The following is a 144,179-nucleotide window of genomic DNA, read 5'->3' as shown; positions in this document are numbered from 1 at the left end:
CCGAGTCTCCTTATGACTCTTATTTCTTAGCCTGTGGAGGCTAAGCAATAACTTTTTTCAGATACACTTTTTCCTGAAATCCTGCAGAAATCCATTCCATTCGTGTGCATTGCAATGCACGCATGCATAATGCACACATACAGATAACTGGCAAACTATAAAGCAAACGCAATCTACCCAACAATAAGGACCTTACCCTCTAGCCCCTTACGTTACGTAGACAGCACTAGAATTGCATTTTATGTAGACATAGCACTTTATAGTATATATGTATAGTATAGTATAGTATGTATAGTTTATATGTATAGTTTCTTTATATAGATATTCCACTGTTCTTATTTTACGCATGTTTCATGATAACTACTTTTTATGTATGTGATGTATTGCCATGCTTTCTGTTCTTGCTTATTGTAAATCACTCTGGATTAAGAGCGTCTGCTAAATGCCTTAATTGTACATTTTAAATTGACCATATTATTTTTTGTGGACCCTCATGCTGCACTGGCATAGACTCAATGTCTTGCATCTGGCATTTCACAAGGAATTCAACCCTTTAGATTGAAAGTAGTGGAAAGCACCATCTCACGTACAGTTTCAACATTTGTCATCGATTGTGAATTGAGAATGATTGCGTTGAGATGGTTAGGATGAGAGGGTTATGGCGCATGGCTGATTCAATTTCATGACCGTCAATCTATCCAGTGACCCCCCCCCCCCCCCCCTTGTGCTTTGTAGATAGATTTAATCTTGAAAGAAGCCATTCCCATCATGACATGCCTAGTGTCCGCCCTGAGATTGGGAGTTTGGGGGAATGGGGGTTCAATCCCCAGTTGAGTCATATTTAAGAAGATTCTAAAAGCCTGTCCCTGCGATCGAGCGCCATGTCCAGGCGTTGTACAGCTTGTACATCAAGCTGCCTCATGCTAAGGAGGTAGGAGATAGGATCCTGACCTACTGGCTCTAAGGCTACTTACTTTGTGTACTTTAGTGTACACATACTTAACAGAGCACATACAGTACACATTGTATCCCTAATATAGTGTTTTTGCAGTTATGCAAAGAGTCAGTAGAATGCAATTCAAGCTGCAATTTCTAAGTTACAACAAGGGGTCTTGTTCACGAGTGAGTGGAGGACAGAGACAGAGATCAGCTGGAGAATCGGAGCAGCAGGAGCGGTATTGCAGTCGCTGCACTGTTGAAAAGAGAGCTGAGCCAGAAGTCAAAGATCTCTGTATACTGCAGAAAATTTGGCCCTACTCTCTTCTATGGTCATGAAGGGTGGGTCATGACCGAAATAATAGGATCGCGGATACAAGCGGCCAAAATCAGATTTCCCAAATGGGTGGCTGGCCACTCCTTTAGAGATAGGGTGAGAACTGTCATCTGCGACAAACTCGGGAGTAGAGCCGCTGCTCCTTCACTTGGAAAGGAGCCAGCTTACGTGGTTTGGGCATCTAGTACGGATTCCCCCAAGCGTCTCCCTAGGGAGATTCTCCTTACTGCACATCCTGCACTGGGAGGATACCCCCTGGCTGACCAAGGACCAGATATGGGAGGATTATCTCCACACTGGCCTTGGAATGCCTCTGGATTCCTCAGGCCAGTACCTCCGGATTCCTCAGGAGGAAGTGGCTAATGTTACTTGGGAAAGAGAAGTCTGGAGCTCTCTGCTGAAACTGTTGCCCCCATGACCCGACACCAGATAAGCGGTTGAAGACTCTTAATTCCCTGTAATACAAGAGGGATTGAGCTATTGGGCTTGTGAGTTTCAGGCAGGGTCAAAACTGTAGTTTTCCACCCTGACAATAACTAAATTGGGAGACCGCACCTCCAACCACTGAAGATGTGCTAGTTATATTGTATCAACATACACACAGATTGTTTAAAACAACATTTTATTAATTAAAACAAGTTCTGGATTGCACCTTTAAAAAAACGTACTACCTTTTTTTAAGAATGTACCGCTTGGATACATTTAAGGTCTTTTGATTATATCCTGGGAATAGGTAATGGTCGGCAGAGTAAAACTTCGAGAGGCCGGGGGTTGGTCTGACAAGCATAGCTCTTACAGTATGTATTAAGGTGAAAGGCATTGAGGCAATCCCAAAGTCATTTCTAAAGTTAAGTGTAATGTGTATGGATGTCTTGGTCCTAGGATGTGCAACTGCATTTTGAATGACCCATGTCTCCTTCACGAATAGAATAGAATAGAATAGAATAGAATAGAATAAAGATGGCTCACAAAGTAATAATGAATTGCATCTTTCATTTCTGCTGCCACATTCTCAACACAACACTGCAAGCAAGGACATAAGTACCTTATATTGTCTAGGACCCAATAGCCTCACCTAGACTCTAGGTGAGACTATGGGTGAAAATAGGGAGAATTGTGGGAAACACCATCAATCATGGCAAGGGGATATACTGACTCTATGCGTCTGATAACAGGCCCCCTGAGGGTAACAGGCTTTAAAACTCTTCAAGGATCACACTTGGTATTTATAATTTTTTTGTGACCTGCTCTGGGTCCCAGCTCTGGTAAATGAGCCCTCTGGCACCCGTCAAAACGCAATTATAGTACATAACAGATCCAGCCGTGCAGGTAGAACCCATTTGAGGTAATTATTTTGGTCTTAAGAAAGATGGCTCACAAAGTAATAATGAATTGCATTTTATAGCGCTTTTCCAAGTGCTCAAAGCGCTTTACAATGGTTCATTCATTCATACATTGGGAGGTGAAGCGGCGAACAGTCGACGCCAGCGTCCTCACTTCCCACATTCACACACCAATGGTGGCAAGCTAACACCGACCAACTAATTGGAGGCAATGTAGGGTTCAGTGTCTTGCCCAAGGACGCTTCGACATGTGGACAGGAGGAGCCGGGATTCGAACCGCCGAACTTGGGATCATTGGATCCCAGTGCTGTGGCTCAGAAGCTCTACAGTTGGAGGCCATCGATATTGTCCTTTTCTTTTTGCTGAGGTTTGCGTGATCTGCGCAAAAGGACAGTTAACCCATTTTGGGCGGGAACCCCTTTTGGTGTTTTAAACATTATGTTATAATTTAGCTATTGAAAAATAGCAGATCTACAAGCTCATAGCGCGCCACCGAGTGGCGCGCTACGAGCTTGTAGGTCTGCTATTTTTGAAAAATCGTGAAAATGTAGAAGGATTTTTTTCAGGATTTAGAAGGATTTTTAAAAGTTTTGAGGTCAGGCCTAAATGGGTCAAATGATAAGGGACAATATCGGTGGCACCCAACTGTACCTCCTGAGCCACAGCCGACGGAATCTTCTTTTTTTGCGTGTGTTTAGTCGAAGTGATCACATTTTCAATGTGACCTTGAGGAATCAACCAAAATGCTGCTGCTGACCATGTCTTTGGGAGACAGATAATCAATGCTGGTAATGATCCAGAGTTTCTTCACTACCTCTGTTGAATGGCTAATAAGCTAAAGGCCATTTCAGGACATCTGTGTTTTACACCTTTAATACAGTACAATATTGACACAGGACTCCGGAGACAGGGAGATATGTCACACCGCATCATTGCAGTTAATGAGCTTCAGTTTCTGAATAATATTTCAAATCAATTACTCTCTCCATTCAGGATTCCTGGTGTGCCTGAGGACACAAGGAGCTTGTGGTGAGTGAGTGTGCATTTTAAGGGGCGCCCTCTGGCCTAGCGGTCCAGGCGCATGCCTGACAGTGAGTCGTAGGCGACCTGATGACCTTTGCTGCGTGTCATTGCCAGTCTCTCAGTCAGTCTGCCAGAGATGGGGTCTCGGCCACTTGCCTTCTTAGACAGAAGCCCATTTGGGGCAAAACTCTGTGGACGCATTTCCGACATTATAAAAAAAAGAATAGTCGAGCGATCAAAATAATCGATTTAGGCTTGTCGATCGGCTATTTTCGGCATAAGTAAGTACATATAACTAACCCTTTAGGGGAGTTCAATAATATCTGGTTTCATTGCTTTCACAAATGACAGTGTTTTAAGAACACAGAAAAATGCACAGACACAAGACAGGTGTCTTGAATGTGTGAACGCAGCCCAGTAAGGGCATATGTCAACCCCAGCCGCTCACCTCCCACCCACCCCCTCCTGGTGCTGCAGCCATCTTGGAAAATAAACACAATATAAACAATTGGAGAGGGGGGGGGGGCGAGAAAGGCCCTTATTAGGTAAATATTGTGACATGCCCAGCTACAATTTCCTTTGCACTGTGCTGTATTATAGAGCTGGGCTGTTTCCCATGAAGGAACCATACAGAAACATTTCTACAAAGTCTCCACTGCAGCGTTCAGACGTGCAGCCACTCTGGGCCACAGTAACTCCCCAAGGTGTCTGAGTGAGCACACTCCAGGGCTCCACCAGCCATGGCTGACCTTCAGTGAAGTTGTTCCGTGCCGCTGTGAAGGACCCATGAAACATGTTAACCCATTTAGGCCTGACGTCGAAATTTAAGAAATGTCTTCAAAATCCTGACAGTTTTCTGAAAAACCTTATGTTTCTGTATCAGTGGTGCTCAATATTTCATGTCAAGGACCCCAAAAACTATATGTAATTGGCCTCCACCCCCATCTGAAAATATGTTGTTCCAGGGACCTCCAGAAGCAAAGATTTGAGTTAAAATGTTCACTCTGTAATAATATATATTCAAAGATTTGAGGCACATTTTTAAAAAATAGCAGTTCAAGTGCCGCGCTATGAGCTTGTAGATCTGCTATTTTTCAATAGCTAAAGTATAACATAATGCTTTAAAACACCAAAAGGGGTTCCCACCCAAAACATGTTAATGCATCGCCAGTGTGTTTTACCTTGGTTGACTTGAAACTTTCGAGAGACCTTGGAGGACTTTTTTTGTTTCTTTCATTTCTGCTGCCACATTCTCAACACAACACTGCAAGCAAGGACATAAGTACCTTATATTGTCTAGGACCCAATAGCCTCATAGACTCTAGGTGAGACTATGGGTGAAAATAGGGAGAATTGTGGGAAACACCATCAATCATGGCGAGGGGATATACTGACTCTATGCGTCTGATAACAGGCCCCCAAAACCACTCTTTAAAAGTCTTCAAGGATCACACTTGGTATTTATCATTTTTTTGTGACCTGCTCTGGGTCCCAGCTCTGGTAAATGAGCCCTCTGGCACCCGTCAAAACGCAATTATAGTACATAACAGATCCAGCCGTGCAGGTAGAACCCATTTGAGGTAATTATTTTGGTCTTAAGAAATTATTTCTTGGCCAATGCAGTACAGCAGTTTCTGCGTGCGTGCGTGCGTGCGTGCGTGCGTGCGTGCGTGTGTGGTGTACAGAGACAATTCAGGTCCACTTTTCCAAATCTAGAGTTTTAAGTGGTCAACTCCATTGCCCCCAAAGGTCTCTCAACCCAACTATATCCTCATACAACCTCACCTATACCATTTTAACCAATAAATCCAGTTGTTGCATTATAGTTTCCCTGTACAGTGCATGGTTTTAACTTATCTGTGCTTCCCAATGTGACTACAAGTAGTGCACAGCAATGGCAATGGCTTCAAGAACTGCACGACAGCACTTTCTACAAGAAGTGCACGACGCCATTTGCGTGACTCAGAGGCTGTTGGCTGCGAGTGTGAAGTTGAAGGTCATTCAACCTATTTAAATGCTTGCATATAACAATCTGGATAAACAAGAGAGGATGTAATGGAAGAAACGCCAAAGCCAAACTGGAATTGAGGGGAAGAAATTAGATGAAAGGTAATTACAGTTCATTAGAAAAAGTGCTTGGAGAGCAGTAGTCTGACGTTGGGCTGGTGGTGAAATTAGATTTGAGGGGATCAGTGTGACCTGGCCTCTAAATGGTTATTATAGTAAAGGGCTTTTGTCGATGAATGGCCTTTTACAGTTAACCACGCCATTCCATGATGAGGATTTTGCAATACCATTTGAAAATTGTTACGGTACATTGGCGTTGAACATCCTGAAGCAATTATGGCCAAATTATAACATATTTGATCTCTTTGGCTTTTGTTAGAGATGCTTGGGTCGATTGGCCATATAAAGTACCAATTCTATACTTCAACTTCCAGCTAGGAAAGCAGAAACAACAATGTATTTGTGTTCACCTTACACAGTGTGCAAAACTTTGATATGGTCTTGCATGCTAATAATCCAAAGCATTTATTTGTAGCTATCATCTTATATGATTTAGCCTATAAGCCCCCCCCCCCCCCCCCCCCCCCCCCCCCCCGCCCCCCAATTTTGCTAACGGTGTGATAATAAAATGGATGATCGTACCACTGAATAGATCGGAAAAAAAGTAATGGAACATTTCTCATAATCTTATATAATATAGCATGTAAGCCACGGTACAATACATTCATTTGAATATCATAGCTCAATACAGATGTTTATTTGTTAGCCCGTTAGTTAGCTTAGCAGACCTCCACCACCATAGCAACAGCAGCCTCCGGTGGTCGGGGGGGCATTCAACAGCCGAGGAGCAGCTGAGCAGAAGGCCCGGTCCCCCATGGTGCAGAGTATATATTTTTTTTTTTAACAGGTGGGTCACATTGGGCATCACAGTACATTTTGTAATTGTTACAAGTCATTTGTTACATTTATTATTATTAACTTTCATTGTGTTACGGGTCGTACAGTTCCAGGTGGGAAAGGGAACCCTCTTTGAGTAGTTTCAGTTCGTTTTAGTCCGTTCGCTCCCAGTTACAGGGTTCATGATAATTATACATCGGTATTCCACAGAGTTTTGTTTTTGTTCTTTTGAGTGTGTTTGATGTACCAGAGCGGAGGGAGCGGGTAGAGGCTGGGGGTTCAATGAGTTCCTTTAAGTCGTGGGGGGGTTGCTGTGGATGCACTGATGGGTGAGGAGGCAGACCTTGTATTCTATCCTGAAGGAGACGGGAAGCCAGTGAAGGGAATGGAGTATGGGTGTGATGTGTTCATATTTTCGCACTCTCACCAGGATCCTAGCAGCACTGTTCTGTATGTACTGGAGCCTCTGCATGCTCTTGCTAGGGATCGCGGTGAGAAGTGCGTTGCAGTAGTCGAGCGTGGGACGGAGTCTGGCTATGTTTCGGAGGTGGAAGAAAGTGTTTAATATGGGGGAAGAAGGTCAGGTGGGGGTCCATTTTTACACCCAAGTTGGTGACTACAGGTGAGAGGGGGAGGTCTTGGCTGGAGAAGGTGATGCTGGTTATTGGGGATGATTTGACCTGGTGTGGGGTGCCGATGTCTTGGAGCTGTTGAGTTGAAGAAAGTTGTCAGTCATCCACGCCTTTATCTCCTCAAGGCAGGTGATTAATGTGGATGATGGTGATGAAGGTGATGACAGGGGGGCAGAGGGGAGTGGGATAGTCCTGAGGTAGAGTTGGGTGTCATACTGTACTACTCGTACTGTACTGTACTGTATTCTGTAGTGTACACTGTACTGTACTGTACTCTTTATTGTACTTGTCTATACTGTACTGTAGTCTGTACTGTAACTGTGTTCTGTACTCTGTGGTGTACTGTACTGTTCACTGTAGTGTGCTGTACTGTAGGCCTACTCTGTACTGTAGTCTTTACTCTACTTCTCTGTTCTGTACTGTAGTCTGTACTGGACACTGTACTGTACTGTATTCACTGTACTGGTCTGTACTGTTCTGTGCTGTGGTATTGTAATAGTTGTAGTGCACAGGTATGGTCAATTAAGCTCGGCAGGGCCACTTGAAGGTAGGTCACCCAGCGTTAGTGCAACTGTCTCGGTCTCTATACTGGGTACGCACGCGGCACACTACTATTTCCCCTCTACACCAGAAGTGAAAATCTACAAGTCCACAACTGGAGTTTGTAGAGCTGCCATTTTCTGTGTCTCAGAATACAGATGCTAGAGCGTGCCATGTCATTAGTCTGACCGTCGGAGGGCTCATTATTCTGACTTGGTCCGACTCGCCGCATTACTAACCCTGTCCCTAACCCTATAACCGCACGCCAAGCCACGTAGTCAGAGTAATGGGATGGCGGAGTTATGGGCAGCTAAGAATGTAGGTCAACTAAGAATGTAGGGTTGACATAATATAACCGCAGATTTATTTCTGTGCAGTTGTGATGCTCAAGCAACTCTGAAGAGCTAATTCAGGACTAAAGATGAAGACATCCTGCTTTATTGACACATTTTTCTGAGGTGCTAAAAGGCAGCAGATACCATTTTAAACAGCAACACTTTCAGGAAGATTCTTGGGTTACAGCATAACATAAACAAGTATTTTATTTCTTCTCTTTGAAACGCTTTTCTCTGAAGCTGCTGCCTCAGCAAAGCAAATAAAACTAGCCTAGGTAAAGTGCCCCTCTGGGCACAGGTCTCCACCAGGCCAGGTCAGGTTGTGGCCTCCTGGTGGCGCTATAATAGGCCAATGTGAAAAGGGTGCCATTTCTTATTATGCCTTTGATGGCAATTGGATGATTTGAGCCTTTTTGTTCCAAAAATGTGTTTTGCAAAATCCACCTGTTGGTGGCGCTATAACATATGGGGAGAAATATGTCTCAAAAGTATTTACAAATATTCCATGATTTACAAATGTGTTTCCAAGATTTACAAATGTTTTTCTATGATTTGCAAATGTTTTTCCATGATTTACAAATGTATTTCGTATTTTTACAAAAACAATATAGATTTGTGTGTGCGTTTATCCTAAAATACCATTTGTAAATCCTCAATTGTGCGTGTGAATTGTAAATCTGCATTTGGCATTCCTTTTTCCTGTTGAATCATTTTGAGACAAACGTCACGCTTTTTTATGATAATTTTCACAAATGTATTGTAAATATTCCACAATTTACTAATGTGTTTCCATGATTCACAAATGTGTTTCCATGATTTACAAATGTATTTTGTATTTTTACAAAGAAAATATTAGATTTGTGTGTGCATTTATCCTAAAAAAACATTTGTAAATCCTCAATTCTGCGTGTGAATTGTAAATCTGCATTTCGCATTCCTTTTTCCTGTTGAATCATTTTGAGACAAACGTCACGCTTTTTTATGATAACTTTTACAAATGTATTGTCCTATCCACAAAAAAACTTGTAACTTGTAAGTTGGCATTTAAATACATGTGCTATGATTTTTACAAATATATGACAATTTGTAAAAAAAAAAATAATAATTATACTTGCAGGCGCATTTATCAAAAAATATCATTTGTAAATCATCAACTCTGTGTGTCAATTGTTGCCACTGCATTTGTGGATTTTCTCAATGCATTTGTGACACCAGCCACTTGTGGATTTTCTCAATGCATTTGTGACACCAGCCACTTGTGGATTTTCTCAATGCATTTGTGACACCAGCCACTTGTGGATTTTCTCAATGCATTTGTGACACCAGCCACTTGTGGATTTTCTCAATGCATTTGTGACACCAGCCACTTGTGGATTTTCTCAATGCATTTGTGACACCAGCCACTTGTGGATTTTCTCAATGCATTTGTGACACCAGCCACTTGTGGATTTTCTCAAAGCATTTGTGAAACCAGCATGCGGTAAAAATGTCTCAAAAAGGTGATTGGCTGCCTTGTTGCTAGGCTGCCTCTAAGCCAATGGGAGATTTACCATAAATCCTATAGTCTGAAGATCATAAAAACACAAAGCAACATGAGCTACAAGGCGAGGGAGGGCGAGGTGAATTTGCCGGTCGGCCCATGGGTCGGCCGGTCAGCCCATGGGTCGGCCGGTGGCTCATGGGTCGGGCGGTCAGCCCATGGGTCGGGCGGTCTGCCGCATGGGTTGGCCGGTGGCTCATGGGTCGGCCGGTCAGCCCATGGGTCGGCCCATGGGTCGGTCCATGGGTTGGCCGGTGGCTCATGAGTCGGCCGGTGGCTCATGGGTCGGGCGGTCAGCCCATGGGTCGGGCGGTCAGCCCATGGGTCGGGCGGTCTGCCGCATGGGTTGGCCGGTGGCTCATGGGTCGGCCGGTCAGCCCATGGGTCGGCCCATGGGTCGGTCCATGGGTTGGCCGGTGGCTCATGAGTCGGCCGGTGGCTCATGGGTCGGGCGGTCAGCCCATGGGTCAGCCGGTCGGCCCATGGGTCAGCCGGTCGGCCCATGGGTCGTCCGGTCAGCCCATGGGTCGGCCGGTCAGTCCATGGGTCGGCCGGTCGGCCGCATGGGTTGGCAGGTGGCTCATGGGTCGGCCAGTCGGCCCATGGGTCGGCCGGTCGCTCATAGGTCGGCCACATGGGTCGGCCGGTGGCTCATGGGTCGGCCGGTCGGCCCATGGGTCGGCCGCATGGGTCGGCCGGTGGCTCATGGGCCGGCCGGTCGGCCAATGGGTCGGCCGCATGGGTCGGCCGGTGGCTCATGAGTCGGCCGGTCAGCCCATGGGTCGGCCGGTCGGCCCATGGGGCGGCCGCATGGGTCGGCCGGTGGCTCATCAGTCGGCCAGTCGGCCCGTCGGCCCATGGGTCGGCCGGTGGCTCATGGGTCGTCTATTAAAGGAGCATTCAGTGATTTGGAAAACCCCCCAGTCCGCCCCGGTAACAAGATGGGGTGACACGCGACAGGCCAACAGCACGCACACCAAGGCCCGCCCCCGCTCGATCGGCGGAAGGCCCCTCTCTATCCTGATTGGATGAAGGCTGGGCCACCTAGCCAAAAACGAAACCTACGTTTTTTTGACCCCAGGGGTTAACTGGGGACAGAGAGGAACTCCTTATATGGTCAGCACACTCTATAGTAGGGCGGATTATCACAACAGAACAAAAAAAGAAGTGATATTTGAATTAAGTGAAATCACTGAATATACCTTTAAGTGTAATAGTGTAATAGGATAACATGTGTAATAGTGTAATAGGATAATGTGTGTAATAGTGTAATAGGCTAATAAGTGTAATAGGCTAATACGTGTAATAGGCTAATAAGTGTAATAGTGTTATAAGATAATATGTGTAATAGTGTAATAGGCTAATAAGTGTAATAGTGTAATAGGATAATATGTGTAATAGTGTAATAGGCTAATAAGTGTAATAGTGTAATAAGTGTAATAATGTAATATGCTAATAAGTGTAATAGTGGAATAAGTGGAATAGTGTAATAGGATAAGTGTAATAGTGTAATATGTGCAATAGTGTAATCAGTCAATAGTGTTATAGGCTAATAAGTGTAATAGGGTAATATGTGTCATAGTGTAATAGTGACCCATGGGCCGACCGGCCGACCCATGGGCTGACCGGCCGACCCATGAGCCACCGGCCAACCCATGCGGCCGACCGGCCGACCCATGGGCTGACCGGCCGACCCATGAGCCACCGGCCAACCCATGCGGCCGACCGGCCGACCCATGGGCTGACCGGCCGACCCATGAGCCACCGGCCAACCCATGCGGCCGACCGGCCGACCCATGGGCTGACCGGCCGACCAGCCGACCCATGGGCCGACCAGCAGACCCATGGGCCGACCGGCCGACCCATGGGCCGACCGGCAAATTCACCTCGCCCTCCCTCGCCTTGTAGCTCATGATCTTCAGACTATAGGATTTATGGTAAGTCTCCCATTGGCTTAGAGGCAGCCTAGCAACAAGGCAGCCAATCACCTTTTTGAGACATTTTTACCGCATGCTGGTTTCACAAATGCTTTGAGAAAATCCACAAGTGGCTGGTGTCACAAATGCATTGAGAAAATCCACAAGTGGCTGGTGTCACAAATGCATTGAGAAAATCCACAAGTGGCTGGTGTCACAAATGCATTGAGAAAATCCACAAGTGGCTGGTGTCACAAATGCATTGAGAAAATCCACAAATGCAGTGGCAACAATTGACACACAGAGTTGATGATTTACAAATGATATTTTTTGATAAATGCGCTTAAGTATAAATTATTTTTTACAAATTGTCATATATTTGTAAAAATCATAGCACATGTATTTAAATGCCAACTTACACGTTTTTTTGTGGATAGGACAATACATTTGTAAAAATTATCATAAAAAAGCGTGACGTTTGTCTCAAAATGATTCAACGGGAAAAAGGAATGCCAAATGCAGATTTACAATTCACACGCATAATTGAGGATTTACAAATGTTTTTTTAGGATAAATGCACACACAAATCTAATATTTTCTTTGTAAAAATACAAAATACATTTGTAAAACATGGAAACACATTTGTGAATCATGGAAACACATTTGTGAATCTTGGAAACACATTTGTGAATCATGGAAACACATTAGTAAATTGTGGAATATTTACAATACATTTGTGAAAATTATCATAAAAAAGCGTGACGTTTGTCTCAAAATGATTCAACAGGAAAAAGGAATGCCAAATGCAGATTTACAATTCACACGCACAATTGAGGATTTACAAATGGTATTTTAGGATAAACGCACACACAAATCTATTCTTTTTTTGTAAAAATACAAAATACATTTGTAAATCATGGAAAAAAAATTGCAAATCATAGAAAAACATTTGCAAATCTTGGAAACACATTTGTAAATCTTGGAAACACATTTGTAAATCATGGAATATTTGTGAATACTTTTGAGACATATTTCTCCCCATAATAACAGGCCAATGTGAAAAGGGTGGGATATATTGCGTGAAAGTGCGTGAAAGATTTCACGTAAATTGCATGCTGCGTTCATGATTTGACGCTTTTTGTTCAAAACGTGCCAATCCTGCAAACTTGAAATATGGGACAGATCCGTCTTGAGCACATTAGCTGGTAACGGACGGACAGACGGACACACACACATTCGGACGGAGTGCAAAACATACTCTCTCCCCGTGCCTTCGGCCTGGTGGAGACAAAAATTGCATACTAAGAAGGCAAAACAAATCTGCGACCATCACACGGCCTGCTGAAAAAAACACAAAAAATATAAAGTTTTAGGCATGCCTTAATTATGTTGGTAATCACTTTCCATGGAAAACATGGGGACAAATGTCTCAGAATAGAGGGTATGCGCTAACCTGACTCCGCCAGATGGGGCAGCAGAGAGTACACTGGGTTCCCCCCTCCTGCTCCCATCTGGGAACTCTCAGGCAGACTTGATGCCCGGCCACAAAACGGCCTGGCCAATCAGCAGCAGCTAGAAGCTAGAAGCTGCTGCTAGAAGTTGCTAGAAGCTGCTGCTGATTGGCCAGGCCGTTTTGTGGCCGGGCATCAAGTCTGCCTGAGAGTTCCCAGATGGGAGCAGGAGGGGGGAACCCAGTGTACTCTCTGCTGCCCCATCTGGCGGAGTCAGGTTAGGTATGCGCATGCTTAAAGTGAATGGCACATCGAGTGGCAAATCGAGTGGCAAAGCAACATGCAAAGTGAGTTTAACATTGTTTAACGTTGTTTAATGCAATCAGATAGGACTTTTCTGTTTGGATGCATGGGTTGTCAAGGCCAGAAAGTAGTTTTTTGCTGCGTAACTTCCGGGTTTGATGATGATGTCACGCGCATACCCTCTATTGTCTAAGGTATTGGTACAAAAATCACACCTGTGTGAAGTGAGGGGCGCACTTATCATCTTACAACATCGAGGAGGGAATTCGGTATAGCTTGGAGCAGCTATGATTAGGTGATGTAATGAATGATGATGTAAAACAAACATTGGATTCTCTTTATTGTTAATGGGATTTAATGTTTGTGTTAGGGACAAAACAAACATTAAATTCTCTTCATTGTCAATGGCGTTTTTTAAAACAAACATTGAACTAAAAACAAACATTAAACCTGTATAGGAGGGCCCTCAAAAATATGGTGGAAATTTGGTAAAAGAAAAATGTCATGTCTTTCAACGGACCCCACTGGGAACAGTTACTTATAGGCTGTTTACCCTTGTGTTGACGATTCTTCATTACGTCATTGTAAATGCAGCTCTCTCTGATAGAGTATGCTATGTCATGACTGTGTTTTACATTCTCTCCACGTACTGTGTATAGAGGCGTGCAGCTAAAGCTGTCGTCACAGACAGAGATTTATCCAAGCCTATAATGCCAATGTGTCCACAATCAACCTTAAAATGGATTTTATCATAACTGTTTAAAATATTATCACTAAGAAGTTAAGAACTAAGAAGAGATTTTTCTGCTGGCACTTTCACTCGATTGTTTTTTCATCATTTTACTTTTAGGCATTTAGCAGATGTATTTCGCAGATGCTCTCGATCCAGAGTCATTTACAGTAAACAAGGAAAACACAAGGTAATACATCAACCACCCACATATGTGCGCACGCACACACGCACGCACGCCTAGAAAGTCATCTAGGATCATAGGTAAATCATGAACCTATCATCAGTGTATAATATCGAAACTAATATAACTACTAATATAAACACACTATACTATACACACTATAGGTATAGGGGATGCCAGGCATAATCAAACCGTTTATAAAATTAGCTTATTGAACTTCAACATTATGAAGACAAATCCATGGGTGGTACATAATCATATGCTGTTTCACTATAGTATTGTTTTGACTTTTTTATATAAAGTTTCCACCAGATTCTTTGGACTTGTTCAACCTGTAATTCGCTTAAAGAATTCAGCGAGGTGAGAAACTCACTCTGAAAAACAAATTCACAACAGGGGCCACACAAAAACGAAATAAACCTAGACGAAACTGTTCTCTCTGAGTCATCCCTTTCTCTCTAGGCCCCGCATATTCTTCTATAGAAGTGTCTATTTGTACGTCTCTAAATGTTTTGATGATTTGAACATGGTGGACCCTGTTGGAAACAAGTGTAATGCTTAATTGGGTCGTCCACTCACAGTTAACAGCCTTTGTATTGAGTTTGTGCTTGAAATGTACTGTAATTCTGCAAACTGTTAATAAATTCTTCAATCAATCAATCAATTCCTTTGCATCTCTTTCATCCCAGTCCCTCCTATCCTTCATGCTTGTCTGATCTCCTGCCTGCAGTATGTAGGCCTACTGTGAGGCCCACAGTGACTTGGCCACAGTTCTCCCAGTGGGTCCTCTGTTCCTGTCGTCATAACGTCAACGGCCCATTATTCCTCTTATCCTGCCTCAACTGTTGCTGTTTAACAATGCTTATTTGAAGGATGCTCATACATTATGTAACTCTGTGCTTAATCATATATTCACCGACCGAGGGCTCTTCTGCATGCTCTCTGTGGGAATTCTGGTGATCCGAGTGTTTTGGTGCTCAAAACACAAATAGTTGTCCCACCGCGTATTACCCAATTCTCAACGGACCCTGCATGAGACAAATTAACAATTCACCCCCCCAAGTGTTATTTTTCAGAAGTTCTCTGTGTTTCCCTATGGTGAACTGTGTGTGCGTGCGTGCGTGCGTGTGTGCATATGTGGGTGGTTGTGAGCATATAGGCAGCTTGAATAACTGTTATGTCATATGAACCTACAGCACGTTTTTTAATTGCCCGGTACTATTTTAAAAGGCTGTTGCATTGTCATCCATGTCAGTGTGGAGGTGAGGGCGACTAATGATTCAACCATGGACTCATGAGGTGCAGCAGTGCTGCTGTATAGTCCCTGGCTGCCTGGTCAAGGCTGCAGGGCATTAAGCATTCCATTCACTATAGGGTTTGACCATATGCCTTCTGTTTAAATTGCTTGTGATTTCTTGTGTGTGTGTGTGTGTGTGTGTGTGTGTGTGTGTGTGTGTGTGTGTGTGTGTGTGTGTGTGTGTGTGTGTGTGTGTGTGTGTGTGTGTGTGTGTGTGTGTGTGTGTGTGTGTGATAGCATTTGTGTGTGTGTGTGTGTGTGTGTGTGTGTGTGTGTGTGTGTGTGTGTGTAGATAGCATTTGAAACAGACTTATAGCATGTCATGTAGACAGCACAATAACAGTACAGCATAGTATAATATATATGTATAGCTTATATGTATAGTGTCATTATATATAGATATGTTCTAGTTACGTTCTTAGCTTACGCATGTTTCTTGATAAATGCTGTTTATATATGTGATGTATTCCCATGCTTTTTGTTCTTGCTTAATGTAAATCGCTCTGGTTTAAGAGCGTCTGCTAAATGCCTAAATTGTAAATTGTGTGTGTGTGTGTGTGTGTGTGTGTGTGTGTGTGTGTGTGTGTGTGTGTGTGTGTGTGTGTGTGTGTGTGTGTGTGTGTGTGTGTGTGTGTGTGTGTGTGTGTGTGTGTGTGTGTGTGTGTGTGTGTGTGTGTGTGTGTGTGTGTGTGAGAGAGAGAGAGAGAGAGAGAGAGAGAGAGTAAGCCAACGGATGTGGTTGAGTGTTGGGTTTGATCCAAGTGTTCCCATATTGATTTTAGCCTCTTAATGCACTTTCACTGCGCCATCACCAGCCATTAGGTTTTATTTATTTTTTATATATTATTTTGCATTTTTACTGTACTACTTTGTGAAATGTTCTTCACATTATTGTACAGAATATTAAACATTTAGAGGGCATGACCGTAAGGTTTAAATTGAATCTGTTTCATGTTTCAGACTGCGAAGAAGAAATTAGATTATATCCACCATTAAAAACATAACAATAGAGCAACTGACAATTGTACTGACATGCTATGCTATGCTATGCTATGCTATGCTATGCTATGCTATGCTATGCTAGTAAGTGGTGCAACTCTGTGTGGGGGGTTCCCGGAACTTCCAGACCCCCAGGGGGCCGAGCCGGTTCCGTCAGGCTGCCCCACGTCCGAAACGGTTGAGAAATGACAGAGTTACCGTGTGGGGTCCCCAGGGGGTCCCTCTACTGTACTGTACTACACCTGAAATCATCATATATACAGTTAATATGTATGTGTGTGTTAGGCTGCACAACAGTGACACTTGGTTTTGAAAACCAACCAAATATGCTATTTTCGTGCTCAGACCCAGGCAGCCAGGTAGGCACATACAAAGCTACTTAATGAAGTGGTTGCACCACTTAAAAAGTGCCCTTCTGGGCCCAGGTCTCCTCCAGGAGGATTGGAGTGTTAGTGATGTTTGGCAACAACACTAAAAGTCAGACATGTTTCCTTGGCCTGTAGGGAGTGTGCTTACAAAGTTTGATGCAGATCAGTGCATGTAAAGACGTGACTTGACCTGTTATAGCGCCACCATGAGGCTGATTTGAAAAATGTCAAGTGGCATTGCTTCCTCAGCCTATTGGGAATATATGCGTGCACCGTTTCACTGCACCTCGTTTCACAAGCATTTTGTACGAAACGGACCACTCCTGAAATCTTTGGAAGGCAATCTTAGCCAATCAGTGTAGAATCTGAGGAATCCAACACTCATCTTGATCACATTACATGACTACAGAGATCATGTGTACCCCATGCCTTCGTGGAGACAATAAGCTTGAGGGACATATATAATATGATATTATGTATTAGAAAACAAATGTAAATTTGCGCTTTAAATTCAAATGTTTTTCAGGCCACAGAAAGACCTCTGGGATGTGTTTTGCAGCTCTGCAGTGTATTTGTTACTTACACAGCCTTCAGTGTGAGACTTCAGGTGTACAGCGCAGCAAAAGTGCATTGTCACAGTTGTCACGGGAGATCAGGCCCCTTTCTGTCAAGGCCACTGGCCTGTGGGAATTAACGTCAGACGTGGTCTGTTGCAACAGGGGGCATTGCAGCACAGGCAGCCTGCACTTTAGAATTCATGTCCAGGGACTAACACCTGCCTGCTGTTGGGTTGCAGCTCCAACTTTTTTTAGGGGAGATCCAAAGACCTTGAAGTGCTAAAAGTCAACACTGCTACATGTACATGCTTCCACTGCCCCAGTTGAGACTGAGGCAGCTAGAGTCTGACGGAAGCCCTACATTGTCTGCTAGAAGCAGGAAACTAGAGCTCAGAAAGTTAAGACACCTGGGGCAAAGCTAAGAGGTTTTAAGATGATAAAACATGCTGTAATACTATGCAGAGCACAATGTAGTGGTAAAGGAAAGATCTAAATCAAGATCAATTTTTATTGGTACGAGATTAGGCATTGTGAGCTGAATTCAATGGTTGATATTTGGATTAGATTTTTCATTCTATGTCTTATGTTAAAACTCTGGATTTCACTGATTGAAGCTTCCGCCACCACATGTGGAAGACCTTTAGAAGTGCATCTAACTTGCCGAGACACCCTGCTTACATCTTCATAAACAGTGCACAGACTTCTGACAACAAAAACAAAACAATTCAAAGAATAAATTACATTTTCTTCCTGTGTTAATAATAGCTGAATAGGATGGGGCAGGTCTACGCTCCTGTATTTTAACATCAGTTATTATGGTGGTGCCAGATATTTTCTGTGGTGGTAGGCCTACTTGGTATAAAATGGTTGAAAACCCCTGATGTGATTGATTGATTGAGTGATTGATTGATTGATTGATTGATTGATTGATGTATTAATTTGCAGAATTACAGTACATTTCAAGCACAACTCAATACAAAGACTTAACTGTGAGTGGACGACCCAATAAAGCATTACACATTTACAAGAGGGTCCACCTTGTTCAATTCATCAAAACATTTAGAGACGTACAAATAGACACTTCTATATAGTCAAAGAACAGAACAGGAATTCATCATAAAGGAGGTAAAAAAGGAAAAGAAACATATACAGTGAGGGGGAAAAGGGGTGGGATTTTACGGGGGCCAGTTTCGAATTGCAGCCATCCGTAGGTGCCCTTTGAGAGCGGTGGTGTGTGGGTTTGGGACGCACTTATAGAGTTACGTCGCACCCACAGGTGTGATTTAATTTGGTATAATGCTCCTGATCCGAGGGTTATTGTCACATTGGTTACAGGTTCACTTGAAATGAAATAAAACTGCAGATTTTCAGAGGGTTCCTGTTCTGCAGTATGAGAAAAAAGAAAAAGAAACAATATCTATATTTGAGTAAAAGTTTTTAGAGAAAAGAGATAGGAGGATTTAAGATTGTCTAGGCCCAAGTTTTGCCTCATCACCCAAGTAAGTGGCCGTAGACTTGCCCCCGCAGCAGGAAATTCATATAAGCCAGAGAAAGATGAACTATTTGAACTATATATTTGGCAGAATCTTTTGAGGTCGTTTGAGGTTACTGTACCACTGTTAAAAGAAAGTATAGTTAAATAATGTATTCACATTTTTATATCTGGGATAGAGGGTTTTCACAGTTTGTGACTGATGGCACAGGGGTGCTTCGTGTTTGTCTTATGGTTGAGAAACTTGGAAAAAGAGTACGTTTCATCAATGTTAATTTGAAATAGTTAGCAAAGTTTAGTGCACTAGCTCTTTTGTGTGCAGTGAAATAGTGGGAATGATATGGTACGTTTGTACAGATCTTGTAGTCGCAGTTGTACAGTATAATGGATTAGGATTTATAAACATTTATACACAAAATGCATTTTGAGAACCCCAAAAAGCACCTCCTCCCCTACACCTTCAGGTTCAAAATCTAGGGGAAACTCTGTAGGAAACACAAAATAAGGGTGTACTGTATTTACTTGTGACCCTTTTCTTGTTTGCTATAGGGCCGATCCCTAAGCACATGCAGCTCTGATGCAAAGGCATTAGAGCTATGCTACTCTCGACTTCCTTCGCTCGCATGGAATGCAGACCAGCCTCTCGACTGTAGCGAAAATACAAATAACCTTTTCGCTACTCACCAATACAAAGGCGGCTTGTGTTATTATAAACCCTACTTTCCGCGGTGGACGCACTCTGGGCCCCCCACCACACGTATAAAATGCACCACCAAGGGATTTTTTTGTAAATAGTAATTGAAGTACCCACATTTTGATTCAAAGAAATCGTAGAAAGCTCTAATTTAAGTAGAAATAAGTAAGTATTTTATTTCTCGCTAAGGGTACGAAGTGTTAATAAGAGAGCTTTGTTAAGGTCCTCGTTAAAACATGCAGCAGCTCGAATAGATTTACTAGAGGAAGAAAAAAAGAACATTTTACAGGGCCGACACTCTCTAAAAGTGCACACACAGGGACAAAATGTTATGAATGAGTCATAATAACTGCCTGCAGCATCCAGGGGAGCTAAAGGGTGTTTAATAGACAATGAGGCAATGCAAATGGAAGCGGTTGTGCTGAAAGACAAAGCTTTATGCACCTCAACCCTAATGTCCCTAGTCATCATCAGTGTTGATTTCGTCGACTAAAACTAACTAATACATTTTCGTCGACTACCTTTTTTCACTGACGGAAACTAAATGGAAACTAAATTAAAACTATAAGCTATGATGACTAAAACTAAGACTAAATATACTGACAATTTCGTCAACAAATAAAAACTAGACTAAAATGTTAGGAAGGGACTAGTGGACAAGCTAGTGGACAAGACTAGTGGACAAGCTCACAACGCGTCACGCTGCGACGCGTTGTGAGCTTGTAGATCAGCAATTTTCAGTAAATCAACACTAAAACATTCCAGGTGACTAAAATATGACTATAACTAAATGAAAACTATTGCCAAAAACAGCACTGGTCATCATAATGGGTGAACATTATGTTCATTTGGCATATCAGATCTGCAAGCTCACAACTTGTCACATGCCCATGTCACATGCCTTGGGCTTGTAGATCGTCTGGTTTTGACGAAGAGCACAAGGGCTATATTTTGTGCCACCCCTTACGCCTTATCCCTAAACTTATTTGAGGTTTTTTACTATTTTGAGAAACATTTTAAAATAGTTCAAATAGCAGATCTATATGCTCACAACGTATCGATGTAGATCAGCTAGTTGAACTATTTTAAAATATATTTCAAAATAAATAGGGGCAAATAGGTTTAGGGATAAGAGATAAGGGGTGGCACAAGATAGGGCCCTTTGTGTAGAGAGAAAAAGGAGAGATCCAAGTATAGAACCCAGGGTTCCTGGTCAACAAAGTATATTGGGTTAAAGTGGTTTAAAATGCATGAAAGCACTTCAAGAAATTGCAGCACAACCTCTACTGTCACACTTCTTCATGTCACACAGTGGTGGAATCATTACTGTCGTTGCATTTTTCATTTGGCTGTGAAAAACTGCGATGTCTAACAAGAGTGGTTGCATGTCTGTGCGTGCGTGCGTTTGCATGTCTGTGCGTGCGTGCGTGCGTGCGTGCGTTTGCATGTCTGTGCGTGCGTGCGTTTGCATGTCTGTGCGTGCGTGCGTTTGCATGTCTGTGCGTGCGTTTGCATGTCTGTGCGTGCGTGCGTTTGCATGTCTGTGCGTGCGTGTGTATGTCTGTGCGGGCGTGCGTGTGTTTGCATGTCTGTGCGGGCGCGCGTGTGTTTGCATGTCTGTGTGGGCGTGCGTAGGCTACTGTGGCATTCTTTGGCCAAATCAATTGATGCCGTTTCAACGCCTGCTGTCACTGATCGCTATTCACTGTAAGCCTCAGAAACAATGATGATGGATGCATTTATGACTCATGCACAATTGCCATATCATGCCTTTGATGAGTATGTTGTTAAACTCCACGGAATCAAATGACTGCTCATCCAGCCAGTGGATGAGCTGTTGGGTGTCAATGTCTTGCTGACAGGGACGTGCACACATACAGTAGACATCAAAGGCCCTTGTACCTGTCTGTAAAACAACTGCCCTCTCCAGACCACGGATGCCGCATTTACTGTGGTGAAAGAAATTCAACCCGTTGTGAGCTTGTATAGATCTGCTATTTTCACTATTTTTGTCCAAAAGTGCCCTCTTACTGGATTTCAGCCCGTGCCCCTCTAACACTCTCTGCACGTCCCTGCTTGCTGACGTCGTGTGGGCATCAGTGGGAAAGAAGACTGTAAAAAGATACAGACCTCAGAGCCTCGTATGTGCAGCCAGCCATGTAAATAGGAAAACAGTCCAGGGGACCTTGAAGGAAAGCCCTCGATAAGAATTTTGTCTTATCATAAATCCCATGCCTGAATTATTCATATCCAGGCAATTATATTCTATCTCTTGTACGAATCACTGTAGTGTGTGTGCATGGAAGTCTTTGAAGTATGAAAATGTTGGCAGCTGGTTTCGGAAACAAGTCAACCAAAACTACTTATTTTTTTGATGTATTACCAATGGACACTGCGATCGAGTATTTTGTTTGCCAATGAAGGCTTTAGTTTCATTTCAAATCATACTGTATGACAAATCGTTCACCCTAAAGGTAAAGATAGTGTTGTTGACAGTCAAGTTTGTGGATAAGTTAAGTAAGTAAATAAAGTGTATCTGTATAGGAACTTTCCAGAGAAGTGTCCCAAGAAGTGCTTTACAAGAATAAATATAAAGAATTAAAATATCTAACAACACTTTCCATATTACAGTATGGGTGTGCATTCGATTCTAATGCACACACATACTGTATTATGGAAAGTGTTTTGCAGACACAACAGCATCAGGTCAGGCTCATAAAAGTTTACACCTAAAGTTTTGGGTATAGGATTTAGCACTAGAATCCTTTACTTTATTGGGCCCCTTCAGGCTAATGTGCATTTCTTATGTGATCCCAGGTCAGTAAACTTGCTGAGGCGACTTGCTCTGCAGCAATTCTGGCACAAATTATTGTTTTATAATTGTTTGATTTGTTTCTTATTCAGTCTTTTTTTTATATAATGGTGGGATGCAGGCAAGGTATAATTAGGTTCACATGAATGCTGCAGCACTACTTTGAGGCTGGTGAAATGCTGTGTAACTGTAGCTAACCCCAGAGGCTTGTGTTCTGTGTTTGAACGGATTCAGAGCTTTTTTCTTTTTTTTTTTCTTTTTTTTTTTAGAGCACCCCTTCAAAACATCCGATGTTCATTTAAAAAATGAATCCTAGTGTCCCTATCCAGGGGGCGCAATGCAGCACGCTGTGAGCTCTTAGATCGGCTTTTAGGTTTCAACCAAGTGGAAAAAGGAGGGGGCTCTGGTATAAACCCATGGGGGACTCCGGTCATTGAAGTAAGTATAATGTATTTTAGTGGTTGAAGTGCTTTCTCTTTATTTTATTTTTTTTAAATGCTTAATTAAATGAATGTGAGCTATATTCTTGGTTCTGCTCGGAATCAAGGGAATCCGCCTTTCTTTGAATGTATAATGTTTGACTATAATAATGGCACGTTAACAAACTGATTCAAGTTCACCAATTTTAAACTCAAACACCACACTTGGTAGACTCTTCATACTTGAAGTCACTCAGACTCATCACCTTGGTATCTTGCCATGCATTCAATTTATTAAAGGTGTAGGGAAACGGAAATGGTGGGCATTTTATTTTGAAGTTTCAGACGGTTTCAGCTTGAAACACCGCTCTGAAGTTTCTGAACCAATCAGAGCGTTGCATCCCTTCAGGCGATGGGACGGTAGCTATGGACGGTAGCTATGCTATCCGCAGGACGCATGGAGTGTGTTTGTTTACAAGTCAGATAGTCGGCCAGCTGTACCAGTTTACCGTTATGTGGCTTATTTCTATAATGTTTTCAGATACATATTTTAGCGTGATGATTAAGTTGAAACCGAGTAATACACTGTCTGGATGGTATCTTGAATGGGAATAAAAACGGAGGATTTCTGTAATCAGTAGCAGCTGTGTTGGACGGATGCACAGATATGGGGAATTAAACGGGTGAGCTTAATTTGTATTGGCTTTTAACAATCGATGTGGGCCTCGACACGTCATCACGCAGTTCGTTTTAGATTTTTATGGAAAAATACACAAAAATTAAAATGTACCCATTTGTTTGGCATCCATTGTTAGGTATGCTCATATGATGACCACAGATGTGGTCTAAAAGTGTGAAAAACATATTTTTCATTTCACTACGGCTTTAAAAAGAAACAAAAATTATGCCATTTTTGAGGATTTCTGTTTTCTTTTTTTTTCTTTTTCTTTTTTTACAGATTATAGTAATGAGATTCTGCCACAAACTGACACAGTGATGAAATCCTATGGTCCACAGTTGCACATGCCTATAGTGGCATATTTTACAAAAGCGAGTAAATATTGGATCAATGGATGCTTTATTTCCTCCTTCCAAACCCCTTTCAATGTCAGCAGCCTGGGTGATTAGGGCAGAGTGGAGCAGGCCGTCAGGCCAACTGTGTACACCTGAGTGGGGTGCAGTGTTGTTTTTGGCAGCAGATTTCTATTTTAGTTATAGTGTCTTGAATAGTTTTCATTTAGTTTTAGTCACATTTTAGTCATCCGGAATGTTTTAGTGTTTACTTTTAGTCGACTAAAATGTATTTTGATAGGCCTTGATGCCATCGTAATAACTGATCTACAAGCTTGTAGAGCTTGTAGATCGGCTATTTTCAGCATGCAACCAAGTGTAAAATTACTTATACTGGATCTCTTGTCCACTAGTGCCTTCCTAACATTTTAGTCTAGTTTTTATTTGTTGACAAAATCGACAGTATATTTAGTCAGTTTTGTCATCATAGCTTAGTGTTCATGTAGTTTCCATTCAGTTTTCGTCAGTGAAAAAAGGTAGTCGACGAACATTTTTCGTCATAGTTTTAGTCGACGAAAACAACATCGGTGGGGTGGGGTTTGGGAGAGTATATAGGCGTCTCTCCTTCCATGCTCTCAAGCAAGCTCTCTTTCCTTCCTTCCTTTGAACAGTTGCACGTACACCTCTTACAACACTCACACACAGCACGCTCCATACATCCACACACTTACATGACTGATTACTGACATTATCACATCTCATACCAGTTTATTTTTGATTATTGCCTACTTTATTTAATTTAGAGTAATACATATCTAATTTAAAACATTTTGCCTTGTGTGTGGACTCCCTTTTTGTCATGTATTACCCTAGAGAGACAAAATGATGACATGCAAAGGAAAGCCTCCCTGTGGTCTCAAACAGTGTCTGTTCTCCGTACAGCTATATATTACTGCTATTGATGTGATTACATTCATTTAATTTATACAGCATGTGTCCACTGATTCGTGATTCTTTGGGGGTGGGAAATCAGAAAAATAGAATAGTATCTCCCTCATTGAAACACATTGATTCAGCAACGTGCATGGCCAGAGGTTGGGTAGGTTTTTTTGTCCACTGCAAGAGGACATTGGGAACAAGCTGAGAATTGCGGTGCATCTGGCGCAAGAAGATGATTTAAGATCGATCGCCGCATTGTATAGGGGGGAGTTATCCAATTGCTAAAAAGTCCCCAAACAACCTCCTCAAATCATATCTAACAGATAGCCAGGTCGTATCGATCCTGGCTGTATGTGGAATTTCGTGCAACAGCGTCTTATATTTGTGTGTATCCAAACTGATTGCTGACAACAGACAACGCCCAGAGAAATAGGGCCAAGATAGCGCACATCCAATTATAGCACACACACTGTTGTACATGATAGTCCCTCCCAGAGGGAAAATATGTGCACAAGCAAAAGAGATCTCAGCATTGCATAGAGGAATAAATATGCATGGCTTTACTATTGCAGGCCAGAGTGCAGCAGGTGTTTCGCATTTAAAATATCTCACAGGTGAAATACACTGAACAGGATTTTCACTGTTTAGGCATGGGGTATACCCAATGGTCCCTTTCAGATGTTCTTTTAAAAATAACTGCAAGTTATGTTGCCTCCATCTCCGAGACATTAATACATTAATGAAAATAGTGTAGGCCTAGCGTCCCAGGATGTGGATATTGGACAGGGGAAAGACTTCCAAGCATGCCCCCGGGCGGCGCGTACACTTTTTGCATTGGTTATATTGTCATTTTGTGAAATAGTTTTGCAGTGGGTATGTGTTGGAGCCCCCCCCCCCCCCCCCCCCCCCCCCCTCACATACCCATTGCAAAACTATTTCATAAAATGACAAATGAATTTACCGGGATGTTGCTCAACAGCCCAAAATATTTTGGCTAATTTTAGTTTTAGTCATAGTCTCTTGAATAGTTTTAATTTAGTTTTATTCACATTTTAGTCACCTGGAATGTTTTAGTGTTAGTCTAGTTTTAGTCGACTAAATATCATAAGATTTAGTTGAACAAAATGTATTTTGGCGGGCCTTGATGCCGTCGACTGGTTTTTTCACTTGCTGAAAATAGACGATCTACAAGCCCACAAGGCGTCGCAGCGTGACGCCTTGTGAGCTTGTAGATCGTCTATTTTCAGCATGCAACCAATTGTAAAATGACTTATACTGGATATCTTGTCCACTAGTCCCTTCCTAACATTTTAGTCTAGTTTTTATTCGGGATTCGTCGACCCTGGAGTCTTTGGGAAGGAGCTAGGTCGTGTGGCCGTCGTCTTTGCGACGCACGTGGACTGTTAGGCTTCACTCACACCTACACAACAGAATGTTGTATAGCTGATGCATGAGTCTTGTGCGTGTTGCAAGCTCGCAATTCATTTCCAATGGTAGTCACATGGTTTGAAGAGACAAACGTGTTGTATGAGGGGGAGGGGGGCAGTCGAAACACAGCCGAAAGCCGTACAACAGCGTGTAGGCGCAACATCCACACAACATCCACACTACACAGAGAGTGGGGTTTAACCACCAACCAATAGGAGAGAAGAGCTGTTTTTGATCCCAATGGGCGGAGTTTCTTTGTAGTCTTCTGAGTCTACCAGCACATTGAGCACAACTCCACAAAAAGACTACACGCAGAGAAACGTGGGTCTGTTGTTTCCGCATTCCTCTCTAGCGCACCGCCCACTTCCCGCAAAGCCTTGTAGGAAATGGAGGCATTTGCAACTTGCTTACATCTTCCATGCAACATTGTTGTGTAGGTGTGAGTGAAGCCTTACCCCAGGAACCTGGGAAGTAGGAGAGAAAAGAAAGTTTGTTTTTTATCTTCTTGTTCCATTTTAGCGATGTAAATGTATGTTTTCTCGTGCCGATAAGGCTCCTTTGAATAGAAATAGAAAGAGGGGAGCAGGGAAAATAGCTACTATGGAGGTGAATGGGGTGGAGGTGGGATGCGAGAAGCCTGTAGGAAAGCGGCCTGTGTGCGACGCAGCGAGACGGGTGATATAGAGGATTAGAGGAATAGAGGATAGAAGGGCTAAGGTTAAGGTGCCTTCTGTTGTTACCAACTCCATAAACTCCAGTGTAGAGCCCTGAGGGACTCCCCTTAACCATATGGGGTTTTAGTAGTAGGCTATAGCCTGTTTTATACCCCAGAGTATACTTTATATTATGTAGGCTAGTCCAGGATATATCCCCCTTGTGTTTTTCATAAACACATCAGTTTATTTCAATGTGAGTTTCTTTTCTCTCCCTTATTTAGAGCAATGGGTTTCAAGTGGCTATAAGTAGCAAGTGAATTGAAGTGGAATAACGGAACACTTAACTGGGCTTTTGGTCTGTTGAGTCTATTTCTCCAATTCCAAAGTCCTGAATAGTTATCAGTCTCACTTCTCAGCGTCTCACTTTGTGTTGTCCATCCATAAGTCACTACTCCAGCTATGCCCACTTAAACCCTATGTACTTCATTGACTGCAGTCCCACAGGACTCTATACTATAAGCCCCCTCTTTTTTTCCCTCCATACCATTTTTTTTTCTGAAAATAGCTTGTGAGGTCTGCTATGTTGTTGCTGAATGTTCACCTTATACGAAAACACGTCTCAGTTAGCGTACTCTACAATGGTTTCAGCAAACTCACAGAAAAGGTCTTTTGACTGTGCAAACAGCTGAGATGCTCTGGGTTGTTTGGGGATTCACTGATTTGATCATTTCTATGCCGGCGCACACAATGAAGTTGTTCAATCAATCGGTGCTTTTTCTCCTGATTTTGAGGCGTGTTTCTAGTGTCTTAATAATAAATGATTGTCAATGGTGGAAGGGCACACTATGTGGTGTGCATATTGTGAGAAGGGATGTGTGGTACAGAGTGTAGAGTAGGAGAGTAGCGACACGCTTTGATCTCGCCGCAAAGCGGGTGCCTTATGGGCTATAGTTCCAAACATTGCTCCTATGGCTGGAACTATCCCATTGAGATAGAATGAGCACTTCCGCATTCCATTGTTACAATGGGAGTCAACGCTAGTCTCTTACTAGATTACTCTGGTGTAGTAGTGGGGTGTGATATTTGGTAGACTGTTGCGGGCGCGGCCACACAGACTGAAGACTGAAGACAGACTAAATGAGAAATAAAAGAAAAATCTAAGAAACTAGAAAACAAATGTTTAAAGGTGATTTTTGTAATCGTTTCCCATATTTCCCATTGTTTTCCCATTTATGAGGTGACATTAGACACCTTGGTGTGGTTGTTATGTGCAATGATATCTTCCCTTTGTATTTATAGGGTTTCTTGAACAAAAAAAACATCGCTAGGATGCAACTGGGACGTATCCTCATTGATGTATCCCAAGGTCATCAGGGTTTCGGGTCTTCCAACATCATATCCCTCACTCGGGTGACCAAGCCGGGGTATTCAAGTCCCGACTTACGTCCCAGTAGCTGCCCTCGATCAGTCCCTTAGGGAAAAACCAGGGACACACAATCCGCTGCACCATCCGGCGCGTGGAGGGACTAGGCACTGTGGGTTGACTCCTGGCCGGGCACTTCCTACGTCTCATCAGGTCCTCTCCTGCTCTCACCAGGAGTACGAACAGGACCTGTGCGTTGCACCAGATTCCAGCACCAGACACTTCATTCGGGAGTAGTGGATTCTGCAGGCTCCACCGACAGGGCGACAGGCTCCACTTGCGGCATGAATGGCCCTCCTAAAGGCCTCACATGGGTTTTGTGGGCGTCCTCCTCACGGCGAATACAGGCTGGGGTGCTAACTCAAACTGCTTACCCGGGTGCCGTCTACATTCCGGCTGCCAACCGGTCTGGTGGTCACCAGACTATTCCCGGTTGTCACATAGTCTATTCCTATGAGTCACTATAAATAGAACTTTCTTCCTGGAGGCTCATGAAACGTTGACAGCCAAACGAGCCAAACATGAAACCTATCTCAATTACAACAACATTAACAACCAATTACATTACATTACATTACATTACATTACAGTCATTTAGCAGACGCTTTTATCCAAAGCGACTTACAATAAGTGTATTCAACATAGGTAGGGAACAAAAACTACTAATCACCAGAAGTCTTTAGTGCATTTTCTGCAAAAACAAGCAACCAAGAGTATACCTAGCGCTAAGGTAAAAGTGCAATATATCAGCTACCTATTTCCTTAACCAGATGAGACAAAATAGCTAAATCAAATGAGCATGAGCTAAAACAATTAAGTGTATCGACTAAACAAGATCCAATAAACAATACAACAATAGAAAACAAGCGTTCGTACAACTAGTTAACAACAAGTAGGTCAGGCAGAGAGGAAGGGTAGTGTTTCCTGAAGAGGTGGGTTTTCAACCTGCGGCGAAATATGGGCAGTGACTCTGCTGTCCTAACATCAGTGGGGAGTTCATTCCACCACTGTGGGGCCAGAACAGAAAAGAGTCGTGACCGTGTGGATCGGCCAGAAGGACCCTTGAGTGACGAGGCAATCAGTCGCCCCGAGGTGGCAGACCGAAGTGGTCGGGCAGGGGTGTAGGCATCGACCATAGCCCGGAGGTAGGAAGGAGCTGTTCCTTTCACTGCCCTATAGGCTAACACCAGGGTTTTGAACTGGATGCGGGCCGCTACGGGGAGCCAGTGTAGAGAACGGAGAAGGATGGTTGTGTGGGAGAACTTGGGGCGGTTGAACACCAGACGAGCCGCAGCTTTCTGAACAAGCTCCAGAGGTCTGATGGCAGATGCCGGAGCACCAGCAAGGAGGGAGTTGCAGTAGTCCAGGCGGGAGATGACGAGAGCCTGGATGAGCACCTGGGCTGCCTTCTCCGTGAGGAAGGGGCGAATCCTCCTGATGTTGTAGAGGAGGAATCTGCAGGACCTTGTCACTGATGCGATGTTTGCCGAGAACGTCAGTTGATCGTCCAGGGTCACACCCAGATTTTTCGCAGTCCGAGTTGAGGTCACCACAGCATTATCAATGGTGATGGCCATGTCTCGGTGCGGACAGCCCTTCCCCGGGAGGAACATCAGCTCGGTCTTGTCCAGGTTGAGCTTCAGGTGGTTTGTCGACATCCACGCCGAGATGTCAGCCAGACAAGCAGCAATGCGTGCCTCCACTTGGGTATCAGAGGGGGGGAATGAGAGGATCAGCTGGGTGTCATCGGCATAGCAGTGGTAGGAAAAGCCATGGGAGTGGATGACAGCACCCAGAGATGTAGTGTAGAGAGAGAAAAGAAGAGGACCCAGAACCGAGCCTTGGGGAACCCCAGTTGTGAGCCTGTGTGGTTCTGACACAGACCCTCTCAGCATCACCTGGTAGGAGCGACCCGTCAGGTAGGATGCAAACAGGGAGAGTGCAGAGCCTGAGACACCCATCCCCTCGAGGGTGGAGAGGAGGATCTGATGGTTCACCGTGTCGAACGCTGCAGACAGGTCCAAGAGTATCAGGACGGAGGAGAGAGAGTTCGCTCTAGCGGCATGGAGCGACTCCGTCACTGCCAGCAGGGCAGTCTCTGTCGAGTGACCCACTTTGAAACCAGACTGGTTGGAGTCCAGGAGGTTGTTCTGGTGGAGATAGGAGGACAGTTGTTTAAAGACAGCACGTTCGAGAGTTTTAGATAGGAAGGATAGAAGGGAAACCGGTCTGTAGTTCTTGATCTCAGAGGGGTCAAGTGTCGGTTTCTTCAGGAGGGGGGTGACTCTGGCAGTCTTGAAAGTAGAGGGAAAGTAGCCAGATGTCAGAGAGGTGTTAATAAGGTGGGTTAAGAAGGGAAGAAGTTCAGGTGCAATAGACTGCAACAGAGTGGATGGGACCGGGTCCAGAGAGCATGAGGTGGGGCGACTAGAGGTAACAAGGAGAAGGACCTCGTTAGGGGAGAGGGGAGAGAAGTGGGATAGAGAGGGGATGGGGGGGGGAAGAGAAGTAGATGAAGGTAGAGAGGGGGGGGTGGCAGGCAGACGGGTGTGGGTAGTGCGCAGGGCACTTACCTTTGTATTCCCTAATTGGTTGTTGTTGGTTACGTAACCAATCTATGTTTTACAATCGTTCATAAAGAATTACAATCATTTACAGGGTCAGAAAAATAATTAATTCAAGCGTTCCACAGATTCCACAAGCATACCGGCCTCTTAGAGAAGGCAAATCCGGCACACTTACATCAAATACCAGCCTCTCAGAGTAGGCAAATCCGCTTTTGTTGCCAAAAAGCTGCGACCAAGAGAGTCAAGGAAAACTTGGACCCTGAGAGAAGAAGGATTACAGGAGGACCATCATCTACTAGCTCAGGATTTGTACTTCTTGGAAAGAGCAGTATAGGTAATTAAATACAGAATTGTACAAATACAAAGGAGGACATAGAGGAAGGACAAAGGCACACGTGATCATGCAGGATACAGATTGAAAGAACATTGACAATATCGAACATTAACAATATCGAGATTCTGAAGATCTGCCAGTTGAAATAGTCCTAGATAAATTATACAAATGTCAGACGGGGAGTACACTGTAAGATCTCTGAATTCTGAAAGAAAGCTTAGAACTAAAATAACGCTTGGGAATCTATATTTAAGGAAATGGGTAAAAAGCAAACCCTAAAACGTAGGGAAATCCGAAAAAATGAAACAGATGGACAACGAAAGCAACGGCTTTTAAAAAGAAGGAAAGTGTATGAGTGAAATAGGACTTGGAATTCTACAAATGGAAAAAGGACGAAAGGAACGGTTGGTTATGTGTAACCAAAAACTCAAGGATAACCGAAGAAAAAAACTTGAGGAGATCAAAGGAAATGAAACACATGAACAACTCCGTGATCGAAGAATGATTGAAGGCTGAAGCCATCTAACAAGACAGGAAATACAGGAAAAAAAGAACAGGGGAGAAAGAATGGATTTGTAATACATGTCATACTGTAGCAATTTGAAAGGAGGTAGACTACCCAGTCAGGCAGTGGCCAATCATTTAATACTTGAAGCTGTGCCGGAAGAACTACTTGGTTTAAACTCGATGGAGATTTGATTAATTGCTCAACGTATTCCATTTATGAAAATGGTTGTCCATTTAGGAAAACAGAAGAAAATTGTTGGTCCTGCGATCAATATCCCTAGTAATCTAACTCCAATTTGTACATTACTTCCATGATTACCTTCTACCGCTTCTAATAGTTTCTTTGAAATTGAAAAGAAAATGAAAGGGACATTACATGTATCAATATATCAGACCCGAACGAATTGTAACTGCATTAACTTTTAAAAAGAAAATAATCCACTGTATGAAAATGTTACATTCAAGGCCAATAACGATTGGAAGACCTCAGATTCAGACATGTGGGTATGTTTCAATGTCGGGTTATAACTGGCTGTCGGTGGTGACGTAAATTAGGATATGTTTCAGTGTCGGGTGAATTAAAGGTAATGTCTGTATGTATACATGTACGGTATGTACTGTAATCTGAAACCTATCTTTATTACGTCACCATCAAAAGCCAGTTATAACCCGGCATTGATACATATCTTAATTACGTCACCATCAACATCTAGTATTTATACCTCCGAGCATACACATAAAAAAGACAGCCGACCACAGTATAGTACTTTCAACTTACAACTTACATACATGTATACATACATACGTTACCTGTTACCCAACCAATATTGAAACATATCGTAATTACGTCACCATTGACAGCCAGTTATAACCTGCCAGTTATAACCCGACTTTAGTATTTAATTTCAATGTTTTACAGAGAGGCTGAGATTTGAAAGTTTGTAGCGGTCGACAGTACTTGCGCGCTCTGCTTGCACACTAGTAGGCCTTTGTGTGCAACACACAAGTAGGCACTCGACAGTTGTAGTTATTGTTATGATTAGCTGCAGCAGCAGCAGTAGTAATAGTAGTAGTATGAGTATTATTCATGTTATTATCACAGGAAAAATGATAAAATATGAATTAGGTGTTCTTTCGTTCCCTCAGCTTTGTTTTGTTTGTTCTCTTGTTGAGCTCTATGTTCTTTTGTCTTTTTTATGTAATCATGGTGATTACAGCAGCATCAATTAGATGTTTTTTTAATAATAGATAGGGGCAGGTATAAATAATAAAGATGTATCTTCTTCCTGCTCCTTTTCTTTTCTGTTATCGAATATGTAAAAAACAAAGTACAAAGTAAAATTAATATAATCATGTAAAACCATAACTGAAATGAAATAAATAAATATGAAATTAAATTAGTATTAGTATTAGTATTAGTATTATTATTAGTATTATCATCATCATCCTCTCCCCTCACTTCAATGAATTTGAACATATCCCTTAGATATGGCCATGGGTGATGATTGCTGCTGGCAGGGAGAGCTGCATTTGCTGCTGCCATCCTTCTTGGTAGCAACAACGTGCTGACAGGCCTGAATATGCTGGCACTATTAAGAGCTTACACAATATTTTCTTTTCAAAGTAAACCCTTTTCTTAATCTTATTTTTTGGCTTAGAAGGCCAATGTTACGGGGCCTTGGATGGGTCATGGGGAAATGCATTGGAGTAAAAAGTAACATTTCCTTTATAATTGTAGTGGAGTACGGGTGAACATATAGTCACAAATGAATAAACGTACATGTACACATCCTAGTAAAGAAAATAAGGCAATAAGTGGGTTTTTTTGACACCTTAGCACCTCGGCAAGCGGTTGTTCTGGCACCATATGAATAGTTTCTTCAATGTGGATTTCAAACAAGCCCCCTGACCCTCACTACCACTACACAACCCTCTCTCTCTCGCACACAACATTATTTTTTCTTTTTTTGGGGGGGGGGGTCCCAGATATAAATGGCATTAAATGGGGGTCAGTAGCCTATGCATGTCAAACTGGGCATCCTTTTCAAATGGGGTCCTGCCCTGAAAATGAATTTTCAGGGCAAGACCTCGACCTCACGCGTGCGGACTCGGCCCCCAGCCTGGTACCCTAGTCAAAATATGGCCCTCGAGGAAAATTTATTGGGGAACCCTGCTGTATGGTATGTTTTTTATCCTTTATTTGTATAAACATCTATATTTTGTATATATATATTCTTCAATGTGGATTTCAAACAAGCCCCCTGACCTTCACTACCACTACACAACCCCTTCTCTCACGCACGCACGCACGCACGCACGTCCCTATACGGTGTCGGTATGGTATGTTTTTTTTATCCTTTATTTGTATAAACTATCTATATTTTGTATATAGCTTATTTCCTAAATATATGTTTTTATATTTGATGACAATTCATCACAGGTTCAAAGGTATCCTACATACTTACTGTATACTGTATACTTTCTGTATGTATGTAAAATAACCCTAACCTTCATCTGTATATCCTGTTGATTGAATACATTAATTAATTTACAGTGCTCATGCAAAAACGCACACAAAAATCAGAACGGAAGCTAACGGGAAGGTTAATTAATTAATCTACTTATTGGCAGCTATGCTGATTCTGAAATGGCAGTTATATGGCCAATTGGCCACCGCAATTTTGTTCATATCCAAGCTAGTATTGTGTTCAAAGCATATTAGAAATTGTGTTCAGTTCTTTTCAGAAAACCCGTATTAAAAAATGAAAGATATACTGTTCCAGACAATGTGACCAGATTTGATGGTATTTGTTGTCGCTTGATTTAGACCATGGGTGGGCAACTTTGATGATGGCGAGAGCCACTATATTTCCACACTCACTCCAGAGGGGCCACATTGCACATTACTGTCGTAGTTTTGAGCTTGTAGATCAGCAATTTTTTTAATTGAAATCCTGAATATTTTTTTGATATTTTTTAATTGGAATCCTGAAAAGTAAGTCATAAAAAGACAATTTTTTAATACAGGTCATTAAGCTACTGATATAGACTGAAGTAATTAAAGTGATTCATGTTTGTATATCTGAAATCAATAATATCAGTATTCTGATATTAACCCAGGGCCGCCAGTTGCCCAAGTATGATTTAGACAGAAGCGTGCTATGAGACAGCTTCCGAGGGCAGAGAGAGGATGGGACATATGATGCGAGTCATGATGAGAGTCATGATGATGAGAGTCACATTCAAACTCGGGTCCCCCTTGTGACTCACAAGGAACATATGGCAACTGCACTAAACCGGCTGCGCCACTAGGCACCCCAGAACTGCCTGTTTCAAAAATAGCTCCCCCCCCCCCCCCCCCCCCACCCTCAGCAATCACACTTTTGAATTCCCTGGGCAGGCTCTTATCTGCTGCACGGATGTAGGCATGTAGGTGTATAATCTGTCTGTCTTGACTGCACCTGGCAAAAAGGCCCTCATATCGACCAGAATAATTTTTAGATTTTTTTTTAAGCTTTCATATGATGTATCATTCAATGAAATTGGAAAATATTTGAAGGAGATATGACCATTTTAAAATGATTGTACCGTTTTACCCAAAGCTGAGAAAAGCTCCTTTGAATATTCACAACATTTCAACACCTAGAGCTGGCCAGAAGTGGGTGTGTCAATGGGAGGGACAATATGTACTTAACTCCACCCATAATGACTCACCCAAACCCCCCACATGTTGTAGCAGTAGCTGTCAAGGGAAGAATGACCTAGGTCTTTTCTGTTGTACTGTAAGGATGTGTGATGGGTATGCGTTGGTTATGTCTTCCTGACAGAAGGGGATGAAGCGGTTAGTGGGCTGGATGGGAGGGGGATGCAGTGTTGTTTTCGTCGACTAAAACTATGATGAAAAATGTTTGTCGACTACCTTTTTCCACTGAACAATATTGGTATATATCTTCATCACGTCATGGGACATACGCTTCGTAGCATGACAGAACACATACCTGCACGGTCTGCTTCCGTGTGTCCCGTGCTAGCATATGACGTCATATCATGTGCTGCTGCTAAGGGACATACGTATCGTAGCACCTGACTGATAACATTACTTGCAAGCTCTGCTTGCGCAACTATTCAAGAGACAGTATATGACTAAAACGAAAATCTAAATTTGCTGCCAAAAACAACAGTGCTCAGGGGACAGTCGTGACTCTCCCTGCAGGTCTGGAGGTACGAGACGTGTGTGTAATGAGTTCACTGAGGGGAGCTTGCGGCTCAATGACGTTAGCAACAGGTGCAGACTAATCACTCGGATTCATTGACTATGCAGGCTAAGTGTGCATTCTTCCTTGGCCCCGCGCTGCACGCTTTCCTGCCCTCCACAGCTTCAGCACCCTGGAGAGCGCCTCTTTGAGTACAGTCCTGCTGACACGCAGCTGTCTGAAAGACTGTGGTTAGAAAGTAAGGCTGGAGGTACTTTTACTTTACTGGAGTATTTCAAAATGTCTATATTTTTGAGCGACAAAATAGCAGCCAGGAGAGTGAGACTCGCAGGACACTGCCAAAGACACCAAGAGCTCCCAGCCAGCAAACTGGTGCTGTGGGAACCAACACATGGGCAGTGGGCACCAGTCACAAGGACGTCCCATACTAACATATGTGGATGTACTCAAGAAAGATGCAGGAGCACAAAGCACCAACGAGCTGGCTGGATGTATGGAGAACCGGAATGACTGGAGGCGACGATGGAAGGCTCGTCTGAGGAGGACGACCTAGAGAGATATTTTTACTTCTACTCCACTACATCTCGGGTCCAAATATTGTACTTTTACTCCACTACAATTATTTGAAAACTTGAGTTAGTTACTTTGCTGCGACCATAGGTCACAGTTCATATGAAAACCCGCATTTCCCATATATGGTCACGCCTCATGACATCATGCCTCCATATATGGGCACGCCTCATGACATGCCTCCATATATGGTCACGCCTCGTGACACGTCACACCAACATATATGGCCATCTCCATATATGAAGATCACGACACTGACCTCATCAAACCCTGGATTGCCATACATGGAGAATACTGGATCATCAACTACATCTGCATATATGGAGCCGGCCAGCAACTTTACATCTGACCTCAAACCTCAAACCCATATATGGAGCTGACCTGTTCTGACATTCCATATGTTGATCCTTTCCCCACCCGTCCTTCCTCTTCGATGTCTCCCTTTTGACTGATAACTGTCCATTTAAACTCTAGACGGGCCTGCATGGCAAGGCTCTACCTGGACCCTCATCAAACCCTGTACACTCAAGACACTGCCCCCACTGACACCCTTAGATATGGAGCTGACCTGTTCTGACATTCCATATGTTGATCTGACCTCATCAAACCCTGTACACTCAAGACACGCTCCATATATGACCAGACCTCATCAAACCCTGTACACTCAAGACACTGCCCCCGCTGCCACCCTTAGATCTCTATATATGGAGCTCCTCGCCCTCAGGGCGTCTTTTGATTACTGTTACTAAACATTCAGTAACCACTTCAGCCCTGCATACAGGGTTGTAGCTCTGCTAGTTTCAAGTTGTAGCTCTGCTAGTTTCAAAAGATTTTTATACATTAAAATAGACATTCTGCATAATGACTACTTTTACTTTTGGTACTTTAAGTACATGTTGATGCCAATACTTTTGTACTTTTACTCAGGTACATTTAGAATTCCGTACATTTACTTGTAACAGAGTATTTCTATATTGCAGTATACTTGTTTTAAGTACATGTGAGTACTTTTTCCGCGACATGAGTGCCCAGGTTTCTTGCTAATTTTGTAAGTGTGGATGACTCATCTCAAGGAGCGTGCTGATGTGGGAACTCAGGAAATTGAACTATCGTGGTAATCTGGGCTTGTCAGAGATTTAGCATGCGTGTTTGTGGTCACGTGCTGGGAGATTGTTAGTGTAGCTGAAAGGGGTGCCCACACTTTTTGGCCTTGAGAGCTACTTTCAAAATTACCTGCTGCTCAACCAACCCACCAAAAACATTATTATCCCATTGTTGAAAATAGATAAAAAATGCACCTGAGGGGGCTTTGGAATAGCGGCGCTGGTGTTACATACCTGTATAAGACAAACACACTTGGAATGGGAAACAGAATTGGTAGGATTTTTTTTTTTTTTTTTTGCAATAACTTTGTAATGTCTGCTGACTTTTGTGAGCAACACTAACACTAATTGAATTAACACTGACTAATTTACACTAATAGACACTGACTAATTGAATTAACACTAACACTAATTGAAATCAAAATATTGCATTCTGGGTTTGAGCTGACAGGTCCTTTGAAAGTAAATCAAGTCACTTTAATTAATGTGGCACACTCCAAAAAAAATAATATATATATACAGTATATTATTTTATATTGTTTTTTATCATGTAAGCCTTTGTGATCTACTGATCTACCTTTTGGGAAGCCCTATAGCACCATGTCACTGACCATCACTTTGTGGTATACAGCGTGCATTAATGACGTTAAACCATGCCCTTGAGTGTAATATTGCAATTATACAACAGTTACCCTTAAAACTAAGAAAATCGCTGAAAAAACATATTTCTTTAATGACAGATGTAGTCACTACGACCACAAATGTCCCAAGAAAATAGCTAGCCTAGCCACCGAGTTTGCTGCGCTCTGGGAGAACAGAGCAGCTGAATTCTTTGTTTTGATTAGGTGTGGGGTGGTGCTCTTGAACCACGGCTAGAAGGCTGTTTCAACCAATCAGATTGCTTCCTCGAAACGACCTGTTGTATAATCGTTCTTATCTTTTCAAGATAAGGCCAACTACAGTAAGTATAGCCTATGGTGGTACAGCACACAACCCTTTCTAATGTGTAATTGCTCCTGATGTGCTGGTCGGTGCCTTGCGTGGTTTCCGCCGCCATCGGTGTATGAATGTGTGTGTGAATGGGTGAATGTGATGCACAATCTATGTAAAGCGCCTTGGATAAAGGCGCTATATAAATGCACCATTTTTACCATTTATCATTAACCCTTTGGAGCACTGCATGGTGCTGAAGGTCAGGGTGTGAGATGCAAGGTTATTCATCTTGACAGCCTGTGGTCCTGTTCCTCAGGAAGTTTGAAGGGGTTGATACTATAGCGTTTTGAAGGCAGAGTGGAAGTCGATAAAGGATTCATGAGTAGGTGTGTGGGTGTGTGATGCAAGTGATGATGCAGAATGTGGTGGAGAGCCACATTAATCCATTCAGGATGGCGAGAACCCCTTTTGGTGTTTTAAGCATTATGTTATACTTAGTTATTGAAAAATAGCAGATCTACAAGCTCATAGCTTGTAGATATGCTATTTTTGAAAGATCTTGAAAATGTGGCGCAAATCTTTGAATATATAGAGCGAACGTTTTACTCAAATCTTTGCTTCTGGGGGGTTCCCTAGAACGCTGAAGCACTGAGAAAACTGTTTTTCTTTTTCTTTTTTCAAACTTGTCTACAGAAGCTGTGGTCTCAAAAACATAGAGGAAAACTTGACAGAAAAGGTCTTGCTCACTGTATAAAAAAGGAAAACTCCTTAGGGATCCCTATAGAACAACATATTTTCAGATGGGGGTCGGCGGCCAATTACATAACATTGTGGGGGTCATTGACCCCCACAAATGTTTGAGGTCGACTGACATAGAAACATAGGGTTTTCAGAAAACTGTCAGGATTTAGAAGGCATTTGTAGAATCGTCCTCAGGTCGAAATGGGATAAAAGCATCCTCACCCACACTGGCAGATTGGCTTGGTCGGTGAACTAATCGTGATTGAACCATTAGGCCCATCCATTTGGCTTTGACAGATTAGAGGAAGGGAGACGCCTCTAAAAACAAGCCCACTTAATACTGCATTCAGGTGACATGTGGCACGTCACTGCAGGGAACAAGGCCTATGAAACAAGCCCACTTAATACTGCATTCAGGTGATGATGTGGCACGTCACTGCAGGGAACAAGGCCTATGAAACAAGCCCACTTAATACTGCATTCAGGTGATGGTGTGGCACGTCACTGCAGGGAACAAGGCCTATGAAGGTGATGATGTGGCACGTCACTGCAGGGAACAAGGCCTATGAAAGGTGATGATGTGGCACGTCACTGCAGGGAACAAGGCCTATGAAAGGTGATGATGTGGCACGTCACTGCAGGGAACAAGGCCTATGAAAGGTGATGATGTGGCACGTCACTGCAGGGAACAAGGCCTATGAAAGGCATTTAAACACATTCAGTTGATGATTTGGCGTCACTGCAGGGAACAAGGCCTATTCAGGTGATGATGTGGCGTCACTGCAGGGAACAAGGCCTATGAAAGGTGATGATGTGGCACGTCACTGCAGGGAACAAGGCCTATGAAGGTGATGGTGTGGCACGTCGTCACTGCAGGGAACAAGGCCTATGAAGGTGATGGTGTGGCACGTCGTCACTGCAGGGAACAAGGCCTATGAAGGTGATGGTGTGGCACGTCACTGCAGGGAACAAGGCCTATGAAGGTGATGATGTGGCACGTCACTGCAGGGAACAAGGCCTATGAAAGGTGATGATGTGGCACGTCACTGCAGGGAACAAGGCCTATGAAAGGTGATGATGTGGCACGTCACTGCAGGGAACAAGGCCTATGAAAGGCATTTAAACACATTCAGGTGATGATGTGGCGTCACTGCAGGGAACAAGGCCTATGAAAGGTGATGATGTGGCGTCACTGCAGGGAACAAGGCCTATGAAAGGTGATGATGTGGCACGTCACTGAAGGGAACAAGGCCTATGAAAGGTGATGATGTGGCACGTCACTGAAGGGAACAGGTGATGATGTGGCTCGTCACTGAAGGGAACAGGTGATGATGTGGCTCGTCACTGCAGGGAACAGGTGATGATGTGGCTCGTCACTGCAGGGAACAGGTGATGATGTGGCTCGTCACTGCAGGGAACAGGTGATGATGTGGCACGTCACTGCAGGGAACAGGTGATGATGTGGCTCGTCACTGCAGGGAACAGGTGATGATGTGGCTCGTCACTGCAGGGAACAGGTGATGATGTGGCACGTCACTGCAGGGAACAGGTGATGATGTGGCTCGTCACTGCAGGGAACAGGTGATGATGTGGCTCGTCACTGCAGGGAACAGGTGATGATGTGGCACGTCACTGCAGGGAACAGGTGATGATGTGGCTCGTCACTGCAGGGAACAGGTGATGATGTGGCACGTCACTGCAGGGAACAAGGCCTATGAAAGGTGATGATGTGGCACGTCACTGCAGGGAACAGGTGATGATGTGGCACGTCACTGCAGGGAACAAGGCCTATGAAAGGTGATGATGTGGCACGTCACTGCAGGGAACAAGGCCTATGAAAGTCATTTAAACACATTTCCCTAGACCGTATTTTACTGCTAAGTTTGATTATGGAGTTATTGCTAGATGCTCTCTGGCATGAAAATTCAAAAACCAGCATTGGCTGAAAGTGTCTCTCAGGCCCAATTAATTTCATATATTGATTGAATAAGAGATTACATTAGCAAAGGCACAACAGAGGTAATTTGTGGTACAAAGGTATTTTGGGAATAAATGTCAGACAGACAAACACGCACGTGCACAAAACCTATTAACTCCATAGGACCCTCAAACTGTCTGCTAAAGCAGCTAACTCCACCACCTCTCCCCCTCGCATGCAAGTAATCGACAATACAGTATATACAACACCAATGTTGATGAGGCAATCATGCTTTGTTTTCAAAATATATGGTTTTCTTTAATTTCCTGAAAATGTATATTTTACATTTTGGAGTTAGGTGGATTCTTCCTGACGGGGTTATACGTTGCTTAGACATACCAACAGTCCTATAGAGTCATTAGTCAGACAAACTCATGCTGCGGGTTAAACATCACCCGTGGCTCCCGACATGTGTGGCGGGTTAAAACGAATCCGTGCTGCGGGTTAAACATCACCTGTGTCTTCCTGTAAGGTTAGGTTTAGGTTAGGGTTTAGGGAGGGTGTCTCATGGTATGTCTAACTAGCAGAGATATCTTTTAAACTACTGCACAATGGTCACACCCCTCATACGTTCAATTTGACCTCAAAGGGCATTTCAGGCTTTCATGGTCAGAGCAGAGGCGCTTTCTTTTCACGCACGTCATGCATATAGAGTTGCTGCATAAGCTGGTCTACTTTTGAGAGGGCATACGTACACACAGACAGACAAACTGTTTTAAACTGAATTATGTATATATATATATATATATATATATAGCCACCTCGGGGAGAGAGGGAGAGAGACAGGCAGAGTGAAGCGTTTCCAACGAGGGCGGGTCCTGGAAGGATGGTACATCCCAGCCCGTCTCCTCGTCTGTCTTAATGAGCCACCTGCTGCGCGTCCACACCCAGGCAGGTTAAAAGGCTCTGTCCTGCTCACACTCTCAGAGACTCTCCCGAGAGACAGGCTGGCGTGCGGCACCCGGTAAGACTAGTCCATATTCCCTCTCCTAGTATCCCAATTAATGTGATGACCATACTAATTGTGTGAGTCGCTACCTCTCAGGCTCCCCTACCCATTCCGTGGAAGTGACCGCTGGGCTCTGGGAATAAGGAGGCTAAAATGGTAAATGGTAAATGGTGCATTTATATAGCGCCTTTATCCAAGGCGCTTTACATAGATTGTGCATTACATTCACCCATTCACACACACATTCATACACCGATGGCGGCGGAAGCCATGCAAGGTACCAACCAGCACATCGGGAGCAATTTGGGGTTCAGTGTCTTGCCCAAGAACACTTCGACATGTAGACAGGAGGAGCCGGGATTCGAACCGCCGACCCATGGATCGTTGGACGACCTGCTCTACCTCTTGAGCCACAGTCGCCCCTCACACTGGCTGGGACACTGGAGTGCCTAAGCCCCCCCCTTTGATGATATAGTGGGACAAATACCCCATCATTCTGATTATACAGAAGAAGCCTAAGTTGACATTTCGCTCTGATAAACACAGAGCCCCTGAGTTAACGCCCATGTATGATATATGATTTTCCCAATTAAGCAGTACTTTTTTTCCCCTTCATATTAGTATTGTGGTATAGTGCAACCCAGTTTATTTTACGGATATGCTTTTGTCTGATATATATTGCTTCATTAAATCACTTTGTGATGGTGATATGGACCGACAAACAATGTCGCTGCAGTTGTGCAGTAGGCCTACAAATGCAACGCCCGTCGACTGATTTCGTTCGCGTTTTCTCCCATTTTGTCCCCACATTTTCTCACCCAATATCAATTGCATAGTTTGTCAAATTCACCTCTCAGTCAAACCAATTAAGTACATCTCAGCAACCCCCTAACAATTAAATAATTTCTAATCAACAAGCAATTCATTGTCAAACACATTTAATTCCCAGCCTACGCATCAGCCATCATGTCTAAGCTGGTGAGGAGCTGCTGAGATTGCGGTGATGTTAAGTAAGGTGACAGAAAGTACTTTCTGTCTGCAGTACTTTGGATTGGGGAGAAGAGCCTGAGGGCCACTGAGGTGCAGTGGTGGAAAAAGTACTGACATGTTTTACTTAAGTAAAAGTATCAGTACTCAGCGACGGATGAAAGTGAAAATAGGCCCTGTCCACAGAATCCTCCCGCCCCCTCAACTGCCCGTAGCAGCCTAACGGCCGGTAAGGCAGACTGGAATGGAAGTGGATGTGTTGGATGCAGCTCAACGTGAACTTTACTCAGGTATGTTTGTCGCTGTCCGACCTTCCTAGCCTGTTATGTTATTAAAGGAAAACGGCTAAAATCTGCCATCGAAAATCGTCTAAAGTGGTAGTTTTGGCCATTATCTCTGGAACGGAAAGTCCAATCTGCTCAGTTCAAATGGTGTTGGAAGCCCCCATTGGCCCAGGGCCCCTGTGCACGTGCACACTTGCCATAATTTGTCCATGTCAGTACGGCAATGTAGAACTAGAACCGTTACAAGTAAAAGTCCGGAATTCAAAATGAACTTGAGTACCAAAAGTACTAAAAGTACTCATTATGCAGAATGTCCCATATGTTTTCAAATGTATAAAAATAATTTGATCTGTTGTAGATCGGCTATTTTCAGATGGCTGAAATGTTTTGTAATAATAATAAAAATCTACAAAATAACTAGTAAATAAATGTAAATAGTAAATATATGTAGTGGAGTAAAAGTGCAATATTTGCTTCTGAAATGTAGTGGAGTAGAAGTAAAAGTACTGACAATTTGACATACTCAAGTAAAGTACAAATACCTCAAGATTGTACTAATAAGTAAAAGTACTTAGTTACTTTACACCACTGCTGAGGTGGCTGTGTGTTGACAATATAATTAGACCTCCCTCAATAACATCCAAAAGAGAGTGGGGGGATAATAATGGATGTGTAATCCGTGCCCTGAGACGTGATAACCCATTACCCACATCATACAGATAACATCTGGTCCTTTTGATCAGTGCTTTGGGATCGCAGCCCAACATACGGTGCTGCTTCAAATATTCTGTTCATTAAAATAAAATAAGGAAATGGGTCAAAAGTAGTAGCTGCCTAGCTTCTTCTTTTTTTTAAGTTATTTCCCCTGTTACTTTACCCTCCAGTTTTTGACATTTATACCTTGCATCATACTTGCATGAATGGATGTGGCCCGAATAAATCAAATAATGAATGGCTGTATGGATGCTAGACAGACAGACGGACGGGAGGACGGGCAACTGGACGGACAGTGGGATCATGATAGGAGGTACAAAATAAATAAATAAATAAATTATAGGGCCCACCATGTAATTAAAGAACAAAAAAATAAACTCTGTGTGAGTTTGTTCTTTCATTTGTGTCATAGTGAAAAGATGTTGTCGTTAAACCTATTCAGGATTTCATACTCATATGAGGATATTCACAACTATCCAAATAAAGGACATTTACCATGATAAAATTATCTCGAGTGTTTTAAAAGATCAAATCACCTCAAGATGCTAAGATAACACCCAGCACCTTCAACAGGCTGCATCTTCATCCGATAAGAACACATGTTTACATTACGGATCAAAGCTTACCGATTGTTTAATATAAGCCAACTAACAATAATTATACGTCCACCAGCTTTAGGTAATCCCTAAAGTCACCAGTTCTGCAAAAATAAATGAAAGCTGGACAAATAAGATCCATTTATCAGCATCAATATAGTTGACCAAACAGTTATTATCCGAATAACGCTATTTAGCCATGCAGGCCTTGGATCATGTACACATTACACTCTCAGCCATGCCCACATGCCCCCAGATAAAATATATTGACATATAAATATTGGTAGAATTTATTAAGCTGTGTGTGTGTGTGTGTGTGTGTGTGTGTGTGTGTGTGTGTGCGTGTGTGCGTGTGTGCGTGCGTGCGTGCGTGCGTGCGTGCGTGCGTGCGTGCGTGCGTGCGTGCGTGCGTGCGTGCGTGCGTGCGTGCGTGCGTGCGTGCGTGCGTTATATATAAAGATAAAGTCACTGTTCAGAGTTTTTCCCAGCATCAGCCCTGGGGCTGTGTTAGCAAAGTGATCTTTTGTCGCTGTTCCGCTCTGTCAATGATATCAGATCTGTCATTGTCCTGCACTACAGGAGTCCACGGACAAGCTGGAAAGGGACATCTTTGACAGGGTAAGGACAAAGGTGTTGTTAGTCTTTACGGGGGCCTGCCTCTGTGATTCTGACATTCAGGATGCGCTCCCTGTTGTATGTCATGGTTCAGTTGCTACTGAAGGCCACCTTTAGTGAAGGACAAGCACCATATACCGAAGCACCATTACCTTATGATGCAGGCAACAAGATCCCTGCACCTCAGCTATAAGTAGCTCAGGCTGTTAGTTGCTCTCAGGAAAACAGTGGCACCCGCTGCTTCGTAATTGGCAGTCTAGATAAATGTATAATATCTGTGGTGTGGGAGGTAGTAGCAGAGAACTAGCAGCATTCTTTTTCAGGCGTTATCAAACGTACCCTACTCCCCTGAAGTATACCCAATCCACACTTTTACCACTGAAAAGGAAGATCTGTGGACAGATACTCTAATCCCCTGAGTGTTAATTTAACCCATAATTGGGTTCATTTTGGTTCCATCTGTACGCTCTCAGGGCTAAATGAACACTTGTGATTTTATTGTGCGGAGGAGGCCTTGGAGCAAGTTGTTCCCATTCATACATCAATGTTCATGCACATTTTATGAAACGTCTTGGTCGAGAAGCACGTTTATTTATTTACTTGTGCATTTCAGAGCTTGATAAGAGGGGCGCTGCAGAGTGACATTGTATTGTTAGCCCTTTTAGAATTTTCGTACTGGGTTTAGTTTACCTCACTGCTATTGTACATTGAACAACCTGAGTTATGTCTCAACTCTTTAAAATTATCACAAGATTGCCTGGGCAGTGGCTCAGCGGTCCAGGCACCTTGGCTGGTAATCCAGTCTGCCAGTGTGCCGCGGGTTCGACTCCCGATCCCGACGGCCTTTACTGCATGTCATCTCTCTCGTCTCTCCCCATTTCCTGTCAGCCTACTGTCTGTCCCTCCATAAAAAATATAAAATAAAGGCGAAAGCCACAAAAAAAAAACATTTAAAAAATTATCACAAAACGCATAGGCGACAAACAAGAGATGTCATGTCATGGAAACCAAATAAGCTGCATGCTTGCGACTGTACAATTTAATGTAACTATGACACTGAGCTGCGTTACCTCGCCCGCAGCGTGTTGTTTTTTTTAGTACCGAATATTAAATTTCTAACACTTTTTTCTGCCCAATCTAGAGGTCATACCACCCTCTCTCTACAGATTTCTGTGTAGCCCTAGTGGCTCACGCCGCTCACCTTCCAGCAGGGACATGCAGAGAGTGTCTTTTGGACAAAAATAGCAAAAATAGCAGATCTACAAGCTCACAACGCGTCGCGCTGTGACGCCTTGAGAGCTTGTGGATCAGCTATTTTCGGGGCGCAACCCAGCACTCGGTATCTACTGGAGATGCGCTGTAACGACATGGATTTCTAAACACATTTGTTCAATGCAAAAAACTGTGTTCAAGTTCTCTCTCCATTTTCTGTCAGCCTATACTGTCTGTCCCTCCTCTATAAAAAAGGCGAAAGCCACAAAAAAAAAACATTAAAAAAAAAAGAAAACCATTATTTGGTGGTGTGGTCCTTGATAGTGAGCTGACAGCTTCCCTCCCCTGAACCATGTGTTCATATAAAACCTTGGCAAAGAGCCAGAGGCACTTGAACCCCTATAGCCACACCTGAGTGACTGAGACCCTCAGCGGTTATCCCTCATTCCAGTTAGAAGCTGATGCACCATGATGCCCCACCCTGGGCAAGACCTATGCTGTAGAGGCTATCATTTGTTTGGGCGGAAGTTGCGGGATTTTAGCGGAAGTATCGCCCCAAGGAAATGACATTGATGCTTTACAAAGCATCAATGTGTTGTGATTGGTCGGGAAAATATCGTATCCAGGGGAAATACCGATAGCTTCTCTGCCTTTCGTTGTGACCAGGCTTTTCTTTTCGCAGATAAGTAAGCCTGGGACCGATCAGGCTAATGATGCCCTATGAGAAGCAGAACCGCCCAATCATGTATATGTGCTACCAATCAGTCTACAAATGCCATCATGTCTCAGTACCACAAACTGAGGAAGGGTGGAGGAAGACACAAGACATTTCCAGTCTCCCACCCGCCATGCAGCCACGAGGGAGAGCAACGAGGCAGCAGGGAAGGGGCCGCTGCCCTCAGTCTGGCTGCTATCCATGCAGAGAATATTGGACATGTGGCGCGTCATTTCCCATTGTGGATGTGCCCAGGGTCCAGGTTTATCTGGGTTGCAGAGATGATAGCTATCCAGTGGTGTGGATGAGCCAAACGTGCCTACATTCAGCCACGGGCATCGTCTGTATACCCCCATCCATGCCAGCTATAGGGACGTGCACACACAGACATCAAAGGGGGCTTCAGCCCCTGCCCTTTTACCCGTCTGTAAAACAACTGCCCTTTCCAGACCACAAATGCAGCATATATGGTGAAAGAAATGCAAATGCCACTCCTTTCCATGCCATACTGGAAGGCAGCATTCAGGAGAATTGCTTTTTTCCCCCCTGAAGTCTCCTGAACTCGAACGTAGCATTTTGCGTTTAATTTTATTCTTTTTTTTAATCCATGCCGTACACCACATCTCCTGTAGATAAAGACTGCTGGGTTGCGCCCCGAAAATAGCTGATCTACAAGCTGACGCGTTGTGAGCTTGTAATCTGCTATTTTTGCTATTTTTGTCTAAAAGTGCCCTCTTACAAGATTTCAGCCCCTGCCTCTCTAACACTCTCTGCACGTCCCTGATGCCAGCAGCCAGAGAGGGCACCGCTCTATCAGTCCAGCCAGCCTCTCGATCAGAGCACCACGCCACCCGATGAAGACACCATGACGCCACACTGCCAGAGCACCACGCCACCCGATGAAGACACCATGACGCCACACTGCCAGAGCACCACGCCACCCGATGAAGACACCATGACACCACACTGCCAGAGCACCACGCCACCCGATGAAGACACCATGACACCACACTGCCAGAGCACCACGCCACCCGATGAAGACACCATGACACCACACTGCCAGAGCACCACGCCACCCGATGAAGACACCATGACACCACACTGCCAGAGCACCACGCCACCCGATGAAGACACCATGACACCACACTGCCAGAGCACCACGCCACCCGATGAAGACACCATGACACCACACTGCCAGAGCACCACTCCACCCGATGAAGACACCATGACGCTACACTGCCAGAGCACCACGCCACCCGATGAAGACACCATGACACCACACTGCCAGAGCACATTCCTTTGAATGGAGTTCACAAATATACCGTGCATGCCTCATGGCTGGTGTTGTTGTGGGCTAATAAAGACAAGTCAGTCAGTTGTAACATTTCTATGGCAGAAAATAATCACCTGAATGAAGACTCATTAGGAAGTGTTTTTTCTTGAAGTAACTTCTCAGCCGACAGGGGAGAGTCCCTCCCCCGTCCCCCCCGTCCCCCCCTTCTTCTTTTACTCTGGGAAATCTAAATGCAAAACGGTTCCTTTCAACAATGGTTTCCATCAGAGAGAGAGAGAGAGAGAGAGAGAGAGAGAGAGAGAGAGAGAGAGAGAGAGAGAGAGAGAGAGAGAGAGAGAGAGAGAGAGAGAGAGAGAGAACCCTGTCAGGTGTGGCTCTTGCTTCTACACTGGTAATAGGATTCTTAATGGCAGAAGAAATTATCTCCCAACACTGGCTCTTCTCCAGCTAAATGCCTTTTGTGAATCTGCCTGGCCTCCTGCATTCCCGCCTGCTATTATCGGTCTCAGAGTCCTGTGCACATCTCACGAGAGTCTTCTCTGTTCTCTCCAACACACATCTGTCCTGTGTGTCTTTTGTCTTGGATGCTTCTTCTCCCTTGCTTACACTCAATAATGCCTTTCACATCACTGGGGCGTCTGTCAATCTCTGGCTGGGATGAATTGTCCGGATCACACACAATGGGCGTCTGGGGGAATCTGGCAGTGCATTCTTCTTCAGAGATCAATGGAGCTCTATTGATGATACCACAAAGAGATGACAAAATATGAATATGCTTTATGCAGATTTTATGTACTGTGTGATTAGGATAGGATTTGAAGCTGGTAACGGATGGGCCATGTTTTTCGTGGTTCGATCTATAGGGTTACTGTAGGGTTAGGGTTAAGATGAGATTTATAGCTGGCTCATTTGATGTCCTGTCACATGTCTACTGTGACAGGATTTAATCTTCCCTTCATTCTCTCACTTTTTTGAGTGGTGTAAACCACTCCTACAACTGGCTTTTGTGTGCAGAAAAAAATGAGCATGGTTGCTATGTTCAAAATAATTTCTGACGTAATTAAATCACACCCGGGTGAACTGGATGACCGTAGCAACCATGGTCATTTTCTCTGCACAGAAAAAGCCAGTTGTGAAATCACATCCGGGTGTGATTTCATTACGTCAGATCAGAGCTGATCAGGCTACATAATACCTTACCTTATTTCATTACGTCAGACATTACGTCAGACCACAGCTGATCATGCTATATAAAACCTTACACCACTCAGTTCACACGGGTGTGATTTTTTGTTATACAGTTGAGTAGGCCTACATAACTTCTCTCCCTCCCTCCCTCTCATTCTGTCTCAGTTTCTGTCCTTACTCTGCCTCTCTCTCTCTCTCCCTCTCTCTCTGTCTCTGTCTCTGTCTCTGTCTCTGTCTCTGTCTCTGTCTCTGTCTCTGTCTCTGTCTCTCTCTCTCTCTCTCTCTCTCTCTCGTCTGTCTTCCCTGCTATCACTAGTACAATATCTTTGGACAGGGGATATCTACCACAGTACAGTACATAGGGAGAGTTTACATATACCGGTACTACTACTAGTAGCCAAGGCCAATGCTTATTTAAATTGAACGAGAGGGTCCACGCCATTCAACTTGTTACAGTGGCATATAAACCTCCATTGAAAATTGCCTTACGCTATATATGTTCTTTGTATTGTGGTCAAAGGCTTGAGCATCACAATCTAAAATCTATTTGATGTGTTCCCCAGCCTAGCAAGTCTGGGCATCTTTTGAGTGGCAGCCGACATGATTGAATTCTGTTTTGGAATTCCATCCCCTTGCTCTGTCTTGATCACATCAGCTTTAGGCACACGTTGGGCTTTTCCGCCATTGTGACGACGTTAACTACCGTTGATCACATTTCAGCGTTTGGGATCTCCCATCATGAACCTGCATGTGCGCTCATAATGTCCTGATCAAGACTGACATCAGGGGGCCATCCTCGCATAGCGTTGTGTACCAGCTCAGTGGCCTTGTGGTAACAGCACGGGTCTTCAACGTTTGATAGCAAGATGAAGCATGGAATCTGGAATCCACTACATATTGGATTCATGTTAAATGTGTGTTTTCAGACATGTTCCCCCCAGAATTGTGTGTGTGTGTGTGTGTGTGTGTGTGTGTGTGTGTGTGTGTGTGTGTGTGTGTGTGTGTGTGTGTGTGTGTGTGTGTGTGTGTGTGTGTGTGTGTGTGTGTGTGTGTGTGTGTGTTTGCCTTGTTTCTTCTCTGCCTTGCCTTGTAAAGCACTTTGCGCTGCATGTCATGAAAGTTGCTATATAAATAAAGTTTATTATTATTATTATTATTATTATTATTAACCGTTAGAGTGTCAGGGTTCAATCCCCAACAAAAAAGGTTACAGGAGAAGGCACGCTCTACTCAGGGGGAGTCTTGGAGTATACTCTCTCTCTGTAGTTGATGAGTGCAGATTCTTGAAAAAACATGAAAAAAGGAATATCCGCACCCCCCCTGCATGCAGGTCAAGTTATACCAAAGACATGACAAAATGGTACTCAATGCCTCCCTGCTCAGCACTCAGCATCAAGTGGATTGGGGGTAAGTCTCTGCTAGTGTCATGCCCAGCTGCCTCACGCTAAGGCAGGGGTAGGCAACCTGCGGCTCTAGAGCCACATGTGGCTCATGTGGTCCTCACCCGTGGCTCCCAGTTGCTACGGAAAAGAAGTATGAAAAGGAATAAGAGGTTTTCTTTCTTTTTTTTTTTTTTTGTACATTTAATCATAATTTTCTATTGAATTAGTAGTAGGTATAAAGTTATTCTTTCATTTTGATATTGCAATACACCTACGTATACACCAGATACAAATAAGAATCAAATTTAATGAAGGAAAATAGAAGAATAGAAGAATGTATTCATGATAAGACATGGCTTGTACAGTATACTTGACATGCTTTGAGAAATTAACAAACAATAAAATGTAATATTAAAAGACCAGAAAAATCACAAATAATGAAAGTTTGCTTAATTAAAGCAAACATATTTTGCGGCTCCAGATCAAATTGTAATACGTTTTTGGGCCAAAAATGGCTCTTCTGATAATAAAGGTTGCCTACCCCTGCGCTAAGGAAACAGGAGATGGGCTCCTGCATGGGCCACGGATTGGGGACGGTTGCTTCCCAAGGCTACTTACATAGTGCTGCTATGTTTAGTTAGTTAGTTAGTTAGTTTCATTTATTGTCCACGTGTGGAAATTTGTCTTCGGTCTCAACAGTAAAAAACAAACAGTTATAACAACAGCAACAACACTTAACACAATTATTTTCTCATGGCAAAAAAGTGCAGGACAACAGTGGCAAATACATTGGAAAAACAAACAAATCTAGCGAGACATCGTATCATTTAGTGCCTTAATGGCATTTGGTATGAAGGAATTTTTTAAAATGTTACGGTTAGCTTTTGGTACTTTGTACCGTCTACCAGAGGGAAGTAGTTCGAACTCCCTGCAGAGTGGATGAGAGGGGTCGTTTGCTATCTTGACAGCTTTTTTACGAAGTACCTCCTTGTAGATACAGCCTAAATGTTGCTGTCTCTTCCCAATGATTTTTGAGGCTAGGTTTACTATTCGCTGCAGCTTGCTTCTTCCTTTTACATTTAGATTGCCATACCACATTGCCATGTTAAAAGTCAAGATTCCCTCTATCAGGTTCTTATAGACTGTTTCCATAATATGCTTGCTCACTCTAAAGGAGTTGAGCTCGCGTAGTAGGTGGAGGCGTTTGTTACAAGTTTTAAAAATCTGGTCAGTATTTTCACTGAAATTGAGTTTGCTGTCAATATGTGCCTAAAGTATTTAAAAGTGTCTACTACCTCTACTATTTGTCCACCAATTCTAATGGACTGCACAGGTTCTTTTGTTTTTGTCACATTGATCCCTAAGGAGCTTTTATTGCACCAGTTCTGAAGAGATGACACATGTACTCTGTATGCTTCCTCCCCCGCTGTGTGGCAAATACATTGGAAAAACTAGAAAAAGTGCCCTTCTGGGCACAGGTCTCCACCAGGAGGATAGGATTGTGTGTGATGTTTGGCAAAATGTTTAGGAGTAATATAAAGTGTGTGTGTGTGTGTGTGTGTGTGTGTGTGTGTGTGTGTGTGTGTGTGTGTGTGTGTGTGTGTGTGTGTGTGTGTGTGTGTGTGTGTGTGTGTGTGTGTGTGTGTGTGTGTGTGTGTGTGTGTGTGTGTGAGAGACGCGGCCTGTTGTAGCGCCACCATGAGGCTGATTTGAAAACTGTCAAGTGGCATTTCTTCCTCAACCTAGTAGTGTCTAGTAGTGGGAATAGGCATGCACAGTTTCACCGCAATCGGACGCTGCGTTGAGGAGTTGTGGCGATTTGTACCAAACGGGCTACTCCTGAAAACTTTAGAAGCCAATCGTAGCCAATCAGGATGGATAATTATGAGAAATCAAACAAATCACATGATCACATAACTATGGAGAGCATGTGTACCGATTTGCGTGAAATTTGGATAAAATCTGAAGGAGTAATATTAGAAAATGTGTTTTACATATGTCGGCCTCCTGGTGGCGCTATAAAGAGCAGATGTGAAAGATTCCAGGCAAAGGTTTTTCCTTGGCCTCTAGGGAGTGTGCATACATGGTTTTACACAGATCGGTGCAGTTATAGGTAAAACACAAATCAACCAGTTATAGCGCCACCATGAGGCTGAGTTGAAAATATTCAAGTGGCATTTCTTCCTCGACCTAGTGGGAATGTGCGTGCAAAATTTCACGGAAATCACACCATGTGTTCATGATTTGCAGCATTTTGTTTGAAACGGAGTACTCCTGCGAACTTTGGAAGCCAATTTTAGCCAATCAGGATGGAGTGTGAAAAATCTGAAAGACCGGTTTCGTTGAATGGCTCTAGAGAGACTGTGTACCAATTTGCGTAATGTTTGGACAAAATCTGTAGGTGTACTGTCAAAACATTTGTTTTGCACAAAGCGGCCTCCTGGTGGCGCTATAACAGGCCAATGTGAAAACTTTGGGGCAGAGGTTCAGCTCTGGCATTCAGGGAGTGTGTGTGCAGAGTATGGCTGCGATCAAGCCAACGGTGCCAGAGATTAGCTGTTCACAGACGGACACACGGACGGACACACGGACGGACACACGGACGGACGGACGGACGGAACGGACACACGGACGGACGGACGGAGTGCAAAACATACTCTCGGGCAGAGGTTCAGCTCTGGCATTCAGGGAGTGTGTGTGCAGAGTATGGCTGAGATCAAGCCAACGGTGCCAGAGATTAGCTGTTCACAGACGGACACACGGACGGACACACGGACGGACGGACGGACGGACGGACACACGGACGGACACACGGACGGACGGACGGAGTGCAAAACATACTCTCTCCCCATGCCTTCGGCTTGGTGGAGACAACAAACAAATCTAGCGAGACATGGTATCATTTAGTGCCTTAATGGCATTTGGTATGAAGGAATTTTTAAAAATATTACGGTTAGCTTTTGGTACTTTGTCCCTAAGGAGCTTTTATTGCACCATTTCTGAAGAGATGTACTCTGTATGCTTTCTCCCCCGCTGTGTCCCCCTTCTTCAGTAAGGCAACCAGGGCCATATCACTCAAAATGATAACTCAAAATGATAACTCAAAATGAAAGATAGACATTTTGCAGAATACCGTGAGTTGAATAGCACAAGGAATCATTAAAATACCTTAATTAGGAATGGAGGAAATTACACATAATCGGTCATGCAGTGGGAGCGGACGTGGTACATATGACATAATATCCTTAAGTTGCTGTGTTCACAAAACCTTAATTAGATCAGCAGTCTTTCTGTGACCGATCGTGTTCTAAAAGGTGATTAGCGAGGAGGAAGGCATAGAGCCTACATAGCCTTATCAAGCAGAAATAGATTAGTTGAGAATTGATCACTTACATCCCATGTCTTTTCAATAGATTACTATAGACTGGACCTTTAAATGCTGTCTGGCTGTTCCCTGGAGACCAATTGGTCTGAGCTAAGATTGCTGCCTGGTGTAATATGCCGTACATGTGTAAAATGAGATACGTAACAACAGTGTCCAGTTTTCTTGATGAACGAGACCTCTTTTACCAAAAAGGTTAAATGGGGAGGCTTTGAGTTTGATGGTGCAGAAGATGAACCATTTTCTTTTGGCACAACTTGACGACACTGTAGATCAGAGGACTGTGCGGACCATCATGTATAGTCTTGGACATGGTTTATTCCTTAAATAAGATAACGTAGTCTCCAGACTCAATGAAAGCAACAGTGCTGGCTTCAACATCAGTGACATGTAATAGAGGGTATGCGCGTGACATCATCATCATACCCGGAAGTTATGCGGGAACACCTATACTGTGTGGCAAAAAAACTACTTTTCTGGATTGATAGCCCATACATCCACACAGAAAAGTCATATCTGATTGCATTAAATGACGTTTAACGACATTAAACTCACTTTGCCAAGTCACATTGCCACTCGATTTGCCACTCGATTTCCCATTCACTTTATGCATGCACATACCCTCTATTCTTGCCAAATGTCCAAACAGAACTACACAACTAAGAGGGACACCGCTGCTTGAAAAACTAAACCACAATTTTATTTTTATTTCCTGAAATCTTGAGAAGTGAACTTCATCGTCATAAGATTGCAAGGGAGAAGAGATCTGGGAAGGCAGATGTTGAAAGTGCCCCCAGAGAAGCCAACTCGCATAAACACAGGCTTTCTCTCGCTCGTGCTGCAGGTAACATGCAACTCCCACGCACAGCATTTATAATCATCCACTGAGCCACAATGTCGCCTCTTTTAGCTCCTCGGAAAACAGCATATGGTTGCGCATAAATTCAGTTGTGCCTCGCAAGTAGCCTCACATCCCTCTTTTTAATGTGTCAATATGGTGCACATAATACACCATCATTTCCCCTCACTTTTCTAGGGGCAGAGTAATAATACTTCATCAGTTTTAAGGCTATTCCATAATATGCACCTTCAGTATGACCATGACGTGTGGCCATGTTATCAGTCTTCATTTATTATTAAAGGTGTGTTGCCACTTCAGTGTCAATACATTCCATGGCATTTTGAATTACATAAAAGACTGGTAGAGACACAAAAGATGACTCTTGCCTGCATCCTCTGTGACATGCACCCATCACGCCTACCTCAGCCTGCATCCTCTGTGACATGCACCCATCACGCCTACCTCAACAGGTATCCTCATCATCCTCTGTGACATGCACCCATCACGCCTACCTCAGCCTGCATCCTCTGTGACATGCACCCATCACGCCTACCTCAGCAGGTATCCTCATCATCCTCTGTGACATGCACCCATCACGCCTACCTCAGCAGGTATCCTCATCATCCTCTGTGACATGCACCCATCACGCCTACCTCAGCAGGTATCCTCATCATCCTCTGTGACATGCACCCATCACGCCTACCTCAGCCTGCATCCTCTGTGACATGCACCCATCACGCCTACCTCAGCCTGCATCCTCTGTGACATGCACCCATCACGCCTACCTCAACAGGTATCCTCATCATCCTCTGTGACATGCACCCATCACGCCTACCTCAGCAGGTATCCTCATCATCCTCTGTGACATGCACCCATCACGCCTACCTCAACAGGTATCCTCATCATCCTCTGTGACATGCACCCATCACGCCTACCTCAACAGGTATCCTCATCATCCTCTGTGACATGCACCCATCACGCCTACCTCAGCAGGTATCCTCATCATCCTCTGTGACATGCACCCATCACGCCTACCTCAGCCTGCATCCTCTGTGACATGCACCCATCACGCCTACCTCAGCAGGTATCCTCAGCATCCTCTGTGACATGCACCCATCACGCCTACCTCAGCCTGCATCCTTTGTGACATGCACCCATCACGCCTACCTCAGCAGGTATCCTCATCATCCTCTGTGACATGCACCCATCACGCCTACCTCAGCAGGTATCCTCATCATCCTCTGTGACATGCACCCATCACGCCTACCTCAGCAGGTATCCTCATCATCCTCTGTGACATGCACCCATCACACCTACCTCAGCAGGTATGTCATAACAAAATCCATTGTCCTTGAAGTTCTTCACTTAAACTAGAATGTGAGCCATTGTTGCCAGTTTGAAACCTCAAGCAGTGATCAATAAAGTGCTATTTTCAGCTATAGTACTTAAAAACTTATCAGATTTCTGATATTGCTGACTTGCTTGCTACTTGTCCAAGGAATGTCAATATGAGCCGTGTGTGTGTGTGTGTGTGTGTGTGTGTGTGTGTGTGTGTGTGTGTGTGTGTGTGTGTGTGTGTGTGTGTGTGTGTGTGTGTGTGTGTGTGTGTGTGTGTGTGTGTGTGTGTGTGTGTGTGTGTGTGTGTGTGTGTGTGTGTGTGTGTGTGTGTGAACTGACATTTAGAACCAATTTCCACTCTAGAAAGTAAAACCCTGGTGGTTACTTTTACCCCAAGAGTGTACAAATGTAACCAAGTATCAGTATTCTAAGTATCAACCATTACTTGGAATTATAACAAACCTGGGGTATCGCTGTAGATTTGCCATACTGATATTCGGAAGCCTGGGCCATGTGCATAAACTGACCATGAGTGGCCTAAGAATAGCTGGCATGACAAAAAGCAAAGCCAAACAACTTGCCAAATACTGTTCTGTTTCGGCTGTTATAGGCAGTTTGTCTGTGTGGAGGAGGAGGTGCCATGTGTATCCTTAAGTGAACATGAACTGTCAACCCCGTTATATTTGTTTCCTTGTAAAATTAATTGTAATTTGTGGATTCAAATAAAGAAATCAAAATGTGCGTGCGTGCGCCTACGTGCGTACGTCAACAACTGTTTGACATGCATTAAGCCTGTCAAACACTTTACACATCAGGGGATCAAGAGTTCTCTCTAATCCTGCATTCTGTCCATGCTTCTGTTGATTTAATACTAGACGCATTCCATTGACATTTTACCGTGTGACAATGTCATGGCTCTGAGGTGGTACGACAGTCTCTGTGTTGTCAGGTGTGCCATAGCAAATTGATGCTCATTGCTCAGTTGGTATTTTACAAACATCATTCAGCACTGAATGTGGTTGTCATGAAGCTTATGAGGTGTCCAAGTGCTGCTCTATAGAAACAATCGTGTCTGTGTCACGGTGTCATATAATTTGCGGGCCACCCATTCACCTGCCCACGCCCACACATTATGCTGCTGTGGCATGGCATACATTATCATAATGGAGAAAGAGATGGAGGGAGAGAGAGAGAGAGAGAGAGAGAGAGAGAGAGAGAGAGAGAGAGAGAGAGAGAGAGAGAGAGAGAACATGGAATGTACTTACCATGATGGCAAATGATAATAGAGACAGTCTGCCACCTATTGGAAGATTCATGATGTGCATAAGCTGTGGCCCACATTTGTTTTCCAATGCAAGTGTTCAAACACCAGGTGGCAGTGCACTCCACAAATTAGCCCTTTTCTTTACTTACATTTTCTCTCTCTCTCTGTGTGTGTGTGTGTGTGTGTGTGTGTGTGTGTGTGTGTGTGTGTGTGTGTGTGTGTGTGTGTGTGTGTGTGTGTGTGTGTGTGTGTGTGTGTGTGTGTGTGTGTGTGTGTGTGTGTGTGTGTGTGTGTGTGTGTGTGTGTGTGTGTGTGTGTGTGTGTGTGTGTGACTGAGTGATAAAAATGTCCCCATATACATGAAAGAAGGTAAAAAACAAAAAAAATGTAATTTATCTTTCATAAACCCAAACTTGACTTTACTCCTTCTAATAGCAATAGGGTTTGGGTTTGGGTCCCGATTCCGAAGAGCCCCAGCCCCCAACTCTCAGTATATGATGAAGCCTTAATTGTTCCAATAAAGAAATGTAACTTGGGCCTACTTTTTAAACTTGAAAAGGGGTCAAAGCGTCAAAGATGACGCTAATGGAAGGGTTATACAGATAATGTAGCATAAGCTTTGCCTGTAAATCAACTGGTGGCTGGCATCTCCCTTAGAGATAGGGTGAGAAGTTCAGTCACGCGTCACGCAAGAGAGACTTGGAGTAGAGTCGCTGCTTCTTCGCCTGGAAAGGTGGTTCGGGCATCTGGTTATAGGATGCCTCTCGGGCGTCTCCCTAGGGAGGTCCTCGATGCATGTCCCACTGGGAGGAGACCCCAGGGCAGACCAAGGCGCAGTTGGAGGAAACACATCGACTCACTGGCCTTGGAACGTCCCGGGATCCCCCAGGAGGAAGTCACTCGCTCTGGAGAGGGAAGTCTGGAGCTCTCTGGTGGAGCTGTTGCCCCCGCGACCCGACTATGGATAAACGGTTGAAGATGGATGTAAATCTGAGGGCTGAATGTAAAACAATTTGTGGAATTGTCCAGGTATAGAGGGTATGCGCATGCATAAAGTGAATGGCAAATCGAGTGGCATATCGAGTGGCAAAGTGAGAGGCAAAGTGAGTTTAACATTGTTTAACGTTGTTTAATGCAATCAGATCAGATTTTCTGTTTTTGTTGGGCTGTCTGGCCTTCCTGCATAACTTCCGGGTTTGATGATGATGTCACGTGCATACCCTCTATATTTAAAGAGGTAGAGCCCGGCCGCACGCCACCTTCAAGGTAAAGGATCACTTTTTGAGTTGACAAAGTTTCGATTCTCACAGGATCTTCATCAGGTGAGTATAGGAACTCTATACAGGTGTCATTTAGCCTTCTGATAAGCTACTTGCCTAGTACTTACACCATGTAAGTTGATCAAATAATGCTAAATAGTAATAGACATTTTTACACGTGAATTCAATTCATTCAATTATTTTCTTGCAACATATTGCTTCATGGCTTGAGTGAACTAGAAGCGTCACGTCTAGAGCAAAAAAGGAAAAAGGTGTGAACTGAGCGGTCCAACTATTACTGTACTACTCGTAGTGTACCGTACTGTGCTGTACGGTGCTGTAGTAATCGTACTGTACTGTACTGTACTGTACTGGTGATTTATTTTTTCGGTACCACGAGCTGACCTGTTCTGACATTCCATAATCCATATGTTGATCTGACCTCATCAAACCCTGTACACTCAAGACATGCTCCTTATGGGAATCTGACCCCCCATGCCAAAGCGCCAGCGCTCACCCAGCAGTCTGCCGTCAACGAGGCTGATGCGTGCACGCGACCTCGCCTATTAGGGCGAGGTCACTTCTCGCCCTCAGGCTGTCATGGTTTGACTCTTCCCCTGTCTGCATTTCCATGTCAGCCACTCACTCTCCATTCCGACTCAGTCCTTGTCACACACCTGTTCCCACTCCCTCTCCAGCCCAACAGTGCCATGCCCCTTCCACACCTGTGAACACTTGGGCAATTACCCTGCTCCCTATAAGACTGGACTCTTTCCACCACTGTCAGAACATACTTCCTTGTCCCCTGTGTTTCCCCCAGGAAAAAAGCGTTAAAAAAACCGATAGGAAAAAGCGATAGAAAAAAGCGATAGGAAAAAGCGATAGAAAAAAACGATATAAAAAAGCGATAGGAAAAAGCGATAGGAAAAAACGATAGGAAAAAGCGACAGGAAAAAGCGACAGAAAAAAGCGACAGAAAAAAAGCGATAGAAAAAAGCGATGGAAAAAAGCGATGGAAAAACGCGATGGAAAAAAGCGATGGAAAAAAGCAATAGGAAAAAGCGATAGAAAAAAGCGATAGAAAAAGCGATAGGAAAAAGCGATATGAAGGCCTGGGCCGTGGCTCAGCGGTCCAGGCACCTTGGCTGGTAATCCAGTCTGGCAGTGTGCCGTGGGTTCGACTCCCGATCCCGACGGCCTTTACTGCATGTCTTCCCCCAGGAGTTCCTGGTTCTCTGTTTTTGCAATTGAGTACCACAGACGAATAACAGTCTAAGTCCACACTATTGATCCATAATATATCAATGATAGATAAGGGTTCAGGACAACAAGGCCTTTTCGTGGAGGGGTCAGTCTGAAATTTGGACTTAGACTGTTTTTCGTCTGGCTGCATTTTTGGACTTTACTGCTTCGAAAGGTTTGCATGTTTGAACTTTCGGTTTACTGCTTTGTGCTTTGAAGAACCTTTGCATTTTTGGCATTTTCTGCATGCTGCTACTACTCATTTGTTTTGTTTGTAGCTTGACGGCATTCTGCTTTAATAAATCATTTAATTTGAACATTCCTGCTCTTGTCCTGCATTTGGGTCCTACCCTTTGACTCACCGTGACTGGTAATTACATTCAGTGGGTTGCCATCCTTGGCAATGTGGAAATCAAGGACAGGACTTACAGCAGCAGCATCCCAGAAGTGCCTCCTGCACTGTGAAATAACACGGATTGGCAATTAATTCTGTTCATATACACTACTAGAAAACCCCCAAATCCATACATATTACACTACTACTGTTTTGACGGTGACAGAGGCGTGGCCTTCACCCCATTATCTCAGTTGGGGAAACTGCGCGGCCACAACATTATTTACAAATGTGCCGGTTCTAGGAGTCAGGTGGCCCTAAGCAAGAATATCTTCTGTGCCCCCCCCCCCCCCCCCCCCCCCCCATGCACTGCCACGCTGGGGGGGCTCCAGAAAACAATTGTAAATTTGCGATGAATCCTTCAATCTGGTGCACTTTGAGATCATAATTAAGAGGTTAGATCTATAAAGAACTACATGCATCATATTAGATTATCATCTTTTCTGTGCTACTGCCATCAATTCAATCAACCAACTGCAATCAACTGCAAACCATTTCACCTGTGGGCAGTGGGCCACAGGTGTATTGCATAATGCAACTTGCATTCAACTACATGTGGCATATTATTAAAATGATTCTGTTGTGTCTTGTGTGAGATTTTAATTTTATTACATATTAAAATAACTAGTTTTTGGATAGGGCAGGGGTGGGCAACTTTGATGATGGAGAGGGCCTCCAGAGGGCCACAATGCATATAGTCAAAAATAGCTGATCTACAAGCTCAAACTGCGACGTGTTTTGAGCTCGTAGATCTGCTATTTTTGCATTTTTCTTTTTTTATTGGAATCCTGAATTATTTTTAGCTACCGGTATTTCTGAATTGGAATCCTGAAAATTAACATTTTTATTTAATGTCAAATACATTTATATGTTTATGTTAACTTTATGAACTTCAATGCAAATACATTGGACATAAAAAGACTATTACTAGTCATTAAGCTACTAATATAGACTGAAGTAATTAAAGCAGGTCATGCATGTTTGGAATTGTAACAGCTGAAATCAATAATATATCAGTATTCCGATATTAACCTGCGGGCCGCATTAAGTGAAGGTGGGCCGCCAGTTGATATTAACCTGTGGGTCGCATTAAGTGAAGCTGGGGGCCACATGTGTCCCCCAGGCCGCCAGTTGATATTAACCTGTGGGTCGCATTAAGTGATCGGGCCACATGTAGCCCCCAGGCCGCCAGTTGATATTAACCTGTGGGTCGCATTAAGTGATCGGGCCACATGTAGCCCCCAGGCCACCAGTTGATATTAACCTGCGGGCTGCATTAAGTGAAGGTGGGTGCCACATGTAGCCCCCAGGCCGCCAGTTGATATTAACCTGCGGGCTGCATTAAGTGAAGGTGGCCTCCAGGCCGCCAGTTGATATTAACCTGCGGGCTGCATTAAGTGAAGGTGGCCTCCAGGCCGCCAGTTGATATTAACCTGCGGGCTGCATTAAGTGAAGGTGCATGGGGCCCACATGTGGCCCCCAGGCCGCCAGTTGATATTAACCTGCGGGCTGCATTAAGTGAAGGTGGGGGCCAGTAGCCCATGTATGGGATAGGGGATACATTAAAAATAAATAAAAAATCTTCTCCCTGTGATGTGGCCCCCTCAGTGGTTGTGGCCTTAAGCGGCCGCTTATATTTCTTATGCCTAGAACCGGCCCTAAGTTGCAATTCGGACGGGGCTGAGTCGGCTCAATCGAACTTTGCAACGTTTGTCTTGGCAACTCGCTCACTAGCTCGCTCGGTGGTATCTCTGTTGCGTAATTCAGTGTAATATGTATGGATTTCGGGGTTTTCTAGTGTATCTGTGTATGTACGGAATTGCCAATCCGTGTTATTTCACAGGTGCCGGGGTTTTGACAGGGCACTTAGTTTAAACTGTTTATTTGACCCTCTATTTATAAACACCAAGGCTAATAAATGTATTAGCTGTATTCTATTTTAAATATATCTCAGTCAGACAACACTGTTGCAGTGTTGCACACCTGTTAGGCTGTTTCACAGGTAGGGCGTGATTGGTCAACCTCTGTTGAAGGAAATGATCACACACAAAAAAAGGCCACTCTCGCTATTCTGTGTCAGTCCTGGAGAACAGTTTGTTATGTCATAGCTGCGAAGGTTAACTCAAGTAGTAAAGGTATACTATCCTCTGGTGGTTGAGCAACTCACTGACTTAGTGACTTTTTCCTTAGCACAAACACATGCACACTCACCACACTGCAGTGCAACCGCACTGTTGTGACGAAAAGAGAGCTGAGCCAAAAGGCAAAGCTCTCTGTCTACCGAGCAATCTTCGTTCCTACTCTCTCACCTATGGTCATGAAGGGTGGGTCATGACCAAAAGAACACTGCTGCGGATACAAGCGGCAAAAAATATTTTTCTCAGATGGCCGGTGGCTGGCATCTGCCTTAGAGATAGGGTGAGAAGTTCAGTCACATGAGAGAGACTCGTCTGAGTAGAATCGCTGCTTCTTTGCTTGGAAAGGAGACAGCTTAGGTGGTTCGGGTATCTGGTAAGGATGCCTCTCGAGCGTCTCCCTAGGGAGATCCTCAATGCACGCCCCCCTGGGAGGAGACCCCGGGGCAGACCAAGGATCAGATGGAGGGATTGGGATTATATCGCAAAAATGGTCCGGGATTCCCCCCAGGATGAAGTTGCTAATGTTGCTCTGGAGGGGGATGTCTGCAGCTCTCTGGTGGAGCGGCCCCCTCGCGACCCGACTATGGATAACTTAAGCGGTTGAAGATGGATGGATGTATGGATATTATCATACCACATAGTCCTGCCTCAAAGCAGACCAGAGGTAGAAAACTGTCGTTCCCTGATGTCATCGCTAGGGACACAGACATCAGTAAGCAGGAACTGGGGATGGCAATGAAGGACCGGGAAGTCTGGCGTGATATTGTGAAATCCACTATCTCGACCACGGTTGAAAAATGATGATGATTATCATACCACATAGTCAAGAGCAATGATTGAATAGTCAACATCAACATCAGTCCTTTAGCCAAACCTATCAATACCGGTATCTAACTAGTAACTACAATAAACACCATTCATCACGTGTATATGCTTCTTGTAAAGTGTAAACTGTTCCAGAATGACTTAACTTTGTGTATAGAATAGGGCTAATGGCCTAAACTAATTCCATATAACCGACCGTAATCAAAATGATGATATATTGTATATATATATCCCTTTTATGCCAATAATGCCAGTCTTTTTGGCGAGAAACACCGTCGTATGTAGGAATATATACATTTTAGGCTTTCTGCTGCCCCATATCGCCTGGACAGGGAGCTTCAGGATGATCACGCCCCGCCCATCAGTATCTCTCCACTCAGAGATCTAATAGAAGAGTTGCGACATTGAGAGGGCAAGAAAACAGCCCGGTCACGTGGTTCATTAGCTCTGGTCCATAGCTCTAAATGCGTATACTGCAGGGCAGAATCGTAGAAGGCTATGGACCAGAGCTAGTGGTTCATGTACTCGCGCGAGCCCCATAACCTGCAATGCATTCCGTAAACTCCTGTTTGTCCCTATTTGAAGCCTTCAAATAGGGACAAACCAATAGAAGTCTATGTAGAAGAGCCGCCATTGTTGGACTGTATGGCCCCATGAAGTGAACGGAGTTTGCGTAACTCTGTCTTAAAACTCAATGGCTCTGTCTCCACTCAAGTCAGTCAGTCATTCACTCAGAGAGTCCGTTACGTGGGGTAGTGTGTGTGTGAGTGCGTGCAGCAGTGCAGCGGGGGCTCGTGCGTTCCGTTCTGTGTATCTTTCTGTGTAGAGAAGCAGAGCAGACGCACGAGAGAGAGAGAGAGAGAGAGAGAGAGCAGGGAGGGTTGGCGACGCGACGGAGGACAGAGAGAGCAGCAGAGCCGCAGCAGCTCCCCTCTCTCCCAGACAGACTCCCTCCCGCGCTACTATAGTCCGACCCGACAGTTAGTTTTTAGCTCGAGAGCTGCTTCTAGGCAGTGGAGGAGGTGATGATGGCGGCGGCTGTAGAGAGAGGAGGCGTCCGGGCCGCTTTCCTGAACCCAAGCAGTGGCGGAGGAGGCGGCGGCGGCAGCGGCGGACCGTCTTCGGCGCCGACAACGCTCCCGACAGGAGCGGTGGCCGGGGCGGGCGTCCTGGGCTCCTCCTCGGGCTCTGGCGCCGTGCCCGTGCCGATGAACCTCTTCGCGACCTGGGAGATAGACCGCTCGTCCCCGAGCTGTGTTCCAAGGTAATACCATGATAATACCGTTGTGTGTGTCGAGGAGGGAGCGGAGCAGCTTTGCATTGCAATGTTTACAAATCAGTTCGCCCTCTCCTCCCCGCTTGCAAAAGACACACGTTGCCTGTATGGAGGGCAACGTTATGTAGTCAATAGCTGGCTGCCCACATTTTGCAAAGTGTTATGTGGTTAGGTTGGGCTAGCAAGCTAACCCAACCCAACGACGTTGCTAATGCTAAAGCTGCCAAGCCATATAGCCGACTTTCTCTCATGCATCATAGTAAAACATGCATTTAAAAATGTGGTGGTATGGCTACAAACTGGGCCAGCTAATGATTCAAACATGCTTATATGGGATTGGCTGTCCTAATATCAGAGACATGTTCAGGTTACATTTAGCATAGCCATAGATAGTGCCCTGGGGGGGTTGTTGCATTCTATAGTATTATATTTTGTTCCTGGGGTTGATGTACAGTACAGTTATCCTACGTGCAGCCAACTGTGTCAATAAGATGGCGTACAGTACGTGTTGTTTGTTGCTGCTTTATTACAAGCTGTTGCTCTTAGAGTAAATAAATAGGCCTGACATTCACATCATAGTTGTTTAATTCCATGGTGGCACCCTAGACATGATTTGGTTTATGGAATGCATGCCATCCCACTGCAACCCATTTAGAAACACAGTAACTCGGACACTGTCTGTACAGTAAGTACGTACGTACATGTGTTATAAAGTAGCAGCCATCCTTTTAATTCTTGAGCACTCTTGTGAAAGTGTCATGAGCTTGAGCTATCCAATCCAAGCAACCTTGTAGATTTATTAATAACTTGCTATTTGAAAATCAATTTTCTCAGAAGTTCATTCATCTCTGCATGTTTTGTTGTGGCTTATCGTGAGTCACCCCCGCTGCCGGCCAACTCCCCAAGGCCTGTAGTTATATATATATTAAACATACTCATAGTGTTGCTACACTAGTAATAACTGTCAGAGTGTAATGTGTTTATGTTTGGTCCCTATCAGTACACCCACCCACCCATGTTGTCTTTAATCACTTAAGCCCTTTATAGTTCGCCATACGACATCTAGAGTGAACATATAGCCCATCTGTGTATGCGCTTTAATATTTACAATTTGTGAAATGTTCTGACAATTCGTCCCATAATGACATGCTCAAAAATCAAAATAGACATCGCCGCACCAGGTTGAAAGCCATTTACTAAAACTGAAGACTGTAAAAAACTGTGCAGTGGTCTTGACTACAGATCTGTGATATTCCGTATTTGTAACCATAGCCAGGGAGCAGGCAGGCATTACCACCACCTGACTGGAAAGCTCACGGGAGCTGTGGGCACGTTAATCAGCTTTGACCTAGATCTGTTCCAGGCCCTGGACGAGAAGGGGGCAGGCCAGGAGAGGGCTTCCTCCACTGTGTGTGTGTGTGTGTGTGTGTGTGTGTGTGTGTGTGTGTGTGTGTGTGTGTGTGTGTGTGTGTGTGTGTGTGTGTGTGTGTGTGTGTGTGTGTGTGTGTGTGTGTGTGTGTGTGTGTGTGTGTGTGTGCACTGCTCACATACTGTATATGCCTGCCCTCCGTGCGGAGTGTGTGCACAAGTGTGTATGTGTAACAGTGGGCAAAATAATCTCACTAAGATGAAAACACGCACAATATATCCGCTGATGGTGATCTTTTCAGATGTGCGTTTGAGCATGATTTCCATCTGGGCTGTGAATCAGTATCGGTTCAGAGCTCATTTGAAGCCAGCCGATGAGAGTGATGACGGTGAATATTACTGTAGTTAACTACAGTCAACATCATCACGTCAGAGTCTACTGCAGTGTAGTAGACTTCGAAGTGATGGTCTAATGGCTTTCTAATTTGACAGTTGGGCTGTCTTTTTGTCATTCTTGTAATATTTCTGAAAAGAGTGACGCATGGATGTATTTTTCCCTTCAATGCCCCTTTTTACATTTGTTCATATTCTTTATACTAAAAACACACTGTTAAAAGGCAGCATTGATGTTAGACTTAAGACTTACGATGACATCAGCATTGCCTGGGGTTGTTTCCATAGCTCTTGTGTTGTCTTCTTCAATGTGAAGCGATTAGGCCTGTAGTGTACGCTTGACAAGTATTGTTTTGTAAATAGCTCTGGTGATGTATGCAGTAGCGAGCGGCAGTGGCTCAATGGGGTAGAGGACCGGATGGGAACCGTGGGGTTTCCAGTTTGATCCCAGGCTCCCCAAGAGTTAGTGTTGAAGACTCTGAACTGAACCCCCAATTTCTCCCGATGTACATGTTGGTTAGCCTGGTTAATAAACCAGACCGAATCAGCCGTTGGCAAAAAAAAAATTGCCTGCCAGCGGATTATGGTCTGGCGAGGCTCAGTAGCACGCCTCTTTCCTACAACCGAGAACAGGTCGGACCAATCGGGACACGGTATGCAATATGGGCGGGCTTTGGTACAGTGACGTTCAATGCTTGAGACCTTTGACTGACAGTAGCTCTGACCAATTGCGTCGAAGAGAAAATGTTTGAACCCGCCCCCCGGGAAATGAAATCCAAGTGGAGCCAGCCCAGACTAATATACCGCGACAGTGTTGTGTGATATTAGTCTGGCTTATTAGCCAGGCTACATGTTGGTACCTTGCATGGTTGCCTTGACATCGGTGTATGAATGAATGTGTTTGAATGGGTGAATGCAATTCACAATCTATGTAAAGCGCTTTGGATTATAGCAATATGTAAATGCACCATTTACCATGTCTAAATGCACCATTTATGTATGGGTGCCAAGTGGCAGTGGGTGTAGCGGGAATGCTGCCTGTAATTGTATGATTGCTTTAAGGTTTAAGACTATCTGGGGTCAAATGCATTGGAGACTGTGCCATACAAGGCAGTGCTGCTGAAGGCTATTTAATAATTTCACACCCCTGCCTCTTCCTGTACCCTATCTACACTCTCCATGGGATGACACACCAGGTGCTGATGGCATTAAAGATCAATAAGGGTGAGGCTGATTATAGATTATTAATGGGCTGAGGGCTTAGAAGCTCATCACTCATTACAGTGCAGCAGAAGAAAAAAGACTCTGCTGCTGCTTGCCATAAGCCTTTGTTATACTCCATCCATCCCGATACGTGTAATTGGATGAAAATCGTATTACGGCAAGATGACGAATGCTATAAAATATCAGTTTCTTTATTTATTTAGCTTAGATGTCTGTCAACCAGCTTGATTGTAATTTGTCTGTGGAATGCCAATTTTGGAATACAGCCCATACAGCCTACACAGTGTCTTGCAGAATAATTGAGTAGGTGTGGTGTTTTAAAGCCAGTGGGCCCTCTGTGTTTTTGCATAGACTGTTTTGAAAGACCATGCGTGAGCCCAGCCCAGCCCAGGGCCTCTCTGTTGTGGAGATTCTGCTTTGGCTTTCTTACAGGGGCTGGGCCTCTTTGTCTGCAGCTGTTTGCTGCTCAGTTAGCCCACAGCATATGTGGCTGTCCACTGTCCAGCTGAGTGGCACGATTTCAAATGAGCTCATAGAACTACTGCCACTTTTCGAGCGGTGCATAACCACTCCAATGACTGTCCTTGTGTGTGTGTGTGTGTCTGTCTGTCTGTTTGGAGTACGAACAGCTGCAATACGGTGTTGTTGAGCAGCCTGCACTGCTCAGTTCACACAGGTGTGATATATATATATATATATCTTTTTTTACTGTGGCAGTGTGGCACTCCCTCAAAACTGTACCCACCCATCTGCTGTGTTTTTACAGGATGACCTTTTACGCAGAGCCTGGTAGTCGATGGTCACTGAGGGGGCACTTGTTTTACAGGCGACCGGATTAAGGTTGGTGAGGGATCTGTTAAAACGACCCGATTTAAGGTTGGTGAGGGGTCCGTTAAAACGACCGGATTAAGGTTGGTGAGGGATGCGCCGCTCCGTGCTTGCGGTTATGGTTAGGTTAGAGTTTGAGGTAGGTTGTCGTTCGGACCAATGGTATGTCGGAAAGCATGCACCCATATAACACTGCCCTACTAGTAGTAGCCGGCGCTGTAAAACAAGCATCCCATCAGCGCCCAACAAAACCGAGGCTCTGCGTAAAAGGTAGTCCCGTGGTTTTTAGGGATGTGTAAATGTGTCCAAAATGAAAATCGATTTGTATAATTCAATATTAACGATTAATCGTTTTGGGGGGACTTTCTTTTTTCTTTTTTTAACGTTTTTTTTTTTTTTTTAATGAACCCTACAAATAAAAACAATCTTCCCCAAGGGGTACCTAAGTCAAAAAGGTTTGGGAACCCCTGATGTAGATGATTAACAATCATTTTAACTCTTGAGAATTAATAAGGGTCCATTTGGTTACTAACTCCATCTTTTGAATGAGGACCACTGGTGGTCCCTGGACCAGTGTTGAGCCAATTGATCACCATAGCAACCCCAGCCTAGGCATGATTAGGTAAATTCCCAACACCTGCTAAATCCTCCAAACCTGTATCTTGATTGGAATCAATCTCCCCTCACACTCCTAGCAGTCATGCAGCTACACAGACACATCCCAGGCACACTTTGGTAGGCCTATAGAGCGTCGCAGTCCCGCCTCCTACCCGGGACCAGGAAATGAAATCCAATGTATTATTCTCATAGACATTTCGTAAAGTATTTATTTAAAGACGGTTACGCCGCGGACAAAGCCAACTCGAGTCGTGACAACTCATGACAACACAAACAATATTTTGGACCAAACAAATAATTAGAAAGAAGAAAAAAACGGCAGGTTACAACACTTTTTGTGTTGTTTTTCTTCTTTCTAATTATTTGTTTGGTCCAAAATATTGTTTGTGTTGTCATGAGTTGTCACGACTCGAGTTGGCTTTGTCCGCGGCGTAACCGTCTTTAAATAAATACTTTACGAAATGTCTATGAGAATAATGCATTGGATTTCATTTCCTGGTCCCGGGTAGGAGGCGGGACTGCGACGCTCTATAGCCCTGTCCTGTTTGGATGACAATTTTGCCTTTCCAACAGATTTTCATTAATGAGCTAGTACATTTCTATCTCATAGCTTATCTTCACTCTGTGCAGCGTTGTGATTCTGTGACTTTGCTCTTGATGTATGGCATAGTGCAGTAGTTACATGCATTATTTTACAAGCAGCCAACAACTATTCTACCACATATATATCTCATGTGAAAATACGTTACTTCTACTGCCTGACAGTTGTGGCTTCCTTTCCTTCCTAATTGTTTCTTGTAATGATGATGATTTAAGCATATTCTACACAACATGGCTCTCTATGCAGACATATTGTCACTGTCTGGTGGAAGCTTTGTATGACTAAAACATTGACTTTTCAAGGAATCTGTGTTCCAAATTCCAATGGATCCAACTGTCAAATGTAGTTATTTACTAGTCACAACAAGCTCTATTAATGCTTTTCATTAGTTAAATATACACACAGAAAGACTTAACCGCTTTCCATGCGTTTTCCCTAATTTGGTCATGTCATTGATAGCATTTCCCCATAGCAGATCTACAAGGCAAGCGCACAACCTGCCACAATGCGATATGTTACCCTGTAGATCAGCTGTTTTTGTGTGACACTAGTATGATGGAGTAATGAGTTATGAAAACAAAAATATGAATTATAGCGAGACAAGGTTTCTTCCAGACTGTGTGTGTGTGTGTGTGTGTGTGTGTGTGTGTGTGTGTGTGTGTGTGTGTGTGTGTGTGTGTGTGTGTGTGTGTGTGTGTGTGTGTGTGTGTGTGTGTGTGTGTGTGTGTGTGTGTGTGTGTGTGTGTGTGTGTGTGTGTGTGTGTGTGTGTGTGTGTGTGTGTGTGTGTGTGTGTGTGTCAGTGGGCAGACGGGTGTTGTGGCATCTCCTCAACACAACTGTGGCTGCTGCCTGTTGGCTGGTTTGCATTGTTTTGCTCTGTGCTGCGTGCCTGTTTCTACCATTTCTCCCCACTAGCTTGTGACAAATTTGATGTGTCTTTTCATAGGCCCCAAAAACCCCTACCTTCATACTAAAATTAGACAGTCGTTTTGGAGGATAGTACATACTGTATTTTGTTTACTTTCTCTCTGTGACCTCTGTTCCAGGGACAAATGCTGACCAAAGCTTTGGAAATGTTGCTGAATAACCTAAAATAGCAAAAGGGAAAACGCATGAATTGCTTCCTGGCAAAAACACAGTTCACACTACAAAACAAAAGTTAAACATAACTGTACTGTATGTTGTTCGTTTCTATGATAAATATCAGCAGCGATTTAACATGCTAGTCACACTCCTTGCTTTTTGTAGAGCCCATACAACCCAATAATAATTATATTAACCAAGTCTATTTAGAATAGTGACAGCATAGTATTTATTTAAGAAAAAATATAATCAATGTATGAAATGTATCTATCTAGTCTACACAACAACAGCAAGACGTTATCAGTTTTGTCCATTGCCCAACAAACGCTTATGGTGCTTCAAAGGTAGAGATCTCATTCCCCAGTTATCAACATCTAATGGCTAAAACATCAACATCTGATGTTGATAAACCATTATATAGAGTGACTTGCAGCATTGCCAACATGCACTTCAATTTTCAATTCAAAGGGCTTTATTGGCATGAGAAAACGTTTACATTGCTAAAGCAGCACAATACAACAATACAATCAAAACAAATTATGTACATTTGAGAGTCAGAATCTTCAATTTCTAATTCCATGCACTGTAACCTGCATGTACCTGGATGGCCCATGTCTAAGTTTCGCAACGTAGGCATTTGATGTGGAAAGTGTGTGGTATTTGGAGGTATGATACTAACACAGGGGTCAAGAATGTGCCATATTTATCTGCTACGGTTGTAGAATCTATCGAATGCTGCTGGGGGAGTTTGCTCCAAGTCAAAGGATCTTTGACAACTCTGGGTCAAAAGTCTTGCCCTTTTAGCCATATCTGTAATTAGAAAAGGGTTTCCAAGCTAACTATTTAGTTGTGTTTGTGTTCTTGGGCTATCTAGCCTAGATGGCAATCATGGCATCTAAAGTGGACAGTTGTTGGTAGAAATAGTCTGTAAAATTTACCACTGACACAACAACACTTCAACTATTCAAGCTTGCTCTTTGGTTGAGGAAGTGAAAAATAGGATATCTTTTAATGTATGCCTACTAGCTACTAACCTGACTCCGCCAGATGGGGCAGCAGAGAGTACACTGGGTTCCCCCCTCCTGCTCCCATCTGGGAACTCTCAGGCAGACTTGATGCCCGGCCACAAAACGGCCTGGCCAATCAGCAGCAGCTTCTAGCAGCTTCTAGCAGCAGCTTCTAGCTTCTAGCTGCTGCTAGAACATCCCCTTGGATGTTTATCTGGAGCGAGTGTGACATCTCTGCCTGTTTGATGCATGAGTGAGGCCCAAGATGGCCATATTCCCCTTGGGACTGGCAGGGCCGCAGCTTTGTGGTAATCGTATTTGGTAATTGAGACTTTTGAAGGGCTGATTATCATGTAATGGCAGAACATCAAATATAGTATAGCGTCTCTGTCGGGTGGAAACTGTAAACTTCATTTTGTCCTCCAAAACTGTTACTTTAGTTTTCAGGATTCCAATGAAGAAAAGAGGAAAGGTAGCAGATCTACAATCTCAAAGCGTGTCATGGCGCTGTTTCAAGCTTGTGGATCTGTTAATTTTGGTTAGTATGTTCAAGTAGGGTGTTAATTAGCAACAGAGTCTAGCGCTGCAACTATCGATTATCTTCTTAGCAATCGATAACTTTTTCTATTCATCAAATAACCAGAGAAATGTTTAAAAATATACTGTGTATAATCAACGTTAAAATCAGTCGCTCTCACCTGCTCTTTAGTAAACAAAAAATACATTTTCAGGTCAGGAGACAACAAAAAATCACTTGCAGCACCTTTAAATCCTATTTGTACAACCGTGTCACGCAATAATTGCTAACATAGCCACAAGCTCACAGCATGTTGTGATTTGTAGTGTATAAAAGATTTTGTTATAATGTTCTGTCAGGAGAGCATCAGTGAGCATTAATTCTGCATTTGTAAACGTATCCATTATGGAAAAACGCAGATAAAAGGTCCTAATTGGAAGTCCTACTCAAGTACTCATCTCTGACCTTAATCTCACAGATTTAATGTTTGATTCACAATATGTCGTTGTTCCTATATGGAACCATTAAACTAAGATGCATATAGCCCACATGTCTATTTCAATAATAATAATAATAATATGAGGTACTTAACTTTGCTCTTTGCCCTTCCAGACACCCGTACCACCATTGGGCCGGACATTATGTCTCCCAGCAGTTGTGCTGAATTAATCTGATTTCATAACAGGAAAAGAAGATGAGCTAGTAATCTGAAGCTGCACACAGGGCCCTGTCTGCTTAATCTCCCAGCTCCTCTGGAATCATAAACAGTGACCTGTTGGACATCTCCAGGGCCCTCTAGGAATGTGACACAACACTGTCCATCTTGCTTCTGCTATAACATGAATATTGACAAATGACAAAAGTGCTTAGAAGCGGCTGAGTTACGGCCTGTTGCTCAAATCTTCATGATGTGTGAGTGGTCTGGTCAGAATAGAAGAAAAGTTTCATTGTTGATGAGATTGTGTTGGGTAGGTCCTACTTATTTCTCTGTTTGATAATATTTCTAGCTGATGGTTTTAGGGGTGTTCCATAATATATTGTTTTCCCTTTTAGGTGTGTCTCAGAGAACAAACTGTTTTCATTGTTGTTGTTGATGAGATGAAGTTGAATTATATGTCTAGAGTGAAATTATGTTAACAATCCAGGGCCAAAATACTGGGATTGACCTCAGAAACTGGAAGCTGAGAAGGCTGAATGAAACCAGCCAAGTGTAGCTGAGTGTGGGAGTTTTTCACACTGAATAGACGACGAGGCTTATTGCCAAGTTACAGTATTATAGCCTATGTGGGCTATTGGTCTAACCATCAGTATTGCTCATAATTATATCAAACAGGAGCTAAATTGTGTAACCAATTTTAAATGGCCAATTTGTTCTTAAGTTGGTGGTGAATTTGGAGAAAGATAATAATAATAATAACAAAGGGGGAAAAAAGCCTGTCTAATTGATGACATACGCTGGGGCGAACGCAGTTCATGTTTGTGTCTAATCATCTGGAAAAGATCCAGTGGACTTGGGCAGTCCTCTCTGAAGCCCCTCCTCTCTGCTCACAGCCTGATAGGACTTCTTATCAGTAGACTAAGCACCCCTTTCAGTTAGCTCACTTCACATCTCCTCCCGCTGCCCGAAATGTGTCAAGCTTGTCTTGGTTTCCTTCCCCTGACTTCCTGGAGGAGGAGGAATTTCCTTGGGAAACGTTTCGCATTCCTCACAACCAGAGGAGAGCTGCTAGAAAGTCCTAAGGCCCACTCTGCTCTATTCTCCACCCCTTTTTGGAAGCTTGTTGTTGACCTGCACTCTGCTTTCTAGAAGGAGGGGGCAATGCTGGAGCGGTGGGTTGCACATCCTCGTTGAGTGGTAGAAGGGGTCAGAAAGTTGGAAAAGGTTAGATTTAGCTTTCCCCTCCCCGCATCTCTGTGCCACAGAATTGGGAGCACTGCCAGAATTGAGCACTGTAGAATTGTAAGGTCTACACTTATCAAGGGGACTGAAGGGAGATCCCTCTCCCTGAGCCAAGAAGCGAGAGGCAAGGAAGCTGTCCTTTGACATGGGGGAGGATGCTGTCAAAATAAGCACATCGGAGGGGAAAAGGGAGACAATATTTTTCAGCTTGTCTTTTCTCTCGCTCTCCTCTTATTTTCCACCTCTCCCCTCAGGCATTTCCTGAGCTGTGTGTGCCAGCAGCAACATAGACATGTTTATTTCAAGGACAAAACACTCTGGCCTTTGCAGTACTGTGCAATGAGCGAATGCACATGACAAGCCATATAAAACATGTGTGCTACTTAAAGCATAGGCTATTCTATTACACATGCATGCGTGCACGCACGCACGCATTTCGCGCACACACACACACACACACACACACACACACACACACACACACACACACACACACACACACACACACACACACACACACACGCATACACACACACGCATACACACACACGCACACACACTTATTCACTCAACTCAAGCATATAGAAACGTACATAAACTAATATAAATGTTGCCCTAGTGTAAAAATAAACTCTGTTAATGTGACTTCACATGGCACTGCTGTAGCTGTACAGTGGGATGTACTGTATAGGTACAGTAGGAGGTCTGCAGGATAAACAACGCGTTGCAACCTTTTCCGTACTCTGTGAAAATAGTCCCAAGTTAACCCCTGCAATTAGAGTTGATCCTTAAACACTTAAACCCTGCCTATTTCATACTTTGTCGTACCGCGGAAAAAGCCAGACTAAAAGATCACAACGTTCAAGAAACAGGCGATCTACAAGGTCACAAAGCAACAACAAAAAATGTCTATTCAAAAGCTCACAATGATTGGACGCATTTCAAGGTGAAAATAGCCGTGCCACACACAGGGCAGGCTTGCATTGTGAACTTATAGATCTGCTACAACACTGTTTTTAAATAATTGACTATAATGACATGTCCAAAATAGGGACACCAGATTGAAAGTGGTTAAGGTGCGTTTTAGTTTTAGTCCAGAGTATTCTCATTACAGCATTACTCATTCGAACTTCTGTAGATGACAGTATGGAGACGTGCAGTGGGAGGCATCACTGCAGCTTGAGCTGTCATCATCCATCGTCATGACACGCACGCACGCACGCACGTATGCAAGCACGCACACACACACCCACCCCGGTTAATTCAACTGGGAGTAGCTTTCTGCTAACATGAGGAAGGAAAGAAGATGCCTTGTCTGAAATAATCTGCAGCACATCTTGACGTGTCTCTCACTCTCTCAGTCCACCAGCTGTCACGTTCAATACAGTTTCAAATGATTCCATCCCTTATCTCCCCCATATGGGTCACATCTGTTCCTGACCTTCGTTCTCCTCTTCATCTAAATGAACATGTTGCACTTTAGTGAAATCTGTCCGTCTGATGCTGTAGCTCATCAGTGTGCCATTGTTTGTATTCAGCCTTTTTGCTATTAGCCTTTATCACAATGATCTCTCTATTAGTTCACGAAACCTGTGTCTGCCTGTCCTGTCCCAGGCATAACTCGCAATTGGATCGGGAGGTCTACGGAGGACGCACCAAATCTGATTGTTTGCAGGGCGTGCCATGGGCATTGGCTTCCCTGATGTCAGCTTCATGGATTGGCTGAGCTTTGTGTCAGATTTGTGCCGCTTGCCGCGTTAATAGAACCAGTATTTTTTCCGACTAGCATGGTCCAAGTTCTAATGAAACCTTGCCATCTTCAGTTTCCACTCACCTTGACTGTACTGATGTTAACATACTTTTGCTTACATAATTATGAAGAAAAACAAAGTCTAGAGTACACTGAATCATTTGGAGACACTAAGCCAGCAGCGGAATGAGCTGTCTTTCGTTTTGTGTAAATCTTCCCACATTTAGCAAAAATGTGGGGGGAAAAGAAAATCCCCATTTTCTCCACACACTTGTAGTCTTGTCAGAAGTGGTCATTACTGACCCCTACTGGTTGTTCTTTGGACTGGGTGGTGTTGGAATCCACAGCTTCTTTCCACCGGCCAGTGAGTGAGGAGCCTCACTGGGAGGCTGTAGCGTGTGCAGAGGGACAATCACCCACCCTAATCCGCACAGTTAAACCCGCCTACTGAGAGGAGCCCTGACCATCCTCTAGGAGTCACTGGTGTCGCACCACCACTTATACAGCGTCCGTATTCTGTGGCGAACATCCAGCGGAAATAGCATGTCTACAACAAGGTCACTACTACGCATCACAATACGATCTGCTATTTCCGGCGACAAGATTCGGTGTAGCAGAAGTAAATGTAATCTACACAATTGCAGATTAAGAAACACTGTATGTAACTATGTAATTATGTATGCATGAAAGGCAAATCATAGAAGTAAAATAAATCTCTGTGCACATTTGATCACATTAAGGCAAGACCAAGCTTTTCACAGGTTAAGACTGTCACAGAAGGTCACACAAGGATTAGACATCTAGCCTTAATCTGTTCACTCATTAGGGCAGGTACCCAAACAACAAACTGACTGTACTGTCTGTTCTGGGGTTTGTTTTTTTGGGTGGGGGGGGGGGGGATTGCTGACCTTATTGTTTCATTCTTATGAATCTTTTGTTTTGTTTCTTGTTGTACCTCTCATGTGTTTCATAATCTCGCTGTTGCTAGGCCTGACATAAAAATTTCAAAAATCCTGACAGTTTTCTGAAAAACCTTATGTTTCTGTATCAGTGGTGCTCAATATTTCACATCAAGGACCCCAAAAATGATATGTAATATGCCCCATCTGAAAATATGTTGTTCCAGGGACCTCCGCAGAAGCAAAGATTTGAGTTAAAATGTTCACTTGAGTCTGTAATAATATATATGCAAAGATTTGAGGCACATTTTCACGATTTTTCAAAAATAGCAGACCTACAAGAGCTTGTAGATCTGCTATTTTCGAATAGCTAAAGTATAACATAATGCATAAAACACAAATTGTTGGGAGTTACTGATGCCTAAAAGCTCCCAAAAGGTCATTGTTCAGTTTTGGTGTGCTGTCCTTCCTATCCACTGTCACATGTCATTCACATTGCTTTTAAGATGAATCGTCTTCAGTGATTTCTGAAAGGATGAGCACAATAACATCTGGCTTACATAAGCCCTTTTAGCTATTAATACTGCTTTTCAACATGCAATAATAGACATGCTGTTTTGCTACTTTCATGTATCCATGCTCATAAGCTAGGAAACGGGGGAAAGGGAACACGTGTTCCAATCCTTTTCATTGGCTAAATATTTATAAAACCCACAGACAGACTTTACCACTTTCAACCTGGAATCCCTATTTTGGCCATACAACTTTCCAATTGTTTTTATGTTTTTTTTTTTTTTTAAATAGCCAATCGACATTTTTGTGATCTTGTAGATCTGCTACGTTCACTTCTCTAATTTCGTGTGATGCTGGCATTACAGTACAAAAAAAGGCATTGATTGATTGAAAATTCATAGAAACATGAAATATGAAGATGTAAGACTTCTGCCTGCAGTGCATAGTGACGATATTTTTTCATGTTTGTATGTAGGCTAAACTGTAACGTTAAACACTGTAAACAGTCAGGTGTCGGTAGCGCCTGACTACGCCTGACGGTTTGAAACATGGGACTAGTTCATTCAAGGCTTCGCGGTGTTGACAGGCTTTGCTTTGTGAGTAGGTCAGACGGCTTATATTAAGGTAGACTCTAGTCTATGTGATGAGCTTGTTGTTCTCCAGTGGGCAAGGTGCAAAGACAGTTTGGTTTTGCACAGACAGAGCTGTCTTAATTGGATTATAAAGCCCAGTTAAAACCGTCCTTCCGTATCCCAGCCCAGTGATGTAAATAGGTTTTCAATGTAATGAGTCCCGGGATGCAGGGATGGTCTTTTAGAAATGAGTCCCAGGGACATGATGAGTCCCACTTCAACGACGTTAGGAATCATATTTTGCATATATTTACAAATTGCAGCATTTAACTCCCATTTCATTTTATATGGTTATAATGTGGTTATATTCATGTAGAAAACAGAATACGAAATGATTATTAGAACTAAAGCTAGCAAAATATCGCCATTTCTTTTTTATGTGTATTATATTTACTGTACATGCAGAGTACAGTAGTGCATCCTGTGGATGCAGAGTTTGTTGTTTTATTGTGTCCCTTAACAATAAACTGTGTTTTGGGATGCAAAATGCACCCTATTTAATCTCTGCAGCCATGTAGAAATGACTCATACCCAAGTCAAGGGCAGGAGGAGCAGTAATGAAACTGTGAACCTGTTGGCTGGAAGATATCGATGAGAGAAAATATGCAATCCGATGATAAGACCGTAAACCTCTATTATTGATGAATTCTCTTTTTAGCGTTGGTTGAAATGTGAAGTGCTTCTATTGGTTTAACAGATCTGACCTTGGCTTCTTAGCAGGCTGCAAATGCCAACACTGGGTCAGGTGCATGATCAGCTTTCCTAAAAGGCTCGAAATTAGTATTTATCACAAACACAATTCATAGGAAATTACAAAACAATCATGTTATATGTTTCAGTAGTCGGCAGTGCCACGACTGATCCATTTCTATACGTTCTATTCAGCGGTTACTTAACCCATTTTGACCTGAGATCAGATTCTAAAAATGTCTTCTACATCCTGACAGTTTTCTGAAAAAGCTATGTTTCTATGTCAGTCGTTCTTCGATTTTTCAAAAATAGCAGACCTACAAACTCGTAGCGCGCCACTCGGTGGCGTGCTATGAGCTTGTAGATCTGCTATTTTTCAATAGCTAAAGCATAACATAATGCTAACACCAAAAGGGGTTCCCTTAGTGGATATGGTTGTCATCATAGTTTGCCTATTATGATATGCCCAGAATAGAGATGCTATAGAGTTCAAATGGTTAAAAGGCTTGACATCATTTGGGGCCATCGTATTAAACCTAATGTTTTATTTTCTGATGGGAACTGAAGTTGATTAAAAGTTCACCAATGATGGTGGACATTTAATTTCCTAACATCTGTTGTGTAAGTCAAATGTGAACTGGGTATAGCCAGGGATGTCAAATGAATGGCTTCCTCCTCCTTAACTCATCCAGAGAATAAAATCCCATCCAACATATGGCCAGGCATTTGGTACAGATGAACTAGATATTGATATGGTGGAGTAACTTATCTTATGCATGTAGGAAGCCTAAATTCAAAATCATTCTTTTAACAAAAGTATTTATCACATCTATAAGAGTGCGCCACAACACATCACGCTGTGAGCTTGTCCATCGGTTTGCTGTGTGTGAGTGTGAGAGTCAGTCAGTCAGTCAGTCAGTCAGTCAGTCAGTTCTTCATTACCGATCATGTAGATTGGGCTAAAAATATATATTGAACATCTCCAAAATAATGCACCTTTAAAACTTGTCTCTTCAACCTCCACTGCTGTCATATCAGTCTAAGCACTGCCGGCTGGAATGGAAAAAAATAAATGAACAAAAAGTGTATAAGGTTGGAACCAGTCATAAGCACGAACAGACTGTCCGTGCTGAAACTCGTCTCGTAGGGGAATGAAATATTCAGGGGAAGTAGCTCTTAAACAAGTGCATACTTTATTTGGACTCAATTATGCAGCTAGACACAACCCAAGTATTAAATGGCGGTTATGAGTGAACAAAGTGCTGGTGGCTTTTTGTCAACATGGGGCTTTCACTGGAGCCAAAGGGTGCTTTTCTATGACCTCCCCCCGGCCCCTCCCCAGAAATAGGCTTGTACCATATGCACGGCATTATGTCCAAGCATGCTTCCTGAAGAGAGAATCCAACCTGTAACATTCATGACAAGGGCAGAGTATTCGAGTGAAAGCACATTGAAGGCATTGAAAGCCTCATTTTGAAAAAAAAAAGTTTTTTCTTTTCTTTTTCACCCCCTCTCTCTCCCACACAGACACCAAACATAGACGGTCTCTTTTTCATTCAGCTCCCGGGGTTACGTCACTCACTCTCTTGTCCTCCACTTCCCCCCTTTTTGTGCCTCTGACAATTGCTGTGCAGTGATCCGAGGGCATGGGACTGGCAAAAACATCATCTGGAATGCTGACCAGGGGGAAAAGAATTGCAGAAAAGTCTGTTTTTGTTTAGGCAGCATGTCGTTCAATTCAGCGGCTCTGCTTGGCCCGAGCTGTTCCTGATGTCATGCGGAGTATGTGTGCCGTGTAACATGAGAGGAGACAGCAGCTGTTCTGTCAGCACTGGAGACGTTCCAGATAGCAACTCTTCTTGGGCTGAAACGTTGTTTCTACCATGGCAGAAATGAATACATGATGCGAAGCATCCGCAGGGTCACTAGCTATACTGGACGGGTAAATCAAGTATCTGTGGTTCATTCTGTTCACCTGAGATAAACATATGGGTAACGCAACGTCTAGGGTTGGAATCCGGAGGTGGAGGAACCGAATCCAACATTGAGGAAGCGGAATCGGTTACTTCCATTACATTTGAAACCGTTTGTGAAATAGTTTTTTATCACACTGTCAGAGCTGGTATGATATGATATAGTATGATATAGTACTTTATTGTCAGTTCACACTGAAATTTGTCTTGCGACCCAGCAGCCAAGTATGCAGAACACGTATACACACATTTGACATAACACAAAGAGCAAGACAATTTACATACATAAAGACAAGAGCAATATCCACCGCCTAGATTACCCTGTGGCTACTACAACTCCTGATTAAGCCTCAAAGTCGACTGGTGGACAAAGGACCTCTTTAGTCTGACCTTATTGTATGCTGGTACACCATATCTCCTTCCTGAAGGTAGCAACCTATATTCTCCATACAACACATGCTTAGTATTAGAGGTGATATTCCTTGTGTGTGGACTTCACGTCTGCTATAACATCTACCATTAAGAACCATTAAGGGATCGGACCGTTAAGAGGGAATCGTTAAGGAGCCGGAAACGGTAAAATCGGATCCAACCCTAGTAACGTCAAGCACTCAGTCACTGACGACCAATGTTGGCAACCGTATCCTAAGTTAGGATTTTGCTGTGACATGATTAGTTGCGAAGTCCTGTGAGACTCTTAACATTTTTGCTTTTGCTAAACTGGTCCTGAAATAGAGCGGTCACACATGATTGCATACCAGCATGTTTGGGATTACATTTACATTTTTTTTTACATGTTTGTTAGTTAGATAAAAGTCTACAGTGGCCACATTCTGTATGTTGACACTGTGGCTCCATTGGATTCGTACAGTTAAGACCCTTTTTTGATGTCCCAATATCAATGCAATTTAAAAGGTCTCCCACTGTATGAACACGGTTGCCCTGGCAACCAAAATAACTATTCCTTTTTCCCCGTATTCACATCCTCAGGCTCTGAGATTTTATGATAAGGCTTAGGGTCTGGGGAGTTAAGCTCATTTTGGGGCATTAACTGTGATTTCACAGTTGTGGATGCTTCCAGTAGCATTATGACTTGACTCAGTCAAAAGACTGACACTGAACACCTTCTGGCAGAGGACAGCGGTGCCTTTTTAGGCTATGGGCTCCATTTTTGTCACCGCTAAACCCCTTATCCCTAAACTTCTTTGCCTTTTTTTTTTTTTTTACTATTTTGAAAAACATTTTTGAATAGTTCAACTAGCCAATCCACATTGACACATTGTGATCTTGTAGACTGGTCATTTTAACTATTCAAAAATGTTTTGCAAAATAGTAAACAAAAAAAAGGCAAAGAAGTTTAGGGATAAGGGGTTTAGCGGTGACGAAAATGGAGCCCGATATCTCAGTCGGACATGTGGATGGAGGCCTTGCAGTAAACTAGCCAACCTGAGACTCAGGAGGTCACAGAGGGGGCGATGAAACAGATTATTGACTGTGTGAACTGTGTAATGCCCCTGGGCGTTACTCCCTGGCTTTGATCTGCCTCACACAAATTAATTTTGGTCTCCTTTGGATGTCCCACTCAGACTTGAACCGATACAGGTGGGCCAAAATTAATCACACTTCGTTGCATGGCAAGGAGAGCGAGCGTTCAGACGTTCACTAATATCGGCTGGCACTATTATTGACTTGTTTGTACAACGCCGGCAGGCTTGGAAAATTGTAAACGTTAATGCCCAATCTGTCAATCTTTCTTCCTTTTCTTCCGAGGTGGAAAGGTACCTTAGATCAGGGGTTCTCAACCCGTGGGTCGCGACCCCTCTGGGGGTTTCCCAAAATATTAAAAGAGAACTTTATTTTGCAACTGAATGGCTGGCAAATGGAAATGAAGAGTTTACATATAGTACACATATACACCTTCCTTAATGATTATCTGGTTTCAGTATTTATTTATGGTGTATTGTCTCTATTATTAAGGTTATTGTAGCAGTCAATTTATATTGGGGGTCGGGAGGGGGCGGGGCGGGGTCCCGAGACACTGCCAAAGCATCTCCGGGGATCCCCGGCCAAAAACGTTGAGACCCCTGCCTTAGATGTCTTGTCTTCATTAAGCAATGCAGTGGCAGGCCTGCACTCCACTATACTTCGGCTTAGGCTTATCCCAGTCGACGTAGGTTAGTTACTACTTATATACAACGTAGTTACTGTGCAGCTAATGGCTGAGGTGGGCAGATAAAGATAAGATAATTCACCTGAAGCATGGCCTATAATCACAGCACTCTCTTATCTAAACCAAATATTTGTCCAAGGCTGCCTGATAAGTTGATTTGTTGACAGAGTACAAATAAATGTAAAAAAAAGAAAAGCAAAGAAAAAGAAAATCGGTGTGCGTGCGTAGTGCCTTTCTCTACTTTATATTATGTGTACCTGTATATTATTTTGTCATTGGCAGTTCTTAAAAAGAAGTATTGTAGGCCTGGGCAGTGGCCCAGGCACCTTGGCTGGTAATCCAGTCTGGCAGTGTGCCGCGGGTTCGACTCCCGATTCCGACGGCCTTTACTGCATGTCTTCCCCCCCATCTCTCTCCCCATTTCCTGTCAGCCTACTGTCTGTCCCTCCATAAAAATATATAAAATAAAGGCGAAAGCCACAAAAAGTATTGTATATCGAGGCTACAGGATAGTTCTAACAATTGATATCATCATCATCATCATCATTATTCATTAGAACAGGCGTTTTAAGTGTGTTTATTGTGAAAACACACTAGCCCATGTAAAGCTGCCTGTAATGGTTTTGTTGGATGATAATAGACTAAAGCCATTGGCTGTTGGAGTGTTGGAGGTGATAGCAGTCGGTTGCCAGGTGATTGAAAAGCGCCTGGATTACATTTTGAATTAAGTGAAATCATTGAATATACCTTTTTAAGAAGCAGAGTTAAACCGGTGTCCGTGAGGTCAGATGTAGAGTTGCTGGCCAGTTCCATATATGCAGCGGTGAGCTGGCGGTAGGGCTGCCCGGGGCGCCACCCCGGTAGTTCTGAAGCTGCACGCACGCCCCCCCACATGCACAACAATTCGTGTTGACGGCACGCTCAACACCTAAAACAAAGCAGGCGGTGGCGCCGTCAAACCTAGCTGGCAGGCTCCTGTGTTATGCTTTGCATAACATTACCTGATGTTCTCACTTAGTATCACTTCACATCCTCTAAGTTACACTGTAGGGCTATAAACGGCTATGCAGGTAGCTTAGCCTAGTATTATTATGACGACTCACCGAAGAAGACATGCGTCCAGACTCCAGAGGAAACATTGTTTGTGATCGTTTTAAAACCGCTGTTTTGAAAGCAAACTAATGTAAGGGTGAGTATATGCAAAGGGCTTTTATATAAAACTAAAAGGAAAATAATAACAAAAATAAAAACAACACATTTTCAATGCAACTAATAATAAGTAATATATAATTACATGGTTGGTTTTCCATCATATAGGCCTAACTAGCACGAGCTGAGTGGCTACGTGCACATGCATGTGTGTGCACGTGACGTCATTCAAATACAGCCCTACTAGTTAAAACATCCACAGCACACCACTGCATATTATGGTCTTCACGACACTGAGGCGCTGCTGCTTGACGATGCTTGACGGCGGTATGGTTTTTCTCCACTGTGAATACGTTGGTGTTTCTTTAGATTACCTAAGTCGGCGAAACTCTTCTCACACTGTTTACAGTAGTATGGTTTTTCTCCAGTGTGAATACGCTGGTGTTTCTTTAGATTACCTAAGTCGGCGAAACTCTTCTCACACTGTTTACAGTAGTATGGTTTTTCTCCAGTGTGAATACGCTGGTGTGACTGTAATTGATTTGACTGATTGAAACTCTTGTTGCACTGTTTACAGATGTATGGTCTTTCTCCAGTGTGGAGACGCTGGTGAGTCTTAAGATTACATAACTGACTGAAACTCTTGTCACACTGTTGACAGTGGTATGGTTTCTCTCCAGTATGAATACGCTGGTGTGACTCCAGGTGACCGGACTTAGTGAAACTCAAGTCACACTGTTTGCAGATGTATGGTCTTTCTCCAGTGTGGAGACGCTGGTGAATCTTAAGATTACATAACTCACCGAAACTCTTGTCACACTGTTTACAGATGTATGGTCTTTCTCCAGTGTGGAGACGCTGGTGAGTCTTAAGATTACATAACTGACTGAAACTCTTGTCACACTGTTGACAGTGGTATGGTTTCTCTCCAGTATGAATACGCTGGTGTGACTCCAGGTGACCGGACCTAGTGAAACTCAAGTCACACTGTTTGCAGATGTATGGTCTTTCTCCAGTGTGGAGACGCTGGTGAATCTTAAGATTACATAACTCACCGAAACTCTTGTCACACTGTTGACAGTGGTATGGTTTTTCTCCAGTATGAATACGCTGGTGTGACTCCAGGTGACCGACCCTAGTGAAACTCATGTCACACTGTTTGCAGGTGTATATTTTCTTTCCTGTGTAACTTAGCCGATGCGTCTTTACGTCTCCCGCCTGAGTTGCATTCTTGGTAGACTGTCGATGACTGTCATATTTTGGTCCGTCCGTGTCTCCTTGTTTCCGGCTGGCTACAGGGCTGTTGGTTTGCTGACAGGCTGCTGAAGGGATCTGTTGTTTCCGGCTGGCTACAGGGCTGTTGGTTTGCTGACAGGCTGCTGAAGGGATCTGTTCATTCCTCAGCGTTTGGCAGTGGAGGTCGTCGTGGCTCCTCTTCACGTGTTGGTGGAGGAAGGTGGGGGCACAGGCATAACAGGAGTCTCTATCTTTGTCTCCCTTAGTACAAAAGACTATAAGTCACAGTGAGTGTGTTGGTTGTAATATTTTATATAATAGAGGAGGGCTGCTTCTTTTATACTATTCAAGTTATCCTGATGATGTCAGAGTGATGTGTCATCATTTCCATGTATGGAGATCCAGTTGTGATGTCAGCAGGTTTCAGCTCCATATATGGAGATCCAGGTGATGACCCTCCTATATGGAATACGTGATGTCAGACGTAGATGTGAGCCCTGTTATGGAGATCAGCCGATGATGTCAGTGTTGGTCCCCTCCATACAGTCGTGATGTCAGCTCCATATATGGAGATCCATGTGTTGTACCAACTTGGTTAATTTGCAAGTGTGACTCGCGTCACGGCAACCTCACCAGTAAGAATAGCCCTAAATATCCATATACGAATATTGATGACACCAGGGATCTCCATATATGGGCTTAATTGCGACAGCAGGTCGCATTTACTATGACTTGATCCCTGATTTACTATCATCGCTGATGATGTCATAGTGATGTCACGAGACCTGGGCACAATATATGGGGGCTTTCCCCATGTATGGGGATTTTGAGTGACGAAAAATGCAAGATTCCATAGTTAACTGCAACCTTCGGTCGCAATAATATTTTAATACTTCCCTGCCCCTACACACACGCACACGCATTTCCTCAACAATATTAGTATGATATCCAGAGATCAGCGGGAGTGAGCTACTGTAAATGACCTTGCTTGTTGCTTTCAGGTCCAATAGGTCACCGGTTAATGACGCCGCAGTGCTGCTGACCGACCGGATGCACTAATGGACTTAGATTGAGCAGTGCTGGCCGCGCTGCAGTGACTGATGCCATGAGGCTAAACCTATTAGGGTTTTCAGAAACCTACTTGACCGCATCGCCGTCCGTCACAGAATCACGTCAAAGGCTGTCAGTTGGTTTTGTAGCTGGTACTGTTTTACGCAGCTCTGCAATGCAAAAGGTTGGGTCCATTGTCTGCAACGTTGTGTTGCGTTATTAGCCCGATCTACATAAGTCATTTAAATGAGGCTTTTACTATATCAGGCTCGCTCTTTATAGTTGGCCTGTCTGTTTAACCAGCACTTAAATTCCCCTCACAGCATCCTCGACCCAGGAAGAGGAGCAGATAGTGACTGAGTAGAGACCGGGCAGGGAGGGAGAGTTTGTGAAAGACAAATTGACTTAAAGTGCAAACAACAGTGAGGATCGATAAACTCGGGCCATAACGATAATGACCCAACCGACCAAGCTTAACCAGTGCGAGCACTGAGACTGAGATAGGGATGTTTCTATCAACTGGGAAACAGACTCCATGAGTTATGCTCATTTCTGAGGGGATGCTATCCTCCCCTCCAATGTCTGGCATTCAGAAGAAAAATCACACCCGTGTGAAGTGACGGACGCTCTTATCGTACTACATCATCATACATCATCTCATTACGGCCAATCTGATTATGCGCCTTCGTCTTCTATGTTTGTGTTTACGCAATATTTGTGTTTACACAAACATTCAAAACTGTCGCTTCATTATCAATGGCAATTAATGTTTGTGTTAGGACAATGTTTGTGTTTACACATTTTAGTTCTTTATTTGAATCCACAAATTACAATACATTTTACAAGGAAACAAATATAACGGGGTTGACAGTTCATGTTCACTTAAGGATACTGCATGGCACCTCCTCCACACAGACAAACTGCCTATAGCAGCCGAAACAGAACAGTATTTGGCAAGTTGTTTGGCTTTGCTTTTTGTCATGCCAGCTATTCTTAGGCCACTCATGGTCAGTTTATGCACATGGCCCAGGCTTCCGAATATCAGTATGGCAAATCTACACACACACACACACACACACACACACACACACACACGCACACGCACACACACACTGTTGTCGTTGCATGCCGCGATGGCATATTGAAAAGTGGCACAGGTGGAGGAGGTGGACGGTATAGACCGGGCCAGATGGCTGGGGGAGTTTCACTTCCAGCCTGCACATGACACGGTGGAGATAACGGCACCTCCGTCTAATAAAAGACCTATCGTTCCCTGGGTGACCCCACAGCGCCTCCAGTCCTTTTAATTACATCTGAATCCACGTCCATGGAGAGCTGGGCTGGGCTGGAGATGAAGTGAGACCTTCAGCTCTGCTCGGTCTCTCTCTCTCTCTCTCTCTCTCTCTCTCTCTCTCTCTCCTCTCTCTGATTCTCCTCATAGTGTCTACCTTTGTTGTATATCTGTTTGCTTTCATGTGACTGTGTCATTCTGTCCATTTCTGTTGGCTTTTTGTTATCTTCACATCTTTCTCTCATCTCCCACCACTCGCTGTCCTTCATGCTGTGGCTGGCTGATGACACTCATGCTCACCATTGTGCCATGTGGACCTGGGCGCTACCTATACAGCTAAATGATGGACAGTTGGTAACCAAATGGACCCTTATAGATCTTTTAACTCTTGAGAGTGTAAAATGAAACCAAATGGACCCAGAAGGGTCTATTTGGTTTCAATTTGCATTTTTGCAATTTTTCATCTGCATCACTGAATTTACAAGAAGTCCACACAGTTCCGACCAGGTCCTTTCCCCGCCATCAAGCGCCCCGGCTGGCCAGGGGGAGGTAGTTTTAGAGACCAGTATTACTGCATGTTTTTTGTAAGGGTACCTATACCTACCCTAGGGGACACGGAGAGAACATGCAAACTCCACACAGAACGGCCCTTTTGCCAACGCCGCCTCGGGTATGGGCACTGATGACGCAGAGGAGGGAACACGCCCCCAGCACCCACAGCGTCTCCAGCGGGAATCGAACCCAGGACCTTCTAGCTGTGAGGAGACAGCACTACAGACTGTGCCACCGTGCCCCCTACACCATACATTTTTAAAGAAGTGCTAAACACTGGTTCTCCGTCACTTCCTTGTAAAATGTAGTGGAATGCAGCATTTGGCCCAATGCAGGGAGGGAGATTCCACATGGGAACACGGAGCACTGGGTGCTCAAGGCCTGCTGGACTTGGAAGTCTCACATTGCGGTCACTCAAGAGATGCAATCTGTGGTTTATTTGACCTCGTCCAGTGATGTAAATAGGTTTTCAATGTAATTAGTCCAGGGATGCAGAGATGGTCTTTTAGATGAGTCCCAGGGACATTTTATGAGTCCCACTTTTTGCCATTTTTTACAAATTGCAGCATTTAACTCTCATTTCATTTTATATGGTTATAATGTGTTTATATATATATTTTTTTTAAGATATTTTTTTTGCGGCTTACGCCTTTTATTGTTTTGTTTTTTACTTTTTTACAGTAGGCTGACAGGAAACGGGAGAGAGATGGGGGAAGACATGCAGTAAAGGCCGTGTCGGGCTCGGGAGTCGAACCCGCGGCACACTGCGACTGGATTACCAGTCGGGTGCCCAGACGGTTACGCCACCGCCTGGGCATGTGTTTATATTTTGATTGATTGATTGATATTCATGTAGAAAACAGAAGAAGGAATGATTATTATAACTAAAGCTAGCAAAAATAAACTAGAATAAAATACAGTACAGTATTGCATCCCGTGGATGCAGAGGTCATTGTTTTATTGCGTCCCTTAACTATAAACTGCGTTTTGGGATGCGAAATGCACCCTATTTTAATCTCTGCTTGTCCTTGGGAGAAATTGACTTGTTGGAGACTTGAGGTGGTAAGAAAAAAGAAAGCTGCTTAGATCCTCCCTACTGTAGCTCTGTAAATTCACAAATACATGTTTGTTTGTACCCCACACTGCATTCATAGGCTTTACAATACGTCAGCAAACCCTTTTACAGCCTCGGCATGAATGTGGAAAACCCAACTTGAGCTTATCCTCCTGTGGTGTTAAACGTAGTTTCAACATCTAGGTACATTCGCAGTTGCAGTCTTGCAGATTGTTTTGTTTTAGTTTTTTTTTTCATGCCTCTTATAGAGCACCGAAGTCCTGACGTCACTCACTCATCCCCTGGTTCACGGAAGTAATTTCTCTATGGAGAATAACATGGGGTCATCTTAAAATCGTTTCATATAAGCAATGTGGTCCAACAATAAACAAGCTGTCTCTGTGTTATTGTCAGGGAGGTGTCTCTGTGTCGTTTACGACCGTCAGTCACTCATATTTGATACCGTCTGTTTCTAGCAAAAATGTAACTAATTCAGCAGCAGTAACATTTGCGATTTTGTAACCCATTTTCACCCCTGTGTCAATTATCTAATGTGATCCTGGGCTCTACACACCCTCCGCCAACCTAGTTCCCATATATGGGGGACATGGGGAGAGCAACGGACTTGAACTCATGCTTCCTTCATGCCTGAGTGTCCAAGTTGCTCCTGACAGGGGGGAGTTTCCCTGATTGGACGTAGTGCGTGGAAGGAACAGGCAGTTTAGAGACCAGGATTACTGCATGTTTTTGTGAGGGTACCTACCTACCCTAGGGGACACGGGGAGAACATGCAAACTCCACACAGAAAGGCCCTTTCGCCAACCCCGCCTTCGGGTATTGGCACTGATGGCGCGGAGGAGGAAACACGCCGCCAGCACCCACAGCGTCCTGAGCCCTATAGGGATTACAATGCAAATAAAAAGTACATGAACCTCAACCCGGTGTACCTGCGCCCTCTACCGATATTGACGTCAGACTTCGGTGCAGCTCTATTGATAGACCAATAATTGTTTTTCTTTGTCTTCTACTTATTCTGCTTCACTGTCACATTATTTGTGCTTTAGGACTTGATGGAACTTGATGAATCAAGCATAGCCGGTTCTGTGACGGCAGCTGGGAAAGGACATGAATTGGTTGACGTGATTAACCTAAGTAGGGAGGGAGGGTGCAAGGCTTGAAAATAGCAGATGTGCAACAGTGCAAGCTCACAACGCATCACGCTGCGACACGACTTTCTGCACACGACACCGACACATAACAACGTCAATCAGGCTTGAGAGTCCATGACTCAGCCTTTTTTATTTATTTTTTTAGGAAACGGTGAGTGAAAGGTGATCTGTTTGTTTGTTTTTTCAGTGGCTGTTGCTGAGGCTCGACACGATGCGGTGGGGATAGAGGTATAAGTGGGTCAGGAGGAGAAAGTCGTGTAAACTTGGCACAGGAATGTTGTTGACGTCTTGCTGTAGTAGCCAGTTTGTTTTCTTTATTTTTTTTAGTTATAAGTGCTCTCTCTCTCTCTGTGTGTTTTTTGTTTTTTAAAGGTCAGGAAGGTTTGGACTGGAGTTCATAGGGAACTGAGCCAGATTTTACTATTTTGAAAAACATTTTGAAATGGTTCAACTTGCTTATCTAAATCGACATGTTGCGAGCTTGTAGAGCGGCTAAAAAAAGAGTAGATGACTAACTCTGGCTATTTTTTCTTTTTGGCAGAAATTGGTTGGCATGTCTGTCTGACTCCACTGGGAAGTGGGAAGTTGCATGCCTACGTGTTTATGGTCTCTAAACCACAGCCAAACCGAGTACTATAGACAAATAACACATTTTATTCTGACCCCTCCACGAAAAGGCCTCGTTGTCCTGACCCCTTATCCATCATTTATACATTATGGATAATTAGTGTGGACTTAAACTGTTATTCGTCTATAGTACTTTATTTAATAATGCTACATTGACTGTCTGTGATTGCACCCAGTACAAGTTGAGAAGAGGAAGCAGTCATTGCTCTTCAGTTCAGACGATAAGTTTTTCATTTTTGGAGATGAAGTAGGCAGAAAAACGTGATAATTGTTTGCAGCCAACACATGTTAATATCTGATTGAATATGTTAAATATTGTTTTCTGTTAATGTTGGCACACTAGGCTATAGTCACTAGAGTCCATCCATTATTTTTCCACATAACATGAACGGTCTACTTTACCATATGATGCTGAGACACAATGTGTATCAGTAAATAGCCCAAAGTGAAAAAATAATCGTAGTAGTGCTCCTACTTTTATTCAATACTGAACAGATGGCGTTGAATCACGATCACTCACTGAGGTCCCTACCGCCCCCCACCCCCCACCCACCGGGGTTGAACTGAAAAATGTCCCGCCTAATATTGAACCAGTTCAGATTGTTTCTACTGAAAATGAATTGGTTCTGAACCCAAATAGTTGGTTTGGAACTGGAACCAAGAAAGGCAGCCGGTTCCATAAAAGCATCAAGGTTCCAAGTATCTAGAACCAAAGTTCTTTTGGTGGAAAAGGGGCCTGAGAGTCATGTAAATGTAGCCTAATGTTATTCATTCAGAACAGGGAGAATAAAGAGACAAGTGGGAATACGATGTGGCAACAATGGGAGTTGTTTTGGCTTGAGCTTTAGTATTTCACTCATGATGCTCTCGTGCATCATGATCCATCATCCACATACGTTGCAATAAACAAAGGTGTGCTGACGTTAGTCACGACACTAATCTGTTATTTCTCATCTCTCCTTCCCTCCCTTATCCTCTTTGTTTCTCTCTCTCTCGCTTTATGTCTCTCCTACTGGCTTTGCTTTCTACCCACTGTCTCTCATGCAGGCTTTGCAGTCTCACATTGAAGAAGCTCATCGTCCTGAGAGAACTGGATAAAGAACTCAACTCGCTGTCCATAGCTGTGAAAATACAGGTTGGTTATATCGCACGTCAACAATGGCGAGAACGGAACAGAAAAGCCTGTTTTAATTGCAACATGTTTCATAGCAGTGTGTCACGGACGGTCTTCGGTCTTGCTATTTCACAACATTTTTGCCAAGTGTGCAACTGTCCTGCAGAATATAAATCACTGTGTATAGGTGCCTATAGACTAATCCCTCTCCGATTGACACAAACCCACTTAGCCTTTACAGGAAGCCCTTGAGTCACATCTAGTCAAGGCACTTGAAAAGGCAAAACAGGCATTGAAGTAGTAAGCAGGGAACATAAGTACGATAAGCAGGATTTGGCATCTTGTATTGATTTGCGGAAGCATTTCTTACAGCTTAAAGCCCCAGTGCCCATATTGCCCGTCCTCTTTTCCTGCGTCTTGTCCATCTAAAAATAGGAAAGAGTACTGTCTGTCGTACCCTGCCTCACAGGGAACATCTTGGCTTACCTCCACTGATCTCAACTGGCACACGGTGATTGTTAGAAGATGTGGGCGTGTGCAGTCAGACTCGGGTTTCATCTCGCTAGCCCATTTAGACCTGAGGACGATTCTACAAATGCCTTCTAAATCTTAGGTTTTCTTGAAAAACCCATGTTTCTATGTCAGTCGTTCTCAAACATTTTTGGCCGCCGACCCCCATCTGAGAATATGTTGTTCCAGGGACCCCCCCCCCCCCCCAGAAGCAAAGATTTGAGTTAAAATGTTCGCTCTGAAAGAATATATATTCAAACATTTGGGCCACATTTTCGCGATTTCCCAAAAATAGCAGACCTACAAGCTCGTAGCGTGGCACTGTGCCGCGCTATGAGCTTGTAGATCTGCTATTTTTCAATAGCTAAAGTTTAAAATAATGGTTAAAACACCAAAAGGGGTTCCCGCCCAATACACTCGGTAGTGGTCCTAGCAGTGGTTGTGAATATGATGGTCCACTGCCTTCTAAACAGTTTGGTTAAGTTTGGCGGGGGAGCGCTGAGGGCAGTGTGTGCTCCTCACAGTATGTATATTACACACACACACACACACACACACACACACACACACACACACACACACACACACACACACACACACACACACACACACACACACACACACGTGTGTGTGCAAAGACATGCAGTATACTGTAGTGTACATTATACAGTACATATACTGTACAATGTCCCCCATGGTGTTCATGTGGAAGCGGTTAACCCAAGAAAATTGCCGGCCATTTTGCTCTCGCATCATAACTCGAACGAACGAAACGAACACCCTGCAAAATGGCCTCTGTGTGAATAATATGGTCACTGACTTGATCGGAGTTTGATGTCCTTTTGCTGCCGAGTCATGATGATTCATCAGATGTTTCTCTGATATCAGTCGGCACCGTTTGGGGAGTTTTCTATTTCACGAAGCCAGCGTTCCTCTGACTGTGGACTGTGTAAACAAGGGTTGTGCGATTCATTTACACACCATGTCGGTGGTTCTGTCCCTTTTTGACGCTAGGTGCTGCTGTGTGCCACCGTCCTGTGTCCCGTCTATAACAGGGACCTTTAACCCATTTAGGCCTGACGTCGAAATTAAAAAGAAATCTTCTAAATCCTCCAGTTTTCTGAAATAAATATTTTCACGATTTTTCAAAAATAGCAGACCTACAAGCTCGTAGCGCGCCACTCGGTGGCGCGCTATGAGCTTGTAGATCTGCTATTTTTCAATAGCTAAATTATAACCTGTTTAAAACACCAAAAGGGGTTCCCGCCCAAAATGGGTTAAAGATGGAGGGGGGCCACTATATAAATCCTTACATTGGCTACCAGTCTCACAGAGAATTGATTTTAAAATGTTGTTACTTGTCTATACATCTGTTTGTGGCTCTGGGCCCAGCTACATCTCAGACATGCTGAAGCCATTATGAACCATCTAGAACCCTCAGGTCATCTGGGTCTGGCCTACTAATAGTTCACCCCATAGTTGGAACAAAACATGGGGAAGCAGCATTTGACTATTATGCACCACAAACCTGTAATAATATTTCAGGTTACATTAGGAAATCCCCAACCATAGCTGTTTTTTTAAAACATATTTATTGAACATTGCCTATCCCAATGATGTCTAATAACAGCTAGGTCTTGCCTTGGCTTTAAATTAGCTGTGTTTTTTGTTTTAGTTTTTATCAAAGCTATTTGTTCTAATGTATATGTTCTTTTATCTTAAGTGTAAAGTAAATTGTTTAAAGTGCACTGTTGCTAAGTACTAATATAGACTGAAGTAATTAACACCCCGATCGCCCAGGACGAAGTTCACCGTCCTTTCAATTAGTAACATGTTGTTACTAATTGAAAGGACGGAATGTTCCCCCCCTGTTTTGCCGACGAGACCGAAAATCTTTAAACGTTAATAACTCGTGGTCTAAATCATCCCGTCCAATTCTAAGAAAAGATCATGTCTTAGACGGCCCACCGTGGTCCAGTCGCTAGTCGCGGTAGATTTAATCATACCTTCCGTTGTTGTCAATCGGCTCTAGTGTTTTGGCTACATTTAGCTGCTACATCCACATCCGGGATAACATCCGGTGCGTCGGTAAAAGTGCTCCGCTACTATAAATCGCCGGGCGCTATGATTTAAGAGTAAATAACCCCGGGCAATCATGTGTAAAAGTGTTAAAGTGGGTCATGTTTGCATGTTTGGAATTGTAACAGCAATAATATATTGGTATTCCGATATTAACCTGGGGGCCGCATTAAGGTGGGGGTGTGGCCCCCGGCTTCCAGTTGCCCATGTATGGGCTAGAAGACCGAAGAGGGTTGGCAAACCAACGGGATACGCCGAGCAGTGCCAAGGAGTCATTAACTTAAGACGGTAATACACAGGAGAGTGTTATTGACTAGCGTGGCTATAAAGATGGCGGCCGATGGCGCCATGGGCTCGATGTATTTACGGTCCTTGTATTGTGTCCTAAGTCCGCTTTCTCCTTCTCATCATACGCCTTAATAAAATAAATAAATATGTTATGCAGTCATTTACCATTCAATTCCCAGTCCCTCATTTGCTCTCATCCTGAAGGAGAACGCGAGCGACCCGAGTGTGGCCTTGCGTCATCCACTCAGCCCCGCATTGTCTCCGGAGCGTGAAATCTGTCCATTTGTGGCTGAGCCGCCCGCAGGACAAACACAGCACACCACAGCGAGCTCCGCTAGGCTCTTCTCATGAAGTGCAGCTCGGGAAACTGGAGCATTAAATCCAATTTCCAGCAGGTTGGGCTGCAGAGGACAGAGACCCCATCAAGGAGATGAAGGGGGCACCGCAGCAGTGGGAGCGGAGGGGGAGAAAATGAGGCTTCTTTGTGATTTGGAGGGCTAACGAGAGAGCCTTGCGCACCGCATGTCAACAGCAAAACGCTGTCCGTCTCGATGTCCCTGAGGCTTGGTGGGGTTCAGTTGGCTGCGTGCACTCTCAGTCCATGGGTATCTAAACTATTACCCTTTTTTAGACCGACTCCCAACTTCCCAAGCAATGATAAAGTTGGCTGCAGTCCAGTGATTTTTGATGACGATTATAATGATGATCGATAGGGATGTCCCGATACATTCTTTTCGTTCCCGATCCGATCCTGATACCACAATTTCTGTGTTAGCCTATACCTATACCAGTATAATATTTATGATAATACAAAAAAGAAAATTACTTATTTTATCTCTTGCAGACTCCTCAATCAAATGTGCACTTGCAGTTTGGGCAACTCGAAAAGCAAACTCCACATGCCCCAACATTTTATTTACCTGCCATAGTGTCAACCCCTTACCCCTGTGTCGGATCGGTGGTTAGACTGGCATATTCGCCGATACTGATACCTGATATAATAATAATAATAAACTTTATTTATATAGCACCTTTCAAAAGCAAGTTTACAAAGTGCTTCACAACACAAATCACAACAAATCACAAAGGCAAAAAACACATGCGTATAACAAACATACAGAGCACAATCAATTTCAATTTAAAACAAAAGCAATCAAATGAGCACAAGCATTAGCCAGAGGCTCTAACAAAAAGCCATCCTATAAAAATGTGTCTTTAAGAGAGTTTTAAAAGTGCCCAGTGAGGTAGCCTGTCTAACTTCCAATGGAAGTTGATTCCACAGGTGAGGGGCCCTTATAACAAAAGCTCTATCACCTTCTGTTCTGAGTCTAGCCGTGGTGGTCAGCTGGAGGAGCAGCTGATCTTCCCATCTGAGGTTGCGGGTAGGCGCATAGGGGGGCACAAGGTCAGAAATATAAGACTGGAGATATGACCAAAAAGGGCCGATACCGATACTTTTCCGATACCGATACCGGGACATCTCTAATGATGGATCATGATGATGAAGATGATGATGAGAGTATAGCTCCAGTCTCCTGGAAGCTGCTTGTTCCCACTGGGCAACTCATCCCTTGTGTCAGTCTGCCACATTACAGACTGTCTGGAACACGCTATCCCAGCCAGACCCAACAGGCCTCCTCCTCAGACCAACCTGTCTGACTGATAACCAATCTGTTATCTCTCGCACACATGCTCCATTGCTGCAGAGTGCTCTGCTAACTACATGGGCGCAACACGAGTATGCACTCAGCCCTTTTCATCTGCGTGGGACTGGGGAGCCTCAGGTCGTGACGAGACATCCGCCTGTCCTGCCACCGGAGTGTAAAGAAACCCCCCTTGCTCCTCCAGCTACTGTCCAAAGCACTTTAACGTTAACATCTTCGATATGATACAGTTGTGCCGTGCGTGTGTATTGTGCATGCCCCCCCCCCGTCCCCCCCTCCCAACATCTAAATCTATTTAACACAGTAGTCATACAGTACATGGAGTCCTTGACCCTGAATCATCTCATGTCTCATCTGTGTGAAGACTGGACTCCCATGTAGAGGGAATTGTACATCCTTAAAATAGATATTGTTGAGAGTGGACTTGGGTAGTAGTGGTGGGGTACTGGTGGTGTTGCCAAGGCTTTCCCACAGGCGTTTGGAGCTGGGTAGAAGGGAGGCGTTGTTGCAGACTCCCATCGAGCCCCGAGAGACGGTCAGGAATCTTCAGTGGTGGAAAAAGTACTCGCATTTATTTAAGTAAAAGTATCAATACGACAATGTAGAAAATTCAAATTCAAAATGTAGTTTAGTGAAAGTACAATAGTATTGGCATAAAAAATGTCCTTGAAGTACCAAAAGTAGAAATTACTCACTGTGCAGAATGTCTCATTTCAAGTTTTCAGAAAATCTTTTGAAAATAGCCGATCGATAGATTTTCAAATTATTAGTGGTCGAAGTGGGCCGAAGTGGTTAATGTATGTTTTGTAATAGTAATCAAAATCTACAAAGTAACTAGTTACTAAAAGTACAATATTTGCCTCCGAGATGTGTGTGTATGTAGTGGAGTAGAAGTAAAGGTACTGGAAATTGGAAATACTCGGGCAAAGAAAAAAAAAAAAGACCTCAAAACTGTACTTAATTGCAGTACGTAAGTAAATGTACTTAGTTATTTTCCACCACTGGTTGTTGCAGACTCCCGTCAAGCCCCGAGAGACGGTCAAGAATCTTGCAGCGGTAGAGAGAGAGAGAGAGAGAGAGAGAGGACAACGAGTCCAAGCTCTCCCTCCCCGCGCCAAGGCTCCGTATTGTTAATGCATGTCAGGCAGTTTGAGAGCACTTGGCTTTTGTTCCTTGATTCATTGTACTAGCTACTAAGCTTGAGAAAAGGAGCGCTATACAAGGCCCGGCTTTGTGGCCCCTACAGTTAGTGACAAGGTTGGCCCGCCATGATTTAGCCCCCCCCCCCCCCACCCCCTGTTCTCTGTGCACAGAACATCCACTGTAGATACTGTCAAGGCTATTGCCAACGTGCTCCGTCATCGCAGCATATTGACTGAGCCATGATGTATAGACAAGAGATTATGTAACGGTTGAATATTTTGTGAGGCTTGCTTGGCAGAGATGCAGATTCTGTACGCTGCAAAATGCTGAGTGTAAAACATGTACCCGTAAGGGTCTGCTCTGTGCTTCTGTTACACTGTAGTATTGACTGGAGAAGAACACCATTGTTGTATTGTTCTGTCGTACACGGATGGTTGATATTGGACTTCATCCTTTTGGGAATTGTGATTCTTACTCTGTTAACCACGTTAACCCTGGCAACCCTATTTTGGAATTTGTTTTCCAATGTCTTTACGATAAACCGGCTATTTTCACTAATCATACTATCGTTTGACAAAGTATATGGTAGTTGTTTAAGAGGTTATGTTCAATATTCTGCGACAGTAGAGTTGCCGGTATCGGAGTATCTGTATCGGCCCCTGTAAAGGTCCCGACTCCTGATACTCTGACCCGATACCTATTTATCTGCCAGCATCCACTATGATCTGGAGATGGAAACGGATTATGTGAGGCCGCGCTTATGGCTTTGTTTGCTCGCGCTCCACTGTTCCTCGTGGCTGATTGATCTGACGGTGTTATTTAATTGAAGCATGGTTGTTTATCCCATTCAGTACGGGAACCCCTTTTGGTGTTTTATTAATAAGCATTATGTTGTACTTTAGCTATTGAAAAATAGCAGATCTACAAGCTCGTAGCGTGGGGGGGAAGGGGGTGGTCCCTGGAACAACATATTTACGGCCAAACACATAGTGTTTGGGGGTCCTTGAAATGAAATAGTTTGAAAACCACTGATATAGAAAACATAAGGTTTTTCAGAAAACTGTCATGATTTAGTAGAATCTGGTGTGGGTCCCAAATGGGTTATATGCCTGCTCTGTGGGCAGTGACTCTCCTCCTCTACCCCTCAGCGCCTCATTAGTACAGATGAACGGGTTCTTGGCTCCTTTTCACTTGTATGGAGGCTTATCTTGTCCATATCTAGGATTTTCAGTCATCCTTCTCTTCTCATTGTCAACATGTTTTGTAGATATGAAAAGGGGGGGAGGGGGGGGGGGGGGGGCAGAAGTATTTAACAAAACAAGCTTTGGTTTCACTAGACTTGACTCTCTGAAAATGTTACATGGTTTGTTATTTTTTGAGTGGTGCAACAGTACAGTACAGTACAGTACAGTACAGCACCACTCACTTAGTTTTTAGTTTTAGTTTTTTTCACTGTAACCATGGCTACAATACACAAGGCCTATATTTATGTTGTTTAAGGACTAAATGGAATTTTAACCACTCAGACGAGTCATGATGTGACACACTGTCCGCATGTAGGTCTGCCGTGTTTGAAAATGTCTGGACATTTAATGGCAGCATTGGCAGGCCCAAAATATGGAACGTCAGGTCGAACGTGGTTAATGTCAGCTACATTATTATTATTACTATCAGTGGTCAGTTGAATTAAGGCTATAGCCCTCCCTTGGCTTCCTGTAATGATCCCCAGTGCACGCCAACGTGTTTCAACTGTTTCTGTATCTATTACACCATTCAAACAGCTCTTTACACTGCCAGTCAAGCCAGCAGCATTAGGCTCTGATGTCCTGCCGGCAAGACCAGACTATTAACCCATTTTGACCTGAGATCAGATTCTAAAAATGTCTTCTACATCCAGACAGTTTTCTGAAAAAGCTATGTTTCAGAAAACATAGCTCTTCGATTTTTCAAAAATAGCAGACCTACAAGCTTGTAGCGCGCCACTCGGTGGCGCGCTATGAGCTTGTAGATCTGCTATTTTTCAATAGCTAAAGCATAACATAATGCTAACACCAAAAGGGGTTCCCGCCCAAAATGGGTTAATGGTTCTCTCTCCGGGGTATTAAAGTCAGATACAGGATATCCCTGTTGGCCCGTGGTGCTCCCCAAATCTTATTTTACAATAAGTGCAAGGCTATTTAGTTACGTGAACTAAGTCTGAACACTTAAGACGTTTGTGGACTAGGCTGGTGTGCTGCCATGCGTCAAAGATGTGGCCTCCTTTTAATGGTTTGTAAGGTTTCGACAACAATTTCCCACGGGCCAAATACTTTTCTCTGGCCAATAAAGCATCTGACTCTGACTATCTCATGAATAAAATAATCGGGTGCCACAGCCAATAATTTCAAAATGCCTGCAGCAACATTGAGAAACAAACAACATTTCTGGGATTCAAAAGCCAGTAAATGGATGTCACTGTTAGGATGCTTGCCGGGTTGATTGTTTGCTAATGGCTCATATAATGGCACATATTTATAAAAAGAAAGAAAATCTGAATGTAGTACTTTTATGATCTGAACCTTTTCTCCTTCCTTTCCAGGGTTCCAAAAGGCTTCTGAGATCAAATGAGTACGTTCTCCCACCCAGTGGCCTAATGGAGACAGATCTAGAGCTCACCTTCTCCTTACAGGTAACAAAACAAAGCAAAACATTGTCAACAGTTTGACTGCGGTCCATTTTGGGCGGGAACCCCTTTTGGTGTTTTAAACATTATGTTATAATTTAGCTATTGAAAAATAGCAGATCTACAAGCTCATAGCGCGCCACCGAGTGGCGCGCTACGAGCTTGTAGCTTGTAGGCCCAACGCAATGCATTGGGCCTCAATTTCCCAGAACCCTTTGCATGCCAGTGCGACGGATGCTTTTGCGATGACGTCCTCATCAAAACGTGTCACCTATCCCACTCTGTCCGATCGAAACCCTGTATGACTTAAAACGTATTAACGTGAATTAAACAATGAAAACATAACTTGTGTAACTGGTTATTGGGAGGGAAGGTGTTAAAAACCTTGGTATTTCATGTTTAGTCCACTATCCTACAAGTAACGTTACAATTAGGGATGTCCCCATCACATTTTTTTGCTCCCCATCCGATTCCGATCATTTGATTTTGAGCATCTGCCGATACCGAGTTTTCCCGATCCGATATTTATATTTTATAGAAAACGTTTATGCCATATCACAAATAGTACAATATCCCAAATCACAAACAATATCCAGTCTAATTTCATGATATGGATATAATATTGATACTAGGGATGTCCCAATCACGTTTTTTGGCTCCGGATCCGATTCTGATCATTTGAAAATGACGTGATCGGCCCCGCTTTCTGATCACCCGATCCGATCAGGACAACCCTAGTTACGATACTTCCAAAGCATCCCGTAGGTTTTTGAATTTTGGAACAATTTCTCATTTTGTTTTTGTTTTTTTACACAAACATTGCACGGCAAGCAGTAACCTCACCAGAGCCCGGTTTATATTTACCGCTTGATGCGTAGACTCTACAATCAATGTTAAAAAAATGATCTGCAAAGCATGGTTATATTCTCAATTTCTCATACATTCTTAAACAGTTTATTATTCGTAGATGGAAAATGTGCACAGCGCACATTTAAATCATGAATCAAAATATAGGGTGAAGGATTGTGCTGTCAATCAGGAAACGGTATAGGAGCATATGCAGTACCTTGTGGTTCATTGCATACATAATATTTCAGCCAGTCAGCGTTTTGTGCAATCGGATTATTAATTTCCCATTGGAGGAATTGTTTATTTTGCTGTGGAAGGATCATTGTAGTCGATTTAGTTCATACCCGGCCGCACTGATTGCTTGTTTTTTCTGAGCTCTGGCTAGGCTGCCTGACAATCTGACGGATATGTACTGTACTATGTAAATGAGTAACTGAGTTTCCCTTATAAAGATTGATGGTGTTAAGTGTTGTACATACAGTAATACAGACTGGCATGGAGCTCAACTGGAACTGTATGACCAAGAACTGTTGAACTGAGTTGCAGGGTTGACCGTTGTGTGCTACTGTATGCATGGAAACTTTCTGTCTTCTTTGAAATGAACTGTGAATTGAAATGATTTTTCAATATAATTGCCATTGTCCAGTGCTCCAAGCATTACTGGCCTAAGTTATTTTTTGAACTTGTTTATTGCCATTTATATGATCATTTACAGGCAATTTGTTTCCTATTATAAGACTCTCCGTTCTTTTTTTTTAATTGTAAAAGCAAAATAAGTGACATTACACTCTAAAGAAGCATACGTACATGCACACACAACGCCTATAAGCTATAAATGTGCTTATTTACTTTAATTCATGGCACATGAAATGTTGCCAATTGGTTTCTACGGCCCATCTTCAACGGTTGAGTTTCTTTTTTAAAGAGGTAAACTGTGACTATGTGAGTTGCATGTGCTTAATTTATACTTTGTCGTAAATCGATGTCACTGGTCAAAAATTGCGTCTCTACAAGCTCACGGTGCGACGTGTTGTGACCTTGTACATTGGCTATTTTTGGAATTTCCTTTAAAAACAAAGTCAGGAGTTAGTGAGTCGGCACAAGCAGCATGGTCCCTTTTAGTTTCTCGACATGCCTAAACATGTTTAAAATTCATAGCTACCTTTACAAGCACTTTCCCAAAGATGAGTGATGTAATGTAATAAAAGGTTTGACTTGTGATGTCTGTAAACATTTGATTTATGTATTTGATGTATTTGATCAAAGAAGTTGCATCTTGTGCATATTGACATAAGTTCAAGGTATTTGTTTTGTCTGTGTTCCCTCGTTTTGATGTTTCAGTTACATCTTCGTCATGACCTGACGAAGATGTAACTGAAACATCGAAACGTTGTCGTATATAAATACAATGTAATTATTTTGCTTTGAGCACTCTGTCTTATATACACCAGTGTAAACAGTGCAAAAGAAAGAACACAAAAACAAAAGAAAGTGCAGAGTAAAGTGACAAGTGCAATACAGCTCAAGGTCAGCTGTTCAGCAGCCTGACTGCATGCCTGCGGGAAGAAACTGTTACTGAGACGGGCGGTACGAGATTTGATGCTCTTGTAGTGTTTTTTGGAAGGGAGTAGTTGGTAGCCCAATGTCTGTAAACATTGGGCTTAAACTGTCTGAGTTGCTCCTCGTCAACGCTCTCCTTAAAACTATTTAAAAGTGTTGGTCCTATGTTCTTTTTTTATTTTATTTTTTTAGTATAATTATTTTCCCGCAATTTTTGTATGTATGTAATCCTGGTCGCTGCTACACTACCTCTGCCAACCTGGGGAGAGCAATGGACTAACTTCATGCTTCCTTCACTGCATGAGGAGTCCAAGCCGCTTCTTTTCACGTGACAGGGGGGAGTTTCCCTGGTTTGGTTGGACGTAGCGCATGGAAGGAACACGGTTATTCCAACCAGTGCCTTTCCCCTCAATCAGGTGCCCCGGCTGGCCAGGGTAAGGCAGTATAGAGACCAGGATTACTGCATGTTTTTTGTGAGTGTCCCTCCCTACCCTAGGAGGGACACGGAGAAAGGCTCATACCTAGGGTATATGGGCACTGATGACGCGGAGGAGAGAACACGACTCCAGCGATCGTTTAGACGGTGAACATGTTTAGGTTTATGAATTGTAATGCCCTTTTGTTGATCTTGCTGCGGTGTTGTCTGTCTGTCTGTCGGTAGTATCCCCATTTTCTGAAGAGGGACGCCAACCGCCTCCAGATCATGCTGCAGCGGAGGAAGCGCTACAAGAATCGCACCATCCTGGGCTACAAGACTTTGGCGGTGGGAGTGATCAACATGGCAGAGGTACTGCTGCACAGCCATTGTGTGTGTGTGTTTGGGGGGGAGGGGGGGGTCTAGGCATGAATTTAATTTGCTATATGCGTCTTTCTTTTTTTTATTGTCAGACCATTTGAGGATGCCTCGTGTACCATTTTTCCCTCTGTAGATTAATACCCCGTCATACAAAAGTAACAAGAATAGCCGACCTCATGGATTAAAGTCCTCAGTCGCCATGACTAATTTCAGTAATTGGCATTTCACAACAGCCAGTACCGGTATATCTATATTGTCTACTATAGGAGCATCTCTTGTGCTGAAAATAGCCAATCTACAATATCACAACATTTTCAGTCGCAGTTGCTATTTTCAGTGCTAGATGCTAGTTATTTTAAGTGGTCATACTAGAAATAGAAGACATGTTCAGAAGTATCTTCAATAAAACCGCAATGGTCTTGGATATAACATAAAATGTAAGCCTCAATCTCGAGAAATGGAATGATAGTATCTAAACATCACAGTCCTACATAGTTAATTGTTTAGGAACCAGCACTATAGTGTGGAAGGACTCCTTTCATGCTGTTTGACAAATCACAGATCTACAAACTCATTGTGAAGGTTTTTTTGTTGTGTTTTTTGAAGAGAAGTTTTAATGTGGCGTGGTATATAGAGTGGTATAGAGTGGTTATGTATCTCTGTGGGTGGTGGCTCAGGGGTAGAGTGGCCGGATGGAAACCGTAAGGTTGCCAGTTCTAACCCGGGGCTCCCCCAGAGTTAGTGTCGAAGTGTCTTGACTTGAGACACTGAACCCCTAATTGCTGTGTGTGTGTGAATGGGTGAATGTAATGCACATCTATGTAAGGCGCCTTGGATAAAGGCGCTATATGAATGCACTCAATGCAGCATTTACCATTTATAAATATTGAACTCATAAAACGTATTAAGAGGAGCTTGTGACTAAATAATAACTACATTAGATCCACAGGAGCACCAGTCTTTTCTTTTCATCCATTTTCTGAAAAGGACATACTAGGTTTCCTCCCGACAGCAAAACATAATTTTGCCTGCTGAGCTTGTGCTTACGCTCTGGCCTTTCTCTGATGCTTGACTGACAGTCATTAGTGTCTATGAATCCATCTTGTTTGCCAGAGAGAGAGAGAGAGAGAGAGAGAGAGAGAGCCTCCTGTGTCGCACATCCTTTTTAAATGATTCAGGCTGATCACACATGCTGTGTTATGTGACATTTCAGGGCCATCTGGAGCTCGTTATATGCAGTATATTCCTTTCTCTAAAACAAGTGGACACAGTGTGTTCAACCATGTTCTGAACATTGAACACGATATTTAATAGCATTTGTGTGAAATGCTGGTCGTGTAATGCCTATACACGATATGCAATATGTGTGTCAAAAGAGCTCACAGATTCTGAACCTAGATGGTGCATGCAAGTGTACAAGCACAAATAACACTGACCCGACGTTAATTATAGTGAATTTGTGTGTGTGTGTGTGTGTGTGTGTGTGTGTGTGTGTGTGTGTGTGTGTGTGTGTGTGTGTGTGTGTGTGTGTGTGTGTGTGTGTGTGTGTGTGTGTGTGTGTGTGTGTGTGTGTGTGTGTGTGTGTGTGTGTGTGTGTGTGTGTGTGCGCGTGTGCGTGTGCGCAGCTAGTTTCCATCCACGGTCCCATGGTGGGCCTTGATTGACATCTGAAAACGAGAGTAACACATCATTATGATTCAGAATGTCCTTGGTCCACACGGCTGTTCTCATGCATGCTGCAGCAGTGAACAAGCCACAGGCTTCTATGTTTAAGACCAGATTGTTCGTTATTGTAGCCCGGAGGGTAATTATATTGTCATCAGCCACAGAATAAGGTCTCATGTGCCCTTGTTTTGAATATGACAGGACATTTAGTGGGAGGAAGTCGGTTACTGGCCTCACTCACTATGGAGTCCTGCAAGTTGCCCCTTGCCAGCATTTGAGCTAAATTAGTCCCTCAGCAGGCCGGTTAGGCCCAAATATATGCAATTATTTGATATAATATAATAAAATATGCCTGTCGGGCTCTACAATCAAGTGCTCTACTAGTAAAACTATCCCTGGCTAGTGCTAAAATTAAAGTTCTTCTCTGATCTAAATTATTCATTCAAACCATGTTTGAATCGATGCTTGAAGCAATCTGGATTTTCTCACGGTGAAGCCAAGTGCTGAAAGCAGTGCAGCAGGAGTGAAGATTTATTTATTCATCGAGTGCATAGCTGTAAACTTATCATCAACCTCGGGTACATAAATCTCTGCAGGCGTGAAGTGAATCAGTATAATAAAGATCATCCGAGTCTCTGTCAGATCTGTGTCTTTACAGTGAAGAGAGCGAATCAATTCCTACTACAGCCCTGCCTGTCTGTTGAACAACTTCTATTTGCATGAGACCCGTTTCCACTTCAACAACATAACACTCTTGACAAATTGATGGACACAGCTGAAAGAGTTCCGATAACTGAGGGACAATATATTTCATTTATCAAAAGTCATGTTGACAGTTGTTTATTTCAGAATGGATAATGCCGTCAAGAACACTTAACTATTGACAGGCTGAGGTCTTGAGGCTGCCGTTTCTCCACACCGCAGCATTTGTTTGAGTAGATTTGTTTTGTTTTCCCATAACAACCCTGGTCCATTAAGACTTGGAATGCATGATGTGTCACCTTAGCTTTTAACGTAGCTACAAGCTTGTTGAACAGTTGTTCAAATGTTTGAATATATATATATTTTTAAAGCGAACATTTTTAACTCAAATCGTTGCTCCTGGAAGTCCCTGGAACAAAAATATTTTGAGATGAGTGTCGGCGGCCAAATAAATAATTTAAATATATATAACTAGAATTTCGCGGGCCTTCGGCCCACTCATCCTAGAGCCACGCGTCGCAAAGTGGAGGAAGGATTCCTGCTTCCAGCGAGCCGCCTCGTGTCCCAGGAACATCCAGACCCCCAGAAACGCGTCCAGGGGCCGGGCCGGTTCCGGCGAGCCGCCCCGCGTCCGAACGGTTAAGAAATGGCCTCTGTAAACCCAGTGGACTCTGTGTGTCCAGACACCAGGTTTTCATTTGTATAATAGGATTGTGGGGCTCCTTGACATGAAACCACTGACAATAGAAAAATTGTTTTTTTCAGAAAACTGTTTAGAAGACACTGTTTTTAGGTCTCGGGTCTTATAAGGGGTTAATCGCCCTAAACTTCACACGTTGTCGTTGGCTTGCGTGTCCAGGTGATGCAACACCCGACAGACGGAGGCCAGATCCTCGGTCTCCATAGCAACGTGAAGGAGGCGCCAGTGCGTGTGGCGGAGATCAGCGTGTTCTCGCTGTCCAGCCAGCCCATCGACCACGAGGACAGCAGTGGGCAGGCCGGACGCAAGACCAAAGCCTCAGGTGGGGTACCTACGTAGTGACGTGTTGTGAGCTTATAGATCTGCTATTTTCACTATTCACTATTTTCACTAGTTTGGGTCCTGGACAAACGTCTTCATTTCTCTTTTGGCTCTTGGGGGGCTAAAAAGGTTTGGGAGCCCTTGCCTCTAAAAACCCAGGCTCCCAAGCCAAGTCCTGTCCTGCCCACAGAGTGTAATTTCAGTCTCCATCCCAGAGCTAGCTCTCCCTCCCTGCCCAGGCCCCTCTGTTCCCGCTCGTTCACACAGCTCCTATTTCCACCCTGTCCAAGAGCAGAATATACTTTACTAATCCCAGACCCATAATAGTGCGTATGTGGCCATGGGTATGCAGAATAGCATACCCATGTGGTTATAATGCTCATTGGGAGAGCCCCGTCCCGTCCCCCATATTGCCTTTCAGTGGACTAATTCTGGAAGGGGGGGGGGGGGCAGGTATCGGTGCGTGATCGGGACAGGCTTACATGCCTTCATCCTGCGGAGTTGATCCCTCCCCGGTCTGGTTGTTATTAAGGAGTCTGCTAAAACATAACAGATGAACTCATGCACCAAGTATTGGAACAGTGTCACTCAGAGGGAAAGAAAGATGTTTATCTTTCTTTCCACTGATCCTTAACCACTTAAGCCGTATATACTTTGTCATGCTAGCAACACTAGTGGAAATATCCGATCTGCAAGCTCACAACAACGTCTTTCACAGCGAGAAGACACTCGGAACGTATTGTTCGACATCGCACACTCACTGGCACATCACCCGCAATGTGAGATATATAATCTCACTCATGTTATCAAAAGAACTGAGTTTTCTGTCAGCTGGCCTTGTCAGCTGCTGCAGTCCAATTTGTCAAAGCCTGCAGAATTCTAGGCCATTTGAGTGTTTGAACTTCAAACTAATGAAAACTCACACGGCTAACGGCTGGAAAAGCTCTTCAAAATATGGAATAAGCTTTGATTCATTGCTTTCCCAAAAGCCCTTTACAGACTCATTTGCATTTGAAAAAGCATTTCATTGTATGTGTCGGCTAGCAAACTAAATATTTAACTGTTCAGAACAAAAATAATGTATTTATACATTCACCACATTTGTCCCAATTTTATATAATTAATTTCATGAATATATTTGAATGTCTGAGCAGTGCCAGTGAATAATACTAATAATAATCATAATAATCATAATTGAACCTTTATTAATCCCCGTAGGGAAATTCAGTTTTCACTTTTCTTTTACACACATGAATAGAATAAGTTGAAAATATTCGTTGGCCTCATTCAAGAGATTAAAAGGCCATGAGTGTACATGGCATTACATTTGTATGCATTACAACATAATAAGAGATCTAAAAATGTAAAGCAAAAAAAAAACGTCTTTATTGGATCATGATTTCACGGCATCTGTAAAATGTAGGTCACCGTTTCACGTGGTGCTTGGGAAGCTAAGTGTACCTGGAATAAATGTTTTTCATCATACAACGGGCGTCGCTTGCCAATAATTGCACATCTACAAGCTCACAACGCGCCGCATCGTGGTGCGCTGTGAACTTGTAGATCTGCTATGCCTCATACCGTCGAGTCTGTTAAGCGGTGTAGTCTGTAGTGTGTGCTTGATATAGCTGTGAACATGTCCCTGCTTGTGTTTTGACGTGCGCCTCCGTCTCCTCCTCAGACCGATCCCCTGACATGGATAACTATTCCGAGGAGGACGATGACAGTTATTCGTCGGAGCAGGAGGCCAGTGATGACGCGGTGCACGGCCAGGTGCGTGTGCGTGTGCGTGTGCGTGTGTGTGTGTGTGTGTGTGTGTGTGTGTGTGTGTGTGCGCGTGTGCGTGTGTGCGCCATGAATCTCAATGGGACTCGCCGGATGAAGCCAAATAAAGATGCGTGTTGTGGCTTATTATGCAACCACTCCAGATGAAGTATTATCAGCCGAACACATGCCACGACCATGTGTCCCATTATGTCACTGGCATAATGCTGTTGTCAATTCATTACAACATGTAGGCATTTGTTCAGAGACAGTCTTGATGTTTGTTTTTCATTCATTTTACATTTTCAGTGATTTTATATTGTAATTTTTTTTCTTTTTTTTTAAAAAAAACCCATTTTGGGCGGGAACCCCTTTTGGTGTTTTAAACATTATGTTATAATTTAGCTATTGAAAAATAGCAGATCTACAAGCTCATAGCGCGCCACTCGGTGGAGCTTGTAGGTCTGCTATTTTTGAAAAATCGTGAAAATATTTATTTCAGAAAACTGGAGGATTTAGAAGATTTTTTTTAAATGTTGAGGTCAGGCCTAAATGGGTTAAGTAACTTGGGTTGTCCTTGACTAAATTAATTTGTAGCCGACTAATAGTCGGCTACAAGTAGTAGAATTGGTCGATTTGTTTGATTAGTTGATTTAATCAACACATCTGTGAAATTGTGTTTGCCGCATTCAAACGTGCATGAGAACAAAACATTCTAATGTTTATTTCACATTGACTACTGGCTATGAAAAGTTGCAGACTGGCAAAATTAAAGGTTTATAATCTGTAGAGTTAACAAGAGATGTGCATGGGGAAAAAGCATAAAATAAATATTTATTACCTTTTGACCTTTTGAAAATAAGGTCACAATGCGTTGCGATGCGACTCATTTATTATTTATTACTTTTGGTACTTTAAAGCTGCTATAAGCAATATGTCAACATTCTTATGATTTTTATTTTTTTATTTTTTGACAGCCAGCAATGGGTAAAACGCTCCCAGAATGTTTTGAGTCTGTGACACATTCTAGGGGCCGCAATCTGCATTCAAAGATGTTCCTAGAAGCTTTGTCATTGGTCGAAAAAAACAAACAGATCGCAATGACTAACCAATCAGGAAGTAGACAGGCAAATCGACCAATGACAAAGCTTCTATAGGAAAAAAATTGAATGCAGATTGCGGCCCCTAGATCTGTCACAGAGACTACATCTTTTTGGGAGCGTTCTACCCATTGCTGGCCGTCTGAAAACCAAAAAAGAGAGAGAAAAAAAGTCATAAAAATGTTGACATATTATTGCTTATAGCAGCTTTAAGTACATTTTAATGCCAATACTTTTGTACTTTTATTCAAGTACATTTTGAATTCTGGACTTTTACCTTCCAACGGTGCAGTATTGATACTTTTACTGTAAGTAAAACATTTGAGTACTTTTTTCCACCACTGTGCATCCATGCAAATACGCACTGTATGTCAGGCGTTCCCAAACTTTTTTATGTCAAGGACCCCCAAATTGAGACTAATAAACCCGCGGACCCCCATTTGAAAAGATATGCCAGGGACCCCCCCCCATAAGACTCCCAGTTTGAGATGCATTAGTCTACGGACCCCCATTTAATGGCATTTCTATCTCTGGGACCCCCAATTTATATTGTATAATCAATGTTAATTTAACTCTGAGAGTGTACAGATGGACCCTAATGGGTCCATTTGGTTCCATTTGTACACTCTCAGAGTTACAGACCCATAAGGGTCCATTTGGTTCCAAACTATCATTTAGCTGGGGACCCCCTGGAACTCCCTCAAGGACCCCTAGGTGTCCCCGGACCCCACTTTGGGAACCACTGCTGTAATGTAATTCCTTTTGGTGGTGTTCCAGGACCTCTACGACGAGGACGACGAGGTCAGAAAGCCCAAGAAAGCTCGGAGGAAAATGATCCGTACCACTTCCATGACCCGGGTGAGCCTGTTGTTCCCCTCTCATACCTCCTCTTCTAGTAGCGACACGCTTTGATTTCGCCGCAAAGCGGGTGCCTATGGGCTATAGTTCCAAACATTGCTCCTATGGCTGGAACTATCCCATTGAGATTGAGCACGTCCGCATTCCATTGTTACAATGGGAGTCAACGCTAGTGTCGCCACTCTCTTACTATTACTCTAGACTGGAACTCACCTATGCTTTTTATGGCATAGGCAGCTCCCGGCAGGATCCGCCGGCAGAAACTATGCGCAGCTGCGTGACATGAGACTAATTAATTAGAGCGACAGAGAGAGAGAGGAGTGTGTGTGTGTATATGTGTGCGTGTGTGTGTCAATTTAACAAAGGTGCAGACGATCAGAAATCAGCAGAGAGTGAGTGATGTTTGTGCTACTCTATGCCGAATTGAAGTGGACTCGGACCCAGACTTTTTTTTCTCCCTGGAAATAAAAACGTCTGGGTTTCCGAGGCTACTATTACTCTGACCCGGGTGAGCCTGTTCCCCACTCATACCTCCTCCAGAAGTAACACTTGTTTTACCCCACAGTCAATCATTGACAGTGTGAGACTAGCTGGAGAGCCTTGTGTTTGCATTGCACAGGGCTTTTAAAGGGGCAAAGAGAGAACCGTGTGTTCCATTTAGTCCAGGCCATTAGGAGGATGTGGATGAGCATGTAAATGAATGTAATGTGCTCACTGGAGTGATTCTAATGGCACTCAGAACGTGGACCGGCTCTCTGAATGAGTAATCCAGTGGATGCTCGACTGGGAAGAGAGGGGGTTAAATTCAGAGTCCAGAGATGCCAAAACCCATTCTCATGTAGAGCATCGCTAAACCCCTTCCGGAAGTTTCTCTTTCATAGTAATATAATGCTCTCCTCCTCCCCCCCCCCCCCCCCCCCCACACACACACACACACCCCACCCCTTATTTTCTCTCAACAGCAACCCAACTTCAAGCAGAAGTTTGTGGCCTTGCTGAAAAGGTTCAAGGTAACCGACGAGGTAAGTTGTGAGAGAATAATTATCTAATGAATCATTTATTAATCATTATTAAAAGAAAAAAAATGTTCACGCCACCTCAGCAGCAATGCGTGATCAAAGAGAGAGAGAGGGGGCACATTTGAAGGTAACATATTTTGTCAAGTGTGCGGGACTGTATGAATAAATATTTCTTTTCCGATGCTCTCCACCCGCCTCATATGAAAAGGGTCCGTTGTTGACCCATTCTGGGCGGAAAACCCTTTAGGTGTTTTACGCATTGTTATACTTTAGCTATTGAAAAATAGCAGATCTACGCACCGAGTGCCGCGCTACGAGCTTGTAGATCTGCTATTTTGTTTTAATCGTGAACATGGTGCAAATCTTTGAATATATATTCTTTCAGAGCATTTTAAACTCATGTCTTTGCTTCTGGGGTGGTCCCTGGAACAACATATTTTCAGATGAGCGTTGGTGGCCAATTACATATAATTCTGGGGGTCCTTCACATGAAATGGTTTGAGAACCACTAATATAGAAACGTCTAAATGGATTAAAAGTGCTCTCTGGACACGGTGAACAGGATCTGAAGAACAGCATATCGCCACATCACTGCTAATGGGTTTTGAGGCCGGAGGAGAATTGCCTGTAAAGAAATGATGGCCTCAATGGATGTTGTTGGCGCATCATTATGGTGAAAGGCTGTATTTCCTCCGTGGTTGTGTGTGTGATTCATACATTGCTACGAGAAGCAGTGAGTCTACGCAGTACGCAGTGAATCCATTATCGTTGTCATTCCCAACTGCTTTAGCCTAATGTTAATGCGGGCTCATAAACTTCGAAGCCAATTCAGGGCCCGTTTGAGCGTTCCCCTCTGGAGTCCTTTTCAGTGGCTGTTTTCTATGAAACGTCCTGCTTGGAATCAGGTCAGGTTGGAAACAGCAGCAGAAAGGCTATTTGCATCTATCTTGCTTCATGCAATTGCAAATGAGCTGTTAGGCCTTTCCAGTGAACAATTTTGTTTTACATATTACTGCATACTATTTAGGATTAATTGGTAGTAGTAGTAGTAGTACTAATGAACTCTATTTGTATAACACCTTTCATACAAAACATGCAGCTTAAAATGCATTACATTAAATGAATGAGAATCATCATTGCTATAGACCAGCGGTTCCCAAACCTTTTTGGCCATGCACCCCCTGTTACCTCCCGACCTAGCTGACGCACCCCCCCACATGGAAATATAAATTGCATAAGCTATATAGAGACATACATTTCCCATTTATCCACATATATGCACATATGAACCTGAATATGGCATAATATATGCAGCAAAGGCTATATTCTGCATATACTTGCCATATGTTTGTATAATATGTTAATACATTTAAAATAAAACCATAGCATCACCATTAGCCTTTTCATGTCGTGCACCCCCTAGAAGGCGCTCGCGCACCACAAGGGGTGCATGCACCACAGTTTGGGAACCACTGCTATAGACTACTACTAGAGTGTGCAGTAACAGAGGTCTCTCCATCTCTCCAGCTTTAGACACGTTCATGTGAGAAGCCAATTTCATCCAATAACAAGGAGAGAGAATCCAATCCATCAGCTTCAATTTGATGGTTTTCCACCTCCGATTGTATGTGCTCGTCTTTTCTAAGGGGAAGTAAATATGATGCCAGTCTTTTCTAGTTGTCCCATCCTATCAGTGAGCTGCAGATGAGAGATGTGTCAAATGAAAGCGATAGAACAGGAGGAATGGAGAGCAGGAAGAAACGAGGACTAAAGGTCCCTGCACACCACACATCCCTGGACGCGTTTTCGGATTTTTAGCTGCGTTTCTCCATCGGTTTTCCGAAATAACGCGTCCAGTGTGCAACCACCTTTAACCCATTCTGGCCGGGAACCCCTTTTGGTGTTTTAAAGCATTTTGTTATACTTTAGCTATTGAAAAAAGTAGATCTACAAGCTCACAGAAATTGTAGGTCTGCTATTTTTGAAAGATCGTGAAAATGTGGCGCAAATCTTTGAATATATATATTCTTTCAGAGTGAACGTTTTTAACTCAAATCTTTGCTTCTGCATGGGGGGGTCCCTGGAACAACATATTCTCAGATGGGGGTCTGCGGCCAAATACAGATAATTCTGGGGGTCCTTGACATGAAAAAGGTTGAGTACCACTGACATAGAAACATAGGTTTTTCAGAAAACTTTTAGGATTCAGAAGACATTTTTTAAGAATCGTCCTCGGGTCTAAATGGGTTAAGAGTGTTTCTGTGGAAGGTCATCATGCATTGCTGCGATGAGGCCACATTGCGTGGCCACATAAAATCATGTTCGTCGCTGAGGCCGGGTCCACTGCTATCATGTGGTGCTTTTGCTGATGTTCGGTCTTTGTTGTGTCTTCGTTAGGGATGTCAATTATCGATTAAGTCATTAATTGATAACCTTATCGATCGATTAACCAGTTAAGTAGTTGATGAGCTGCGTTTTAAAAAGATGATATTTCTGAGAATCTTTCCTCAATGTCTAACATAAAAATCTACATTTTGCTGATATACAGAAAGAATACAAAAGGCATATCAAATATTTATTTGGCCATTTGAGATACAGGGCCAGGCAATGGCATCTTTGTGAAAAGTGCACCGTCTTGTCTGTCACATCATATACAAAAGCAGAGATGTTTCTGTGGCTATCAAGGTGGGGGGGAGTGACTTAATTTTTTTTACCGACCCACATGTCTGTTCCTCTGCCACGCGCGCGCACAGACATCATTACATGCACACAAAACCGGCCAATGATAGAACCCCTGAATTTTCGATTAACTGTTACATTTTATTGAACAACTTAACAGTGATTAATCGATTAACGATGAACTATTAACATCCCTAGTCTTCATGGTTGTTCTTGTCCTGGGGTAAAGGTTGTTTTTGTGGACTGGGAGGACTGTGGTGTGTAACAAATAATAAATGTAGAACATCAGAGTGGGAACTTGTTTGGACGGCGGCCATCAGCTTTGAAGATGTGTCCGTGTCTCCAGAACAGATTGAAACCATCAGTGTTGTTCAGCCCCCCTTCAGACCTAGCGGTTGCAGGTTTGCAGACAGAAAGATGTGTTTTGGCCAGAGAAGAGAAGCCTGCTTGAACTTGTTTAGTTCTCTGTTGGTCCACTGATGAATGAATCGGCTTTGACAAGTATATTAACAGTTTGGTAAAACCCTGCAGTTCTGATTGTTCTTTGTGAATACAGTTTGCACCCACACGATGCACACACATTTGATTACTTAACTTGGGTGCTCACTCAACAATATTTGATCAATGCTTTCACTGATGTCACTGACCATTGTACAGTAGCAGACACAATTTTTTTACCATACATTATTAATAACTTTAGTCTCCCACAATTGGAATATCGGGAGGTTAATTCGAGGATAATTCTCGTCTTTTGTTTTCTATTAATGAATGGTTCAAACCCAGTCAGCACTCATAGCATTGGTGCTGATTGTGGACTATGAATATTAACGGGATGTTGAGTGGGAAGTATTTGTTGGTGGTGTCTGACGAGAGAGCTTGCTTTGGGCATTGCTTGCACCTTCGCTCTGCCAGCGGGCAGTAGAATTACATTCAGTTGGCTCAGCTCGTCTGGCTTTACTTGTGCTGTCTCTGACTTGGACGACGGTTTGAGAATGTTATGGTATCACTCAGGCTAGTCCTTTCTAATGTAATATAGAGCAGAGTGTTCTTCCGGCAGCAGAGATAGAGTAGTAGCCATGTCCATAATTGAAATAATTGAATCATTTGTTCCTGATATGGCTCATAACTTAAAGAACAAGCATGGTGATGGGTCCAGTTAGTGTCTTTGATGTCTTTGCTCCCATTTTAAATCTTACTGGGAGTTTCAGACTACACAAGGATCTGGGATTGATGCGTTTTCTTATCTTTTTTGGGTCATCTTTTCAGCGTAGTTAAATTCACTGATCTCTTGGCGCCCTATTTTCGTCAGTGCCTTACCCCTTATCCCTAAACCTCTTTGTCTTTTTTTTACTATATTAAAATAGATTTTAAAATTGTTCAACTAGCCAATCTATATTGACAGGTTGTGAGCTTGTAGATCGGCTATTTGAACTATTAAAAAATGTTTTTCAAAATCGTAAAAAAAAGGCGAAGAAGTTAAGGGGTAAGGCACTGACGAAAATAGGGCCCTTGGTCTCTACTGTCTTGAGAAGCTTAAAGGACCACTTCACCACTTTTCAACATCTCTTCATATAATTGGTCCTCACTAATGTTCATGATAAAACACCACCATTGTTTCCTACTCAGTCTGTGTCTCATAGGAGGGCTTTGGGCAGTTCGGACACCCGTCCACCAGTGACATCATCATTAGGCAGATTTGTTTTTAAACAAGATTTGTTTTAAAATATATTTAGATTTGTATTATCGTGAGAACGATGGCTTCAACTTTTGCATTGCAACTTTTCAGGAAAAGAAAGCCTGCCGTTTCTATTAGCTTGGATTCACCATCGATGATGTCACTGGTGGACCGGTTTCTGAACTGCCCACAGCCCTCCTATGAGACACAGACTGAGTAGGAAAGAATGGTGGTATTTTATCATGAACATTAGTTAGGACCAATTATAGGAAGAGAAAATTTGAAGTGGTCCTTTAACCTGGCATTAGAGCCCAAGGCCTTTTGACCTGTGCTCAGCTGGATGGTTCTGGAAGCATCCCGTTGACCTGTGCTCAGCTGGATGGTTCTGGAAGCATCCCGTTGACCTGTGCTCAGCTGGATGGTTCTGGAAGCATCCCGTTGACCTGAATCGTCTTTTATCACCTCGCCCCCCTTTCTCTAATACACACCTTTTGCGGCATGGCAGTGAGTCTGTGCAAACGGTACTATAAATACTTGGCCAGGAGGGTGAGAGGTGGACAGACTGTGTTTATCTGCTGCCTGCCAGCTCCTGCCTCTTACAGAGTAGCATTAATCACATGATGATTAGTCCACCAACCCGGCTGCCTTACTGATGTACTCAGCACCTCCTCAGCTCTCCTATACCACCTCCCTGTACACTACAGTAACTCACTCGCCTTTTAATTAGGCCGATTAAGGATTGGAACATGGATATGCCTTTATAACATAACAGATCTGGACGATGCATCGCCTTCATTCTCTTCCCTTCCACTAGTCACTTTCAGCTCATCACTGAGAGAGACCAGTTAACCCATTTAGACCTGAGGACGACTCTACAAATGCCTTCTAAATCCTGACAGTTTTCTGCAAAAAACATGTTTCTATGTCAGTCAATATATGAAATTGGCCGCCGACCCCCATCTGAAAATATGTTGTTCCAGGCACCCCCCAAAAGCAAAGATTTTAGTTAAAAACACTCTGAAAGAATATATTCAAAGATTTGCGACACATTTTCACGATTTCTCAAAAATAGCAGACCTACAATTATGAGCTTGTAGATCTGCTATTCTTCAATAGCTAAAGTGTAACATAATGCTTTAAAACACCGAAAGGGGTTCCCGCCCCAAAATGGGTTAATGCACAGCAGCAGTCACTAACGCTCCCTGTTCATTCAGCGTGGCGTCCATTACTGACCGTACCTCATTACAGAACTAGTGACGTGGTTGTTTTCATTGGTCCGTGACAGGTGCTGGACTCTGACCCTGTGGACCAGACCCAGGAGGTGGAAGAGGACCTGGACTTGCTCTACGACAGCCTGGAGGTCTACAACCAAAGCGACAGTGGGCCAGAGATGGAGGACAACGAGAGCGTCCTCAGCACGCCCAAGCCAAAACTCAAGTATGTCTACCACCCCTGATCTCATAGGCCCCATTCACACCTAAAAGACACCTGTCTTGTCCGTGTCTTCAGATTTTCAATTTTCCATGGCAGTGGTTCTCAACCTTCTCAGACCGTGACACCCCCCCCCCCCCCCCCCCCAGTTTTCATTGTATAGTTTATTGATTACTTTTGATGCGGTAATGGTCTTTTTTCGTCACGATGTCCGGATTTTTATTATAATCATCAAACAACGGCGAAATTAAACACTCAGGTCTTCATCCACTCTTCTATTAAAATTACCAAAAGCTCAACATAAGAACACTGGTGAGGCCGCTTTCTGGGTCTATGGCCCCAAGTTGTGGAACACACTACCACTGCACCTTAAAAGGGCGACCTCCCTTGATGTTTTTAAGAGCGAGTTGAAAACTTATTTTTTCAACTTGGCATTTGTTTAGATTTATCTTGTCTTCATATTCAATGGTCTGATACAATTTTCCTTACCATTTTCTACTTTTGTATTGCCATTTTTATTTGCTAATTTGTATATATTGTGTCTTGTATTGACCTGCTTTTTTGTTTTTCGGCATTCCGCTGCTTGTTATTTTTTATGTGAAGCACTTTGGGTTGCATTTTATGTATGAAAGGTGCTATATAAATAAAGTTGATTATTATTATTATATAAAACAAATAGCGCGTTTAGCGTATTACGCAGGGAAAGACAATGGAATAACATGCAGGTTTAGCGTGTTATGTAGTCGATGTGTTAAATTGTCACTTTACTCCCGTCACGCTGTGTGGTTAAATGTGAGCTTTTAAATGTCCTTTTCACATTTCCCAATACACACTTACACACTCACAGTCAAGCCAAGATGAGCACCAATGCAGATTAGGTTATGTCATTAGAGTGATTCAGTGGGGCACCGTTTTAATGCATTTTCTGACAGCAGAACAGTAGACTTCACTTCCACAGACTCATCGCTTCCACAGACTCGTCGCTTTCGTTGTTAAAACTGTGTGTAAATCATTTAAAGGGTTGAGGGGTGGGAAAAAAAAGAAAACTGCGGCTTACGCAACAAATACTCTTCTACCGAGCACTACCCTTTTTCTAAGTATTTGCACACACACCGTATTTAACGTCTTTCAAGTTTTGCTAAACAGTTTAAAAAACCTCTGCACTCTCAGGCCGTTCTTCGAAGGGATGTCCCACTCCAGCTCCCAGACGGAGATCGGAAGCGTGCACAGCCAAAAGAGCCAACAACGAGAACTGTCCTGCCCTGTAAGTTCATCCTGATATGACTCTTACAATTATGTACGTCTTGTTGGCACTCCGTCTTATCATCTATCCTCTCTGACAGCCCCCCATCCTTAACAGATAGCACTGACCTTCAACCGTGATCTATAATAAACTCCGGATGGCTAATGTAATAATAGAACATCCACTGAGGTTGAAGCGATTAGGCGGGCCACATTCTTATGCCTCGGCCTAAACAGACCGAAACTAGCTGTGCAGCCAACCGTTACATACAGTTGTGAGACCACATTCACGGAAAGGATGAGAAACACTACACAATCTGACGGCAATGTTGAAAGAAAGTGTGATTCATCAAATATGTATCGCTATGACGGTATCCAGGATAGTTAACTGTCAGTAAAAACTAAATATACAGATTAGATAGCAGGCTAACTGCTGTTTAGCTCATCTTAAGTGATTATTATCTGAATGAAATAATGAATTTATAATAATACATCACAACACTACGATTACTAGTTGGGTATTTAGGGATTGACATAAAATGAACCCCTGGTGCGCATGCACACACACACACACACACACACACACACACACACACACACACACACACACACACACACACACACACACACACACACACACACACACACACACACACACACACACACACACACACACACACACACACACACACACACACACACACACACACACACACAACTGCTCTTCCAGGCCCAGAGGGAAGGCTGGAGAGTGCAATTGCTGTAATGTTTGACATTTATGGTTTGTTGGAAAGAACGGGAACAAAGAGAGAACAAAGAGAGATGGAGTGTCTGATGACCAGAGGGAGACAAGTATTTATAAATATCTGGGAGTTGATTTCAACCGGCATTACTACAGCCTAGGGGCCTTTTCTATCTCCAGTACCGTCCGTAATGTCACTCAATAAAATAAATGTCTCCATCTCGAAATAAGACACTCCTTAAAAACAGCACGAAGGAATGTGTTCTCATCAAACCCCGATGTACAGAAACACTTAACTGGATATGTTTGAATCAACCAAGTGCAAAGGAATCACACCCTTCTCGGGTATGTTTTGAGCAGAGCGATGGTTGACTTCGTGAAAAAAATAAATAAAATAAATACAGTATATGTGTGCACCCTTGGAAAGTGAGCAGACATCAAAGTGTAGGCATAGGTTGTCAGGTACCCTGCTTTGAGATGTTTGTGCCTGCCAGGCCAACTCTACCACTGTCGCCGGGCCACTTGTGTGAGTCAGTCTGGACTTCTGCACACTGCACAGGTGGAGTGTAGAACTTAATTTGGGGCTGTCAAATTGTGTGACTTTTATTTAGCCCCACAGTGGTAAAGTGTGCGTGTGTGTGTGTCTGTGGTGTGTGTGTGTGGTGTGTGTCCGTGTATCCGTCCAGGTGGGAGAGTTTCTGTCCGTAGAGAGATGTAAAGTGCAAGGGTCCAGGTATCAAGATGACAGCGTTGCGGACACACCTGTTGGGGTATGTTTTTTTTTTACAAGGATGTCATCATATAACGTACATCTCGTTTTACTCTCCTCACTCTCACCTTCCATTTTCATTGTTCGTCATTCTGCTCTGCTACTAACCCAGTTCAAACTGAATAGCAGAGCAGCAGTCGTGTTTCTCTACGCTCCCGCTGTAGGTCTTTTCTTTGCCCCTCCAGGTTGGGCCCGGCCTGTAGAATTCTCAATTATTTATTCTTCATTTTAGTTTTTTGTATATATTTTTTCCCTTTTATTCACAAGTGCTCATTTTCAGCAACGCCCTGCACATAGAAACACACAGACAGACAGACACACACACACACACACACACACACACATTAAAACCTGGGAGCTGACCAGTACAACCAGTCTTATAATACTGTTGGCCACTGAGCAGCTCCACTGGAGCATTTGGGGCTTTCAGTGCCTTGCTCAAGGGCACTTCAGCGGTGTTGGGTGAGTGATGACCAATCACTTCCCCACCCAGATTTTCCTGCCCGTCCGGGGAATCGAAGCGGCAACCTTTGGGCAACAAGGGCGCTCCCCTAACCCTTAGGCCACCGCTGCCCCAAAAGTGCTAGACTCGACTACAACTCTCTCTCTTCTTCTTAACTTTATACTTCCATTCACTCTTCGTCTTCCATCTCTCGTAAAAGTGATGAGTGGGTTTTGCATGGATGCCAACGACGGCGTGGCGCGCTAGGTTTATCTTTTGTTTTTTTGGCTGGCTTTTTGTAGGAGGCGGAGATGGATGACAGTGTAACGGCACCCGGCGGGGAGGTGAACAGCGGCTGGGACGTCAGCACGGAGCGGCTGGCTGGCACCACCGCGGGCAAACTCTGCAAGACAGAGTCCCAGAACCACATGTCTCCCAGGTACAATTTTTGATGACTATATGCATTTGATTTATTACCAATGTGTTGTTCTTGCTTACTGTAAAGGTATGTTCAGATATTTAACTTTGCTCAGAAGCTGCTGCAGCAAATACAAAAAAATGTTTTTTGTTTGTTTATTTATTTACTTACGTATCTTGAGCAGTGTTAATTTTTTCAGCAGATTTTGGTTTAGTCTTTTGAATAACACACCATTTAGTCTTAGTTCTATTTAGTCTCCTGAAATAGGTCTTAGTCTAGTCTTAGACGACAAAATATCAAAACCCTTAGTCTTTTTGTCTTAGTCTCGGTCAATGAAAACTGATCTTGAGTTCCGACGTCGTGTGTGTCTGTCTGTGCGTTCTCCCACACAGCAAAGCGGAGAACAAGCTCCAGCGACGGCCCCGCAGCACCTCCATGAAGGACCGGCAGAACTCCAAGGCCCAGAACGACAGGACCAGCAGCATGGACAGCGAGTGCTCTCCGGAGTCGCGGCTCATAGCACAGGTATATCGTCACGACACCCAATAAACACGCCCAATCTTCTAACCCTACAGGTCACCTAACTAGACCGAGCAATTTCACTGCATAACATCACATAAAACACATATTTCATCGCATAATCATCAAGAATTCTAGCCTGCATAATCATGGATTTTTGCCCGCATTTTTCTGGAGGGTCTAACCCTACCTAGCCTGGCACAGCCAGCATGCTTTCTGGTCTAGAGGGGCGGGTAGCGCATTGCTCAAGCGCTGGATAATATTGGTTCACCGATCTGAGCGACCGCCCCCGCCCCCCTCCGCCACTCCCCTCCCTGGTAGAAAAACTGAAAAGAGAAAACTGACGTCACCATATTTGGAGCGACGCCCCCTCTGCACTGTAGTTCACTCCCACTCCTAGACCAGGAAATGTGTCTCGTTCCCCCAGGCTTTCGTTGTTGAGCCGAATGGGAACGAAAATAAAAGCCTGGGTACCGAGGCTAAATCCTACCTCTCTGCACTGTCAAGAGGACTGGGGGTTAGATTGTGTGTTTTGGTAACACTTTACGGTAGTTTATATTATTTTTCTTTAAATGTAGTGTTTCAACCTGCTTAATAATTCAACCTGTGTGTGTTAACTGCCAGAGTTTCTCTAGAACGGTCTGCAGCCACTGCCAGCGTTTGTTCTATGACTATTTTTGTCAGATAGAAATACACAGGCCTGTGTGTGCCGTTCACACATACTTTTTTTTTTACTTACTTTTGGTCAGACAAGGACGTTCATCAGGACGTCCTGATGAAGTGTGCCGTTTATTTTTGACAAAGTTCTCATCTAAGGGGATTTACTCCCAGCAGCACAAACCTTTATTTTTAGAGCATGCATGTTGCTCTCACCTTGCCGTTCACATTACTGTGTGATTCTGACTGGCTCTAAAGCATGCATGGGCAACTGGCGGCCCGGGGGCCACATGCGGCCCTCACCTTCACTTAATGTGGCCCTCAAGTTAATATTGGAATACTGATATATTATTGATTTCAGCTGTTACAATTTCAATCATGCAAACATGACCCGCTTTAATTACTAAATTAGTAACCTAGTAGCTTAATGACTAGTATTAAAATGTTATTGTCTTTTTGTGTGTTTGGATTTAGTTTGTAAAGATAACATAACTATAACTGAATGCATTTGAAATTAAATAAAAAAGGTTACATTTCAGGATTCCAATTAAAATATAGCAACAAATTGTCGATCTACAAGCTCAAAACGCGTCGCGTCGCACTGCGACGCGTTTTGAGCTTGTAGATCGGCTATTTTCGCAACGACAGTAATATGCAATGTGGCCCTGTGGAGTGAGTGTGGAAATATAGTGGCCCCTCTCCATTGTCAACGTTGCCCATCCCTGCTCTAAAGGTCCCCAGGAAGTCTGTGTACGACCAGCTGAACCAGATCCTCATCTCTGACGAACGCTTGCCAGAGAGCATCATCCTCATTAACACTGTGGAATGGCAAGGACAGGTACGTGTGTTTTTTTTTAAATGACTACTCTTTTTAAGTCGTTTAACCACATTTAGACCTGAGAAAAGATTCTACAAATGCCTTCTAAATCCTGACAGTTTTCTGAAAACCTCATGTTTCTATGTCAGTCGTTCTCAAACATTTTCATGTCAAGGACCCCAAAAAATTATATGTAATTGGCCACCGACCCCCATCTGAAAATATGTTATTCCAGGGACCCCAGAGAAGCAAAGATTTGAGTTAAAAACGCTTGCGGTGAAAGAATAATATATTCAAAGATTTGCAACACATTTTCACGATTTTTCAAAAATAGCAGGCCTACAAGCTCATAGCGTGGCACTCGGTGCCGCACTATAAGCTTGTAGATCTGCTATTTTTCAATAGCTAAAGTAGAATATAATACTTAAAACACCAAAAGGGGTTCCCGTTCAGAATGGAAAGGAAGTCTGCACAACAGCTCTGCTCCACAGTGTTTTATTTATTTAAACACTGGCATAAAGTGACAACGTTTCACTCCATGACTGGCCTTCATCAGGTGATGGCAATCGGATAACAATCTCCCTTTAAAGGTGTAGTGGGGTCACATGACCACCATATAGACAAGGCAGGTATTTGTTATAGAGACACCCATGTGAAAACATCAATATAGACAACCACCATCACCTCAAGTATCAATATAGACAACCACCATCACCTCAAACAAGTATCAATATAGACCACAACATCAAACAAGTTGTTTTTAAGTCCCCATCCTCACTGATGCACACGTGCTCGTTTGTAATGCCACCAGTCCTTTACATAATGGGGATAATAAATGTCTTAAATTCTTTATTGCAATTTTGCACTTATATATTACTAAATACAAAGTAAACACTTTGTGTTTCCTCCACCATTAGAGGGGATTTACAAGCCCTAGAGAAAGCACATTGCCCCTCTAGTATATATTTATTTACAAGCCCTAGAGAAAGCACATTGCCCCTCTAGTATATATCTATTTCCGCATTGGGGTGGACGCCTGGTGTCTCAGTCAGATTTTCAGTCATCTTTTGAGGAAATTTGTTTTTTGGCCTAAGTCAGCTCCTCGTGACACTGGCCACCTCTAGTAAAATCCTAATTGAAAAGGAACCTGCTGATCCTGCCCCTTTTAGTAAAATGAGTGTGACTTAGGCAATTTCTGGCCAATGGTTTTGTGATGTCATCAGGAATCAGTCAGCAAGTAAATTGGCCTAAGTCTAAGGTTTAATCTTATTTAATTCAGTTTAATCATAAAATGTTAACACAACACAGACAGTGTTATTTATATATTAATAGTGGCGGCACCAATCTCGTAGTGTTACCCTGCTGTGGGGCATCATTTGTGCACAAATGAGGCGGAACCATAGCTGAACGCTGTGGACGACAACAGCTCTCTCGACAAGCTCTGCCTTTGTAAACATTGACTACTCATTTGCAGACTAAAGATTGGACGGAATACGAATGGAATGAGCGAGAACAAGCTATGAGGAATAGAGTGTTATCTCAGCAAAATCGGGGACAATGTTTCAATGTACAGATTGTTATTCGTGGGCCACATTGCTCTGCAAGTCTTATATTGTTTACTTTAGACCAGGGGTTTTCAACAGGTGGTCCGTGGACCACTGGTGGCCCCTGGAAGTATTGCATGTGGTCCTTGACCATGTATTTATTAATGTAGGATTTGTTAAAAATGTCATCCCACTATTGAGAAGCAGTGAACTGAATGACCCAGTGACCTATATGATGGCTGTCCATGTACTGTAGTCATTTGCTACCTTCATGGTTTACCTGGTATCCTAGTTTATTGTGGCACTACATTGTTCTCTCTGCATTCTATGTATGTGATGATTGACCTTGCTTACAGGATAAGGGTGTCTAAATGCCTCAAACTAATTGTAATTGCAGTATGTAGCGGAGGTGCTCCATGAACAGGGCCAGCCCATCGTGTCCACCTGCTCTGCTGCCGACGTGCAGGCTGCTTTCAACACCATCGTCACACGCATCCAGAGATTGTGAGTCATGCGCACGCACGCACGCACGCGCGCACGCACGCACGCACGCACGCACGCACGCACGCACGCACGCACGCACGCACTGCAATATATAATATAGCCTATGCATACACATTAACAGTTGGATTTTAAAACAATGTATTTACATAATATACATCTAGCTATTTGTACCCATGTCTGGCCATCTACAGAGAGCGTATTGAATTTTGAAATGGGAAAAGTGTAGGAACCCTACCCCTGCACGAACACAGCAGTTAATATTTGAAGTTACCGTTGCTTTGTTTAATCTCTGAATATCTTGTCAGTCAGTCAGCCAGCCAGCCAGCCAGTCAGCCAGCAGCCAGCCAGCCAGCCAGTCAGTCACATCTGCAGGAGTGCTGCCTGCCCTTGACTTCCTTCTTTCTGAGTTTATCCTTGTCTCGGTGAAGACCTTGCATTTCAGCCTCCTCCTCCCTCATACGATGTCTCCTCTCCTCAGGACATGGTGTCAGTGGGAGAAGGTGTAGCCTCAGTCCACTGTCTCTCCTCCGCTCTGTCAAACCCATCTCCTGTTTCATAGTAATCTGGCTGAACAGCAAGACTTCCTCTCTCACACCTGCTCCTCACTCGACCTGTCTGCTCTGTCTGGGAGGGCTTGTGTCCTGCAGAGCGTTGCACACACCGCTCTGAAGTCCATACGCTCACTCCCTCCCTGACTTCTAACTGCTCTCTCTCTCTCAGACGCGCTGCTCGTCTCCAACAATTTTCAAACGCTTCCTTCCGCCTACCCGTCTGTCCTTCAGAAGCTCTGAGAATGAGTCATTTGCCTGCTTCCGTTTCACCTCGCGCAGTCTGGAAATAACTCCTACTGGAAACTAAATTAGTCTGCTTGGCAGAAATGGAGAACATATTTTTGAAATATCTTATAATATTTTGAAACGCCAAAAAAAACGCTTCCTTGTCTCAGCGTTTACCGGGTGGAATTACAGACGGTCATCTGGCTTTGGAAGATTGTGGAAGAGATAGGCTGGCTTGAGAGACCAGCTGCAGCATAAACCTCTCACACAGAGAAATCCATATTCCCTCTCTTTCCCTCTCAATCTTTTTTTCTTTAGCTCCATGGAAATGTCCCCTCATTTTGTTCTTATCTATTCAAAATGAGTGTTTTATTGTTGTAAAGCAGCAACAATGCGCTAGATTGGCTGTCGTTCAAGGTGGGTGGGCCCACTGGGCCGCGTGCGGTCAGGTGACCGGTGGAGAGGTGATTCTGGTGGGATCAAAGACGTGTTTGTTACTGCCTGGCTGTCAATCTGGGGGCGGTGAGGTGGCCTGGGAATAGGCCAAAATAAATAAAAATGCCCCCAAAAAACGCAAAATATTTGCTCACAGGTCTGCACGTGCATGTGCAGGGGGTGGCCTTCCAGCTTTCAGTGCCCAGGGGCCCTCAGAGGTGCTAATCCAGCCCTGACATTTTCATGTCGAGGACCCCCAGAATGTATTGTATGTATTTGCCCACAGACGTCCACCAGAAGCAAAGATTTGAGTTACATATAAAATATAAAAAATAGCAGATCTACAAGCTCGTAGCGCGGCACTGGGCTTGTAGATCTGCTATATTTCAACGGCTAAAATCTTTCTAAGATAACATGTGGTTAAAGTGGTTTGAGTCTCTCACTCACACTCTCTCCGTCACCCTGTTTTCCAGCTGTAACTGCAACGCCCAGACGCCGCCCACCATCAAGGTGGCGGTGGCGGGGGACCAGAGCTACCTGAGCACCATCCTGAGGTTCTTCGTGGAGCAGCTGGCCAACAAGACACCCGACTGGCTCAGCTACATCCGCTTTCTGGTCATCCCCATAGGTAGGTCAAAGGGACACTTCACACAATATTACGTTAACCCATTTAGGCCTGACGTCGACATTTTTTAAATGTCTTCTGAATCCTGACAGTTTTCTTGAAAAACCCATGTTTCTATGTCAGTCGTTCTCAAACATTTTCATGTCAAGGACCCCCAAAAATATATGTAATTGGCTGCCGACTCCAATCTGAAAATATGTTGTTCCAGGGACTTCCCCAGAAGCAAAGATTTGAGTTAAAAATGTTCGCTCTGAAATAATATATATTCAAAGATTTGTGCCGCATTTTCACGATTTTTCAAAAAATAGCAGACCTACAAGCTCATAGCTTGTAGATCTGCTATTTTTCAATAGCTAAAGTATAACATAATGCTTTAAAACACCAAAAGGGGTTCCCGCCCCCAAAATGGGTTAATATAATGGAGTCATGTTGGTTGTACTGTACGTCCCTCCCCAGGTTCTCACCCCCTGGTTAATATAATGGAGTCATGTTGGTTGTACTGTACGTCCCTCCCCAGGTTCTCACCCCCTGGTTAATATAATGGAGTCATGTTGGTTGTACGTCCCTCCCCAGGTTCTCACCCCCTGGTTAATATAATGGAGTCATGTTGGTTGTACGTCCCTCCCCAGGTTCTCACCCCCTGGCCAAATACGTGGCCTCATTCGACAGCAGGTTCAACAGCATCTTCATGGACACGGCGTGGCGGGAGCTGTTCTGCAGGACGGAACGGCCCACCTCAGGTAGGACTGCTGACCAGTGTTTTTCTTTTTTTCATATAATTTTTATCCCACGATTTTGCAGACCATTTTTTCCACCCAGTGTCAATTATCTAATGTAATCCTGGGCACTACACTTCCTCTGCGAACCTGGGGGCGGGCAGCGGACTGACCTCATGCTTCCTTCTATGTATGAGGAGTCCAAGCTGCTTCTTTTCACTTGACAGGGGGGGGTTCCCTTGGCCGGACGTAGCACGTGGAAGGAACACGTTATTCCGACCAGTTCCTTTCCCCTCCATCAGGCACCCCGTCTGGCCAGGGGGAGGCAGTTTAGAGACCAGGATTACTGCATGTTTTTTGTGAGGGTACCTACGCTAGGGGACACGGGGAGAACATGTGAGGGTACCTACGCTAGGGGACACGGGGAGAACATGTGAGGGTACCTACGCTAGGGGACACGGGGAGAACATGCAAACTCCACACAGAAAGGCCGCTGACCAGTGTTGTTTTCGTCTACGAATAACTATGACGAAAAATGTTCATCGACTACCTTTTTTCACTGACGAAAACTAAATGGAAACTAAATGAAAAACTAAGCTATGGGGACTAAAACTATGACTGAATAATATACTGTCGATTTTGTCAACAAATAAAAACTCGGAAAATACCGCACCGGAGCGCACTCGCCTATTGTTTTACATTGCACAGTGCGCTCAGTGCGCTATTTCCGAACGCGCCCTAAAAGAGTATGACTAAACTAAAATAGAAATTTGCTGCCAAAAAAAACACTGTTATCAACACAAGAGGGTGATTACCGTCATATACGTATAGGTTACAAACTCAATGGGGTTCAGTTAAGGATTCCACAGTGTGTAGTTGTTGGATCTGGACACAGAACAGGCCTCTGTGTGTCTCATGTTCACCAACCGTGAAAGAGAAAAGAAATGGGATCAGAGTGCGCGGGGTCAGAGGCTGATGGATGTGGAGGCGAGGTCCGGGGACTGTGGGGACACAGGGCTCGGTTCCATCATCCTAACCACTAGAAACCCCATCTGGGGCTCACTATGATGAAAGGAAGCGCTCATCCGGACACCACAGACTCCGGGGCAATTCAATCATTTATCCTCTCCAGGGTTGTCGAACTCGATCAGAACCAAAGCTACAGTGAAAATGTCAGATGACAGACGACTAGGGGTTGGCTGTGTGGTCACCTGTAATTGGGAATTCCAAAGGGGGGCTGGTGGTGCGGGAGCAGACATATCCTGTGGCTTGATGCTGAACCACAGGTTGTGTGTCTGTGTGTGTGTGTGTGTGTGTGTTATCTGCTAGCCAACATTAGTGAATGAAAACATTAGACTTAATCCAAGCATCCAATTCAATCCCGTCTGAAGTGAGTGGTACTGTACTGTACTGTACTGTACTGTACTGTACTGTACTGTACTGTACTGTACTGTACTGTACTGTACTGTACTGTACTGTACTGTACTGTACTGTACTGTACTGTACTGTACTGTGCAAGCCCTCCTCCCTGGCCTGTGTGTGTGTTTCGTTGTGTTAGGCTGTGCACCAGTGACACCTGCTCGGACACAGGGACACACACGAATACTGGATAACTTGCCCGTTTTTCCTCCCGGAATTCTCCCCAGTGAAGGGGATAACTTTTGTATTCTTTTTGGAAAAATATAAAAAAAGGCTATTATTTTACTTATTTTGACCCTATAAACAATTTAGTATAATTTAGTGTATGGTTTTGCCCACTCAAATGGTACCTCGTCAGATAATCCCCACAGACTTCACTGTAGTAGCCTTTTCATAAATTATATTTGTACTTAGGCTGTCTGCTGTCGCAAAAGTTTAAAGTTAGATATATTCAAAGTCCAGCCGTCTGCCGTCCAGCCTCTCCCACCCCTCACTGGGGGAAATGGGGTGAGTTGTCCTGTTACCCACACACACATAGCTGTCTATAGGAGTGGTTGCACCACTCAAAAAGCAGATCTACAAGCTCAAGCTCACAACATGTTGCACAGTGACACTTAGACGTGGCGTAGATCGTCTATTTAGTATTTACGCAACCTTGTTGTACGACGAAGTATACAGGGCTTAAGTGGTTAATATTGTCTTTACAGATTTGAAGTGAAATTGTAATTAGGCTTCCAATTAACTACATACCCTCATGCAGCTTGTACATCTCAGACGGGTTGCCAATTGCCATAGGCTGTGAGGACAGAGCACACACACACAGAGAAACACACACACACATGCAAGCCTCTCAGTTCTAACTGGTGTCAAACCCATTTCTTATCATTGTCACTCGACCCTACGTTTAATTTGCTTCACAAAATAATTAACTACATCTGCAAGGGAAACAGGCCCACATAGTCACATACTGTCATGTCACACGCTCAAACTCGGGTCAGAAGGACAAGTGAGAAGAATTGGCTGTACGAGAATTTACTGCTTCCTCCTATGACAGCCCACGAGAGCCCGGCGCATTATTATTCATTAATATGTCTGCACAACACTGTAGGCGATGTTGTGCAAGCTTGCTTACAGAGAGGGGATTTATTTTTCATCTACTGTTTGCCAGCTGAAGCGTAGTGAAGCTCTGAGCTAAAATGAAGTGCCGAGCCAAATCGCCCTGAGCCCCGCTTTGAATTCAAAACATCTGACGGCCCATATGCGTTTACTGCACCACGAAGGGAGGGCTGAAGGAGCGCCGCAGCTTGTGATTGGGTGAGACGGGCCGGCCGTCAGTGGGGTAGGGAGCGCTCCGCTGTGTTCATTGTAGGGGGTGACGAGGATTTACTATTCTCTGCCTAACGGGACTGAGTCGGCTCAAAGCGAACTTCGCAGCGCTTGACATGACAACCCGCTGGCTTTATAGCTCGCTCGGTGGTGTCTCTTGTGGCTCAAGTTCGCTTGAGAGGGCGCCCCTCCGTCACGGTCTAAAACTATAGGGCGAAAGTCCCTCCCTTCGTGGTGCACAAAACTAGCGAGCGGCCCATATCTGTCCCATTTGTCTTGTGCTTGACATGTAATTCCTCCCAGGTATCTTGCGGTAGACCTCACCCACATCTTATTGTGAAAGCATTAACGGCGAATTCCATGCTAGAAGGCTTTCTTACCTTTTATTTGTGGTTGTTACGTCCCCACCAAAGTGTTTTTTGAGCGATGGAAATAAGCGAATTAGCACAACACCCCAATGCCCCATCAATGCAATTCAATTCATTGAAATAGCCAATAATGAACGTTTGCACAAAATAACACCTGGACCTCTTTGGTGGGGATGTAACAACTACAAATAAAGGTAAAAAAGCCTTCTTAGCATGGAATTCTCCTTTAATACAATAAGTAGGTATTTGTGTATACCAACCCCCTAGTAGCAGCCAGACCCCACATACACATTTGCCTTTGAAAGAACTCTCATGCATCTTCCATTGTTTACAATGTCAAGCCCATATTTCTCACCGCTGTGTGTCTCTGGCAGATAACATCGACGTAGCAGGACGAGTTGTTCAGTATCTGGCAGGCGCTAACGTGTCCCACCAGTTCCCCATCTCGGAAGCCATGCTCACCTACAAACAGAAGAGGTAAGCTGACTTGGCTTATGTGACGTTATCGTGTGTGTGTGTGTGTGTGTGTGTGTGTGTGTGTGTGTGTGTGTGTGTGTGTGTGTGTGTGTGTGTGTGTGTGTGTGTGTGTGTGTGTGTGTGTGTGTGTGTGTGTGTGTGTGTGTGTGTGTGTGTGTGTGTGTGTGTGTGTGTGTGTGTGTGTGTGTGTGTGTGTGCTGCTTCTGTTTTATGTTATCTTGCATGCCTCTATGTTGGAATGATTCCTAACATGCTGCTTTGATGTTGTGTGTAACCTCCTACTGTCTCTACTTAACATGGCATGTAGACAGAAGCAGTGTCAGGGGCTACAGTCAGCTAAGCTCAGCCGCAAGGGGCTTGATCCTTGTTGTCATAGAGAGAGATGTGAATGAATTTAATTGCACGGCGGAAACATTTCAATATATGCACATGCATGCAAACTCACACACAAACATGCACGTACCATGGTGGACACACACACACAAACATGCACGTACCATGGTGGACACACACACACACACACACACACACACACAGACGGCTGTGATGTGTGATTATTAATTTCGGAACTTCGGATTACTTCGGATTACTCCCGACATAAAGATCTACTTCCTAGTTTTAGCCAAGGACTATTAAATGAGGACAGGAAGCGAGGATCGTACGGTGGACTCCATGTTGCTCCCTGGAAGGAAAGAAACATGCGCAATTGAGACCAAGGAAGCTGTACGCGGAAGTGTTGGCTGCCTGTAGCCCATTGTGCATGTTCCTTTCCTTCCAGGGAGCAACATGGAGTCCACCGTACGTACGGTCTTCGCTTCCTAACCTTATTTAATTAACCTTGGTTTGAGCCTGACGGTACAAATGAGTTAAGACATTCAGGACCGGTTTAAGCTCACTTTTCATCAGAGAGGTCACAGGCTCAGGCAGGGATAAGCTGAACCCGGTCACCTTAAAAAACACAACATGGACTCATTCTCTTGGCTTGCCGCCTTAAAACAGAGACCCTGTTTATTTATTTGCTTGCTGCGTGTCTGTCTGTCTGTTTTCCTTCGAGGCCTGATCGAACCCCCTCTCCCTCTCTTTGTCAGAGTTGCTTCCTAATAGACACACAGGTGGTACTTGATGCGACATGACAATTTAACACTATTGCATTCCTTCTTCCCCTTCCGCTCCCTTTTGCTTTGCATTCAAGGAAGAGAAGTTTGTATTTTGATTTTTACATCAGGTATTCTAATTCAACTGTTTGTACACCCTGGTCCCCCCCCGTCCCGTCCCGTCCCGTCCTGCTCTCCATTTGGCTTGAGCCGTCTTACTGTGTGTGTCAACACATTTCCCTTTTTTCACACTCCCTGTAACCTCACTACGCACTCATGTCCTGACTTGTCTGTCCTGGTTTGCTGTGACTTTGATTCTGACACGCTGTCATTCCTCCGTCTCTGTTGGTGTAAATAATTGCCTAACAACCTTAATCAATAATAACACTCTAAGGAGAATTCTCACTTCTTTCATCATGTGACATTCATCAATTGACATTGATGGTTATTTTGCCCTTTGCCCCAATGGTAAGTGAATAGGAGTTGAGTTTTTTTCAAAATGGCCTCCGGAACCCTCCGCATTCAATTAGAAAGAAACTGGCATTGGTCATGTAAGGTGATTTAAGATGAGCTGCCATGTGAGGGACTCTATTATTATTATCTGATGTCAAAACCACACCCTGCTGGTCATCAAGATTTATTTATATTCTAAAATCTAAATCTATCTTAAAATTCTATTCTAAAATCTTTTTGTTTCTTTCTTTTTACTGCAACATACCAAGTGTAGCCTTGGCCGGGAGGCAAACCCGGGACCTATAAATCCGTTGGCGTGTATGTTACCAGTCGGTTTAAGAGCCAGGCCCGATAGGCATGCAGCACTGCCTACGCTAGTGTCATAATAGCTATTATAATAAGTCCATTAGCTCTATATTCCCATAGTAATCATTGGTATAGACTAGTGTTTGTTCAGTAATGGTAAGAGAAAAAAATAGTATCACTGCAGCACTTTTAAGTGATTGATTTTTTTGTTTGGGTCCCAGGGAGACACTAAGGGCTCAATTTTCGTCACCACTAAACCCCTTATCCCTAAACTTCTTTGCCTTGTTTTGCTATTTTGAAAAACATTTTTGAATAGTTCAACTAGCCTACTTTGACACGTTGTGAGCTTGTAGACTGGCATTTTTAACTATTCAAAAATGTTTTGCAAAAAAGTAAAAAAAAAAAAGGCAAATAAGGATAAGGTGACGAAAATGGAGCCCTTTTCGGTCTCGAGCTGAAAATGTTTGGAAACCCCTTGGTCCAGGAGAACATTTGTGTGCCCCGTCCATGCCTCCCTGTTTGAGCAGGATTGACGTCACCTACCTACATGAGTGATCCTCAGGGAAGCCACACCATTAGATCCTGTTTTATTGAACGGGATCATTTATTTATGACCCTGGTGGCATGCTTTTGACATCAGGACTTTGGTACTCTATTCATTAAGCATTAACGGTGGTTAAACGATTGAGTACAAGGAGAACAAAACCACAAGCCTTGATCTCAGGCTATACCCTCTCAACCCAGAGAGACATTTGAAACGCGCGTGTGCGGAAAAAACGCTGTCAATTATCTTTTTCCGAACATTTTTTTTTATAAACAAATATTCCAAAGGTTGGAATCACTTGGTATCACACTCAAATAAACGATTTGGATCTTAGCAGCAGATGTGGTTTTCACGGGACTGTGGTATTCGAACTGTATTCCATGCTTATCCCATTCTGGGCGGGAACCCCTTTTGGTGTTTTAAGCATTGTTATACTTTACCTATTGTAAAATAGCAGACCTACAAGCTTGTGGCGCGGCACTCGCTATTGAAAAATGGTGAAAATGCGGCACAAATCTTTGAATATATATATTCTTTCAGAGCGAAAGTTTTTAACTCAAATCTTTGCTTCTGAGGGGTTCCTGGAATAACATATTTTCAGATGGGGGGGTCGGCGGCAAATTACATATCATATTTGGGGGTCCCGACTTTGGGGGTCCCCTTCTTGACATGAAGGGGACTGCCCATAGATCCGAAGTCCCGTTAGTCCGAACATGCATGAAATATTGAGCACCACTGATACAGAAATATGAGGTATTTCAGAAAACTGTCAGGATTTAGAAGAAATTTTTTTTAATTTCGACGTCGGGCCTAAATGGGTTAACAGAAGTGATCTTCCTCGGGTGCGTTTCCTCGGGGCAGGTGGTAGGGCATTAAGCAACTAGTCGACTAGTAAATCCACTAGTCGACATTGTTGGTACTAGTTGACTAGTTGATAAGAAAAAAAAAAAGTTTTTGTTTTTTCCACTATTTTGTAGGCCTCAAGATCAGATTTTTTTTATTTCCAAAAAATATTTTACATAATATGTAGTTAACACCATGGAGGCCCAGGGCGGAGATCTCCGTCAAGTTCAAGTTCATGGTCAAGTGCCCAAGGCGGAGATTGATAAATAGGACGGAGATTAATGATATCAAAACCGATCGCATCGCTCCACAGCCTAGGAGCGCTTGTTGCCCAATCCTCGATGACGCGCAAGAGTGACACGTCATCGAAAATGTTCCCTGCCTGTTTAGCTGACGAAAACGAAAATCTTAAAACGTTCATAACTCGCGATCTAAATCATCCCGTCTAATTATGAAAAAAGATCCTGTGTTTGACGGCCCTCCGCGGTCCAGTCGCTAGTCGCGAATCGCGATAGATTTATTCTTACCTCCCGTTGTTGTCGATCGACTCTAGAGTGGTGTGGCTATTGTTAGCTGCTACACAGACATTCACAACAACTTCCGGTGTGCCGGTAAAAGTGGTCCGGGCGCTATAAATGATGGGCACATTTTAGTAATGGATTAAATTGGTCCGGGCAAGCAAGGTGTTAAACAACTAGTCGACTAGTTGACTATAGTAAACTAGGCAACTAGTCAACTAGTAAAAATGACTAGAAGTGAATGCCCTAGCAGGTGGTTACTGCTCGCCATGCAGTACATCTGTTAATCCCCTCTAGACGGAACACAGGAACAGAAGGCCGTTCAGTTTTAGTCCTAGGATGTTGAAAAGGTCACGTCAGCTCAATCCTTCAAATCTGCAGCTGGCGGTTTCCTTATTGGCGCACTGGTACTTATCTGGTAGCCTGGGGTCCACCTATGCTTTCTATGGCATAGGCAGCTCCCGGCAGGATCCGCCGGGAGAATCTAGACGCAGCTGTGCGACATGAGACTAATTAATTAGAGCGACAGACAGAGAGAGAGAGAGGAGTGTGTGTGTGTGTGGGTGTGTGTGTACGGGTGTGCGTGTGTGCGTCAATTCAGCAGAGAATGATCGACGTTTGCGCTACTCTATGCCGAATTGAAGTGGACTCGGCCCCAGACTTCTTTTTTTTTCTCTCCCTGGAAATAAAAACGTCTGGGTTTCCGAGGCTACTTATCTGGAAGAACCCTATGCTCTGTCTGATTCCAAACCCAGTCTATACCGTAACCACTGAAGCACTATTTTTAAATGACATGTCATGCAGCAAAAAAATAGATGATCTACAAGCTCACAATGCGTTGGAATCTATTTTTATTTTGTTGAAAAATGATTGCCTTTAATGACAAGCCCAAATTAGCCAGGCTTAATGTGGTTTTAAGATGCCCACCCCCCCCCCCCCCCCCCCCCCCCACCCTGAGTCATTTTGGTTGTAAGGAGCGGAGCCGTTTCATTCATCTCATTGTAGCATAACACCCCCCCCCCCCCCCCCTTCCCAGAATAACCACATTCCACCCAGTCAACCAACCAGGCATGTGCCATCACATCCCACTGTGATGAGACATGAAGTGGGCCACGCACGGCACACACAGGCCATCATTCTTCCAGGGCCATCGAGTCATTCATTTCCGACCCTGGAGTGTTGAAACCTTTAAAACCATAATTCCCCATGATCTGGCTCACAGCCCGCTTGTACTTTGTGTCTCTGTTCACAGCCCCGATGACGACTCCTGTCAGAAATTCGTGCCATTTATTGGGGTAAGACGACGTGATTTTTATACCTTTTTTTTTTTTTTCCCCATGTGCACAGTGACAGACGTGTTTCAGTGCAATGTGTTTGGTCGGTGCCAGACTTGGTTGTTTTAAATTTTTGATTATTTTTGTTCTTTTCAGGTTGTGAAAGTTGGTATAGTGGAGCACAGCCTCTCAACCTCGGGTAAGCCTGTCTGTTTTTGATTGAATGCTAACTAATGTACTGTATGTCTCTAGTCTAGACTGTAGCCAACACCTACACTAGTAGGCAGTGATGTAAAGTAATTAAGTACATTTACTCAAGTTCTGTACTTAAGTTACGATACTTTTACTTTACTTGGGTAGTAACATTTTTCAATCATTTATACTTTTACTCCACTACATCTCAATGTCCTTTTTACAACGTTGCAATTATTTGAAAACATAAGTTACTATAGGGACTTTTCAGATTTTGATTATTATTATAAAACACATACATTCTAAAACGGTTAGTCCCAATACTTGATTCTGATTGGCTGGTACCCGTACCCACAACTTCAATCACTTTATATCATTCCCAGCTGCGTTACATTGATCCCGCCACTCTGTAGCTGAACTGGGGAAGGGGAGCACTTGATTGCCTTACACACCCTGGCCGTGCGGGCGTCTAAGCAACGCCCGCGCTCATGACTGTGAATGTGTGGCTCTGGGCGGCTTCGTAAAGACATCAAACGCCTCCTATTCCGCCGTCACAGAGACTGGCCGAGTAAAAACAAGGAAGTGTGGCTCGCTCTGGTGGGCGCAAAGTGTAGCTACTTTTGTGAATTTTATAGTTTAATGAGGTTAATATTGCTATATGTTTGTAACCGTTTTAGGAAAGCAATGAGCCACTCGACTCGAGGTCCCAGTTTACCGTGTATTTTATAATGGTTGAAATGGTCTGAGACACTCGTGTCTCACTACGCCTCTCAGCCATTATAAAATACCCCGTAACCTGAGACCTCTTGTGGCTTATTGCTTTATTAACCAATTAATAACCGTTTCATACTTCACATATTCGAAATTGGCCAATCTTGACGCTCACAACACATATTTAAATGGCTACCAACATGAAACCTCCTCCTCCACATATTGTGTGATTATGCAGAGAAGTTGTCGAGGAACGGTGAGAGGGGTGCAGAGCATACATGCTCGCAGGCTACGCAGAGTTTCAGTCTCCGCCACCAAGGGATTACCCCTCTTTGATCTAAATATATTATAAGGGCTGTAACATTTCACAGCTTGTATTTCATGCATCGCACTGCTGTGTATAGATTTCAACCAGTGACCCAGATTTATTACTTTGTGAAATACCGAGACTATCATGTTTGCTCATAAAGATTATGTCCAGGATTGAGTTTTGCAGTTGCAAAGAATACTGTACATGGAGTAGACCAGGGGTTCTCAACCTTTTTTGGGCCCAGGTACCCCTTGGAACGGAGACATTTTTTCCAAGTACCCCCGCAACACCGATAAGCATATACTTACAACCATGCCATGAGATGCCATTGGAACTGTTTGTATTAAAAAACGTTTCAATACAAATAAATGGGGGGGGGGGGGGGGGGGGGGGGGGGGAAGAATTATTTATTTATTTAGTCCAGTAGTAAATAAGTAAGTGCCCAAGACGTCTCCAGACGTCCTTAGAATTAAATTGGGCTCAACAGGTTCATTCATATTGTATTGTATTGGATTGTATTTATTTTTTGAGACATGACATTTCTCTTTTTGGGTCCTCGAGCTAAAAGGTTTGGGGGAAGCACTGTCTTTACACCATTTCTCTGTCCTGTTTGCAGTGGACTCTGACGATGCCATGGGGGGTAACCCCGGCATCCTGTCCTCCCCAACCCCCCCGTCGGCTGGTCCGTATGGTAAAGAAATAGGAAGCACTCCTCCTCAGTCCCCCTCGGTCTCCACCGCCCTCTCTGGAGCTGGGTACGACAAGGCAACACCCTGCACACACAGAACCAACACTACCCAGTGGTGGACATTTACTTTTGAATCCTGAAAAGTAACGGTTTCGGACATATTAGGTTCCCACCTGACAGACGATTTATGTAGATACTGGTGACATAACACTAGTTTCACCTTTTTGCCCAGTCTTGACTGATCCCTTTTATCTTTGTAACAATAGGATATATATTATATATATATATTTTATATACGAATGTTTTGAATGTCCTGTGTACAGTGCAGTTTGCTAAAAAACAGAGTTTGACCTTTGTTTTGCGATGCACTCCCAGTTCTCCGTGCGTGGGTGGCGAGGTGATGGGGCTGCAGGTGGACTACTGGACGTGGCAGGGCCCCGGGGAAAAGAAGAAAGAGGGAGAGAAGAGAGACGTGGGGATGAAAAACACCCTGAAGAGTAACTTCCGCTCTCTCCAAGTCAGCCGACTGCCCGGTGGCGGAGAGCTCAGCCCTCCACCCAGCATGGCTATGACCGTGGTCACCAAGGAGAAGAACAAGAAAGGTACTAACCACATGACTCAACAGTGGGTATAAAAAAAAGACTGTTTGTTCAGTAACAGGAGTCTCTCATGCTCTTTGATAAACAGTAAATACATTTTCAGGTAGGTGACACATTTTCAGTCAATCAGGAGAGAGCATCAATGTATCAGTGTTCCAGTTCCACTGTCCCACACAATCTGTAGCTGAAAAAGCATTGAATACAGTTGAATGAAGTGTACTCGGATACGGATCGATGCAAAGTGAAAGCATTGAATACAGTTGAATGAAGTGTACTCGGATACGGATTGATGCAATGTGAAAGCATTGAATACAGTTGAATGAAGTGTACTCGGATACGGATTGATGCAATGTGAAAAAGCATTGAATAACAGTTGAATGAAGTGTACTCTGATACGGATTGATGCAATGTGAAAGCATTGAATACAGTTGAATGAAGTGTACTCGGATACGGATCGATGCAATGTGAAAAAGCATTGAATACAGTTGAATGAAGTGTACTCGGATACGGATCGATGCAATGTGAAAAAGCATTGAATACAGTTGAATGAAGTGTACTCGGATACGGATCGATGCAATGTGAAAAAGCATTGAATACAGTTGAATGAAGTTTACTCGGGTGCAGAAGAATCAAGGCCAAATTGTGAATCATGGCCAGTGGGGACCATGCATCCGTATTGGGGAACAGTTTGAATCAAACGGACTCAGTGTGAATCTGCCCTAAGGCTCAGTCAGCCTGGGGTCGAATCAGACCTGAGGCTCTTTGCCGCATGTCCTTCTCCAACTCTCCTTTCCCAGTCTATCTCAATGTAACTCAGCAGTTATATAACATATCATATCATTAACATTACAACAAGGAGCCTGGGGGCATATTCCTGGGTATAATGTAACATTGAGAAGTGTAAAAGGTATTAATTCTGTAGTAGCTGTAATTAAGATGTTTGACGTTAAATGATTCTTTATAGATTGATTTATTTGACACTGGTGAGATAATTGATTCCTTCTCCTTGGCAGTGATTTTCCTCAGCAAGAAGCCCAAGGAGAAAGACCTGGACTCCAAGAGCCAAGTGATTGATGGCATCAGCAGGTTGATCTGCACAGCCAAGCATCAGCACACTATGCTGAGAGGTAAGACTGCACAGTGCACACACACTATGGAGGACTTCTACTGCCATCTAGTGGATGGCAAAGGGACACTACGTTAATCTCAATAGTTTATCCCATTTTGACCTGAGCTCGATTCTACAAAATGTCTTCTAAAACAGTTTTTATGTTTCTATGTCAGTGGTTCTCAAACAATTTAATGTCAAGGACCCATAGAATTATATGTATTTGGCCGCCGACCCCCATCTGAAAATATGTTGTTCCAGGGACCCCCCAGGAGCAAAGATTTTAGCTAAAAACGAACGCTCTGAAAGAATATATTCAAACTTTTGGGCCACATTTTCCCGATTAAAAAAATATATAGCAGACCTACAAGCTCGTAGCTTGTAGATCTGCTATTTTTCAACAGCTAAAGTACAACATAATGCTTAAAACACCAAAAGGGGTTCCCGCACAAAATGGGTTAAGAGAAGCTACTTTCTTAGAGCAGAATGTATCAAACAAATGGTGTACTTAAATAGTGTGTGTGTGTATAATACAGTGCATACTGTGAATACAGTATGTCATTGTCCAGGCAATATCGTACAACCCCAGACTCCCAAAAGATGGATTGCAATTTGCTTTTTGTCAGGTGCTCAATTTGCGATTGTTAATCGCTTTGTTTTCAGTGTCTATCGACGGAGTCGAGTGGAACGATGTGAAGTTCTTCCAGCTAGCCGCTCAGTGGCCAACACATGTCAAGCATTTCCCCGTGGGGGTCTTCGGTTACACGAAACCCATGTGACCCTAGCCACCGCCCCCCGACCGCCACCGACACACTCCCCCCTGCACTTGTCTCATGGCGAGGCTACAGAGGAGAGGAAAGCCAACTCCCCGGCCGGCAGTAATAGTTTTCCTGTGGAAACCTTACTGACTTGTAACCATGTGTTCAAATACACAAACATTTCACGTTGTTCAAGTTGATATTATCGATGTTGACCTTGTTGGTTGTTGTTGTTGGGTTTTTGTTTCGTTTTTTTTTTACACAATATATAAAAAGAACGACAAGTACTATTTTGTAAGTTGTGCTGCCGCCTCGAATGTGTGTGTTTCTTTTTTTTTAGGTTTTTCTGACAATTTTGCCACATTTCGGTAACGGCAGCTGTGTTTGCACTTTGTTCTCATTAGCATTTTATTATTTCTGTGAAATCCTACGTTTTTTAAACGTTGCTCTATAGACAATGGAGAAGTATGATGGTGATGTGCAGTGGCGCGTGCGCACGTGCGTGCGTGTGCGAGATCATTTTGCGACTGTGTTCGTGTTTGTTGAAAGTCAAAAGAATATTGCTGTGAATCTAGATGGAATCCTTCCTTTCTAACTCAAGTCTTCTGTTTCCTGACTTGTCTCTTATTTCATCTTTTCAACTCCAATTCTTGTTCTTTTTTATCGTAAGGAACATTGCATATTAAATGTTTCTGCCTTTTGCTGTTAAAAGCACACTGTGTATCTATAACAAGTCAAGCAACATATTTGGGAAGGTAGCTATTATGAATGTAGCTATAATGCATTTATAACACATGTAAGCAGTTCTTAAAAAAGATGACCATTCATTTTTTTCCTCTTTATTTCATTGTAGGTGCTGAAGTTGTCATGTCAGTATACACAGTAAAATCGTTATTGCTCATTTAACTCTCAATAGTGTACAAATGTAACATTCGTACATTTCACTCTTAAATGAACATTAAGGATTTTGTGTAGATTCATTACCTGACATTGGAGTTACTGTGCAGTTATAACCACTTTGAAACAGGGTCATCTGATACACAAGACCACATATTTTGTTGATCTCTTACAGCTGAATGCCAAATGTAAGAAAACCCTTTAGTTGTGACTACATCACATCTATTCTTTTAAGGTGCTGATTGATTTTAATTTCGTTCTAAATTGCAACAATTCCACCTAGTAGTGTATTTGGCATTTCATTTTAGGTTTTGGCTCCCACTTGTTTGTGACAAGTGGTCAAAATATGTTTGGATACTTCGCGATGTACTCATATGTATATTGACATATTGGACCTGTCTGTCTCACAGACAGAAGTTGTCAGTTGTCTGAAATCTAAGGTCTGTGCTGATCTTGGTTAGAGCCAGATGTAGTGATGTGCCAAAGTCGAATTTGTTCTCCAGTCCAACCAGCAGAGCATTTAACTATATACACTTGTACTTTATTACGCTTCAGCCAGCTAATAGCCTTGAACGTTTGTTGTCATTACAGAGATCTGTATTGAGAGTACTGAGCTTGTAAAAAAAAGAAGAAAAAAGAAAAGAAAAATATATATATTGTGAAGTGTTGGCATAATTATATTTGGCCATATTCTAAAACATATTCGTGTGCTGTACATACATGCACACATTATATTAGCAGTCTGTTAATACAGCCTCATTGGCTAGATATGGAAATAGTACATAACCTAAAATGTAGTCAGATTACCTATTCAGTATTGTATTGGCCTATTGTTTCTTTTTTTGTACGTTTTGATTCTCAAAGGAATTTGTCCGACTTGAAAAGAACTAGTATCAAGTGAGCTATTAGCCGTTTTTAAAAGGATTTGATGATGATGGGGGAAGCATATAGATTCTTGCCAGATATTCCTGTCACTGCCTGTGTGTCTTTGTTGGCGTGTTAAATGTTTGATGGTACTCCCTCAATAGTGTTACTTGTGTGAACTTTTTGCAATAGGAAAAATGTGGACAGAAAGGGCCTTCTGTTTGTATGGGTTTTCTTTGCTGTTTTTGTTTTTATAAAGTGGAAGACTTGCAAGCTTTGTTAGACTTTTATAGTATTGTATATAAATATACAAGATGTACCATTGTGAACTGCAGCTGTCCATTCCACTAAATTGAAAGCACAAATATTTACCCCCTTGTTTCCCACCCAAAATGCCAAATATTTCCTTAACCCATGACTTTAGATTTGTACAATGCAAAACACTACTACATGTCAATTCTTGTACATGCTCTCCCACTATGTAATGCACTTTCTTGTGGTTTCTTCACCTTTTCAGCTCTAATCGGGACACAATTTGGTTTTCAGGTGGAGTGTTACTTATGTTTGGAATATTAACCACTACCCACATTCATCAGAGGGTTTGCAGTTTCCTTGTCTGCATTGACATGACTCTTCTTTTAGTAAAGTGGGTCATGTTTATGTTGATAAGTTAATTGAGCGCCTTCTGTTGTCTGGTCAACTACAATGCTCCGATGTTTTATGTTGCCGCATATTGAAAGGCTTTCTCATCACCTGCCACCATGTGTTTGCCTGTGATTGTACAGCCAGGTTGTCTATTTCGTTTTGAAGTGTTCACTATCTTCTCTTAACCCATTTTGGCCTGACCTCGAAATTAACAAAAAATCTTCTAAATCCTTCTAAGTTTTCTGAAATAAATATTTTCATGATTTTTCAAAAATAGCAGATCTACAAGCTCATAGCGCGCCACTCGGTGGCGCGCTATGAGCTTGTAGATCTGCTATTTTTCAATAGCTAAATTATAACATGTTTAAAACAAAGGGGTTCCCGCCCAAAATGGGTTAACTGATACGGATGACCTGGCCCTTGTATATTTTGTATACCTGGGCTATTAAGTGCTAGCCAAGGCAGTTGTGTGGATAGGGGGAAATTCATGTGAGCTAGCCCTTTAAATAACATTAAGGGCACAATTCAACAAGCGTATTTCAATGTGTTTGACCTCGTTTCTTTTTTTTTTGCCCTAAATCTAGAGGTAGCATG

The 144,179-nt window shown here is 43.5% G+C and overlaps 1 protein-coding gene across 2 annotated transcripts; it reads left to right on the top strand.

The window, feature by feature from the left end:
• The first annotated feature begins 64,581 nt into the window (after positions 1-64,581).
• On the top strand, positions 64,582-141,438 carry LOC306931334 (phosphofurin acidic cluster sorting protein 2-like). Of its 2 annotated transcripts, XM_079512686.1 has the most exons (25): positions 64,582-64,655; positions 64,686-65,099; positions 92,454-92,541; positions 100,783-100,872; positions 103,937-104,062; positions 107,298-107,460; positions 109,141-109,232; positions 111,101-111,181; positions 112,144-112,203; positions 117,840-117,991; positions 119,156-119,249; positions 120,656-120,739; positions 121,483-121,619; positions 121,991-122,123; positions 123,508-123,612; positions 125,533-125,639; positions 127,324-127,478; positions 128,105-128,215; positions 131,679-131,781; positions 136,792-136,834; positions 136,970-137,012; positions 138,643-138,781; positions 139,090-139,316; positions 140,327-140,440; positions 141,085-141,438. In XM_079512686.1, the coding sequence occupies exons 2-25, from the start codon at positions 64,861-64,863 to the stop codon at positions 141,198-141,200; spliced, it is 2,802 nt and encodes a 933-aa protein (XP_079368812.1). In that variant the 5' UTR covers positions 64,582-64,655; positions 64,686-64,860; the 3' UTR covers positions 141,201-141,438. The 2 variants fall into 2 exon arrangements, with proteins under 2 accessions (XP_079368812.1, XP_079368811.1); XM_079512685.1 differs by having other exon boundaries at positions 64,592-65,099.
• The last annotated feature ends 2,741 nt before the right edge of the window (positions 141,439-144,179 follow it).

The sequence above is a fragment of the Electrona antarctica genome (assembly GCF_951216825.1).
Source record: "Electrona antarctica genome assembly, chromosome: 10".
In the NCBI taxonomy this organism is placed as follows: domain Eukaryota; kingdom Metazoa; phylum Chordata; class Actinopteri; order Myctophiformes; family Myctophidae; genus Electrona; species Electrona antarctica.
This window is presented reverse-complemented; position numbering and strand designations above follow the sequence as displayed.

Coding starts and splice junctions, on each gene's coding strand:
- LOC306931334 (XM_079512686.1), top strand. CDS start 64,861: ATGATGGCGGCGGCTGTAGAGAGAGGAGGCGTCCGGGCCGCTTTCCTG. Junction 111,182..112,143: donor GTACCACTTCCATGACCCGG/GTGAGCCTGTTG, acceptor TTCTCTCAACAG/CAACCCAACTTCAAGCAGAA. Junction 117,992..119,155: donor ACGCCCAAGCCAAAACTCAA/GTATGTCTACCA, acceptor CTGCACTCTCAG/GCCGTTCTTCGAAGGGATGT.